This window comes from Xenopus laevis, chromosome 1S (genome assembly GCF_017654675.1).
Source record: "Xenopus laevis strain J_2021 chromosome 1S, Xenopus_laevis_v10.1, whole genome shotgun sequence".
Lineage (NCBI taxonomy): Eukaryota > Metazoa > Chordata > Amphibia > Anura > Pipidae > Xenopus > Xenopus laevis.
In genome coordinates, this window is record NC_054372.1 from 6,538,518 (window position 1) to 6,658,267 (window position 119,750).

A 119,750-nucleotide genomic window follows, 5' to 3' on the forward strand; every position below is an offset into this window, starting at 1 on the left:
TTTTTTTAGCAGTCTTAAGGTATGGATATCCAAATTAAAGCAAGACCCCTTATCCGGAAAACCTCAGGTCCCAAGCATTCTGGATAACAGGTCCCATCCGTGTACCCCAGAGGATAAAAGCACGTTTATGGCACATACAAACCACTGTATATCAATCATATGACTAAGTAGCCCTTGTTATTTGTATGTTTGCAGAGAGCTGTACAGTGGACCCGGCGTGTGAGCAGGACTCTGTATTCCCCTAGATGATGTGTCACGAAAGCAAACGCTTCCAAATCTACATGAAATGAAAGGACGAGAGCCCAGGTCTTAATACAGGTGCAACTGTCAGCATCTGACCAGATATCCATTTATAGATGTACTATATGCAGAATAAATAACCTTATAACACGGGAATATATAAATGATTGGTTTTTCTTCCTCCGCCCATGATAACACTTGACCTATAAATTGTGGATACGGCAGGTTGTGGGTATATATTCTAGACACAGATTCATCTCAGACACCCAGAAATATGCTGTTTCCCATAGACTCCATTTTATCCAAATAATCCAAATTTTTAAAAATTATTTTATTTGTGTAATAAGAAAAAACAGTCGCTTGTACTTGATCCCAACTAAGATATAATTAATCCTTATTGGAGGCTAAACCAGCCTATTGGCTTTATTTAATGTTTATATGATTTTCTAGTAGACCTAATGTATGAAGATCCAAATTACAGAAAGATCTGTTAACCGGAAACCTCAAGTCCCGAGAATTCTGGATAAGAGGTGATGGGCAGTTAGGGGGACATGCTTCAAATATGATAATCTGATAATAAATAATGAGCACAAGGGCCCTCTTAGTAGGAGGCAAATTCAGGGCTCCTGTTGTACCAAGTGCTCCTTTATCCACATATCAGTACTAGTGTGAATGTAAGGGAAGTGTATATAGACCACTACTGGGGGCCCAGGTTCTGTACCTTTTAAGGCCAGAGTCAGACTGGGCCAGTGGGACACCGGAAAAAATCCAGTGGGCCCTGGACCTTGTGGACCCTGCTTGCCCAGATCCGCTTCCACAAGCCCTGAAGTACCTACTGTATCAATAGACAATCTGTGGGTAACACAAAAGGAGGGTCCAATGTAATGTACTTGATCCCAACTAAGATATAATTAATCCCTACTGAAAACATACTCAGCTTATTGGGTTTATTTAATGTTTACATGATTTTCTAGTAAACTTAAGGTATGAAGACCCAAATGATGGAACTGTCCGTTATCCGGAAAACCCCAGGTCCTGAGCATTCTGGATAACAGGTCCCATACCTGTACTTAATCCAAATGAAGATATAATTAATCCTTATTGACCCCAGTCCATTGGGTTTATTTCATGTTTATATGATTTTCAAGTAGATGTAAGGTATGAAAATCCAAATTATGGAAAGATTCCTTATCCGAAAAACGTCTGGACAACTGGATTCTGTATAACAGGTTCCATACCCGTACATGTGTCAATGGGCACAGCTACATAAGGGACTACAATGGGTGCTGGTGTGATCATTAAATAGGCGCTGGCAGAGTGACACCCCATACACCACATAGGGGAGCCAAACACAGTAGAAATAATTCTTTTCAGACCATGGAGTTTTGTGCTGTACTGTGAGCAGTTATAGAACATTATCCTGGTGCAAATGGATAACAGAGAGAGATTTTACGGTTGCATTAGCCTAAAGGTAAGTCTAAGAGCACCATCTAGTGTTCCTATAGAAGCCAACGTTTTCTTTCCCAACTGTAAATACACAGAGTTGCTGAACACATTCCCATGCACAGCGGAGCTATTCCATACAATACTTACACCCTCTCCTATAGAATTGCTATAGAATTGCTCCTGCCTTCCTACTCTAGTAACATCCAATACATTGGCATATGGAGGTGTAACACCCTCTTGGCGACCCCCCTGGTGCCAAGGTTGTACCAGATTACCAACTCGGGTCCTGAGTTCCCTTTGCAAGTTGAAAGGTACTGGGAAAACTCTTCTCTGGCAGTGCCTCCACCTAATGGGGTCCTGGAATACTCCTGAAGATATTCCCATTAGGAAACAAATCACCCACACACTTTATTATATAACAATATAACTTTATATAAAACAAGTGTACTATTAAAGGGGAAGTAAAACACATTCACATCATATAACCCACTCCCATGGGAACCTGTGCAAGTCCAATCCTGACACCTCCTTGCCAGGCAAAGTCCCGCACTACTCCTTTTGGCAGCCCAAGAGTTCCATCCCTTGTCCCCAAAAGAGTACACTTGGTCCCAGGTAGTGCTACAGCCCAAAATACCTTTCCCTCCGGTTAGGTACTGGCTCCCTCGTGGCAGGCATCAACAACAGCCTGTGTCATAAACAGAAACCATCCTGGATCCTCTCTTTTTCTACCCTCCCCGTGGCACACCTTACCCTGGGGATTCACACAGATGGGTAGGCTCATCCAGAGCTGGAGCAGCATCCACAGCGATGAATCCATTCCATGAAACACATGCAGCTTGTTTGATCCTCCATTCATAGCTCCCAGCACTGTCTATAGCGCGAGCACAAATTGACATCATTGCTGAACTGCATCTCTCACCCATCTCCAAAAGGTGAATACAGAAATCCGGCATCCAAACTCCAAACCATCTCAGTTGAGTTATCCAGGCACTGGAGGATCCTGCCCAGCCTATCATACTCCATTAAAGGCCTACATTTTGCCGGTGTTGTCACTCTATCCCAAGTGAAACAAAGTTCTGCAGCAGTCACTGTAACCTGAACTGTAAAATGATGCCCCTGCTATGAGACTCACTGGGAGCAACATCACAGAAGGTGTTGAGAAACATGTTTCTTATCTTATCACTGGTTTTGGATAACTGGCCTTGAGTTTTATTAGGGCAGAGACACCGCTGCTATTTGGAGAGATTAGTCGCCCAGCTACAAATCGCTTCTTCTTCGAGCGACTAATCTCCCTGAACTGCCTTCCAGCCAGGAAGAATGTAAATCGCCGGGGGGATGGCTCTCGGATCGATTCGGCTTTCCGAAGTTGCCACGAAGTTTCCTCGTGAGGCAACTTTGGAAAACGAAGCGCACCGTTTGCACTCCCACCGGTGATTTATGTTCTAGCCGGCGGGAGATTAGTCATTCGAAGAAGAAGCGATTTGTCGATGGACGACTAATCTCCCTAAATAGCAGCGTGTGTCTCTGCCCTTAAAGTCACATAATTTTTGGATTTAATTTGGTTCGGTTGAAAGAGGGACAGATGTTGATTGACAGTCAGATCTAATATATCTTTTAAAGCTAACAAAACAACTGCCGGATGGATTTTATATGTCACTGTCAGCACTGGGAGAATTATAACCAATAGCGTAGAGACTGGTTTTATTGATGATCTTACCATAAGATCCTTTAGAATGTTCATTTCGTTTGTTGGGTAATCACATCTCTCTCCTTCGCGGGGCTTAAGATCCCCCGAAATCTATGAGGTAGAGCATTAAGTATCAGAATATTTACACATCTATTTTACTCAGAGACAGCTCATATAGTACTTTTACCCCCAATTGAGTCTAACTAAGCAGTAAGTATATGGCTCTCGTTGCTACTAGTGTCTTAAAGGGATACTGTCATGGGAAAAGATGTTTTATTCAAAACGCATCAGTTAATAGTGCTGCTCCAGCAACTTCTGCACTGAAATCCATTTTTCAAAATATTTTGAAATCTGACATGGGGCTAGGAATATTGTCAGTTTCCCAGCTGCCCCCAGTCATGTGACTTGTGCTCTGATAAACTTCAGTCACTCTTTACTGCTGTACTGCAAGTTGGAGTGATATCACCCCCCTCCCTTTCCCTCCAGCAGCCTAACAACAGAACAATGGGAAGGTAACCAGATAGCAGCTCCCTAACACAAGATCCAAATATATCAGGTTGTATCCAAGGACAAACTTTGGTTTCCCCACAGTTCAGCACTTGCAGGTCCTCCTCCACCTGTTTGAGACGATCTCCAAGTACAGAAAATAAAGTGCTAGAATCCTCAAAAATTCATTGAGGAGGGGGATTTAACAGAAAGAATAAAATATAGTATAGTATTTTTTTTAAAATTTTTTTTTGTTTTTTGTTTTTTTAAAAAATTGTTAAGACCCACCGTGATTATTAACAGTGATAATAGTGTTCTTTTATTTAACTTAGAAGAAGAGAGCCCAAAAAAGTGAAAGTTGTAAATTTTAGATGAAAGATAACAAAAAAAGAATAAAAAATAAAAATAAAATTAGAATATGAAAAATAAAATTAAAAAATTAAAAAGTGAACAAGTGAATAATTTAGTGAATTAATAAATACCAACGATTTCTCTCCAAGTGATAGTGAATTCAGTGTTATTTGTTACTTAAAACACATTCAATTGTGCAATAGGTGAATATTAATGTAATTAAGGAATATTTGGTGTGGGTTCAACTTCCCCTTAGATTTTTCCCGTTTAAGATCCACACTCTATGGCTTAGAGGAAAGGTAACATAGAATACTTTGCCACAATTCCGGTACAACCGGTTGTGCAGCTCACTCACCAAATGTGAGTTAAGGGAGAGCGTCTGATAGGTCCTGTTCGCGCTGTTTCCACTCTTTTTCTACTATCCAGGTTGTTGTAAGAGGGATAAAAATAGAGAGGGGCATGTGCAGGGATCACTTTAAAACAGTTTAATAGAATAAAAATACACTCACAAACACGATCGGTAAAACTGCAAAAGGATTGGTAAAAGTCCCGCGAAAGTCGCTGTGTCTCCTTGGCGTCCCTCGGAAGATACAGACGTCTCTCTGGATCGGGTACTCCTGCAAAAGGTTAGCGTGGTCCTTTTCGCTTACGCGTTTCGCCTGGCTGGCTTCTTCCTAAGCGATGACGTCCACATACTTTCTTGCCCCTTTATTCTCTGTGCGCTCTCAACCAAACTTACAACAACTTTATTTACAAGTGTTTCAGTGCATTTAGGCACTGTTCTTTATACAGCTAGTGCGTATCATAACTTCAAAAAAATCCTGCCCTATTGTTTCTACACCCAGAAGGGATTTAGTGCACTTATTTATACATATAAAACGATTAAACATATGTATTCAACAATTCTACAGCATTAAACATCCATAATTTTAAAAAACTTTTTTTTAAAAAACAATTTAGAAAACAATTTAAAAACAATTTAAACACTTGGACTCCAACATTAGTTTAAGCGATAATTGTCACATTCAGTGTTTGTCACACTCTTGAATATAACCTGTATGGCAGGTTACGAAAGTAACAGTTTCAATCCCCATATGCAAAGCATGCAGACATACTACAAAATATAAGACATTTATCAGTAAAGTAACAAATGAAACATTTGAAATAAAGGATTTGATTAAATGTGAAACAGCGAATATTATATATGGTTTAGAATGTCCCTGCGGACTCCAATATGTAGGGAAAACAAATAGAAAGATAAAGGAAAGGATTGGAGAACACATAAATAATATAAAAAAAGGAAATATGAAGCATTCCGTATCTAAACACTTTACAGAAAAACATAACAAAAATCCGTCAGGCTTGAAATGGTGGGGTATAGAACAAGTTAAAAAGAATTGGAGAGGAGGAAACCTGGTGACCAAAACCCTACAAAGAGAAAGCTGGTGGATACATAGGATAAAATCCCTTACTCCTTTGGGGTTAAATATAGATTTTAACCTTAAAGCGTTTTTAGACAAATAAACAAGTAATATAGTCACAAGAATCCTGAATGTAACTATATTCTACTGATAACACTATGGGGATTGAAACTGTTACTTTCGTAATGATAATTGACACTTCCCTTAGACAATTCTAGATAAGGAAATAGCTACTCTTTTCAGGTCTTATCAGAAGACAGAAATAGACACTTTGAATTGTAATTTTAAAAAAATACAGAGCGGTGCCATACAGGTTATATTCAAGAGTGTGACAAACACTGAATGTGACAATTATCGCTTAAACTAATGTTGGAGTCCAAGTGTTTAAATTGTTTTTAAATTGTTTTCTAAATTGTTTTTTAAAAAAAAGTTTTTTAAAATTATGGATGTTTAATGCTGTAGAATTGTTGAATACATATGTTTAATCGTTTTATATGTATAAATAAGTGCACTAAATCCCTTCTGGGTGTAGAAACAATAGGGCAGGATTTTTTTGAAGTTATGATACGCACTAGCTGTATAAAGAACAGTGCCTAAATGCACTGAAACACTTGTAAATAAAGTTGTTGTAAGTTTGGTTGAGAGCGCACAGAGAATAAAGGGGCAAGAAAGTATGTGGACGTCATCGCTCAGGAAGAAGCCAGCCAGGCGAAACGCGTAAGCGAAAAGGACCACGCTAACCTTTTGCAGGAGTACCCGATCCAGAGAGACGTCTGTATCTTCCGAGGGACGCCAAGGAGACACAGCGACTTTCGCGGGACTTTTACCAATCCTTTTGCAGTTTTACCGATCGTGTTTGTGAGTGTATTTTTATTCTATTAAACTGTTTTAAAGTGATCCCTGCACATGCCCCTCTCTATTTTTATCCCTCTTACAACAACCTGGATAGTAGAAAAAGAGTGGAAACAGCGCGAACAGGACCTATCAGACGCTCTCCCTTAACTCACATTTGGTGAGTGAGCTGCACAACCGGTTGTACCGGAATTGTGGCAAAGTATTCTATGTTACCTTTCCTCTAAGCCATAGAGTGTGGATCTTAAACGGGAAAAATCTAAGGGGAAGTTGAACCCACACCAAATATTCCTTAATTACATTAATATTCACCTATTGCACAATTGAATGTGTTTTAAGTAACAAATAACACTGAATTCACTATCACTTGGAGAGAAATCGTTGGTATTTATTAATTCACTAAATTATTCACTTGTTCACTTTTTAATTATTTAATTTTATTTTTCATATTCTAATTTTATTTTTATTTTTTATTCTTTTTTGTTATCTTTCATCTAAAATTTACAACTTTCACTTTTTTGGGCTCTCTTCTTCTAAGTTAAATAAAAGAACACTATTATCACTGTTAATAATCACGGTGGGTCTTAACAATTTTTTAAAAAAACAAAAAACAAAAAAATTTTTTAAAAAAAATACTATACTATATTTTATTCTTTCTGTTAAATCCCCCTCCTCAATGAATTTTTGAGGATTCTAGCACTTTATTTTCTGTACTTGGAGATCGTCCCTAACACAAGATAACAGCTGCCTGGTAGATCTAAGAACAACACTCAATAGTAAAATCCAGGTCCCACTGAGACACATTCAGTTACATTGAGTAGGAGAAACAACAGCCTGCCAGAAAGCAGTTCCATCCTAAAGTGCTGGCTCTTTCTGAAATCACATGACCAGGCAAAATGAGCTGAGATGCACCTACACACCAATATTACAACTAAATACACTTGCTGGTCCAGGAATGAAATTGTATAGTGTAGAGTGAAGTATTTGCAGTGTAAACAGTGTCATTTAGAAATAAAAACTACATCATAAAAATCATGACAGAATCACTTTAAAGTGTAAAGCCAGAGTAGTGATAGACACTTGAACCCCTCTTGGTACTGGAGTCAATACTTTCAGGAGGTCCAGGGTGTTACAAGCCTACACCCCTTAAATCTAGGTCTGATTTAACAATAGATAACAATAGATATATTGATGACAAACCTCTGGAAACAAACACATGTCCAACTGCCTCTTTCCGCCTGGATACCAACCATGTGACCAGTGCTGGGCACTTGAGAGCTGTGTGCCGACCACAAAGAGAACTGTCAGCAGGAGCACAAGGTGACTGACAGGCCATGAAGAGGCCGATATCTTTTGCAGTTTATAAGAACGGGCCTGAAAATTAAAAATACATTCATGGTAAGATACTGCAGAGAACTGCAGTATCTGTGAACTGTGGTTGTACATAGATGTGAAGGGTAGCGTTACAAAACTAGCAGTATATAAGCAGTACAGGTAGGGGACCTGTTATCCAGAACGCTTGGGACCTAGGATTTTCTGGATAATGGATCTTTATACCTTAAAGTGGACCTGTCACCTAAACATAAAAAGCTGTATAATAAAAGTGCTTTTCAAATTAAAAATGAAATCCAAATCCTTTTTTTATTAAACCATTCATAGCTGTTGTAAACGCTTTTAAAAATCTCAGCTGTCAATCAAATATTGTCTGCCCCTCCTCTATGCCTTAGGCAATTACTTTCACTTTCCATTCAGCACTTCCTACATGTCACTGCTCTCCCCACATTCCCCAGTTCTCTTCACCATGTAATTGTGTAGCCAGGACATGGGGATGGACATCAGGTCCCCTATTCTGGTGCACAAACAAGATTCTGAGATGATACAAGACTTGTCTTAAATGAAAACTATACCCCCAAAATGAATACTTAAGCAACAGATAGTTTATATCAAATTGAATGACATATTAAAGAATCTCACCAAACTGGAATATATATTTACATAAATATTGCCCTTTTACATCTCTTGCCTTGAACCACCATTTGGTGACTGTATCTGTGCTGCCTCAGAGATCACCTGACCAGAAATACTACAACACTAACTGTAACAGGAAGAAGTGAGGAAGCAAAAGGCAGAACTCTGTCTGTTAATTGGCTCATGTGACCTTACATGTGGTTTGTATGTGTGCACAGTGAATCCTACGATCTCAGGGGGCGGCCCTTATTTTTTAAAATGGCAATTTTCTATTTATGATTACCCAATGGCACATACTACTAAAAAGGTATATTATTATGATAATGATTCATTTACATGAAGCTGGGTTTTACACATGAGCTGTTTTACTGTATCTTTTAATAGAGACCTACATTGTTTGGGGTGTATAGTTTTCCTTTAATAACAGTGTCCACAAAATGGCTCCTTCCTGCTTGTTATAATTATGAATTCCCAGACTTATGTAAACAAGATTCAAATAATTGATATAGTGTAATTAAAGTTCATTTGGATTGAATAATGTGATAAAATAGGATTTCGAATAATTTTTTTGGGTGACAGGTCCCCTTTAAATCTATTAGAAAATCATATAAACAAGAAATTAACCCAATAGGCTGGTTTTGCTTCTAATAAGGATTAATTATCTAGTGATGGGCGGATAAATTCGGCTGGCACAAATTCACAGCGAATTTCCGCTTTTCACCAGCATCAATTTCCGATTTTCAAGATTTTTTGGTGAAAACGTTCGAATTTCACAATTTTTTTCACGAAAACTTTTGAATTTCGGAATTTTTCCGTGAACTCTCAGATTTCACGATTTTTTGTGAATTTTTCGCCGAAAATTTTTTGCTGGAAATTCACGAATTTTATGGCGAATCGGAAGGGGAGATATTTGCCCATCACTAGTTATATCTTAGTTGGAATCAAGTACAAGTTACTGTTTTATTAATACACAGAAAAAGGAAATTGTTTTCAAAATTTGGATTATTTAATTATAATGGAGTCTATGGGAGACGCCCTTTCTGTAATTCGGAGCCTTCTGGATAACGGGTTTTCGGGTAATATACTATACCTGTAGTATAAATCGGTATAAATGAGTTACCAAATCTGGACAAACTTTGTCCAGTTTAAAGTTTCATCACATTACCCAGTAAAAACATAAACGCATGATTTATTACGTTAACAGAATACAATGTAAAATGATTGACAATTAGAAAAAAAAAGCAAATGGAATTGAGCAAATAATTACTGGTTGGGGGGGGGGTGTGGGCAAAGTTTGGGGTATTGGATACGTCTCTTTATGTTCATTGTGTCATCTCCTTCCCCAGGGAATAGGGTTGTCACAGATGGAAACACTAGGGGAAGAAATAACAGAGGCACAAGCATCACTTTCATTGGGAACTGGAACTGGATTGGCTTCCACTGCTGGACAATTCACTCCTCGGACTGGAAAGGGTTAATGAAATAGAAGGGTTCAATGGGGGATCCCCAAAGTATCACTAATGCATCTACTCTGAGCCCTCGGCAAGAAATGGGTAAAAAAATGATATGTATAAATAATTATAATCATCCACCTCTAATCATCCACATATTTATATATATTGAACGGAGAATGTCGGCACAACACGTATAGAAGTATAAGGTGCCTGGGTGCAGAGCTGTATAAAGGTATGTGCAATAACTCAAAAAAAGCTAGCACTCACAGGTCTTAAAGTGGAAAAGAAGGGGTTTTATTCAAACAGAAAAAACGAACGTTTCGGCTAGGTCCCTAGCCTTTCTCAAAGTGAGTTAAACAAACAGCAGCAACCATTTTAAACACCAATGGCGGGAAAGGGGTAATAGTGACATCATACAGTGTAATGAAAGTGGGAGGGCAAACATCAATTTTATTGCTTTATTGATGTTTGTACTTAGCCCTGTGTTTGTACTTACACTGTATGATGTCACTATTACCCCTTTCCCGCCATTGGTGTTTTGAAATGGTTGCTGCTGTTTGTTTAACTCACTTTGAGAAAGGCTAGGGACCTAGCCGAAACGTTCGTTTTTTCTGTTTGAATAAAACCCCTTCCTTTCCACTTTAAGACCTGTGAGTGCTAGCTTTTTTTAAGTTATTTATATATATATTTATATATATACGTTGAAGGGATACTGTCATGGGAAAAAAATTTTTTTTACAAAATATATCAGTTAATAGTGCTACTCCAGCAGAATTCTGCACTGAAATCCATTTCTCAAAAGAGCAAACAGATTTTTTTATATTCAATTTTGAAATCTGACATGGGGCTACACATATTGTCAATTTCCCAGCTGCCCCTGGTTATGTGACTTGTGCCAGCACTTTAGGAGAGAAATGCTTTCTGGCAGGCTGCTGTTTTTCCTTCTCAATGTAACTGAATGTGTCTCAGTGGGACCTGGATTTTACTATTAAGTGCTGTTCTTAGATCTACCAGGCAGCTGTTATCTTGTGTTAGGGAGCTGCTATCTGGTTACCTTCCCATTGTTCTTTTGTTTGGCTGCTGGGGGGAAAGGGAGGGGGTGATATCACTCCAACTTGCAGTACAGCAGTAAAGAGTGATTGAAGTTTATCAGAGCACAAGTCACATGACCAGGGGCAGCTGGGAAATTGACAATATGTCTAGCCCCATGTCAGATTTCAAAATTGAATATAAAAAAATGTGTTTGCTCTTTTGAGAAATGGATTTCAGTGCAGAATTCTGCTGGAGCAGCACTATTAACTGATGTGTTTTGGAATTTTTTTTTTTTCCCATGACAGTATCCCATTGAGAAAGGTTGGAATGTGGACTGAAATATTGTACAGTGTATGATCACAAATATATAACTTTTTCATTGTCAAAAATCCCAGTGTTTCTAATCTTTCTGAACTATGTCTTACTATAGCTATATATATATAATCATACAGACTGTATTATACTTATGTCAACTTATTCTTATATATATTGTACCATATAACTATTTAGTGTGTTTATCTTTGCACAGGATCCAGTAAGGGTCACACTGGGCGTTTTGGGGAGATTTGGTCGCCTGGCGACTAATCGCCTTGTCTTTGCGGCGACCAATCTGCCCAAACGCCTTCCCTGAACTCTGCGCCGGCTAAAATGAAAAAACACAGGCGCTAATCACATGCGTCGATTCGTTTTCCGAAGTCGCCCAATCGCCGCATGTGATTAGCGCCGGCGCAGAGTTCAGGAAAGGCGTTTGGGGAGATTGGTCGCCGCAAAGACGAGGCGATTAGTCGCCAGGCGACCAAATCTCCCTAAAACGCCCAGTGTGGCCTAACCCTAAAGTTTAACCTTTTTTGTGCATTGATTATCATTTTTTTTTATTTATTTAATATATATATATATATATATATATATATATATATATATATATTGATTTCTAAACATATATACTGTATATAATAAATAAATATATTTTGAACTATAATTATATATTTCTATAAAATGTGCAATAATAGTATACAGACAGATTTGTAAATATATATATATAGTGAATAAAGTACCCCCCTCTTGTAAAACGATTCGATTCGAAGTTGAAGTCGTAGTCGAAGGTCGAAGTAGCCCATTCGATGGTCGAAGTAGCCAAAAAAATCATTCAAAGTTTTTTTTATTCTATTCCTTCACTCGAGCTAAGTAAATGGGCCCCTTAGTGTTGATCTAGGAAGGCAAAAAAAGACCCAGCAAATCACTATAGTTTGACATATATGCCATCTGTTATCTGGAAACCCGTTATCCAGAAAGCTCCAAATTACAGAAAAGCTGTCTCCCATAGACTTCATTTTATCCAAATAATCCAAATTTTTTAAAACAATTTCCTTTATCTGTGTAATAATAAAACAGTAGCTTGTACTTGATCCCAACTAAGATATAATTAATCCTTATTGGAGGCAAAACCAGCCTATTGGGTTTATTTAATGTTTATATGATTTTCTAGTAGACTTAAGGTATGAAGATCCAAATTATGGAAAGATCTATTATCTGGAAAAACCCAGGTCCCCAGCATTCTAGATAACAGGTTCCATACCTGTATAATTAAAACATCAGGGGGCAGATTCACTAAGGGTCGAATTTCGAAGTTAAAAATACTTCGAAATTCGACCCTCGAATTGAAATCCTTCGACTTCGAATATCGAAGTCGAAGGATTTAGCGCTAATCCAGCGATCGATCGATCGAAGGATTTTTCGTTCGATCGAACGATTAAATCCTTCGAATCGAACAATTCGAACGATTTTAATCCAACGATCGAAGGAAAATCCTTCGATCAAAAAAAGGTTAGCAAGCCTATGGGGACCTTCCCCATAGGCTAACATTGACTTCGGTAGGTTTTATCTGCCGAAGTAGGGGGTCGAAGTTTTTTTTAAAGGGAAAGTACTTCGACTATCGAATGGTCGAATAGTCGAACGATTTTTACTTCGAATCGTTCGATTTCGTTCGAATTCGAACGAATTTAACCAATTCGATGGTCGTAGTACCCAAAAAATACTTCGAAATTCGAATTTTTTTCATTCGAATCCTTCACTCGAAGTTAGTGAATCTGCCCCTAGGTGTATATACAGTATACATGATATAACAATATATAGGCAAATTTCTATAACACACAGTATATATATTTCTGTATAATGAAAATGGCAATTTTTGCTGATAAACAGGAAAGTTCTTCTTTGAGAGTGAGTGCAGTGAATATAATAAAGCAGTAGATTGCTATGTCTGTGCCAGTGTAGAAGAGTTGCACGTACCTGACAGTTGTTGCGCTGCTGCAGGTCTGACTGAGGCTGAGCATTTGCCCGGGGTATTTATACCCTTCATCGTGTGCCCGGCTCTGGCCTTCTGATTAGTGAGTCGCATGGCTCCCAAGTGAAGCCCTGGGCCGGCAGATGGGGGTTTGATGAGACATTTGGGCAGCGTCTCACACACATTAATGAGCCACAGTTTACAAACTGTCAGTTTTGTGTGCATAGAAACCCTGTGTGATTTCCCTTCATCTCTGCAATGCATTATACAAAGGGCAAAGGAGAGGGAATTGAGGGGCAAGTGTAACACTCAATGAATTTATTAATAAATCCCACAGGGCAGGATTTCTCCAATCAATAAGAGATGCCTTTGCTCTATGAATTAACTCTTGTACATTGCTGCCTTCACAATGCATCACAAACAGCATCTATATGTGTAGAACATGCTCACCTAAAGGTCTTCTTTGGAGATCAGGATCCACGCACTTACAATACCAAAAAACAGCAAATTGAAGCATTAAAGGGATTCCGTCATAGTTTACTTTTTATTTCTAAATGACATTGCAAACAATTCACTTTACCATTTAAAAAAGAATTTCTGGAAGCAACAATTTTATAGTAGAAGACATTGTGCTTGATTCTGAGCTTTGAGAAGGAGCTAGCGCTTCATGCATGGAACAGCTTTGAGACAGCCATTGTTTCTGGCGGTTCAGTGCAGGAGATCAAAGAGAAAGTCAGGGTAACAGTCACCCTCCTATAGTTCCAGGGGTACCCAAGGTACAAATCAACACTCACCCCAAATCTCCCCCTAACTGACCTTCAGACTGGGCCCCCTTAGCTCATAACAAGGTTACAGATATATAGAAACATTGGGGTGTCACCCTGCTATAGTTCCAGGGGTACCCAGGGTACAAATAAACACTCACCTCAAATCTCCCCCTAACTGACCTTCAGACTGGGCCCCCTTAGCTCATAACAAGGTTACAGATAAATAGAAACATTGGGGTGTCACCCTGCTATAGTTCCAGGGGTACCCAGGGTACAAATAAGCACTCACCTCAAATCTCCCCCTAACTGACCTTCAGACTGGGCCCCCTTAGCTCATAACAAGGTTACAGATATATAGAAACATTGGGGTAACAGTCACCCTGCTATAGTTCCAGGGGTACCCAGGGTACAAATAAGCACTCACCCCAAATCTCCCCCTAACTGACCTTCAGACTGGGCCCCTTAGCTCATATCAAGGTTACAGATATATAGAAACATTGGGGTGTCACCCTGCTATAGTTCCAGGGGTACCCAGGGTACAAATAAACACTCGCCCCAAATCTCCCCCTAACTGACCTTCAGACTGGGCCCCTTAGCTCATATCAAGGTTACAGATATATAGAAACATTGGGGTAACAGTCACCCTGCTATAGTTCCAGGGGTACCCAGGGTACAAATAAGCACTCACCCCAAATCTCCCCCTAACTGACCTTCAGACTGGGCCCCCTTAGCTCATAACAAGGTTACAGATATATAGAAACATTGGGGTGTCACCCTGCTATAGTTCCAGGGGTACCCAGGGTACAAATAAACACTCACCCCAAATCTCCCCCTAACTGACCTTCAGGCTGGGCCCCCTTAGCTCATAACAAGGTTACAGATATATAGAAACATTGGGGTGTCACCCTGCTATAGTTCCAGGGGTACCCAGGGTACAAATAAACACTCACCCCAAATCTCCCCCTAACTGACCTTCAGACTGGGCCCCTTAGCTCATAACAAGGTTACAGATATATAGAAACATTGGGGTGTCACCCTGCTATACTTCCAGGGGTACCCAGGTACAAATAAGCACTCACCCCAAATCTCTCCCTAACTGACCTTCAGACTGGGCCCCCTTAGCTCATAACAAGGTTACAGATATATAGAAACATTGGGGTAATAGTCACCCTGCTATAGTTCCAGGGGTACCCAGGGCACAAATAAACACTCACCCCAAATCTCCCCCTAACTGACCTTCAGACTGGGCCCCTTAGCTCATAACAAGGTTACAGATATATAGAAACATTGGGGTAACAGTCACCCTGCTATAGTTCCAGGGGTACCCAGGGTACAAATAATCACTCACCCCAAATCTCCCCCTAACTGACCTTCAGACTGGGCCCCCTTAGCTCATAACAAGGTTACAGATATATAGAAACATTGGGGTGTCAGCCTGCTATAGTTCCAGGGGTACCCAGGACACAAATAAACTCACCCCAAATCTCCCCCTAACTGACCTTCAGACTGGGCCCGCTTAGCTCATAACAAGGTTACAGATATATAGAAACATTGGGGTGTCACCCTGCTATAGGTCCAGGGGTACCCAGGGTACAAATAATCACTCACCCCAAATCTCCCCCTAACTGACCTTCAGACTGGGCCCCCTTAGCTCATAACAAGGTTACAGATATATAGAAACATTGGGGTATCACCCTGCTATAGTTCCAGGGGTACCCAGGGTTCAAGAGATCTGGTGCTTGAATGACATTTGTAGTTTAATAAATATTGAATATTTCATCAATACACCTTTGCGTTTGTTCATATATTTATAATGAAGCAGAATAATTATTTCTGCAGATAATAATATACAGTTGTGTTCAGAATAATGGCAGTTTTTAAAAAAAAAAAAAGTAAATGAAGCTCAAAATCTTAATAATAATAGAACAGAAAGTGAAGAAAAGGGAATATTAGGCTGTTCCAAAAAATAGCAGTCCCTGAATTCTTCTTTAACAACTGAAACATTCACTGTATCAAGTGACACATGTTTCAAGCTGTTGTTTTCCTTTGAATGAGGGAACTAATATTGAGTTGTATAACAGTATTTCTGTGCTTCACATCTGTGTTGTATGGACTCCACCAACTTCCAACAACCTCTTCCACAATTCCAAATGCATTTCTTGCTTTTGCCTCACAAACACCATTTTTGGTGTCACCCCACAAGTTTTCTATTGGATTAAGGTGCGGGGATTGGGCCCCTCCATATCAAAGTTACCTGTGATACTGTTACAATTAGAAGGTGCCTATGTGAAGCCAAACTATCGTCAAGAAGCCCCCGCAAAGTCCCATTGGTGAAAAAAAAAAAAAGACATGCTGAAGAGCTTACAATCTGCCAAAGAACACATTGACTGGTCTAAAGAGAAATAGCGCAACATTTTGTGAACTGATGAAAGCAAGATTGTTCTTTTTGGGTCTAGGTGTCGCTGACGCCCCCCAAACACTGAATTGAAGCCCCAGTACAGAGTGAAGCAAAAGCATCATGATATGGGGATGTTTCTCATACTGTGGTGTTGGGCCTATTTATCCCTTTATACCAGGGATCATGGATCAGTTTCAATCCAAATACTTGAAGAGCTCATGTTGCTTTATCCCCAAGAGCAAATGCCCATGAAATGGAGGTTTCAACAAGAAAACTCACCAGTAACTGAGCAACATCTTGGTTCCACACCAACAAGATTGATGTTATGGAGGGGCCCAATCACCGCACCTAAATCCAATAGAAAAATGGTGTTTGTGAGGCAAAAGCAAGAAATGCATTTGGAATTGTGGAAGAGGTTGTTGGAAGTTGGTGGAGTCCATACAACACAGATGTGCCGCACAAACACTGTTATACAACTCAATATTAGTTCCCTCATTCAAAGGAAAACAACATCTTACAGTGAATGGTTGAGTTTATAAAGAAGAATGCAGGGACTGCTATCTTTTGGATCAGCCTAATATTCCCTTTTCTATACTTTTAAACTTCATTCACTTTTTAAAACACACTGCCATTATTCTGAGCACAACTGTACATTATCAGTCACTTACTACAAAGCAAACCTCGAGGAACTTTAGCCTCCCCAAATCAGAAGAATCACCTCTGCCTATGGCTCATTGTCTAACCAGGGTGACCCTATGGACACGGGCTTAGAAAATATTCAAATATCCAGCATGTACGGGTCATTTCAGTTTATCGTTCGCTTTGTGTTCAGGCAGACAAAAGGAAAGATTAGAAAACATGAAAGATTAGAAAACAAAAAAAAAGCCATTGCTACTTTTTGAATGAGCACATTTATTTCAGAGTAAAACGTACAGCTTGGCCAATGTCCCCACAATCAGGAATGAGTCCAACCTATTTACAATGTTAATAGCATTTACTGATGTCAGGACTCACCAACAAAAGGATCCTGAACACTTGAAACAAGAAGAGCCACAGTGTAAAACCCAACTGCAACTCGAATAAAAAAAAAAAGGGGGTCGACACAATCCTTAATTCCAATAAAATCATGAAACTTCATTACAAAAGGAAGAAAAACCTTGTATCACCATTTGATATTTGAATAATGTTTCTGTGGATAATTTGGTGCATTTTCAGATGAAGAGTCGCACATTCCGACATCCAGAAGACTATTCCAAATAACTTTCCAAAAACCTTCCATGAAATTCATGCTTAATTATTTTTAATTAGGGGGAAAAAAAAGAGCATCGAAATTTACCTTACACATCAAACAGGATCTGATCTGTAGGACATGTATTGTGAATGTATTAACTCACTAGCTAAAGTGATGATGTTGGGGAGATGGTTGGAGAGCCATTAAGGACCTCCTTATTGACATGAATCAAAAACTTCACCCAGAAAAGGTTTGGTATGGGCAATGGCTGCCTAGATTATATCTTAACATTTGGAGACATCTTCTAGAGCAGAGGTTTCCAGACTATGAGAGAAGATTTGGAGAAAATGGTTATTGGTGGCCCACCATCCTCTTCACTCAACAACTCATCATGTTATGGTGTTAACATGGTATCTGTAGTTTTGTTATGAAATGGATCCTAAACATCTGAAAACCTTTGTTGTTGAGCAATATAAGAAAATACTTAAAAAACTACAGCTAATTTCTGGTCCACAAAAGGAACCATGCTTTAGGGCACAGACACGGGCTGCTATTTTGGGAGATTAGTCGCCCAGCGACAAAACGATTTTCTTCAGGCGACTAATCTCCCCAAACTGCCTTTCCGCCGGCTACAATGTAAATCTCCTGCGGGATGGCACTTGGATCACTTCAGCTTTCCGAAGTTTCCTTGTGAGGCAACTTTGGAAAACAAAGAGTTCCGAATGCCATGCCACCGGGGATTTACATTGTAGCCAGTGGGAAGGTAGTTTGGGGAGATTAGTCGCCCGAAGAAAAATCGATTTGTCGCTGGGCGACTAATCTCCCAAAATAGCAGCGTGTGTCTCTGCCCTTAGACATAATGGTAGTGTCTGATGGTTAAAAGGAATATAATAAATACATTATGCCTTTATCAACATAAGTATCCAACTTTGAGGTTTTTGCTGCAAACATCACAAATGTGAGTTTCCAGAACTGGAATTTCCAAAATGTATTACCGTAAATACTCGAGTATAAGCCGAGTTTTTCAGCCCCCAAAATATGCTGAAGAACTCTACCTCGGCTTATACTCGGGTCAAGGGCAAAAACGGTCGCCGGCATCTAAGAATAGTCGCCGGCGTCCAAGAATAGTCTCCAAGAATATTCACCGGCGTCCAAGAATGGTCGCCGGCATCCAAAAACGAGACGCCGGCACCTCCAATGGGAGCAGAAACCCTCAATTTTTTGATTGAAACTTACCAGAAGCTGCTGCATTTCTCACCCTAGGCTTATACTCGAGTCAATAAGCTTTCCCAGTTTTTGGAGGTAAAATTAGGTACGTCGGCTTATACTCGGGACGGCTTATACTTGCGTATATACGGTAAGCACAAAACCTCAAAAACTAGAATAAAAATAAATTGGCATCTAAAAGCTGCTGAGATCCCGTAGAAGTGGATTTTTCAATTTGGCAGCATGATTGAAGATAAAGGGTAGAATGTGGTTATTTTTCTTCATGATTTTAAGTGCTTTTCCAAGTTATTCTTTTTTGAATTAAAGAAAAACTTTAAAATTCAAATTTTTATAAATATGGTTATATTACTAAATGGAGATTAAAAATGCACCAAATCCACAATTTTAGGAGATTTTTTTAAAAAAGATTGATTAACTTGATATACTTTATTCATCAATTAATAAATTAAGTGGGTTTTAACAATTATGAGTTAATCCGATTTACGAGTAATTTTTAAAATTGACATACGAGTTAATTAATTGGTCTTTAATTGTTTGAGATAATATTACAAAGGCTTGGAAATTGTTATTTAGAAGTGGGGGCAGAATTTATTGGAAGGAGAATTATTACATTCACAAACAAGGCTTCTTTCTTTATCTTTCTGTGAATTTTAGGATTTAGCTGAAGACCTATCCCACCACAAAAGACTTGCTGAATCCCAAACTAAATCTAAAGTCTATTTTGCATATACTCTTATATAGGAGAATCACAAGGGGGAAAAAATCTGCAAAAAAATAAAAAATTGTCATCTATAAATCTTAGAAATTTAAAAATCACGTGATATTGGGATTCAGTTCAGAACAGATTCTGAAACAAATTCCGGGATTCAGTGCCTCCCTAATGTAAACCATAAAAATAAAAAAATAAAAAAAACATTGCTAACATTTACATATACTGTACAATATTTTTTAAGAATGACCAAAAAGCTTTTTTTTTCCTTTTTTGAGTTTTTTTTTTCTTCAATTTAAAAAGCGAAATAGCTAGTTATTTTGCATATCACAGAAATGTATTGGGCACACTGAAGATATTAAGGAATATTAAAGCTGTGACACAGTATAGAGAAAAAAATCTCCAGTCGATATCTTTACTGTTGGTTTACAGAAATAGGACCAAAACGCTACAGTTTTCAGCAGCAATGCGGAAAAAAAAGTGAATGGCTACATATTCAATTTTACTTAATATCTTAAGTTAGAAGTTTGTCACTGACTGGAAGATAGAAAAAGACTAGCACAATATAGAACCATATTTTACAACCAAAAAAAAAGTCTTGGAAAAAAAAATACAAAATTGAAAAAAAAGTACATAGAAATGAAAAAGAAAATGAAAGCATCTGCAAAATACAATTGCATTTTTTTTGTAATACTGTAATTTTGGTTGGTGTATTATAAAAAGACCATACAGGGATCATACATGACACAGAGACGATGGAGATGTTGATGTGTAGACCAAGGAGAACTTTGGCCTGTCAGCTGCTATGGACTACAGATCCCAGCATTCCTCTGCCAACAATAAGGCATTGGTAGGAGTTGCAACATATGGCGTACTAAAGGCTGTCCACCAGAGTCCTAGTCTACTTAATGGAATTGGTTGAAGGTTATGTAAGTCATGGTGATCACGGAAGAAGAACCTTGTAGGAGGACAGTGTCTTCTACATTAAGAGAGAAGGAAAGGACTTCTTTCTTTCGGGTCCAAAAACTAAGCACCCCCAAGTGATCGCATGTTCTAACCGGAAAACCTCAGGCTGGTGCACCGATTAGGAGAGAACTTCACCGGCCCGGGATTCTTTCAGCGAGCACCAAGAAAAGATCGTCTTCTAGCTTCTTTTTACTCATGGCAGCGCATGCACAGTAGAGGCGTTAAAGTTGCTATTTCATTCTACCGCACATGTGTCTGCCCCAGGAAACTAGAAGAAAGAAGAAGCCAGAAGACGATTGCTCCGTAGTGCTCTATGGAAGAATCTTGGGCTGGTTCAGTTTTCTCCTGATAGGACCAAAGGTAATAAATGCGATCACTTTGGGGTGTCTAACTTTTGGCACCTCAAAGTTAAAAGACCTTTCCATCTCCTTTAACTATGGAGAACTAAAGGATCATTATTACTTAATAGTCTATAAATTGAGGGGTATTGAAACCTCTGTGCAAACGCTATGGGATGTTCAGAGCAGGAAAAAGCCAAGAAAATATCCAAATAGACCTTCACATTTTACGCAACGCAAAGCCAGGCTTCAGCACAATCTAAATCTTCTTTATGAAAGAAATTTGCATAAAAATATTTTACTTTTAAAAGAATTACTAATATTAATAAAAGTACTAAAGGGTCTTTCTTTTGTTTGGTTTATTTTTTGCAACCATGGCACCACTCTCCGATGTCTTCCCCCGTAGGTCCCCGTGACAAAAGATCAGGATTTTGTCCCATACAGACAGAGAAATTGGTCAACCAAAATTAGGTAAAATTAAAACTGGTTAATAAATCCAGATTTTCACAGTGTTCAACTGCATCAGCCACTAGAGAAGATGCTCTTAGCCCTTTAGTGAATAACCATGATCAAAATGGGACAACAAAAATATATAGTAATGAGAAATATTTGTATTGATATTTTAATTTTATTATTTTTCTTGATAAAATAATCCCCTTGAAATCATCTGAAGAGCACAAACACGATTAGGCTGCCAATCTGTGGCAATTAAATGAGATTCCATGACTCATTAAGAACGGGAAAGGCTTGCCGTGTAGCTTTGCACAAGTCCACCCTCCCTCCAAGGCCAATTTGTCCACCTTTGTTTGCGGATGACGATCTGCTAAATTCATGGATTCCTTGACATGAGTTGTCAATACTAAACTCTTTGTGGTGCAACAGTTCTCTCGTCAAGAGATGTTTACATCAATTATGACCTGCAACAAATGTGAGGTTGGGCTGACTATTGGCTTGAACTTGGGATTTACGCATCAATACCAAATTGACAGTAACTCCCGAAAAATGGGAGGCAGAAGAAGCAAAGATGAAGTCTTATTTGTAGGTGGTGTAGAATATTTCTGCTAATAGTTGACTGCTTTAAATGTTTGGGGTGTGGAATTTCTATTTTAAACATATCATGAGTATTGAGCATTACCCACCAGGAGACAAGTAGGACTTTATCCATACCCACTACTGAAAATAACCGCAACTTGAGACTGAAAAGGAACAGTTAATAATAGCACTGTGTCCCATCAGGCAATTCAGTTCTTCTACCTCATTAAGACTTAGGGATAGAACGCAGGGAAGGGTACTATTTTTTCATCCAACAGGACACATGTCACCATACAAACAAGCACTAATGAGCAAAGGCCCTTTTTTGCATTTTTTCCAATCAATCTATAGTGCATTGAATGTGTCAAAATGAATTGTTTAGATCCCAAGATGTGTTCAGTCAATGGAACCAGGATAAACCTTTATCTGACTCTAAGCTTAACTGGACTGATTCATCTTTCCTCAATGGGCAATCCATTGCTTGGGAGTCATATAGTGGGACTTGGGTCATTACAGACAGGGCTCTTATTTAAACAGCAAATGTGAGAGCAACTTCTGGTTCCACCACAGAGGAAACCAAACCTAATGGTTGTCAATACGAAGGCCTCTTGTCATCTACAGACAAAACTATTTATATGTTTGCAGAAGATAAAAAAGCTTGATATTAAGATAATGGCAGGTGATGAACTCTCTGGGGATTCCAAACGCCCACATTGTTTTAGAAAAGAGATATAGATCTAGAAATCTGACCTTCCCAAGTTACTACAAGGCCAGTTATGGTCTAAACACCTTAAGGACCTAATCTTTTCATGAAGAGCATATGAAAGACATTTGAGGTTCTACAACATTGACCTTCCCAAGTTACTACAAGGCCATTTATGGTCTAAACATCTTGAGGACCTAATCTTCCCGTGAAGAGCATATGAAAGACATTTGAGGTTCTACAACATTGACCTTCCCAAATTACTACAAGGCCATTTATGGTCTAAACATCTTGAGGACCTAATCTTCCCGTGAAGAGCATATGAAAGACATTTGAGGTTCTACAACATTCTTCAGTCTTTGTTACAACACACAGGGCATTGCATTGGCAGTATTCTACATTAAATACTCTATAAATCAGTATGGCTATACAAGACAGGAGTTAGTAAAGGGTTGGTGGGTTACATTTATCCTGGTTGTCCAACTACTCAGCTGACTAAAGCAGGTTCTCCATGGATAGGTCCATTATAACAAATAAACACGTCACTGTTGCATAAGACTGAAGGTAAGGTCCAGCAGAAGACTCACAGCAGATGGGTAATGAAACAGTGGGGTAATTGGAATGTACAAATATTCTCATCACTATATAAAACATGTAGCAGCAATGATGGGCTCAAGCAGGGACGGAGCAATTCTGCCGGTGCAGCATCAAGACACTTTAGCCAACCTCTCCCCACTAGACACACTTTATCAGCTCCATGGGAAATCCAACTTAGTGGTTCATAACAATAACCGCAAGACTAATATATTTATATTTTTTTTTTAATACAAAAATTCTATGATATATTTTTCTATTTATAGATTTATTTACAAGGATAAAATCACTTGAAGCAACTCAACGGCGGCAAAAGTGACAGTTTTACCGCTGTCATGTGCTCTCACGGAAATATCTAGATGGGCCTCAGTCTTACAAATGAAAATGAGGACTTTTTGAGAAAAAAAAAAAAAAAAAACCCAATGAGAGGGAGATGATTGAAACAATTAATACAAACATCAAGCTAAAAAAAATATATTGAGCTACCGGCACTAATCACTTTGCTACATATATAAAATCTCCAGCTAATATAAAGCACATTGTACCAATCCGCTAAAACAGTTAAGATATATACAATGGTCTAGATATATTCACAAATAGAATATTACAAAATATTAAAGAAGGCCACGCTCTGGGTCCCCCTCCTCGGAATTCATTTGAAGTTGGCGTAATCCGAAAATGCGTCGATGTATTCCTGCACCACCCTGTAGCAGAACTCGTACTGCTCCTAAACGTGGGGAGAAAGGAATTCCATGACTTTATTCTCTGCCCATTGTTTTATCATTACAATTAAAGTTATTATAATAGTAAAATCTATAGGAACATTAACTAATTGATAACATTTGGGAACTGAAGACATTTGAGGAAGCCATATTTGTCTGAGCCCCAGAATTCCTATTTGCAAGCATATACGAGATGATGCACCCCAAGTGATCTCTGGGCTGGGGTGCTGCATTTTGATTTGACAGAATACTTGCCATATCTTTAAGATGATGCACTATTGGGACATATATTAAAGACTGATGGATGAAGACCATCCTTAGAGGGCTTCTTGCAGCCACTGGGTCTTTATATTTAATAGGGATGCACCAAATCCAGGATTCAGTTCGGGATACTGCCTTTTTCAGCAGGATTCGGATTCGTGCGAATCCTTGTGCCTGTCCAAACCGAATGCAAATTGTAATTTGCATATGCAAATTAGGGGTGGGAAGGGAAATCGCATAACTTTTTGTCACAAAACAAGAAAGTGAAAAATGTTTTTTCCTTTCCTGCCCCTAGTCTGCCAATGCAGATCGAATCTTTCATGAAGGATTGTGGGATTTAGCCGAATCCCCTAATAATGTCAAGTAAAAAAACCAAACAAAAAAAACAACTTATGAATGAAATACAACAATCATAATTCATCTTCTTTAGAATGATGGAGGAAACTGGAGGCTCGGGAACCTGAAATAAGATGTTGGGGAGACATCATACATACCAGTGTTTGGACCATATGTGGCCTCTGTAACCGCAAGCTTTTCACTGTTTGAAAGACGTCAAGGATGCCTTCTGCTTTTACTCTCTCCAGTACCGTGCTTAGAGCACAAAAAGTTCCCGTCCTCCCAGCTCCAGCACTAAGGGACAAACACAAGCATTAGGGGCAAGTCTTGGTCACAGAACTGTAGGCATTTCATAAGGACAAAGGCCAGTTGGCAAGTCTACAAAACATCATCCAATAAAACTGTCTAGAAATGTGTTGGGGTTGGGAGAAAACAAGTTTTTGTTGGCCAATTATTTCTATGAACTTAAAACCATCCAACCTATGGATCCAGCTATTGTTTAATTGCCAAATTACCATCATCCCCAACATCCAAGGTTGTCCATAAGAACTGTACTTCAACATTTCATCAATCAAAGAACGGGCAACAGAGATAAAAAGTGTCACTTTCACCAAACAGCAAAAAATAATTAGCAGACCAAATGCAAAAAAAAAAAAACCAACTGCACTTTAAACGGAAGATGTCATTTTTAGGATTCTTCCTCAAGTTTGCCCCTTTAAGCTCTACCAGAACCAGTCCCAGTGATCGATAAATTCGAGCATGAGCCAAGGCCAAGGCTTGGAACCAAAATTACACGGAGGGGTCTAGTTCTGCCACTGTGAGGTTGGAGCAGATGCCAATGATGGATTAAGCCAGGGTGGGTCAGGAAAAACCGAATCCTGACGCGTTTCACATCCTAAGATACGTAGTCATAGGCCTATACCTAAGTATCTTAAGGTAAAAAGCAACTTTATTTTAGCAGTTTAAAAACATTGAATCCTGACACGTTTCATATCCTAAGATACTTAGGCATAGGCCTATGACTACGTATCTTAGGATGCGAAACGCGTCAGGATTCGATGTTTTTAAACTGCTAAAATAAAGTTGCTTTTTACCTTATGAGTGGCATCCGGAGTGCTTGCCGATTCTTCTCTACAATTGCACAGACACCTCCTGCTACGAGTTTGTGGTGAGGCACCCGGGCTACTCGATACATTGGATGAGTTCATTTCCCTTCAAGTCTTAGCTTGTCCAAAAGGGTTTACACACCCTGGTCACAGTATAAACTAGGTGAGCACTTAAAAAGGTGGGGCTCAACAGCTACGTTGATTTGAAAGATTAAGTAGCAACCCGTTTGTAAAAGTGGTATATGGGACAGAGCTGCTTTCATTTTTGCTTATATAACAACTGCCTGAAAACCTCACTTGCATCTTTATCTGCCGGCTCAGCAATAACGTCTGTCCAGAGCCATTACCTGCAGTGCACAGTGATTGGGTGATTCCCAGACTGCTGCTGCTGCTTCTGTACGGCGGCGATGATATTGATCATTCCTTTCCCGTCTGTTGGGATCCCGACTTCCGGCCAACCATGAAAATGGAATTGCCTAATTTGACGGGACTTGTTTTCCTGCATGAGAGAGCAGCTCAGTTACCTCCACGTTCCTCAATAAGCCACAGTAGTCTTGTCAACATAAAAGCCATAAAAGAGAACCCACCCTAGTGTTGGTCACAAACATATCCCGCACTGTGTAGCTTTCACTTTCCTCCTCCTTCTTCAGTTCTATGGTGATATCCCCGAACGACATGGTACCTTCCGAAGGCCAGTACTGGGCACACTTTTCCTGAATAATGACAAAAATATTGCGACTAAGTAACAGTGAGAGCAGTTCGCTCTTTAGTCGCTCAGAATGTGTTTTGAGTTTCATCTCCGTGTGCATTCTGGGAAGTTCCAATAAGTGATCTAATAAACCTATAATTGGTCCAATTAACATCACTGCTGCAGTAGGCAAATGTGTAAATGAATAATTAGTGGCAATTACCCTGAGAAATAATATAAAGTCATCATACGAGGGTTCAATAGGCTTCTGAGATACAAGGGAAAGAATCATTGGCATGGGGGGTTGCACTCTTACCTGCCCTCTTTCCTCCAGCTCTGTCAGCATGACGATGGAGCACGACTTCCACTCCCAAATCATCCTCCAGAAATCCTCTAAGGAATGCCGTAAGGGCCCCTGGCCGGCGATGTACGAGTCCTTTTGCCGATAGCCCTAGAGGAACAAATATTATGGAGACATATAGGATAAATGAAAAAAACCCTAATTTTGTAGACAATTATAAGTAATATATGGTGTTGCTTTTACATGGTGCTAAAAATTAATATTCTCTTTAAAAAATAGCCCTTTATTAGATGTTCACTGGTCACTGTTTCAAATGAGGGGTGGGCGTGTCCCAACGGTCCCTGCCAGAAGCACAGTAGGAGGGGGACAGCCAATCACAGCCCTGCAGTCACACAAGTGACAGGCTTCAGTTCCCTATCAGGTCCTGCTATCTGCTGATTGGTTCCTGTCCTACAGTGCAGTGAGCTGAGAGCCGCCGGCTCCCCTGTACAGTCAGAGAATTCAGGGAGCAGGAAGTGGAAGTGAAGGGAGGGATTATTAGGGTTTCTGCAGAAATATTCAATAAATCAGCCTGAAACACTACTTTTTTACGTACCTTCTTATTTGTTACATAAAATAAGACGCTATTGAAAGCCTAAAGGTGGCCATACACAGGGAAACCACTCGTTTGGTGATGTCATCAAACGAGCGGTTCTCTCCCCGATCTGCCACATTGAGGTGGGCAATATCGGGCTGATCCGATCGAGAGCCCTAGGGCGGTCAGATCATGGAACAAACAGTTAGGGCCGTGATCAAACGGGATTTGTTTACCCTGCCCGATCAACATCTGGCCAACTTTCGGGCGGATATCGATCAGGGGCGCCCGTTGGATGGCCCCACACATGGGCCAATAACCTGCCGTCTTGGTCTGTCGGCAGCTTTTATCGGCCCGTGTATGGGGGCCTTTAGAGCCGAAAAAGAAGTAAATAAATAAGGCTGTTATCATTGAGGGGGAAGCTTTTATGGAGCAGTGGGTCCTGATAGAAGTTTGTATCACTGGGGAATCTCCAATTCCAGAAAGCTGGTCCCTTGAGTCCCAGGCTCATCAAGGCTGAATTAACTTAATAAACATCTCCAATGAGATCTTATTCGAGGGGCACGGTGGTTACTCAGTGAGCAAACGTATCAGAACCCGATTGTGTTTCCCTTCAGGTCTTCCTTCAATGCATTCATTCATGGGCAGGTACAGTCATGGCAGAAGGCCAGTATTCAGCACCACTAATGGGATGTCCCAACTTCTCTTACACCAGGGATGTCCCAGATTGAAGAGGTGGCCCCTCAATACAGATTTTATGGCCCACAGCCTGCACAAGAGGTCTTCATTGCATGACACCTTCATTTTAATTATACATATTACAATATGGACCTCACACTGCACTTAATGAATATCTTAAAGAATAAGTAAACCATTAAAATAAGTGAATGTAAAATGGACGGGGGGGGGGGACTATTCTAAGCACATTTGCATTGTACTTTCATTATTTATTTTGTTTTTATTCCAAGATATTAAGGGATACATGTAGTGTTAATATGAATGAATTTTGTTATAACAGCGCCACCTGCTGGTCAGTTTCCCACCAGTCTGACCACCAAGTAGTCAAGGAAGTTGTCAGGAGAAAGAAAGGGGCTGATGTTCTTCTGATTAGGAAAGATGTGAGAAAGGTCTCTAATTTTTGTTGCCTTAAGGCCCCCATTCAGGGGCCGATAAAAGCTGCCATACACGGGCCGAGAGTCGGCAGTTTATTGGCCTTTGTGTGGGGCCGTCCGACAGGCTTCCTCGATCAATATCTGGCCGAAAGTTGGCCAAATCTCAATCGTGCAGGTTAAAAAATCCCGTCAGATTGTGGCCGCATCTGTGCATTTATGCGGTCCCACGATCCAACTGTCCGTATTGGATGCGTTATTATCCGATTGTTGGGCCCTAGGGCCCACGATTGGATCAGCCGATATTGCCCACCTCAATGAGAGATCCGCTCATTTCGCGACATCGACAAATGAGCGGATCTCTAGGTCTATGACCACCTATAGACGCACAGATATCATACGAAACAAATTTGGTTGGGAAACAAGACAACCGATATTGGCAGAAGACTTGGATGACAGTCGGCTCGTCGATCGGGCTGGGCGGAAATTTTTGATCGGGTGCCTTTGAAGGCACCCAAACATCGGCCATTGTTAGTGCTGAATGGTCAGATACAGGTAGAATTTTATTGTTTCTATATGTATATCTGACCATTCAGCTCTACACGTGTTTATTGAAACAAACAATATTTCCTGGAAAGATCTTTTCTAAGGAAGATCTAATTGTTACGTCTATGGCCACCTTAATCAGAAGAACATCAGCCTCTTTCTTTCTCCTGACAACTTCCTTGACTACTTGCTGGTCAGACTGGTGGGAAAATGACCAGCAGGTGGCGCTGTTGTAACAAAATTCATTCATATTAACAGTACATGTATCCCTTAATATCTTGGAATAAAAACAAAATAAATAATGAATGTAAATTACAAAAGTGCTTAGAATAGCCCCCTCATCAATTTTACATTCAAGTATTGTAAAGGTTTACTTTTTCTTTTACTTTTTAGCCCTGGTATTGAATCAAACTTGGTGCCAACATTAGAGACATAGTGCCTGTTTGTGTCCTTGTGATGTCTTTTCTGCTTCCCTCAATAAACAGATGGTGTATAGCAGCCTCCCCTGCCCTTCCAGTTGGAGCTGCTGCACATACAGCTCACTAATTTAGCCTGGTTTTAAGCTAGAAAGCTAAAAGGTTGGTGCTACTAGGAGATAAAACAACCATAAACTGGCAGTTGTGGGGTAACGAGTCAGTAATGGCCACTAGAGGAAGAACTCGACATGGGATCCACCAGCTCAATTCGGCAATGAGCAAAATGAGAGGCTGAGATGCAACAACCCGGGAGATCGACACTAGTCACACACTCATGTTGTATTCTAGGAACTAGTTTATTGGCCATTTTACTGAAAACTGTGCGTCCTGATTGGCTCAGTAGGTGATATTCAGCCGTGAAACTGCAGCCATTCCTACAGACTGACCCTACTACTTCCACTGGCTGTTTCCAAGGCAACTGTGTTACCCCAAGGTCTGGGTTGCCGAAAATGTCCTACACATCAACATGAAGAACACATAGTAACATAGTGGGAGTCATTTATAAAGTTCTTGCAGCGCATATTTATTTGCAAATGGTTGTACTGCAAATGCTTTTTCCTGAATGCTAAAATATTGCACCGCTTTGCCCTTCTTTGCGGTTTTTGCGAATTCGCATTGTGAATACATTTTTGCAAATGAGACGGGTGTTTGCGCGAGTTCGCCCTCCGTGCGAGGTTGTTGTGGGCGAAAATAGCGTGGACAGTAACTTAAATTCGCAATTTGCAAAACTGTTTTGCAAATATTTTCTCCGCCACCAAACGCCATGTTCGATTTTTGACATATTTAAAAAGCTTATAGATATTTGAATTGCGGAAAAAAAAAAAATCGCAATTCTGTTTGCACGCTATTATTCAGCTTTATTAATGAATATATGCGCAGGGCAAATTTATTCACTGTCCGAACCAATCTGCCCTGCGTCAAGTTTATAAATGAGCCCTGTTAAGTTAGGTTGAAAAAAGACAAACGTCCATCAAGTTCAACCTTTTAAAGGGGAAGTTAAGTCTAAAATAGAATAAGGCTAGAAATGCTGTATTTTGTATACTAAACATAAACATGAACTTACTGCACCACAAGCCTAATCAAACAAATGATTTATGCTTTCAAAGTTGGCCACAACTTTGAACTTTGTTATACATCTTTGCAAGACTAAGACTGTGCACATGCTCAGTGTGGTCTGGGCTGCTTAGGGATCGTCATAAATGATCAAAACAGCACAAGTCAAATAATATCTGCCAGAAGCCGATACAGCAAGACTGATTAATAATCAGAATATACAGACTGCACTGGGTCCTGTGTTGTCATGTAATCTAATGTGGATTTTATAGTTTTTGTGTTGTTTAATACAAACTTTCTCCAACTCTGCAGAACCAGTGGCTGCAGCAAAATAATCCTCCAAAAAGAATCCCAGTTTATCTGTTTAAATCTGGCTCCATGATCTTTGTCCCTGCAGCTGGAGTTGGAAACAGTAAAGGGGATGTAAAGGCAAAAATAAAATCCAATACAAATCTCTACACAGTCGCCGACTGCTCTACAGGGAAACAAACAAAGCTGCTTGAGTTCTGCATGGCTGGGAAGTAAGGCGGGGGCTCCCCCTGCTGTTCATAAGTATGATTGTTTCCCTGCAGAGCAGTTAGGGACCGTCTGACAATTCCTATCCACAGCAGTAAATGAAGTGAGAATTTCACTGCATACAGTCAGGTTTCTTATAAAAACAGTACACATTTTTTAATTAAAGTATATTGGAGATAGGTTTCTTTTTCATTAAAGAAAGTAAATATGGGATTTTATTTTTTTACCTTTACATGACCTTTAACTCTATTTTAACCTGCCTAACTGCCAGTTGATCCAGAGGAAGGCAAAAAACCCAATTTGAAGCCTCTCCAATTTGCCTCAGAGGGGGAAAAATTCCTTCCTGACTCCAAGATGACAATCCCTGGATTAAAATGTGCTTTCCCCGACTCCCAAAATCACTTACATCAATGAAAGAGGCATTGACATAATCCGTATTTTCTTCGCCCCTCTTCACTGGAATGATTACCCTGTTGAACTCATCTGCATAGAAGGAAAGAACATAAAAATAGACAAACAAAAAGTGATCATGAGAATTTGCATCTGTTTTGTACCAAGTACTGATATTGCACCCGCCCTATATCCCTACATCCCATGGTTCCAGAGATCCACAATGTACTTCTATGTCAAACTACAACTCCCTGTACTCTTCAACAGGCTCGTGTCCTGTTCTCCATCACTGCAGAGTCGCCCGCTTCCTATAGTGCGTTTTGGGAAAGACTTACATGGAATTATCTGGAGAACTCGGTTTTTCTTCATGTTGGCCGGCAAGTTGCCCGTTCTCATCTTATCGTTCTGGATTTTAATGGAGGTCAGTTTCTGCCAAAACCCAACAAGAATAGAGGTCAGGACATTTATGAACAAGCAGGAAACGTGTGGGACCCCCAGCCGGGATCACGGGAATTTAAATGGATTTTGTGAAACAGATGGACAGTACCTTAAACTCCTCCTCCAGGCCGGTGCTGTTGGTCCCAGGAAATTTACTGTACAATTTCTGTAGGTGGGTCTCCAGCGAAGTCACCTCCAGCTCCGTGTCCCCGTACAGAAAATGTTCCAGCAGCGCTTGGTAAATGAACACGTACTGCATCTAAAGAACACAATGCGGGTTCTAGGGTTCTGTAGGACCACCATGGACTCTGTCGAGGGGGATAGAACTTTGCACTGGGTCTAGTAACCCATAGCAACTGCACGGCAATACTTACATCTGTCTGTACCATCTGACAGCGCTGCGCCCGGATCCGGGTAACGAAACCGTAAACGTCGACTTTCTTTTCTGTGTTCATCATATCCAACATGGCGTCTATGACCATAAACGTGCCCGTGCGTCCCACCCCCGCACTGTGGACAAGAGCACAACATTACGCACTGGACACTACACAGCAGGTTGGTGGTTTTCCAGTCAAACTGGGCTACTAATTGAAAGCACAGGTGGGTTTTGAACTAGCCAAGGTACAGATTTGGGCTACTTGTTGGGCCTTTGGCTGGTTTGTACTTTGGAAACCAAAGCCTGCGTCTCCCAATGCATGTTGGGTAATGTAGTTTTTGTTTAATAATTTGCCAGTTGTCAAGTTTAATGTAAGACTACAATACCCAGCATGCAATGGGACGGACGTGTGTAGAAGTCGGGAGTTACCAGATTTTGGGCTCTGTACCCCAGTCTCCCGTCACTCAAAGGGATTCTGTCATCATTTTTTTGGTGTTGTTTTTATTTCTAAATGACACTGTTTACACTGCAAATAATTCACTGTACAATATAAAATGTCATTCCTGAACCAACAAGTGTATTTAGTTGTAATATTGGTGTGTAGGTGCATCTCAGGTCATTTTGCCTGGTCATGTGATTTCAGAAAGAGCCAGCACTTTAGGATGGAACTGCTTTCTGGCAGGCTGTTGTTTCTCCTACTCAATGTAACTGAACGTGTCTCAGTGGGACCTGGATTTTACTATTAAAGGGATACTGTCATGGGAAAAAAAGTTTTTTTCAAAATGAATCAGTTAATAGTGCTACTCCAGCAGAATTCTGCACTGAAATCCATTTTTCAAAAGAGCAAACAGATTTTTTTTATATTCAATTTTGAAATCTGACATGGGGCTAGACATTTTGTCAATTTTTTTCCCATGACAGTATCCCTTTAAGTGCTGTTCTTAGATCTACCAGACAACTGTTATCTTGTGTTAGGGAGCTGCTATCTGGTTTCCTTCCCATTGTTCTGTTTGGCTGCTAGGAGGGGGGGGATGATATGACTGCAACTTGCAGTACAGTCAAGAGTGACTGAAGTTTATTAGAGCACAAGTCACATGACTGGGGGCACCTGGGGAAATTGACAATATGTCTAGCCCCATGTCAGATTTTAAAACTGAATATAAAAAAATCTGTTTGCTGTTTTGAGAAACTGATTTCATTGCAGAATTCTGCTGGAGCAGCACTATTAACTGATGTGTTTTGAAAAAAAAAAAAAAGTTTCCCCATGACAGTATCCCTTTAATCGTTCTCACATTTTCCGGTGACTTTCCTCAATTTCAGGCAATTTTGGGGCAAATATCTGCAGGCCACTGAAATGTCTAGAGGTTGACCTGCTTTACCGATATTTATTGAAACTGTATATGTATTAAGGCCTTATGGGGGCCCCTATATCTCCTGGGTCCCCTCTGTAGTTAAGCCCCTGGTGCCGTGCAAATCTGTCCCATTTTGCTTCTTGGAAAAAGTGAAAATTTAAGAAAGGCGTATTTTCACATATATTCATTTATTTTTTAGACTTTTTTTTTTCACTGCACATATTGTGCTATTTGTGGGCTACTTGTGAAGTGCCCCTTGGCTAGTTTTGGGCTGGTTTTGTAGCCGACATGGCAACCCTGCTACACAGTTCCCCGCAGGCTCCAGCTGCACCTCCACTCACTGACCTGCAGTGTACCACAATGGCGCCCGCATACTGCGGGTTGCAGTTCTTCACTTTCTTTAGGAACTTGAGCATCCCAATAGGAGTAAAAGGCACCCCGAAATCAGGCCAGCTGGTGAAGTGGAACTGAGTGATGAGCCGCTGGGGCTTCTTGTTGGTGACGTCCCCAACCTACATAAAAACAACAAGAATGTCTCTTTGTATTCTGTGTATAATGTGCAGCACTATATGTAGCCTGCAGCGCCCCCTAGTGTATGTAGCCTGCAGCGCCCCCTAGTGTATGTAGCCTGCAGCGCCCCCTAGTGTATGTAGCCTGCAGCGCCCCCCTAGTGTATGTAGCCTGCAGCGCCCCCTAGTGTATGTAGCCTGCAGCGCCCCCTAGTGTATGTAGCCTGCAGCGCCCCCTAGTGTATGTAGCCTGCAGCGCCCCCTAGTGTATGTAGCCTGCAGCGCCCCCTAGTGTATGTAGCCTGCAGAGCCCCCTAGTGTATGTAGCCTGCAGCGCCCCCTAGTGTATGTAGCCTGCAGCGCCCCCTAGTGTATGTAGCCTGCAGCGCCCCCTAGTGTATGTAGCCTGAAGCGCCCCCTAGTGTATGTAGCCCTAGTGTACACTCATGGGAGATGCGTTTGCATTTTGTTCTGCAGTTCAGTCACAGATAAGCACCCACCCAGGGTCCTAAAACCACCTCCACTGATACATTGAAACCTCAATTTTAAATCCCCTGATTTAAAGTTTCCCCTCACTTTACATTGTTGTTTTGTGGTCCCACCTACCGGTATATATTATGAATAACACTTTTCCCTAATTTTATATTTTCTTGGAATGGAAATGGTAACAATTGGAATGTTACGAGGCCACATTGGACCCCAAAGGAGTTCGTACAGAATATAAGAGAGAGAGACAGAGAGAGACAGAGAGAGAGAGAGAGAGAGAGAGAGAGAGAGAGAGAGAGAGAGAGAGAGAGAGAAAGAGAGAAAGAGAGAAAGAGAGAAAGAGAGAAAGAGAGAAAGAGAGAAAGAGAGAAAGAGAGAAAGAGAGAAAGAGAGAGAGAGAGAGAGAGAGAGAGAGAGAGAGAGAGAGAGAGAAAGAGAGAGAGAGAGAGAGAGAGAGAGAGAGAGAGAGAGAGAGAGAGAGAGAGAGAGAGAGGGTATCCTAATAAACTTTTACAAAAACAACAGGAGGAGATAGAGAAATCGGATAGAACTAATATGGTAAAGGGCCGACAAAAAAAGAGAAATATATCGTATTCCCTTTGTATCTAGATTTAATTTCTTGAGAGTGCTGAGGGATTGAGAGTTCTTTTTCATTAAAGAAAGTAAAGATGGGATTTTTTTTCTTTGCCTTTACATGCCCTTTAATTGTTTTTTAATCTTGGGTTTAGCAGATATTTTAGGATTATGGCTAACATTTGGTTGTGTAACCAGTTAAGAGTTAACAGGATTTAGTAACGATAATGTCATTAGATGGCGCAATATAAAAGTATTTGAACGTCTAGTGTTTGGTGAGATTGAGGAAAGGCAGTTTGTAGCCTGAAACGTCGCTTATCCAGGTCCTGCCAAGTGTTCCAAATAAAGGCATTTTTACTCTATGAGATTTGTGGTGCTGGACTTGAAGAGTAAAAGGAGTGGGACAGCGGCACCAGGATTTTCCGGGATAAAGAATAAGGATCTGATTCTGCAGATTGAGCAGAAAACCACCCACCCAGGGTCCTAAAAGCACTTCTACTGATGTATCAAAGCAAAGAACTTCTCCCGGTCCCTTGGAATGGAAACAATGGGAATGTCGGGGTTACCTGCTGGATGCAGAACTTGCGCACAGTGTAATCCACCAGGACGGTCATGTCTTCCACCGACACTCGGATATTCCCGTAGGTCCAGCACCCCTGGTCCGGCCAGTACTGAGCACATTTGCACTGCGGGCACAAAATATAATATTATATATGTGATAACAATCAGTCCCTAACCGAGTTGGTCATGTGATTCCATGCAGCCCCTGCTTCTGATATAAATGTAGGTATCAAACACCCCCCACTTACCTCTTTTCTTTCCTTCAGATTTGTTACCATGACGATGGTTGCCGTGTTTTGCTCCCAGATCATCCTCCAGAAATCATTCACCGTCTCCTCTTTTGGGCCTTTTGGTAGCGAGAGAAATGCAAAGCATTATGGGTCCAGACACGTCAAGCGTCGCCATTAAATACATTCCTTAACGGGGTGCGTCCCCTCTAATTAACTCGTAGTATGTTATAAAATGACTAATTCTAAGCATCTTTTCAATTGCCCTTCATTTTTTATAGTTTTTGAAAGATTTGCCTTCTTCTTCTGACTCTCTCCAGCTTTCAATTGGGGGTCACTGACCCCATCTAAAAAATAAAAGCTCTGTAAGGCTACAAATGTATTGTTATTGCTACTTTTTAGTCCTCATCTTTCTATTCAGGCCTCTCCTATTCATATTCCAGTCTCTTATTCATATCAATGTATGGTTACTAGGGGAATTCAGACCTAGCAACCAGATGGCTGAAATTACAAAGAGCTGCTGAATAAAAACTCAAAAACCCACAAATAATAAAAAATCAAAACCAATTGCAAATTGTCTCCCTCTCTACATCATAGTAACCTGTAATTAACTTGTAGTATGTTATAGAATGGCTATTTCTAAGTATTTTTCAATTGGCCTTCGTTTTTCATTTGTTATAGTTTTTAAATGATTTGCCTTCTTCTTCTTTTGACCCTTCCCAGCAAACAAATGCTCTGTAAGGCTACATATGTATTATTTAGGGATGCACCAAATCCACGATTTTGGATTTGGCCGAACCCCCAAATCCTTCCCGAAAGATTCGGCCGAATACCGAACCGAATATGCAAATTAGGGGTGGGAAGGGGAATTTTTTTTTACTTCCTACAAAATGTCACACGATTTCCCTCCTCGCGCCTAATTTGCATATGCAAATTAGGATTCAGATTTGGTTCAGCCTTGCAGAAGGATTCGGCCGAATCTAAATCCTGCTGAAAAAGGCCGAATCCCAAACCTAATCCTGGATTCGGTGCATCCTTAGTATTGTTATTGCTATTTTTTATTCCTCATCTTTCTACTCAGGCCTCTCCTATTCATATTCCAGTCTCTTATTCTAATCAACGTATGGTTGCTAGGGTAATTTAAATCTTAGCAACCAGACTGCTTAAATTGGAAAGTGGAGAGTCGCTGAATAAAAAGCGAAATAACTCAAAAAATTGTCTCACAATATCACTCTCTACATAAGGGGTCCCCAACCTTTTATTCCTGAGAGTAAAAAGATTCGGGGAGCAACACAAGCATGAAAAATGTTCCTAGGGTGCCAAATAAGGGCTGTGATTGGCTATTAGGTAGTTCTTATATGGACTGGCAGCCTATAGGAATCTTTGTTTTTTATACAACCAAAACTTGCCTCCAAGCCTGGAATTCAAAAATAATCACCTGCTTTGAGACCACTGGGAGCAGTTGGTTGGTTGGTGAGTAACATGTTGGAGCCACTGGTTGGGGATCACTGCTCTACTTAATACTAAAGGTTAATTTAAAGGTGAACATCCCCTTGAAAGTGATTTGTACATGTAACGGATATTGAAAGTCGTATCAGGCCAGCTGGCATTATGGTTCTGCACTGCTGGTTCTGACTCTCTGAAACAATGTAGCAGAACTAGAAAGAATATGTCAGTGGCCGCCATTATAATAAAGTTACCTTGAGCAGCAATGAACTTGTTCTTCTCTTGATATCCCTGCAAAGGAACAAGCGCTGGCTAAATCAGATGCACACAGACAGTTATAAGCCCCCCCATAACCAAATGCCAGTTCTTACAATAGCCGTGAACCCTCATACTTGGATCAATATGGCAGCTCCCACACACTAACTAGAAATAGACTGAAGAGAAACCCTGGGAACAGATGGGACATAAAGTGTAGAAGGCCGGCAGTGCTTACGTTGATAAAGGAGGAATTGATGTAGTCGGAATCGGGGACCCCTTCGATCGGCGACAAGTGAACTCTCGAATGATCATCTAAAAGGGGCAGAAGGACAGTGACAGATCCATACAGATCCCCCCAACTATAGGGGTACATTTATCAGATATCACTGGGCAGCAGGTAGAACTGGACCCCATCATTCCCAATCTCCCCCTCCCCCACCAGGGTAACAACATTTCTCTTTCTACTAAGGACTACGAAAATGGAAAGAAGGAAATTAAAGGATAAGTAAACCTTTAAAATAAGTGAATGTAAAATGGATGAGGGGGCTATTCTAAGCACTTTTGCAATGTACATTCATTATTTATTTTGTTTTTAATTCCAAGACATTAAGGGATACATGTAAAGTTTATATGAATGAATTTTGTTACAACAGCGCCACCTGCTGGTCAGTTTCCCACCAGTCTGACAGCAAGTAGTCAAGGAAGTTGTCAGGAGAAAGAAAGAGGCTGATGTTCTTCTGCTTAGGAATAAAATTAGACACCTCCTCGCATGATTGTCTAGTAGACAAAGGAAAACTATACCTCCAAAATGAATACTTAAGCAACAGATAGTTTATATCAAATTATGTGGCATATTAACGAATCTTACCAAACTGGAATATATATTTAAGTAAATATTGCCCTTTTGCATCTCTTGCCTTCAACCAGGTCTGTGTGCTGCCTCAGAGATCACCTGACCAGAAATACTGCAGCTCTAACTGTAACAGGAAGAGATCACCTGACCAGAAATACTACAGCTCTAACTGTAACAGGAAGAGATCACCTGACCAGAAATACTGCAGCTCTAACTGTAACAGGAAGAGATCACCTGACCAGAAAAACTTCAGCTCTAACTGTAACAGGAAGAGATCACCTGACCAGAAATACTGCAGCTCAAACTGTAACAGGAAGAGATCACCTGACCAGAAATACTGCAGCTCTAACTGTAACAGGAAGAGATCACCTGACCAGAAATACTGCAGCTCTAACTGTAACAGGAAGAGATCACCTGACCAGAAATACTGCAGCTTTAACTGTAACAGGAAGAGATAACCTGACCAGAAATACTACAGTTCTAACTGTAACAGGAAGAGATCACCTGACCAGAAATACTGCAGCTCTAACTGTAACAGGAAGAGATCACCTGACCAGAAATACTGCAGCTCTAACTGTAACAGGAAGAGATCACCTGACCAGAAATACTGCAGCTCTAACTGTAACAGGAAGAGATCACCTGACCAGAAATACTGCAGCTCTAACTGTAACAGGAAGAGATCACCTAACCAGAAATACTGCAGCTCTAACTGTAACAGGAAGAGATCACCTGACCAGAAATACTGCAGCTTTAACTGTAACAGGAAGAGATCACCTGACCAGAAATACTACAGTTCTAACTGTAACAGGAAGAGATCACCTGACCAGAAATACTGCAGCTCTAACTGTAATAGGAAGAGATCACCTGACCAGAAATACTGCAGCTCTAACTGTAACAGGAAGAGATCACCTGACCAGAAATACTGCAGCTCTAACTGTAACAGGAAGAGATCACCTGACCAGAAATACTGCAGCTCTAACTGTAACAGGAAGAGATCACCTGACCAGAAATACTGCAGCTCTAACTGTAACAGGAAGAAGTGTGGAAGCAAAAGACACAACTCTGTCTGTTAATTTGCTCATGTGACCTAACAATATGGTTTGTTTGGTATGTTTGTGTGCACTGTGAATTGTATGATCCCAAGGGGCGGCCCTTATTTTTTAAAATGGCAGTTTTCTAGTTATGATTACCCAATGGCAAATACTATTAAAAAAGTATATTATTACGAAAATGGTTTATTTACATGAAGCAGGGTTTTACATATGAGCTGTTTTATGCAATATCTTTTTATAGAGACCTACATTGTTTGAGGGTATAGTTTTCCTTTAAGGTATGAAGATCCCAAGTTACGGAAAGATCCAATATCTGGAAAACCCCAAGTCCCGAGCATTCTGGATAACAGGTCCCATACTTGTATTGAAATTGCACCACTGGGCCCTCTGCTGCTAAAGTTGCTAAGCCTCATCCCCCTTTTCTTATGCCCTTGTCTTAAATGTTTGGGGTTACCCCTCCACTCCCTTGGAATAATGGACACTGTACCAATACTTTATCCCTCTGCGGGTTTAATGCTCAGATGAGCACCTGGTATTCCCTACAGCCACACCCACCTCATAGAGAGGTCAGACTAACCAGACAGCAATTAGGTGCTCAGGCTTAAGGCAGATTATACACTCACAAAAAGGTCTACGGTCATTAATTACCCAGGGCAGACAAGGCAATAATGAAGAGCAGGGTAAATAAATACATACAGGGTAGAATATTGACGTATCTGTTCTTCTCCTTATTTTCTTCTTTGGATGCAGCTTCACACGTGGCTTGGATGGGACACGCCGGCAGGGCCTGGAAAAGAATAAAGATGCTGCAGGTTTCCATGAGGTCCCAAAAGGGAAACTGCAAGAAACTAACTGCGATTTTTCTCCATAGAGTAAAAAACACTCCAATGCCACCAGATGGCAGTATAACCCAAGGGAAAAATTAGCTGGAAGTTTCCGGAAGCCATCACGGCATTTGATAGGCCAGGAAATTATTTATCAGCGCACGGAGCCAATGACATCATCCGGCAGGGACTCGACAGTGAGAAATCCTTTTTTTAAAAATAGAGGTCGTCATGAATTGGCCCCAGCGTCGCTATGTGGCCCCTAAACAGAACTCCCGAATGAGTTAGACTATACATGAGCTCCAAGTGTACTTGTCTGATTGGCTCTAGTTGCAGGGAATAGAAAGCTGCACTGAAAATACTTGAAAGAGATATAATAGGACTGACCTTGCCCAAGAGCTGACCATCTAATGCTCCTATTAGGTTGCAAATATTCACCCTTCTGTTTATCTCAATATCACTACTGACCCCTCCTACCTGCTTTCACATTCCCCTGTGTACACCAGCGCCCTCTAGTGGACATGTAGTGGATATACTCACATTAAACTCTTCCCTAAAGAGCTTATTGTCATCCGCCATCCTCCTGTTTATCTCTTCCTCCAGCTTGTCCACCGGAAGGGGCGGGTACTTCCTGTTGGTGCTTGGCGACCGCGCCAATAGAGGCATGCTCTGCGGCTCTGCAACATTACCAGAAACTGCTCTTAGATTTCATTCTCTGCACATAACGTCTAGTAACCCACAGCAACCAAGAGGCGTTTCCATTTTAAACATGCAACTACAGGTTGCTATGGGTTACTAGACCCCGCCAGATTCCCATCACCAAAAGCCCTTTGGGGCACACTGATAGGCTAACGTTGACTCCAACCTTTGAAATATACACCCACCTGTATCATCTACTCGGCCATTGGAGAGTCGGAAGGAATTGGAGTGACTCCCGGCCTGTTTGTACTTCTTAAACCTATGGAGAAATACATGGAGCCCATGATCAGAGAAGTGCAATCATGTGCAACATCTGGCCCTATAGCTGTATCCAGAATCTCCAAGAATTCCCACCTTGAATTTGGGGATACCCAATGACTTGCTGTGGGACTTTTACTTTGGATAGCGGCCATCATACGTGCCACATGTCCTGCAGCTACTGTACATATTGTTTATTGTAGAACTACTGTACAGAGCACAATGCACGGCATCTCTAAGATTAGGGAAGAACCTGCTACACTACTACAAGTTTCTTTCAGCATCCTCTAGGGTTGGGTCTCGACCCTTCTTGGAGCAGGTGGCACATATTAGATAGGCATAGGGTCGGTTAGGTGGGCATAGGGTGGCCTACATTACATGGGCATAGGGTGGCCTACCTTAGGTGGCCATAGGGTGGCCTACATTAGGTGGGCATAGGGTCGCCTACATTGGACAGGCATAGGGTGGCCTACATTGTGCGGGCATAGGGTGGCATACATAAGGTGGCATAGGGTCGGCTACATTAGGCGGGCATAGGGTGGCCTACATTAGGAAGGCATAGGGTGGCCTACATAAGGTGGGCATAGGGTCGGCTACATTAGGTGGGCATAGGGTCGGCTACATTAGGTGGGCATAGGGTGGCCTACATTGTGCAAGCATAGGGTGGCCTACATAGGCTACCTACATTAGGTGGGCATAGGGTAGCCTACATTGGGCGGCATAGGGTAGCCTACATTGGATGGCCTACATTAGGTGGGCATAGGGTCGGCTACATTAGGTGGTCATAGGGTGGCCTACATTGGGCAGGCATAGGGTGGCCTACATTAGGTGGGCAAAGGGTGGCCTAAATTAGGTGTGCATAGGGCGGCCTACATTAGGCTACCTACATTAGATGGGCATAGGGTAGCTTACATTGGGCGGGCATAGGCTAGCCTAAATTGGATGGCCTACATTAGGTGGGCATAGGGTTCCTTTGTGCACCCTCCGAATCAGACAGTTGAGTTTCCCTTTAAATTAAAATACAAGGACAACAAAAAGCTTTTCTAAACAAATTATAATTTTCGCAGGAGGAAGAATCGCTACTTACCGTAACATGTACAGCACAATGATGATGAACACAATCACCAACAGAGAGGACAGGGCCACCATGACTGCAATTATGGGGGTCTCATCTGCAATAAAACAAAACAAGGGGCACCCAATAAGCAGCCAATGAGGGAGAGTCGCTCGATAGTTGGGCATTGTTATACACGCACAGGTTTCACATGCGATAAAAGGGATTATTATTTGCCGACACCTATGATCGTCCTCACACAATAGAATTCAAACTTCAAAGCAATAAAAACAAAAAACATTGGATTTTATACCAATTTCCACTACTGCTTAAAGGGCTAGTACCACTACTAAGGGTAGGGACGCTCAGATTCGGGGGGATTTAGTTGCCCAGCGACAAATCTTTTCTTCGGGCGACTAATCTCCCCAAACTGCCTTCCCGCCGGCTAGAATGTAAATATCCAGAGGGATGGCACTCAGATTGTTTTGTTTTCTGAAGTCGCCCAAAGTTGCCTCACAAGGAAACTTCGGGCGACTTTCTAGCCGGCGGGAAGGCAGTTCGGGGAGATTAGTCACCTGAAGAAGAGGCAATCGCCGGGCAACTAAATCCCCCCGAATCCGAGCGTGTCTCTGCCCTAAAAGTACAGAGGCAAAACAACTACCTTTATTAAGTGGTTTAGAGAGGGCAAAGACTGCAGTGGAAGTGTCCAAGATTACCCATCCCAGTAGAATAGAAAGCGATGGGAATGCACAGTTGAAAATGTCATTTCCCCAGCCTGGCATGTGAGAGAAACTCAAACATGAATGTTTGCTTGCCCTTTAATTCCTGCTAAAACCCACAGGTAACAGAATAAGGGAGCTAGTCTGCAGCAGTATGGCATCTCTTACCTCTTCGCTCTTCCGAACCATTGTTCCCTGCGGCACAAGACAAAAGGGTTAATGTTCAATATATGAGTAATAAGGAGTTTATTGTAGCACTGTCACATAAACCGGGATCACTTATTACTGCCATGTGGATTGACTGAAGATTCTTGGCAGTTTAAGGCTTGTTGCTAGGATACAGTGAGACAGTGATGTGCAGAGGATGATTAACATTCAGTGTGTGTTGTAGAGAAGGAGATGTGAGGCTTAACAGTACAGGGCTCATTTTCTGCAACGGGATAGGTCCAGGAATTGCCACGGTAACAAGCAGGGTATTACTGACCCGATTGGCATTTAGAGGTTATATATTCTGTTTTGTTTTTCTTTTCTGTGACCAGTTTTTTTCCCCAACCTCTGTCCCAACATCCAAGGAGTTCCAGTACACTAAATAACAACTTCTTAACATTTTCCCCACTGACTTCACTGGACTATCCTAGGTCTAGAGGGGTGCAAAATATTGGGGTGATTTGGGGTGTTAGTCAGGCGTTCTACAAAATAAATCTCTTTATAAAAACACCAATATGCACAGCAGGATTAAACATACAAAGACAGCATAGCATTTATTTACATAACCTCCTGCTCCACAAACTACTATTCTCTATGGATTATCAGAATACCCCTGCTCAACTCCTCTACCCTCCTGGCTCCACAAAAACCTCATCAACCCCCCTGGCTCCGCCCAACCTCCTCTACCCCCTGGCTCCGCCCAACCTCCTCTACCCCCTGGCTCCGCCCAACCTCCTCTATATCAACCCCCCTGGCTCCGCCCAACCTCCTCTACCCCCTGGCTCCGCCCAACCTCCTCTACCCCCTGGCTCCGCCCAACCTCCTCTACCCCCTGGCTCCGCCCAACCTCCTCTACCCCCTGGCTCCGCCCAACCTCCTCTACCCCCTGGCTCCGCCCAACCTCCTCTACCCCCTGGCTCCGCCCAACCTCCTCTACCCCTGGCTCCGCCCAACCTCCTCTACCCCTGGCTCCGCCCAACCTCCTCTACCCCTGGCTCCGCCCAACCTCCTCTACCCCTGGCTCCGCCAAACCTCCTCTACCTCCCTGGCTCCGCCCAACCTCCTCTACCCCCTGGCTCCGCCCAACCTCCTCTACCCCCTGGCTCCGCCCAACCTCCTCTACCCCCTGGCTCCGCCCAACCTCATCTAACCCCTGGCTCCGCCCAACCTCATCTACCCCTGGCTCGGCCCAACCTCATCAACCCCTGGCTCCGCCAAACCTCATCTACCCCCCGGCTCCGCCCAACCTCATCTAGCCACCTGGCTCCGCCCAACCTCATCTACTCCCTGGCTCAGCACAACCTCATCTTCCCCCTGGCTCATCTATCTCCCAACATCCTCTAACCTCCCAGCTCCATCCAACCTCCTCTACCCCTACCCACTCGGCCCAACCGATTAAATCTCCCTGGATCCACCCAAACGCTTCAAGCCCTTAACACCACCCAACCTCCTCTACCCCCCGGCTCTGTCCAACCTCCTCTATCTCTTTGCTCGGCCCAACCTCTTAAGCCCAATGCAACTTGTTGTATCTCTATACAAGAACAAGTGTTTATCTATGTAACAAAAAAAGGGCCGACATTATTTACCTGGATTTCCTGTTGTTGTATCTACAAAGAGAGAAAGATAAAAAATGAGAAATGGAACAAATTTCCGGAAGATCCGGTTATAACGTAAGCGTTTATCTTGTATCTGGCTCATTCTCTAATTCCATTCAATTTAACACCTGCAGAAACTGCAAAAAGGTTATAAAGTTCTGCCCTTACCCTCGTACAAAAATAAGTTTAATAAACAGTAACTGGAGGGCCTCCAATTCATACCTCAAAAGGCATAAATCCGAATACAGAATAGCTACACTACGGCGGGTGCCAATAATAGTTATCCTGGTATTTCGCTTTCTTAAAGGGCATCCGGCCCTTCCTTGGAAATAGCCAGTGTATCCGCCAGCACAACTGCTCCCAGGACACAAATGACTATTCAGCTTTTGTTACACAGTCAATACCTGCAGGGAAGAAAACATCAGTGGGAAAGTCGCCCGTCGTTGGGGAAATCACATTAATGATCCCACGCGTTGTCTCCACATTTATGTTGGGTGCAATAGGGGTGGACGTCCCACCGTTCACTTCAACAGTCGTGGGTGCTGTGGTGCTGTTAGTGGCCTCCGTCTGGTTATTGGCATCTGAATCATTGCCAGCGGGAGGGTACGGGGAGATGATGTCGGTCACATTGGGGGCGAGGATCACGGCAGGTTTGGTGGTGGTAAATGGAGCCGTTGCCTTCAATTCTGGCTCTCCAGAGCTCGCTGCCGTCTCATTGGTCAGCTCTGGGGGCGGGTCCTGTTGTGCTGGCCTGGTTGTATAGTTGAGCGCTGGCGTGGGGCCGACTGGGTGAAAAAAAAAAAATACACGATTGAACTATATGCAAAAGCAATGTATACAACCTCCAAGTCTAGTATCCCATAGCAACCAAACAGCAGACCTACATTCCACCTACTGACTGGTCGCTATGGGTTACAAGGCCTGGAGCAAGTATCGTCACTGTTTTTACATTACAAATGCTTTGCTTACCTGCGGTGGCATTTTCTGCTGCCGAGCATGGGAGGACGGTGGCCAGCAGGGCAATCACTAGCCAAGAATCCATGGCACTAAAAATATAAGCAAATAAGGAGGAGGTTTAATGCAATGGGTTTCCCTAAACAAACAATGTCATCAGCATTTCTATCTGCAGGAGAAAAGAGGGGCGGAGTTAAAATGATGTCATGGTATCTCTCAGGTATCAGCTCAGTCTTGCTTTATGGCAGGACAACAGCAAATGAGAACCGACTCAAGGGACACAAAGAAAGGATATATATTGTATTTTATATATTATAAATATATATATATGCAGCCTGTGGAGGTCTGTGACTAAGCTAGGAGAATTAAAAGGATAAGAAAACTTGGCAAAGGAAAAACAAACACCTCTTATATGTCATGAAAACAGCACGGCCCTGTTTCAGCTCATGTAGAAAAGTAAATGTGATTCTGCTTATGTGATAATGATTTCCAATGACCCCTAAGCTCAGCTTCTGAGCATGTGCAGTGCCACCGACACCCAACAGGACAACGGGGAGTTCTTGAGAAGCCTCAATACCCGGAATAGGAGTGCCAGTATATAAAGTGCAGCATTGCTAGCAATATTATTTTTCAGACTTAAAGGAGAACTAAAGCCTAACCAAAGAAGTAGGTAGAAATGTTGTACATGATGTTTTGTGCTTCTGTACCAGCCCAAGGCAACCACAGCCCTTTAGCAGTAAAGATCTGTGTCTCCAAAGATGCCCCAGTAGCTCCCCATCTTCTTTTCTGCTGATTCACTGATTCACATGCTCTGTGCTGCTGTCACTTACTGAGCTTAGGGACCCACTCACAATATACAGTACACATAGAATAGAAATGTCACAATATAAGGCTGATTAGTAATTAATACACATAATTACTACATGGCAGCACAGAAACCAGTGCAATTAGCATCAGAATTGAATAATCAGCAAACCTGTAGCATCAGCTTATATTACAGCCAGTGAAGCTCATTTTCTGCTGGATAATTAGTGACGAGCCCTAAGCTTAGCTTCTCAACAGCCAATCAGAGCCCACTGAGCATGTGAGTGTCACAGACACTTTCCAAGATGGTGACCCCCTGTGACAAGTTTGAAGTCCTGGATCATTGCTGCTATTGACAAGCTGAAACTTTAGCCTCGTGCAATAAGTTCACTATATAAAATAGGACATTTTTAGCCTCATTCATTTTTAGGGTTTATTTCTCCTTTAAGATATGAATACAATTTCTTGTTGGTGTTATTGGTCCTTTAAGAACACGCCCCCAGCAGCGGAAGATCTAGAGAACACCCCCCTCTGTACAACAACCGGGGCTGCAGCAATTTCCATCTACCCACAAGAACTGCCAAATAACCGCTGTTTATCCGAAAAGACAAATAACGGACAGTGTTGCTGAGAGAGGGATAAAGGGGAAGTTACCAACCACAAACCACATAATGTCAAGTGAAACAAAACACACATCCACACTACTTGTATCTATACGGTATTCCTACACTGCACTGCTCGCTGCACACAGACAAGTTTTAGCGCGGTCACCGTGGTTACAAAAAGTCAGTTACATGTGACATGTTTTTAAAGGGGAAATTAACTGTCGTTATACAAAGTGCCACTGTCTAGTTTATACTCTCCTTTAGGTAGGGTTGCCACCTGCCCCGTATTTTACTGGCCTGGCCAGTAAAAATGACGACTGATCCCAATTTTATTAATAGGGGGAAAAATATATATATATATCGGCCGGTATTTGTTACAAGAAAAGGTGGCAACCCTACCTTTAGGGCTAACAAAGGTCGACCTTAGCAATGTACATTGAAACTGTTCATTAATTAGGGCCTCGTGGGCCCCCTACAGCCACAGGGTCTGCTTCTTTAGTAGTTACCCCCCTGCTCACTTCCCTCCATGCAGATCCTTAATGCCGGGTGGAGTCATACGTTTATGAACTCGAGTCATTTTCCTCAAAGCACCTGCACTTCTAAGTAGTAGGGCAGCTCCCACTTAAAGGTGAGAGAGTGTGAGTGAGAGAGAGTGAGTGTGAGTAAGTGAGAGAGAGTGAGTGTGAGTGAGGGAGTGTGAGTGAGAGTGAGGGAGCAAGCAAGTGTGAGAGCAAGAGAGTGTAAAAGAATAGTGAGAGTGTGAGAGAGGAAGTGTGAGAGAGTGAGAGTGAGTGAGTGTGTGAGTGTGAATGTGAGTGAGTGTGTGAGTGATTGTGAGTCAGTGTGTAAGTGAGAGAGTGAGTGTGAGTGAGTGAGAGTGTGAGTCAGAGTGTAAGTGAGAGAGTGAGTGAGAGTGTGAGTGAGTGAGAGTGTGAGTGAGAGTGCATGAGTGATTGTGAGTCAGAGTGTAAGTGAGAGTGAGAGTGTGAGTGAGAGAAATAGAGTGAGTGTGAATGTGGGAGTATGAGTGAGTGAGTGTGAGTGAGGGAGCAAGCAAGTGTGAGAGCAAGAGAGAGTGTAAAAGAATAATGAGAGAGTGAGTGTGAATGTGGGAGTATGAGTGAGTGAGTGTGAGTGAGGGAGCAAGCAAGTGTGAGAGCAAGAGAGAGTGTAAAAGAATAATGAGAGAGTGAGCGAGAGAGAGAGAGAGAGAGAGAGAGAGAGGGAGGGAGAGAGAGAGAGAGAGAGGGAGGGAGAGTGTGAGAGAGATGAAAGGTTTGTGTCTACATTTAATCTCAGGTTTTGGGGAGTTACTGAGATTTAGGCCCCTGTACCCATTTAGAGCAAAGGGAATTCCTCCAATCACTGGTCTTTATTTCCTCCAATCACTGGTCTTTATTTCCTCCAATCACTGGTCTTTATTTCCTCCAATCTTTATTTCCTCCAATCTTTATTTCCTCCAATCTTTATTTCCTCCAATCACTGGTCTTTATTCTCATTATTGTCTCAGTAAGACAAAGAACCTCACTTGCCCCTCCCCCGATCGTTAGTTCTGCGTATGAATACTTTATATTTTGGGGATAAAAACAGGGGAAAAAAAGTTCAGCCTCAGCGGTGCAAGAAGTCAATAATTTTATTTGATTACATCTGTTTAATTCCATTCCAATCCCCCTAGTTCCGCGAGGCCTCACTCCAAATGGATTTCACAGCTCCGCCCCCCGCCCCCTGAATCTGCTGAGAGGTGCCGAGACCCATTTGTATTAAAGGGCACGAAAACCCAAACATCCAATGTTGCCCAGTGATAGGAATTGTCATTCCAACGTTTCACTGGTTTGAAAATGTAACGGCAAATGAAATCTGTATCTGTCTCTCTCGTTCTGCAATGCTGCTCGTGACTCATCTAGACTGTTTTGAAAGTCATAACCAGCAGTGCAGAGGACAGAAAACAGACAAATGTTGCTTTCAGTGCAATTTTATTTACAAATAACCACTGGAGTGTTTCAATAGCGTGTATTGGTGTCTTAGGATTGCTTTTTAATTAGGCAGAATTCTATTCTAAGGTTTACTTGCCCTTTAGATGTAAATGTGCAGGAATAATAAAGGAACGAGTGTCGCTAAACGGTGGATTTCTCTAAATAATAATAGACGGGGGGCTGTACAAACAAGTAAATTGTCAGGCAATTTCAGTAATGATCGTTAATGCAATTAGCTCTCGCAGGCGGCTTTTGTTGTAGGAGTCGTGGAAACGGCGTTCAAATCGCCGCACTCATTTGCATACGATTATCTCCTGCTGCTCATTTCTACCAATGAAGGGTTTTAACCATTCGTGGCACATTTCCAAAACCCACTCACATATTTACTGGCCTTTAAATTACTTGTGTGGGATCCGTTATCCAGAAAGCTCAGAATTATGGGAAGGCCGTCTCCCATAGACTCCGTTTTAATCAAATAATTCAAATTTTTCCAAATCATTTTCTTTTTTCTCTGTAATAATAAAACAAGTGCATTTTACTATTTGGAGGCAAAACAATCCTATTGGGTTTAATTAATGTATCAATTATTATTATCAATTATTTTTTTTTTTTTTTGCAGATTTATGGTATGAAGATCCAAATTATTACTTATCCAGAAACCTCCCAGGCCCCAAGCATTCTGGATATCAGATCCAATATAAGTCTTGAATTGTGTTGCAGCTGTTAATATACTAATAGAAGTTAGTTGCTTCTGGCCTGTGCCCCCCATTGTGACCAAATTTGGGCCAGTCCAAAATCAGGAACCCCCCGCAGATATCCAAAGGGCTGGATTGGCTGGAAAACCAAAGAGACTTGTCCCAAGCTCAAACCCAAAGTAATACAAACTATTATTACCTGGAAATGCCTGCGGCTGTGCTTTCTGGCAATGATGTACAGAGAATTCCCTTTAATTATTATTAAAAGGTCCCCCACTGGAACAAATACCCTTATTGCTACATTCATAAAATACTACTTCCCCTTTAAACACCTCGCTAGTTGATGTGTATGTTTGTGCAACAGGTAAAAAAAAACCACAATGTGTGCCGAGGGTTGGAGCTCAGCGCAGCTCTGCAAGTATTTCACCAACTCTGCCCCGACTTTCATCCCATGAACTAAAGGGCACAATAACCTTGTTATTTGTACTGACAGACCAGGCAACAAACATCCTTCTGTGAACTGGAGTAACACACAACTGAGAGACCAGCCCTGCCAACTACATCTTTCCACTTACTAAACTTACTAATGCCTACTGGAATAGATACAAATCCTATCTGATCCCCATTGTAAGCAGCAGTCCTGTCCTGCTTTATGGCAGCTGAGATTCTAGCTATCTGTATAACAGAGCATTCTGTCCCAGTGGCTGCACAGATCCTATCTGATCCCCATTGTAAGCAGCAGTCCTGTCCTGCTTTATGGCAGCTGAGATTCTAGCTATCTGTATAACAGAACATTCTGTCCCAGTGGCTGCACAGATCCTATCTGATCCCCATTGTAAGCAGCAGTCCTGTCCTGCTTTATGGCAGCTGAGATTCTAGCTATCTGTATAACAGAGCATTCTGTCCCAGTGGCTGCACAGATCCTATCTGATCCCCATTGTAAGCAGCAGTCCTGTCCTGCTTTTTGGCAGCTGAGATTCTAGCTATCTGTATAACAGAACATTCTGTCCCAGTGGCTGCACAGATCCTATCTGATCCCCATTGTAAGCAGCAGTCCTGTCCTGCTTTATGGCAGCTGAGATTCTAGCTATCTGTATAACAGAACATTCTGTCCCAGTGGCTGCACAGATCCTATCTGATCCCCATTGTAAGCAGCAGTCCTGCCCTGCTTTATGGCAGCTGAGATTCTAGCTATCTGTATAACAGAACATTCTGTCCCAGTGGCTGCACAGATCCTATCTGATCCCCATTGTAAGCAGCAGTCCTGTCCTGCTTTATGGCAGCTGAGATTCTAGCTATCTGTATAACAGAACATTCTGTCCCAGTGGCTGCACAGATCCTATCTGATCCCCATTGTAAGCAGCAGTCCTGCCCTGCTTTATGGCAGCTGAGATTCTAGCTATCTGTATAACAGAGCAGTTGGTCAGTATTAAAGGGCAGTGCTGAGCTCAGGGAATGTCAGTTCTGTAGGTTTTCACAAGAAATCAATAGGCCGGACCCAAGCGAATAGACATTTCCTTCCCTAATGAACGAGAGGAGCCACTCAGAAAGGAAGAGTCTGAAGGTCGACTGGGAATGGTGAGCGGGGTCCACATCTGGGAAAGATTATTATGGGATATCTGTTCTCTGAACGCTACGTTGTCTCTTGGATATATAGGACAGCAGAGCATGTAGGGGTTAATAGATGCAACATCTCGCTGCAAATGTTACAATGTAACTGCTACTGAAATCTGCATCCGTCTGTCTCCACCTATTCATTACATGTACTGCTGGTTCTGACAATTGAATCAAGGTAGCAACAACCAGCACTAATCCAGGAAAGTCTCCCATTCCCACAATGCATAGCATGCTTCTTCACGGGTCTGTTAATTCGCCGGCTACTGCTACATTGTTTCAGGAGTCAGAAACAGCAGTGCAGACAAGAGAAATGAGACAGGGGATGTTGCTTTCAATAGTAACTGGGCTGTTCTACATCTGCCCCTCAGATAATCCAGGGCCCGTGATGTATTACTGGATAAGGGGTTTGTAGATTAACCTTTAATTAGTTATCGACACTGATGTGGAAAATAAAAATACTTCCAGCCAATAAGCATCAGACACATGTAAGCAATTTACAGCAGTTGTTGTTATGAATCAGCTCCTTTTCAGCGACTTATTGACGAATAGAAGAGAAGGCTCGAGGCAGGTTCCTGCCAGGCACGGGAAGAGTAGGAATCATGGCCAAGGAATAATTCATGAATAAATACAGGGTTATGCCCTCGGCCTTATGAATGAGGTGATTTCACTTCACTGAGGGAAGAAGAACAAAAGCAGCCATTTATGGGCAGGGAAGGGATGCTCCGTAACTACGGCAACCGCATCCAAGTTGCTATGGCAACTCTGCCAAGGTACACAGGATGTTTTTCTTCATTAAAATTTCAGTTATTTTTTATCTGCTTTGTTTTTTTAATTTTACTTATTCTATGGACTATACAAGAGAGGGTGATCTATAGGGAGGTGCAGCCAAGGGTCTATAGTAACAGTGGATAATAGTCTCTGGGAAGGGAGTGTGACTGTGGGATAGCAGGTATAGTAGGGAGAGATGGTGTCTATAGTAACAGTGGATAATAGTCTCTGGGAAGGGAGTGTGACTGTGGGATAGCAGGTATAGTAGGGAGAGATGGTGTCTATAGTAACAGTGGATAATAGTCTCTGGGAAGGGAGTGTGACTGTGGGATAGCAGGTATAGTAGGGAGAGATGGTGTCTATAGTAACAGTGGATAATAGTCTCTGGGAAGGGAGTGTGACTGTGGGATAGCAGGTATAGTAGGGAGAGATGGTGTCTATAGTAACAGTGGATAATAGTCTCTGGGAAGGGAGTGTGACTGTGGGATAGCAGGTATAGTAGGGAGAGATGGTGCCTATAGTAACAGTGGATAATAGTCTCTGGGAAGAGAGTGTGACTGTGGGATAGCAGGTATAGTAGGGAGAGATGGTGCCTATAGTAACAGTGGATAATAGTCTCTGGGAAGAGAGTGTGATTGTGGGATAGCAGGTATAGTAGGGAGAGATGGTGTCTATAGTAACAGTGGATAATAGTCTCTGGGAAGGGAGTGTGACTGTGGGATAGCAGGTATAGTAGGGAGAGATGGTGTCTATAGTAACAGTGGGATAATAGTCTCTGGGAAGGGAGTGTGATTGTGGGATAGCAGGTATAGTAGGGAGAGATGGTGTCTATAGTAACAGTGGATAATAGTCTCTGGGAAGGGAGTGTGACTGTGGGATAGCAGGTATAGTAGGGAGAGATGTGTCTATAGTAACAGTGGATAATAGTCTCTGGGAAGGGAGTGTGACTGTGGGATAGCAGGTATAGTAGTGAGAGATGGTGTCTATAGTAACAGTGGATAATAGTCTCTGGGAAGGGATTGTGACTGTGGGATAGCAGGTATAGTAGGGAGAGATGGTGCCTATAGTAACAGTGGATAATAGTCTCTGGGAAGGGAGTGTGACTGTAGGATAGCAGGTATAGTAGGGAGAGATGGTGCCTATAGTAACAGTGGATAATAGTCTCTGGGAAGAGAGTGTGACTGTGGGATAGCAGGTATAGTAGGGAGAGATGGTGCCTATAGTAACAGTGGATAATAGTCTCTGGGAAGGGAGTGTGACTGTGGGATAGCAGGTATAGTAGGGAGAGATGGTGCCTATAGTAACAGTGGGATAATAGTCTCTGGGAAGGAGTGTGACTGTGGGATAGCAGGTATAGTAGGGAGAGATTGTGCCTATAGTAACAGTGGGATAATAGTCTCTGGCAGGTGAATAGCTATAGGATAGCAGGTGCAAGAGGGTGAGTTGGTAGCAGCAGGTAGAGACTGAAAGACAACAGATAGTACTCTCAATTACAAAAAGAAAAAAAATGCATGAAAAAAACAAATTTAGAGACTTGCCCTGATCATGTTGCTTAGTGGCCCCTTATGATCTGAAAACATTAGGTTTACTCACTTACAAAGAGATATATGGCTTTGCAAGGCAGAATGCACAGAATATAAAGAATACAGAATATTACATCTTTATGTAACAGACAGAGCTATGATCCGTGGGAAGATTCAGTGACACAGAGAGCTGGGCTGTAGTCATGTTCATAAGATGCAACGATATTGAGCCAGTATCAGTACACTGAATGGGATAATATGACAGACACAAGGACAATATGTTAAAGCACAAACGGCATATATTGTTATGTAAACACATTTTATATACATCTGAGATTTCCTTTTGTATAACTACAACTGCCATCTCTGCCTGACAGCTGGAGAGTCTGTGTATATATTAGAGCAAAAATGCAGGCAGGAAATGGTCAGTGAATGGTTAATTTCAACTGTCAGATCAACTAGCGCAGCAGCAAGGACTTCCCACACTCCATTGTGGCCTGTTACCCTTTAAAAGAGAACTAAAGCCTAACTAAAGGAGTAGGTAGAAATGTTGTACATGATGTTTTGTGCTTCTGTACCAGCCCAAGGCAACCACAGCCCTTTAGCAGTAAAGATCTGTGTCTCCAAAGATGCCCCAGTAGCTCCCCATCTTCTTTTCTGCTGATTCACTGCACATACTCTGTGCTGCTGTCACTTACTGAGCTTAGGGAGCCACTCACAATATACAGTACACATAGAATAGAAATGTCACAATATAAGGCTGATTAGTAATTAATACACATAATTACTACATGGCAGCACAGAAACCAGTGCAATTAGCATCAGAATTGAATAATCAGCAAACCTGTAGCATCAGCTTATATTACAGCCAGGGAAGCTCATTTTCTGCTGGATAATTAGTGACGAGCCCTAAGCTTAGCTTCTCAACAGCCAATCAGAGCCCACTGAGCATGTGAGTGTCACAGACACTTTCCAAGATGGTGACCCCCTGTGACAAGTTTGAAGTCCTGGATCATTGCTGCTATTGACAAGCTCAAACTTTAGCCTCGTGCAATAAGTTCACTATATAAAATATGCCATTTTTAGCCATATTCATTTTTAGTATTTAGTTGTCCTTTAAAAAATGGTCACTGCGGTGGCTCGGTGGGTAGCGCTTGCGGAGCTCAGCATTGCTGGGAGGCACAGCTCAGACACACAAGTCATTATAGGGAATTAGAAGCCAATTGAGGCTTAAATGTTTTCCATGTAAACAAACCAGAAAAGGGAAATTGTTGCTGCCAAGTTGTCCCACACAGTTCCCTGTAAGTTTAGTTTTCCCATGTCTCTGGTTCCAGCAGCTGCCCCTATTTCCCGAGCTTGTTACAAACCCCTGATCCCCCCCAATACCCAGAGAGCTTCCCGACCCATCTGAACCCAATCAGACAGCCCCCCTGTATGGAGAGATGAATGAGGGGCTTCAGATCGCTGCCATCGCTTCTGCTTATAAATGAGCCCATTATGTGCAGCCCTAATGTCTTTCATATGAGGAGGAAACGCTGGAAAGCAAAGAGAAAATGCAGCGCCCGGGTGATAAATTGCCTCATTAATCCTTACTGTTTGTATCTCATGGGGTGAAGGTATTTCTTTTTTCTGGAAGACACAGATATCAACCCCACGCTCCCCAGAACTCGACTATCCCAGACCTCCCAACATTTTGGAAATAAAAAGAGGGACAAAAAATTTGGCATGTGTAGCACGGCGGCAATTTTTTTTGACCACGCCCATTTTTGTGGTCACACCCACCAAATGACCATGTTCAGTTTACAACATTTGGCAGGTTATGAAAGTTTGAACATATTTCCCAGTTATTACAGTTTTGCTAATGAAGGTGAATTGCCCTTTAAGCTGTGAGTTTAACTTTTCCCAAGGGGCCTGTTATCTTATATTGTTACATTTACTTATTTGCTTATCTCTAAATTGTTACAGAAGTATCTTATCTTCTGCTGTTGCTGTTCTGGGCTCTCTGCCAAAAGCCAATTAAGTTAGAAACTTTGTTTCTTTTTCTGGCTGTTCAGTGCAGAGAAAAACTGGATTTTCCAGTACAAACGAAGGACTGCGGGTTGAGCTGTCAAAAGAGGGACTGTCTTTCTAAAAACGGGAGATATATCCCAGGTTTCCATTCCTAAAGCCCTTTGTCACGCTCGAATAGGCCTTATTCTTATATGCGGATTAATTAATCTAGTGTTGATGGTAATTGTGAGAGCTGAGTATTGAAAAAGCTCGTCAGGGAGGAGAGATTGCTTTACTGCCCCGCAGGATTATCTGCACACGCCACCAATTAATATTTCTATTTTGTTTCCCCTAAAACAACCAACATCCACATTATAATAAAGGGACACTAAGGATTATGGGAGGACTGATATTGTATTGAGTTTAACTGTCCAGCTGTGTAAAGAAAAAAATCAGACACCTATTGTGGAGCGTCTAAAAGAATATTCACTTCACTATATTTACACACAAGGCACAAAACTGCCATATTGTTTCCCTTAGACAGCACAGTGTAAAGGTTTCGTTTATTGTGTGCCCAGACCATGTGCATGTTTGTATTATACAGCAATTAAATAAACATCTTTAACGAAATGTTCAAATAGGATCTGTGCAGCCAGAATGTTATACAGATAGCTAGAATCTCAGCTGCCATAAAGCAGGACAGGACTGCTGCTTACAATGGGGATCAGATAGGATCTGTGCAGCCACTGGGACAGAATGTTCTGTTATACAGATAGCTAGAATCTCAGCTGCCATAAAGCAGGACAGGACTGCTGCTTACAATAGGGATCAGATAGGATCTGTGCAGCCACTGGGACAGAATGTTTTGTTATACAGATAGCTAGAATCTCAGCTGCCATAAAGCAGGACAGGACTGCTGCTTACAATAGGGATCAGATAGGATCTGTGCAGCCACTGGGACAGAATGTTCTGTTATACAGATAGCTAGAATCTCAGCTGCCATAAAGCAGGACAGGACTGCTGCTTACAATAGGGATCAGATAGGATCTGTGCAGCCACTGGGACAGAATGCTCTGTTATACAGATAGCTAGAATCTCAGCTGCCATAAAGCAGGGCAGGACTGCTGCTTACAATGGGGATCAGATAGGATCTGTGCAGCCACTGGGACAGAATGTTCTGTTATACAGATAGCTAGAATCTCAGCTGCCATAAAGCAGGGCAGGACTGCTGCGCACAAAGGGTCATGCCAAGGTCTCTCCATGGATTCAGCAGAATATAGTAGATGTTGCTCAGCATGATCCAGACAATAACATCCTACACACAGTTGGTTATACAAAGGGAATATAAGAGAGGCAATAACCCTATAGAAGCTGCTCTCTGATTGGACAACTGAATCATCATAATGACATCCTCACCGGCCCCTTTAGTCTCAGTGACATATCAGCAGAATAACAAATCTAATAGGGGATCGGCTTAATGTCACGCGCTGACTCATATTAAATTCCCACAATCAGAGAGGGGTCCATAGGGCGAGACCATTATCCAGTGGCAGCGGTTTGTTGGGATTCAGGTTTCCCGGCACCGTTGCTATGGGGAGAACATGATTCGCTTGGCAAGAGATTTTTCAGTTTAGTCTGAGCCAAATTGCTGTGTAGGACTGGTTGCTATGGAAACCCACAAAGCTGAACAAGGGAAAATAACAATAAAATGAAAGAAAAAAAAAAAGAAGGGGGGGGTTGGAGACTCTACGGAGAAGTGACAAAGACACAATAAACCTGTTAAATCCTTTTGTTCCGCACGGAAACACATCCCATAAATACAATTCTAATACTTCTGTTATAGGGGCAGGGTTACCAAAAATACAAAAAAAAATAACTTTTTGCTTTTTTAAAGGGGAACGATCACGAAAATGAAAATTTAATATAAGCTTCATCATATTGAAATAAGAAACTTACATAGTTACATAGTTACATAGTTAAATTGGGTTGAAAAAAGACAAAGTCCATCAAGTTCAACCCCTCCAAATGAAAACCCAGCCCCATACACACACCTCTCCCTACTTTTAATTAAATTCTATATACCCATATCTATACTAACTATAGAGTTTAGTATCACAATAGCCTTTGTATTATGTCTGTCCAAGAAATCATCCAAGTCCCTCTTATAGTCATTAACTGAATCATCACCCGGCAGTGCATTCCCCAACCTCACTGTCCTCACTGTGATGAACCCCCTACTCTGTTCCTTTAAATGAAACTTCTTTTCCTCTAGTCTGAAGGGGAGGCCTCTGGTACGTGATTCTCTTTATGGGTAAAAAGGTCCCCTGCTATTTGTCTATAATGTCCTCTAATGTACTTGTAAAGTCTAATCATGTCCCCTCACAAGCGCCTTTTTTCCAGAGAAAACAACCCCAACCTTGTCAGTCTCCCCTCATAATTTAACTCTTCCCTCCCTCTAACCAGTTTAGTTGCACTTAGTCTCTGCACTCTCTCCAGCTCATTTATATCCCTCTTAAGGACTGGAGTCCAAAACTGCCCCCATACTCCAGATGAGGCCTCACCAGGGACCTATAAAGAGACAGAATTATGTTTCATCTCTTGAGTTAATGCCCTTTTTTATACAAGAACTTTATTTGCTTTAGTAGCCACAGAATGACACTGCCCAGAATTAGACAACGTGTTATCTACAAAGACCCCAAGATCCTTCTCATTTAAGGAAACTCCCAACACACTGCCATTTAGTGTAGAACTTGCATTTATATTATTTTTGCCAAAGTGCATAACCTGCATTTATCAACATTGAACCTCATTTTCCAGTTTGCTGCCCAGTTTTCAAGTTTAGACAAATCACTTTGCAAAGTGGCAGCATCCTACACAATTAATTAAACAATTAATACAATCAATTAAATATTCTGTACTGTTTCTGAACTAATCAGGTTTATCTTCATTATTCCTCTCTCAGTCTCTGTTTCTCTTCATTCTCTCTTCATGCAGCAGTTGGGTGTCAGATATTCACTGACAGTTAGATCCAATATATCTTATAGGGGGGCTCCTTTTGCCTATAAGATGTATTAGAGCTCACTCTATTAAACTCACCAGACATCATGTCTCTCTACATGCAGGAGTTGGGTATCGGATATTCATTGACAGATCCAATATATCTTATAGGGGGGCTCCTTTCCTAGCAGATGTTTTAGAGCTCACTCAAATAACTGATTCCAGTACAAACAAAATCTAACAAAATAACTGCCTTTTGCACAAATTCTGCATGTAGAGAGACATGATGTCTGGTTAGTTTAATAGAGTGAGCTCTAATACATCTTCTAGGCAAAAGGAGCCCCCCTATAAGATATATTGGATCTAACTGTCAGTGAATATCTGACACCCAACTGCTGCATGAAGAGAGAATGAAGAGAAACAGATGCTGAGAGAGGAATAGTGAATATAAACTTGATTATTTCAGAAACAATGCAGAATATTTAATTGATTGTATTTAGTTTCTTATTTCAGTATAATGAAGCTTATATTAAAATTTCATTTTTGTGATAGTTCCCCTTTAAGGCAGAGCCCCCCACTGATAGGAGCACCGGCCCGGGGTGTCAGGTAAGAAAATATAATAACTTGGGAGTGCATAACTTTTGGCACCTCCAAGTGTAATTTGCCTTTCATTCTCCTTTAATTAGGACCTCACTGGGCCCTCTACACTCCCGAGGCCCCTACACTTCCGGGTTCCTAAGGGCCTAAAGTCTAGGGGAGCAGCTTCACAAGAGCAGCTAACGGGGGGTGCCTATTTATTAAAAAGAAAATACAGGTATGGGACCTGTTATCCAGAATGGTCGCTACCTGGGGTATTCCGGATAATGGATCTTTCCGTAATTTGGGTCTTCATGCCTTAAGTCTACTAGAAATTCATTTAAACATTAAATAAACCCGGTAGGCGGGTTTTGCTTCCAATAAGGATTAATTATATCTTAGTTGGGATCAAGTACAAGCTACTGTTTTATTATTACAGAGAAAAAGGAAATCATTTTTAAAAATGTGGATTATTTGGATAAAATGGAGTCTATGGGAGACAGCCATTCCGTAATTCGGAGCTTTCTGGGTATCGGGTTTCTGGATAAGGGATCCTATACCTGTAATTGTAATATTTTATAATCCCCCAGTCCACGGCCAGGCAACTGCTCAGTAATCCGGTCCGGAGTCCTTTAATCAATAAGTGACATAATCTAGTGGATAGAATGTGCCTGAATCATTATTCTGGGTGCCCCCCACCCCTGGGTGCAATTCCTGTGCTATAAGCAGCTCAGGGGCAGAGATATATTATAGTGACCCACTTGTTATAAAATAATAGATAGCGAGGCAAACAAATGATATTACAAATGACGACAAGACTAATTGCTTGAATCGCACAGAGCGGCCGATGAATACAGGGCAGTGGGATAAGGCCTAATCTGGTTCATTCTACACTAATGAAACACAGGAATTAAAAATACAACTTTGGGGTAATTAACTGAAAAGAAGATGAAGTTGTTTGTCCCCATGTGCAGAGTTGCTGTATAGTGTGTGAGTGTAGAGCAGATAGATCAAAAAAACTTACTACTCAACTGCTGCAGTCTATACAGGCCTGTCAAAAAGGGCCAAAAATGCTGGAATATAGCCCCCAACTCCAAAGGGCACTCAAATCAAAGATTCAGAAATATATTCCCAGTCAATTCTCAAAGTTAAAAAATCACTTTTTATTCATCATAAATATTAAAAAGTAGGCATACAGACCAATTGATGCTCCGCCTTACGCGTTTCGCACCCACAGGCACTTATTCATAGGTGAATAAGTGCCTGTGGGTGCGAAACGCGTAAGGCGGAGCATCAATTGGTCTGTATGCCTACTTTTTAATATTTATGATGAATAAAAAGTGATTTTTTAACTTTGAGAATTGACTGGGAATATATTTCTGAATTTTTGATTAGAGCAGATAGATCACAAACATTTATTCTCTATTAGACACACAGTACATGTTACTGGGCCCCACAGCAAGTACAATTTAGGGCCCCAAAATATTGATAAGCTGACCTATCCTACCAAGATATATTAAATTGCTCATTAAAGGAGAAACAAAGTCTTTTTACACTTGGGGGTGCCAAAAGTTATGCACCTCAAGTGATTGTATTGACTTACCTGAAACCCCGGGCCGATGCTCCTATCAGCAGAAAACTGCACCGGCCCGGGGTTATACCAGCGAGCACCATGGAGTAATCCTCTTCCGGCTTCTTCTTTCTTCAAATTTCCCGGGCAGACAAATGCGAACTACAATCAAACGGCGACTTTTTAGTTAAAGTTCGGGTTTTCACTCTAATGCGCATATGCAGCCGCGTGAAGAAAGAAGAAGCCGGAAGAGGATCGCTCCATGGATAGGATCTGTGCAGCCACTGGGACAGAATGTTCTGTTATACAGATAGCTAGAATCTCAGCTGCCATAAAGCAGGACAGGACTGCTGCTTACAATGGGGATCAGATAGGATCTGTGCAGCCACTGGGACAGAATGTTCTGTTATACAGATAGCTAGAATCTCAGCTGCCATAAAGCAGGACAGGACTGCTGCTTACAATGGGGATCAGATAGGATCTGTGCAGCCACTGGGACAGAATGCTCTGTTATACAGATAGCTAGTATCTCAGCTGCCATAAAGCAGGACAGGACTGCTGCTTACAATGGGGATCAGATAGGATCTGTGCAGCCACTGGGACAGAATGTTCTGTTATACAGATAGCTAGAACCTCAGCTGCCATAAAGCAGGACAGGACTGCTGCTTACAATGGGGATCAGATAGGATCTGTGCAGCCACTGGGACAGAATGTTCTGTTATACAGATAGCTAAAATCTCAGCTGCCATAAAGCAGGACAGGACTGCTGCTTACAATGGGGATCAGATAGGATCTGTGCAGCCACTGGGACAGAATGTTCTGTTATACAGATAGCTAGAATCTCAGCTGCCATAAAGCAGGACAGGACTGTTGCTTACAATGGGGATCAGATAGGATCTGTGCAGCCACTGGGACAGAATGCTCTGTTATACAGATAGCTAGAATCTCAGCTGCCATAAAGCAGGACAGGACTGCTGCTTACAATGGGGATCAGATAGGATCTGTGCAGCCACTGGGACAGAATGTTCTGTTATACAGATAGCTAGACTCTTATTGCCATTTTAGAGGTGAACTTCTCCTTGGTCCTCTTTAAAGCAGTGTTATATTCTCTCCCTAATGCAGACAGAAAGGTAGAGGTAAAATTACAGTGGAATGACGACATGCAGAATGTCAGCTCTTAGTCTGCGTTGCTCCAGGACCACCTTAAATAACAGTGACAGGGAGTGAGCTTAAAAGGTGAAGCAGAGCCCTGGGCGGCAGTGAGTGCACAATCTGACATTTACTTGCTGAAAGAGGGAGGGGGAAAATAGATATTTCCTAAGTGAAATCATTGTTTCAGCGACAGCTCAGAGACTGTTTCTTCTAAAGCAGAGGAACGTTTCAGCTGATTGTTTACTACAATACCCAGCATCCTCCAGGAACCACAGGTTCAAGTTTAATAGTACTATATTTCTGAATACAAGCAGGCGACAATATGGCAGCTTCCGCCAAACTGTAGCCAAACAGTGCATTAGTATATATATGGCTAGGCCAGTCTGTAGCCAATCAGTGCATTAGTATATATATGGCTAGGCCAGTCTGTAGCCAATCAGTGCATTAGTATATATATGGCTAGGCCAGTCTGTAGCCAATCAATGCATTAGTATATAAATGGCTTGGCCAGTCTGTAGCCAATCAGTGCATTAGTATATAAATGGCTAGGCCAGTCTGTAGCCAATCAGAACACAGACACTCTCATATTTCTAGCCCAGAGTAAGTAAATGAATGTGGCTGTATATGAAATAAAGTTCTTACAAGCAACGTGTTCTGACAAGCTGTGGGAAAATATTTGGCTCTGCACCTCTCCCTTCCCATGTGTCTGGACAAAATACAGCAGGTGATGATTAGGCCACATTCACATTCCTTCCACAGGTCGGCTGAGAAGAGCCAACATAGAGGGGAGAGAAGCGGCTGAGCAGCAATTACACTCAATAGGTTCATGGCAGGTTCCCCTCGGATCATATATATATATATATATATCCCTATACCTGTTACTATTACTCTCCCTGTATAAGCAAAGGCACAAGCCCAGAATACTGATGCACTGATAGACATTCAGCAGAATCAAAGCAAGAGGGAGGAAAATAACTCCATCAGGGGGAAAATGTATGTACTTGCCAAAAATACAAAAATTATATTGTCATTTCCAAACATAGAACCTGTGTGTATATAATGTGTTATCAATTAGCAGCCTGGCCCCTGGGAATCCCATAATCCCTTTATCTGCAGGAAACCAATCGTCCTGTTACACAGAGCAGAAATAGGGTTTATTAATCTTTTTATGCTCTTAAATGATAAGGATATTAGAAGTGACTGAGGGGTTGTTCTGTGACCATATAAAGACACAAGGCTGCAGGCTGAGTTATACAGGGAACTCTGAGTATCACTCATGTATTATAAGGGATAATGTACCCCCTACTGTAAATGATAAGGATATTAGAAGTCACTGAGGGGTTGTTCTGTGACCATATAAAGACACAAGGCTGCAGGCTGAGTTATACAGGGAACTCAGAGTATCACTCATGTATTATAAGGGATAATGTACCCCCTACTGTAAATGATAAGGATATTAGAAGTCACTGAGGGGTTGTTCTGTGACCATATAAAGGCACAAGGCTGCAGGCTGAGTTATACAGGGAACTCTGAGTATCACTCATGTATTATAAGCGATAATGTACCCCCTACTGTAAATGATAAGGATATTAGAAGTCACTGAGGGGTTGTTCTGTGACCATATAAAGACACAAGGCTGCAGGCTGAGTTATACAGGGAACTCTGAGTATCACTCATGTATTATAAGGGATAATGTACCCCCTGCTGTAAATGATAAGGATATTAGAAGTCACTGAGGGGTTGTTCTGTGACCATATAAAGGCACAAGGCTGCAGGCTGAGTTATACAGGGAACTCTGAGTATCACTCATGTATTATAAGCGATAATGTACCCCCTACTGTAAATGATAAGGATATTAGAAGTCACTAAGGGGTTGTTCTGTGACCATATAAAGGCACAAGGCTGCAGGCTGAGTTATACAGGGAACTCTGAGTATCACTCATGTATTATAAGGGATAATGTACCCCCTACTGTAAATGATAAGGATATTAGAAGTCACTAAGGGGTTGTTCTGTGACCATATAAAGGCACAAGGCTGCAGGCTGAGTTATACAGGGAACTCTGAGTATCACTCATGTATTATAAGGGATAATGTACCCCCTACTGTAAATGATAAGGATATTAGAAGTCACTGAGGGGTTGTTCTGTGACCATATAAAGACACAAGGCTGCAGGCTGAGTTATACAGGGAACTCTGAGTATCACCCGTGTATTATAACGGATAATGTACCCCCTACTGTAAATGATAAGGATATTACTAAAGCATTGAGATACCTTAGTTTATCACTGAGCTGTCAAGTCCTCAAGATCTTTGGATTCCATCCAGAACCATCTGTCGCCCACAGGTTCTTCCCACCTGTAGGAAACAAAAACCGTAGAAATATTAGAAGTGACCAGTATTATTATTATTATTATTATTATTATTATTATTAACATATATTTATATACCAATATCTCTTATTCTATAGTTTCCTTTATATGTGCAGCCTGTCTGTATGAGTAACCACCTCTTCTTTCCAGGGCCACTGTACCTCCATATATTAAATAAAAGAAGTCAGGGTATCTGGTTCACGCTGAACTTCATGCCTTCAATTTTATCTATGTGCAGCACCAAGGGGAGACTTTAAAGGAAAAGTAACATTAAATAAGTCAAAGTGTTTTAAAACAATGAAAACTTGTGTTTGATTCAGAAACGCCATTCAAGCACAGGATACACAGTAGATAAAAGATAAGTACTACTATAGTTTATATAAACAAGCTGCTGTGTAGCCATGGGGGCAGCCATTCAAGCACAGGATACACAGTAGATAACAGATAAGTACTACTATAATTTATATAAACAAGCTGCTGTGTAGCCATGGGGCAGCCATTCAAGCACAGGATACACAGTAGATAACAGATAAGTACTACTATAGTTTATATAAACAAGCTGCTGTGTAGCCATGGGGGCCGCCATTCAAGCACAGGATACACAGTAGATAACAGATAAGTACTACTATAGTTTATATAAACAAGCTGCTGTGTAGCCATGGGGGCCGCCATTCAAGCACAGGATACACAGTAGATAACAGATAAGTACTACTATAGTTTATATAAACAAGCTGCTGTGTAGCCATGGGGCAGCCATTCAAGCACAGGATACACAGTAGATAACAGATAAGTACTACTATAGTTTATATAAATAAGCTGCTGTGTAGCCATGGGGGCAGCCATTCAAGCACAGGATACACAGTAGATAACAGATAAGTACTACTATAGTTTATATAAACAAACTGCTGTGTAGCCATGGGGGCAGCCATTCAAGCACAGGATACACAGTAGATAACAGATAAGTACTACTATAGTTTATATAAACAAGCTGCTGTGTAGCCATGGGGGCCGCCATTCAAGCACAGGATACACAGTAGATAACAGATAAGTACTACTATAGTTTATATAAACAAGCTGCTGTGTAGCCATGGGGGCAGCCATTCAAGCACAGGATACACAGTAGATAACAGATAAGTACTGCAGCTGTAGTTAGGATGAGAGAGGGGTTAAAGAGAGGTGGGAAAGTTAGTGGCACTTTGTATGTGTCAGGAGATCGAGGGGCCACAGGTCATATTTTCTATAACATGGCCTTGCAAAGCGGGCTATGCCCAGGGCTGTATCACTAATAAAGACTATGGGCTCAGCAGCAGCTCTTATCCCAGCAGGGACAATTTACTGTACCATATGGTTCAATGGGACAAGATTGAGATCTCCATTATGGCACTGAGGATAATTGATTTACTGCAAGGCCAAGGCAGCCCGACTCACTCCCTACGGCTTAGTCATGCGAAAAACAAACAGGCACTCGGGGAACCTGGACTGGTCCGTCCAAACTCAATGTGCTGGCAAGTCCGAAGGCAGAACAGAGACATCCCAAGGTCTCCATGTAATGGCCTAAATGGCCATATCCCATATCCATCCTGCCCTCACAATGGGATTTGCCATCATCAATTTCTTTCAGGCCCATTCAGTGGGCGGAACTAGAAAACTCTGATGGCAGTTTACATGGGAGTGAGGCCAGGCAAGGGCATGCAGAAGGACTCTTAAAGAGACAGAGCAGGAATTATTTAATTCACCCACTTGGCCAGATTTCAGCCTTATAATGGCAGCTAATAAAAGGCATTTGAAAAGTTAATTTAAAGCTTTACGAGTCTTGATCAACTTTAAAAATGACTATTATCAAGGAGGGGAACGAGTTTAAAGCATCTTCCAGGAAGAAAACGGCAGTAAAAATACTAAAATCTCAGTTTCCTCGTCTGCATCTTTTAACCCCTCTACAGTCAGCCCAGGGCTGGGAAACCCTATCAGACTGGGATTTAAATAGGTCCTGGCATTTCAAGTACACAGAGGCCCAAACAGGCCACTAAATAGTGAGTGTTTATGGCAACGTACAACAGCCCCTCTTGCAGTTGCCAGAATTCACAGATTGCTAGCCTGGGTCTGGTCCTCAGACGGAGACGGGAGAAATAAGGGGGTAACACACGAACGGATGCCACGTAACGTTATCTCGTCCTGGCGGGGGAAGCAGAGTGTGTTGGCACAGGGTGGAGAGAGGGTGGAGAGTGGGCGGGGTCCAGGCAGGAAGTGGGCGGAGGCGGGAAGCGGGTGGAGGATGGGAATTGTAGTGCACTAGGCCCTTTGAAGATTTTTTGGCAGGGGCCAGGCACACTCTAATTACGTCACTGGTTCTTGACATTTTCTGAAATTTTTCTGATTAATTAAAAAATGTTTTTTTGAAATGACATAAAACTGTTGCCACGTGCAGCATTAGCCCAAACCTCCGCGTGTTCCAGTCCTAGCGAGCACCTGCGCCCCCAGAGAATATCAAGGATTCCCGGCACTAGGGGAAAGGAAAGCAGGCTGCTCCGGATGTGACTCCGGGTTATAAATAGACATTTGTTAGGAAAAGGGCCGGAATTCCTGTTGGGAAAACCATTCTTGCCATGACATGACACAGACATCACCATGCGCACACGTCAGCGGCTGGGGAACGGTGACCAATACATCTCCTTCCTCTTTACAATAAAATATCTATCATTTAAACCGGTAATTATTTGTGTATTATTCGCCAGGTTCAAAGCCTAATGTTTGCCTCGTTACCGGGCTCAGAGATCTTAGCAACCAGATTTAAAAGTGATACAAAGCTGCAGGAATAAATAAATAAATACATTCCACAAGGGGCTTATCCTCTGCCGGGGTATTTCTGCCGGTGCACAAGCGACTGAAATCCCTGCGGATTCCATAGATTGGCAAAAAGTCACCTAACTGGGTATAATGTAAGTTAAGAGGTCAAACCAGAGTTCACACCAGGTCAAGTTACTCATAGCAACCAATCACAAGTGACCAATAAATGTGACCAATAAATGCGACTCACTGATTAGTTGCTATGGGTTACTGGACCTGGTGCAAACTACCTATCAAATAATCCAAAATGTTAATGAGCAGCCGGCGACCGTGTAGAGATTCATATCCGCAGACCCAGTGCAGTCTGTATATTCTGATTATTAATCAGTCTTGTTGTATCGGCTTCTGGCAGATATTATTTGATTTGCTGTTTTGATAATTTATGACAATCCCTAAATCTAACCTCCCAACTGACGCCCAGACCACAGTGAGCATGTGCGCAGTCTTGGTCTTGCAAAATTACAAGATGGTGACCCCCTGTGGCCAACTTTGAAAGCATAAATAATTTGCTTGATTGATAAGTTCATGTTTATGTTTAGTATACAAAATACAGCATTTTTAGCCTTATTCTATTTTAGACTTTAGTTCCCCTTAAGCTGGCCATACACAGAGGTCCGCTCGTTTGGCGATGTTGCCAAACGTGCAGATCTCTCCCCGATATGCCCACCTTGAGGTGGGTGATATCGGACTGATCCGATCGTGGGCCCTTGAGCCCAACGATTGGATCATAATGCAAGGAATACGGGCATTTGGATTTCGGGATAGCATCAACGAACAGATGCAGTGTAAGGGATAACGTAGGGGGCGCTGTATAGGCACCAGGAGGAAAGCGAGTCTTTTAGGCAAGAGCTGGCTGAACCCACGGGACACAGGCAGGAACAGGGTGACGAGGGAGATGAGAACAGGACGGAGAGGATGAAGATCAGGACTGGACTAGACAGGATCAAGAGGGCGAAGGTCAGGACAGGAACAGACTGGATGGAACAGGTGCGGGCGTAGATCAGATCAAACTGGGGATAGAGTGCAGAAGGAGACTGGAGCAGAAGGGCAGGATAGCGAGAGGACTGGAGCAGATAGCCGGAAAGGACGGGATAGCCAGAGGACTGGAAAAGGCAGAGCAAGACGAGGGAAGATATAGACAGAGTCAAAACAGAACAGGAAGCAGGAACAAGAAAGGCAAAGTCAGGTCAGTTCAAGGTCAAGGCAGGGAAAGGTACTAGGTAAGGTCAGGTTTGGAGTGAGGAGCAGAGCAAGATTCAGAATAGCAAGGAAAGCCGGGTAGGGCAAGGCCAAGGGAAGGTTAAAGCAAAGAAAGATCAAGGTTTAAAGCAGGACCGGAGCAGAACTGGAAGGGAAAGGTAAGGCAGGTCAAGACAAGACAAGGTTCAGAGCCAGGCAGGACCAGACAGGGAAGAGTTCAGACAAGACAAGGCAGGGAAAGGAAAGGAGGCTAGAGCAGGAACCCGTAGCTAGGGACAATGCCACACTGCTAGGATGGGAACCAATGCTCATGCATTTTGAGGGCTGGCCTTAAATAGGGCAGAGTCAGCCCTGATTGACTGACTGCAAACCAATCAGACTGCTGCTAGGCTGGGGCTGCAAAGGCCAGGTAATATATAGTGAGCAACTCTACAGGCTGCTCACCTGGCCCAGTGGTTAAGACACTGAACCACAAACCCAAATGTCCCTGACTCGAATCCCAGAAGAACCCAACATGCGATCCGTGTTATAGACGGATACATCGACATCTGCCCAACTTTCGGCCAGATATCTATGTGGGAAGCCCGTCAGAGGGCCCCATACACACGGGCAATAAGCTGCTGACTCAGTCTGTCGGCAGCTTTTATTGGCCCATGTATGGCCACCTTAAGATATAATTAATCCTTATTGGAAGCAAAACCAGCCTATTGGGTTTATTTAATGTTTATATGATTTTCTAGTAGACTTAAAGTATGAAGATCCAAATTATGGAAAGATCTATTATGAAGAAAACCCCAGGTCCCGAGCATTCTGGATAACAGGTCCCATACCTGTATAGGGTCAATATTCTACAGGACCATCTGATAAAAACTCTACAGAATGCCAATGGTACGAGGAACGTCAATTCGTTTTTTATTCTTTTAAACAGCGTCTCCTAGTCACCTACCTGCAGGGTCTGACTCCCCAAAACAAGCGGGTGGGGAGAGTCGTCGGATCTAAACCTCGTGTCTCCCACTTGTGCTTCCCGACGGCCTTATCCCAGGTCTGTTTGTGAGAAGCAGACGGACATTCCTGATAGAATTCTGCTAATACCGTGAGTCACATTTCCATGACTAACAGCAGAGCTGCTGGACTTCTGGCTCCTTACGTCACCTCAACTCTACGCCTGTTGTTGCTGCTGCTTCGTTACTGCACAAGGCAACGAGGAGCATTAAAGTGGCACATACACAGCAATGCCCACAGGGGAACAAGCTGGCCCTTGGCACTGGCCACATCCTACAATCTAGAATCTGAGAGCAAATCTAAAACAAAAACAGATTCTTGTTACTGAAATGTCCCCACTTTCCCTTTCATCTCCTGCACTGAACAACCAGAAAAAGATAGAAAGTTTCAAACTTAAAGGAGAACTAAAGCCTAACTAAAGAAGTAGGTAGAAATGTTGTACATGATGTTTTGTGCTTCTGTACCAGCCCAAGGCAACCACAGCCCTTTAGCAGTAAAGATCTGTGTCTCCAAAGATGCCCCAGTAGCTCCCCATCTTCTTTTCTGCTGATTCACTGCACATGCTCTGTGCTGCTGTCACTTACTGAGCTTAGGGAGCCACTCACAATATACAGTACACATAGAATAGAAATGTCACAATATAAAGCTGATTAGTAATTAATACACATAATTACTACATGGCAGCACAGAAACCAGTGCAATTAGCATCAGAATTGAATAATCAGCAAACCTGTAGCATCAGCTTATATTACAGCCAGGGAAGCTCATTTTCTGCTGGATAATTAGTGACGAGCCCTAAGCTTAGCTTCTCAACAGCCAATCAGAGCCCACTGAGCATGTGAGTGTCACAGACACTTTCCAAGATGGTGACCCCCTGTGACAAGTTTGAAGTCCTGGATCATTGCTGCTATTGACAAGCTCAAACTTTAGCCTCGTGCAATAAGTTCACTATATCAAATAGGACATTTTTAGCCACATTCATTTTTGATGTTTACTTCTACTTTAATTGATGGCACTGAGGAAGGAAACAAATTCATTTTAAAAAAAACCTTATTTCAGAACAAAATGTAAAATTATAAGTAGGCTATAACTTATTTATTTGGATATACTGTTTGTAAACTTATTTATAAACATTAATTGCCCCTTTAGAATGGGTGCACGTAGATACATTTGTAACAATTTAAGATAAGCAAATATACAATTGTAACAATTTAAGATAAGCAGGTCTCTTGGGAAAAATGTGACTTGCAGCTAATAACAGAAAAAAAACCCAGAAACTTTCATAAACTGCCAAATTTTGTAAAACGAACATGGTAATTAGGGAGTGTGGTCACAAAAATGGGTGTGGCCCAAAAATTAGGCACACTCCGCAGAACAAAATTTTTTTTCTGTTTCCAAAATGTTGGTAGGTACGTTAAAGGACAAGTAAAGCGGAGGGTGCGTTATGCACGGAGCAATATGTGACACTCGGCATCAGCAACTTCAGGCAAAATAAGTCATTTGTAGAATCTTCAGAAGCCTCAGTCTGTCCCGTCCGGTTCTCTGGTTCTGACTCTTGAAACAATGTAGGAAAAATCATTTCACCTCTAGTAATCGGCTGCCACGTTGCTTCAGGGGCCGTATTTACCCTTTAGAGTTCTACAACCAAACTGGCAATTGGATTGGCAGAACATATCCAATAGTGTGTGTGTTGCTGTTCAGTTATCAGGCCAAGTAAGACCCATACAATTAGGCTTTTACCCCTGAGCCCGGTTATCTGTAGCAGCAATTAATCATCGTGCAATAAAGAAGCTGCCACACTCCGGAAGGTTTTGCTTTCAATCTGCTGCATAAGGTTCCAGCAAAGAGGACACATGGATAGAAAGACAGACATAGATGGATAGACACGAAACACACAAAGAAATCGCCAGTGCTCGGATAGACAGCCTGAAACCTTGTCGTACACAGTATTGTGTCCAAACAATAAGTCTGAAACAGATGGATCCAATGTGTAGAATGAAGTCACGTTATATAGAGCAGCAGAATATCAGAACGTAGGATGGGCAATCTGTCCTCACTTTGGGGCAGTGTCACGCACTTGCTGCTCTGTCTACTTGGCTTGTTAGAAGCCATTGGTTAAAGGAACAGTTCAGGGTAAAAATAAAAGCTCGTAAATGGATAGTATGTGGAAAATAAAAAATGTATCTAATATATTTAGTTAGGCAAAAATGTAATGTATAAAGGCTGGAGAGACTGGATGTGTAACATAATAGCCAGAACACTACTTCCTGCTTTTCAGCTCTCTAACTCTGAGTTAGTCAGTGACTATAAGGGGACATAACTGTTCAGTGAGTTTATAATTGATCCTCAGCATTCAGTTCAGATTCAAAGGCAACAGATATGTCTCATGTGACCCCTCCTCAAGTCCCTGATTGGTTACTGCCTGGTAACCAGTGTAAACCAAGAGAGCTGAAAAGCAGGAAGTGTTCTGGCTATTATGTTACACATCCACTCACTCCAGCCTTTATACATTACATTTATGGCTAACTAACTATATTAGATACATTATTTATTTTGCACAGCCTATTTATTTACCCAGTTTTTATTTTTATACTGAACAATTCCTTTAATAAGATGCCCTCCTTGCCAGGTTATATTAGAGACACAAAGGCCAATGAACGGCTGCAGGGGTCCGTTTGTGGCACAAGATGCAGCGCCAAGTAGAGTCCTGCGCGGAACCAATTTCTATGACCCGGACCGCAACCCGCATATTTACCCACTTTGATCCGCTACCCGACCCAGACCCGCAACTGCTTTATCCGCAACCACCATCAAACAGGAAGTGACGGTGCTGCAAACAGGAAGTGACATCAAAAGTGGGCGGGACAGAAAAGTTTTGTAAAACTTTAAAAGGAGTAAAATATAGACAATATTGCATAACATAAGAAATCTAGATGAGACCCGCAACCCGACCCGCACCTGATACACCAACAAAATCACATTGTTACAGCTTCCCCACAACCGATTCTAAAGGGGGCAATTAATGTTTACAAATAAGTTAAACAGTATATCCAAATAAATAAATTATAGCCTACTTATAGTTTTATATTTTGTTCTGAAATAAGGTTTTTTTTTGGGTTTTTTTTTAAATGAATTAGTTTCCTCCCTCAGTGCCATCAATTAAAGAAGAACTAAACACTAAACATAAATGTGTCTAAAAATGCCATATTTTATATAGTGAACTTATTGCACGAGGCTAAAGTTTGAGCTTGTCAATAGCAGCAATGATCCAGGACTTCAAACTTGTCACAGGGGGTCACCATCTTGGAAAGTGTCTGTGACACTCACATGCTCAGTGGGCTCTGATTGGCTGTTGAGAAGCTAAGCTTAGGGCTCGTCACTAATTATCCAGCAGAAAATGAGCTTCCCCTGTAATATAAGCTGATGCTACAGGTTTGCTGATTATTCAATTCTGATGCTAATTGCACTGGTTTCTGTGCTGCCATGTAGTAATTATGTGTATTAATTACTAATCAGCCTTATATTGTGACATTTCTATTCTATGTGTACTGTATATTGTGAGTGGCTCCCTAAGCTCAGTAAGTGACAGCAGCACAGAGCATGTGCAGTGAATCAGCAGAAAAGAAGATGGGGAGCTACTGGGGCATCTTTGGAGACACAGATCTTTACTGCTAAAGGGCTGTGGTTGCCTTGGGCTGGTACAGAAGCACAAAACATCATGTACAACATTTCTACTTCTTTAGTTAGGCTTTAGTTCTCCTTTAAATATGTATATATTTAAAACCTGTTATGTATTAAATTGTGAAAAAATGAAAAAAAAAAAAAAAAACGAATAAAGGGGAGGAAAAAACCTCGGCCACACAAATCTGCCCCATAGAGAATATAACAAATTCCAGTCTTTCAGCCTCATATCCAGCACTAATAGGATCGGGCATTGTGTAAGTAACCCTATTATAAGGGCACCCCTTGTAAAGGAAGGCACAAGTCAGGGTCACGAGATCAGCGGCTCAGTGGGATTAGCCCAAATGCATCTGTCACCTCTCCTCATGTCAGCGAGTCCTAAAGGGATTCCGTCATTTCCCCCCCTCTGTAGCCAGCAATGAGCAAGCCCAGGGTAGAGTCCTGCGCGGAACCAATTTCTGAGATCCGCTACCCGACCCAGGCCCTCAACTGCCTCATCCACAACCCGCCGACCCCCATTAAACAGGAAGTGATAACAACAAAAGTGGGCGGAGACAAAAAACATTTTGTACAATTTTAATAGGAATAGAGAGAATCTGACCTGTTTTGATTCGCCAAAAATTTGCAAAACAGCGAAAATTTGACAAAACACATTAAAGTCTATGGGCGTTATTTCTGAGGCAAAACATTTCACTCATCACTAAAAAGAAGTAAAATAAAGACAATATAACATAAGAAACACAGAAGAGACCCACAGACCCGCGTCTAAACTCACACCCGAAAATCCTACCCTCATCCTGCAAGGTACCCGCTATTTTATACCCACAGTTACCCGACCCGCTGCAGGACTCTAACACAGGGTGTAACCAAACAGGCAGTTGTTTTTAATACAAACCAGGGGTCGCCAACATGTGGCCCAGCAAATGTTATTGAATCACAACTGATCCCACTGGTTGTTGTGGAGTGCTGGGAGTTGTAGTTTTAGTAACATCTGAAGGGATTCAAGTGTCACCGTACTGACCACCTGACCAGGTTTAAATCCTTCCACTGAACTGGTCTAATCGGAAGATCAAGTGGATATAGAACAGTTTTTCTCTGTTATAAGCGTAGATATAGGTATTCCCTGTACTAAGCACAATTCAGCAGGAACAGCTGCACTCATAGGCTTTAACAGAGACATACAATAAAACAATGCCACGGATTATACAATACATTGTGATAGTCTCAGCAAATAGCACAGTCATCCATCATGCAGATTTGGAGCCCCCAAATGAACCAAAAGGGGTAAATAAAACAGTTAAATAGTAATTATAGCTACTGTTACTATAGGCACCATCTCTCCCTACTATACCTGCTATCCCACAGTCACACTCCCTTCCCAGAGACTATTATCCACTGTTACTATAGACACCATCTCTCCCTACTATACCTGCTATCTCACAGTCACACTCCCTTCCCAGAGACTATTATCCACTGTTACTATAGACACCATCTCTCCCTACTATACCTGCTATCCCACAGTCACACTCCCTTCCAAGAGACTATTATCCACTGTTACTATAGGCACCATCTCTCCCTACTATACCTGCTATCCCACAGTCACACTCCCTTCCCAGAGACTATTATCCACTGTTACTATAGACACCATCTCTCCCTACTATACCTGCTATCCCACAGTCACACTCCCTTCCAAGAGACTATTATCCACTGTTACTATAGGCACCATCTCTCCCTACTATACCTGCTATCCCACAGTCACACTCCCTTCCCAGAGACTATTATCCACTGTTACTATAGACACCATCTCTCCCTACTATACCTGCTATCCCACAGTCACACTCCCTTCCCAGAGACTATTATCCACTGTTACTATAGGCACCATCTCTCCCTACTATACCTGCTATCCCACAGTCACACTCCTTCCCAGAGACTATTATCCACTGTTACTATAGGCACCATCTCTCCCTACTATACCTGCTATCCGCACAGTCACACTCCCTTCCCAGAGACTATTATCCACTGTTACTATAGACACCATCTCTCCCTACTATACCTGCTATCCCACAGTCACACTCCCTTCCCAGAGACTATTATCCACTGTTACTATAGACACCATCTCTCCCTACTATACCTGCTATCCCACAGTCACACTCCCTTCCCAGAGACTATTATCCACTGTTACTATAGGCACCATCTCTCCCTACTATACCTGCTATCCCACAGTCACACTCCCTTCCCCAGAGACTATTATCCACTGTTACTATAGGCACCATCTCTCCCTACTATACCTGCTATCCCACAGTCACACTCCCTTCCCAGAGACTATTATCCACTGTTACTATAGACACCATCTCTCCCTACTATACCTGCTATCCCACAGTCACACTCCCTTCCAAGAGACTATTATCCACTGTTACTATAGGCACCATCTCTCCCTACTATACCTGCTATCCCACAGTCACACTCCCTTCCCAGAGACTATTATCCACTGTTACTATAGACACCATCTCTCCCTACTATACCTGCTATCCCACAGTCACACTCCCTTCCCAGAGACTATTATCCCACTGTTACTATAGACACCATCTCTCCCTACTATACCTGCTATCCCACAGTCACACTCCCTTCCCAGAGACTATTATCCACTGTTACTATAGGCACCATCTCTCCCTACTATACCTGCTATCCCACAGTCACACTCCCTTCCCAGAGACTATTATCCACTGTTACTATAGGCACCATCTCTCCCTACTATACCTGCTATCCCACAGTCACACTCCCTTCCCAGAGACTATTATCCACTGTTACTTATAGGCACCATCTCTCCCTACTATACCTGCTATCCCACAAGTCACACTCCCTTCCAAGAGACTATTATCCACTGTTACTAATAGGCACCATCTCTCCCTACTGATACCTGCTATCCACAGTCACACTCCCTTCCCAGAGACTATTATCGCACTAGTTAACTATAGGCAACCATCTCTCCCTACTATACCTGCTGATCCCACAGTCACACTCCCTTCCCAGAGACTATTATCCCCACTGTTTACTATAGGCACCATCTCTCCCTACTATACCCTGCTATCCCACAGTCCACACTCCCTTCCACAGAGACTATTATCCACTGTTACTATAGACACCAATCTCTCCCTACTATACCCTGCGTAGTCCCAGGCAGGTCACAGGCTCGCCTGCGCACAGAGACTATTATCCACTGTATACGTATAGGACACCATCTCTCCCTACTATAACCTGCGTATCCCACAGGTCACACTCCCTTTCCCAGAGCGTGAGTGGTATCCCACTGTTGACTATAGGCACCATCTGCTCGCTCTACTATACCTGCTATCCCACAGTCATACTCCTTCCCAGAGACTATTATCCCACTGTACTATAGGGCACCATCTGCTCCCTACTATTACCTTGCTATCCCACAGTCACACTCCCTTCCCAGAGACTATTATCCACTGTTACTATAGGCACCATCTCTCCCTACTATACCTGCTATCCCACAGTCACACTCCCTTCCCAGAGAGCTATTATCCCACTGTTACTATAGGCACCATCTCTCCCTACTATACCTGCTATCCCACAGTAACACTCCCTTCCCAGAGACTATTTATCCACTGTTACTATAGGCACCATCTCTCCCTACTATACCTGCTATCCCACAGTCACACTCCCTTCCCAGAGACTATTATCCACTGTTACTATAGGCACCATCTCTCTCCCTACTATACCTGCTATCCCACAGTCACACTCCCTTCCCAGAGACTATTATCCACTGTTACTATAGGCACCATCTCTCCCTACTATACGCTGCTATCCCACAGTCACACTCCCTTCCCAAGAGACTATTATCCCACTGTTACTATAGGCACCATCTCTCCCTACTATACCTGCTATCCCACAGTCACACTCCCTTCCCAGAGACTATTATCCACTGTTACTATAGGCACCATCTCTCCCTACTATACCTGCTATCCCACAGTCACACTCCCTTCCCAGAGACTATTATCCACTGTTACTATAGCACCATCTCTCCCTACTATACCTGCTATCCCACAGTCACACTCCCTTCCCAGAGACTATTATCCACTGTTACTATAGGCACCATCTCTCCCTACTATACCTGCTATCCCACAGTCACACTCCCTTCCCAGAGACTATTATCCCACTGTTACTATAGCACCATCTCTCCCTACTATACCTGCTATCCCACAGTCACACTCCCTTCCCAGAGACTATTATCCCACTGTTACTATAGGCACCATCTCTCCTACTATACCTGCTATCCCACAGTCACACTCCCTTCCCAGAGACTATTATCCACTGTTACTATAGCACCATCTCTCCCTACTATACCTGCTATCCCACAGTCACACTCCCTTCCCAGAGACTATTATCCACTGTTACTATAGGTACCATCTCTCCCTACTATACCTGCTATCCCACAGTCACACTCCCTTCCCAGAGACTATTATCCCACTGTTACTATAGACACCATCTCTCCCTACTATACCTGCTATCCCACAGTCACACTCCCTTCCCAGAGACTATTATCCACTGTTACTATAGACACCATCTCTCCCTACTATACCTGCTATCCCACAGTCACACTCCCTTCCCAGAGACTATTATCCACTGTTACTATAGGCACCCATCTTCTCCCTACTATACCTGCTATCCCACAGTCACACTCCCTTCCCAGAGACTATTATCCACTGTTACTATAGACACCATCTCTCCCTACTATACCTGCTATCCCACAGTCACACTCCCTTCCAGAGACTATTATCCCACTGTTACTATAGACACCATCTCTCCCTACTATACCTGCTATCCCACAGTCACACTCCCTTCCCAGAGACTATTATCCCACTGTTACTATAGACGCCATCTCTCCCTACTATACCTGCTATCCCACAGTCACACTCCCTTCCCAGAGACTATTATCCACTGTTACTATAGACACCATCTCTCCCTACTATACCTGCTATCCCACAGTCACACTCCCTTCCCAGAGACTATTATCCACTGTTACTATAGACACCATCTCTCCCTACTATACCTGCTATCCCACAGTCACACTCCCTTCCCAGAGACTATTATCCCACTGTTACTATAGGCACCATCTCTCCCTACTATACCTGCTATCCCACAGCCCCAGTCTCTTCCCAGAGATTATTATCCCCACTATTTCTATTTGCAGAGTCGAGGGGACACACCCCTACATGGACCTTTGTTCTGCTCCGATGCCAAAAGAAAGCTGACTTATTTGTTCTCTAACTCAGTAGTCCCATTCAACAGTTTACACAGAAATCCCCCTTCTGTTTATACTAAGTGCAGAAAGTCATTCTCCTAGTGTTCAAGTAAAAAACGACATGTGATATTACTTCCCCTTTAAAAGCCAGTGCAAATCCTTCCGCCCAGGGGATTAGGGAAATGTGTGAATTGTATTAGGTGACGTCTAGTGAACACAATGTAACCCTCTCGTATGATTTCATCATTAGTGGCTGGTGGTTTGTGAAGTCTCAGGATCTTAATGTTTCCGTTCCTCAAACCCCGTTAGGGGAACTTACTGGAAAGCACTCGGCCACAGATCACTCAGAAGTCTCCACATTCCCCAGCATAACGATTGCTTTAGAGAGATTCTTAACGTGGCCATACATGGGACCCATCCCCTTGTTTAGCCCAAGAACAGAGGCCAGTTTAGGCAATTATTTGGGCCCCTGGGCTGTCAACTTTAGGGGCCCTATACATGGGGGTTTAGGATAGGCTTGAGTCCATAGCCCTATCACTAATTTGGAAGCTTTCCAAGGGAGTCCTCTTGGGGTATAGTAAAAAACGTTTTCTCGGGGCAATAAATCTGAATGAATAATATGGATATTCTATAAAAAGAAATCTGGAGGCAGGAAGTGTTAAAGCTCAGGGCAGAAGGGCACTACTCCCTTTGGATCCAGTCCAAGAACATGGCAGCTCCACTCACAATCAGCTCATTGTCTCAGCACATCAGAGCCAGGGAGAAGGAAAGACATAGGGGTCGGAGGAATCCCCACATCACGGTGAAACACAAGGTCAGACGGTTTCTACTCCTGCTGTGAGTACACAAGGACAGACGCCTTGGTTGATGGCTATTGACTAGGAGCCGGAGATATTTTCACCAGGGTAACAGTATCAAGGGACCAGTGATCACAGGAGAACAGCTAAGGCTCAAGACATTACACGTGCCACATGAGATCTGACAGTAGCTTCCATGGGGATGAGACACAGGCAAGGCTAAGTAAAATAAATCACTTGGGAACTTGTGTGTTTAATATAAGGCATGCCCACCAATTATAGTCACACCCACTTTTAAAGCAAGGTGTACAACTTGTACAAAGGATATTGTGTCTCACAGAGCTCAGTGACTGTCCCAAAATAAAATAGCTGTGACCTTCTATGGCACAATCAACCCAGTATTTCAAGTGTCCCCAACATTCCATGGAACAGTGTCCCCAGAATTCACAGTGTCCCCAGCATTCCATGGCCCAGTGTCCCCAGCATTCCACGGCCACGTGTCCCCAGCATTCCACGGCCACGTGTCCCCAGCATTCCACGGCCACGTGTCCCCAGCATTCCACGGCCACGTGTCCCCAGCATTCCACGGCCCAGTGTCCCCAGCATTCCATGGCCCAGTGTCCCCAGCATTCCATGGCCCAGTGTCCCCAGCATTTCATGGCCCAGTGTCCCCAGCATTTCATGGCACAGTGTCCCAACATTCCATGGCACAGTGTCCCAACATTCCATGGCCCAGTGTCCCAACATTCCATGGCCCAGTGTCCCAACATTCCATGGCCCAGTGTCCCAACATTCCATGGCACATTGTCCCAGCATTCCATGGCCCAGTGTCCCAACATTCCATGGCCCAGTGTCCCAACATTCCATGGCCCAGTGTCCCAACATTCCATGGCACAGTGTCCCAACATTCCATGGCCCAGTGTCCCAACATTCCATGGCCCAGTGTCCCAACATTCCATGGCACAGTGTCCCAACATTCCATGGCCCAGTGTCCCAACATTCCATGGCACATTGTCCCAGCATTCCATGGCCCAGTGTCCCAGCATTCCATGGCCCATTGTCCCAGCATTCAATGGCCCAGTGTCCCAGCATTCCATGGCCCAGTGTCCCAGCATTCCATGGCCCAGTGTCCCAGCATTCCATGGCCCAGTGTCCCAGCATTCCATGGCCCAGTGTCCCCAGCATTCCACGGCCCAGTGTCCCCAGCATTCCAAGGCACATTGTCCCAGCATTCCACGGCACAGTGTCCCCAGCAATGATCAGAGCATTTCATAACCAAGTGAACCCATCATTTTGCACCACAGTGGCCCCAGTATTTTATGACACTGCATCAGTGAGTAGAGTGTGTCTCTCCTCCCTCTCTATGCACAATAAAAGGATCTGCTCTAACTAATAAGGGGGCACAGAATGGTGTGAGAAAACAAAGAGAAAGAAAAATGTACAACTGATATCAGCAGTATGCCTCCAGCTTGACAATACTTTTTGGGGTGGTGGGGGAGGGGGGAGAAAATGTCGAAATGAAGCTATTCAAGAGCATTAATATTTCAACTAATGAGTTAAATGCAAGTAGAGATAATTGGGTGGGAATACAGTGAGTCCCACAGAAAGGAATTCATCCAGGAACACAATCTGTGCAGCAAAATCATCATCCCTCGCAGCTGCCTTCCTCCCACAGACCACCTGTATGTGAGCAGACCACCAGCAACGTCACAGTTAGAGAAGCGCATGGCGTGATGAAGAAGCGGCGGAATCAAACGGTGTGAATTCTACCCACCGGCAATACAATCTCATTCAGTGAATTGGCCGGTATTGTGGCTGCTGCTGCTCTATTGCCGCAATAGTGGCGTTTAAAGGGGTGGTTCACCTTTCAGTTAACTTTTAGTATGTAATAGAATGGGCAGCTGTAAGCAACTTTTCAATTGGTCTTCATTATTTAATTTTTATAGTTTGTCTTCTTCTTCTGATTCTTTCCAGCTTTCAAATGGGGGTCACTGACCCCATCTATAAAACAAATGCTCTGTAAGGCTACAGATATTATTGCTACTTTTTATTACTCATCTTTCTATTCAGGTCTCTACTATTCATATTCCAGTCTCTTATTCAAATCAATGCATGGTTGCTAGGGGAATTTGGAGCCTAGCAACCAGATAGCTGAAATTACAAACTGGAAAGCTGCTGAATAAAAAACCACAAATAATAAAAAATGATAACCAATTGCAAATTGTCTCAGAATATCCCTCTCTACATCAAAGTTGACTTAAAGGAAACTCCACATTGTACATTATTTGCCTGTACCGGAGTGATTAAAGGGATACTGTCATGGAAAAACATGTTTTTTTTCAAAACACATCAGTTAATCGTGCTGCTCCAGTAGAATTCTGAACGGAAATCCATTTTTCAAAAGAACAAATAGATTTTTTTATATTTAATTTTGAAATCTGACATTAGGCTACACATGATTCCCAGCTGCCCCCAGTCACGTGACTTGTGCTCTGCTAAACTTCAGTCACTCTTTACTGCTGTACTGCAAGTTGGAGTGATATCACCCACCTCCCATTCCACCCAGCAGCCTAACAACAGAACAATGGGAAGGTAACCAGATAGCAGCTCCCTAACACAAGATAACAGCTGCCTGGTAGATCTAAGAACAGCACTCAATAGTAAAATCCAGGTCCCACTGAGACACATTCAGTTACATTAAGTAGGAGAAATAACAGCCTGCCAGAAAGTAGTTCCATCCTAAAGTGCAGACACAAGTCACATGACTGGGAGCAGCTGGGAAACTGACAATATGTTTTGCCCCATGTCAGATTTCAAAATTAAATATAAAAAAATCTGTTTGCTCTTTTGAGAAATGGATTTCAGTGCAGAATTCTGCTGGAGCGGCACTATTAACTGATGCGTTTTGAAAAAATCATGTTTTCCCATTAAAGTATCCCTTTAATCATTCATTAGTGAGTAACATATTTCCTGATAACAATGCAAGAAGAGGGCAAATTGCAAGGGCTTCAGTAGAGAAGAGCAGAGAGTAACGATGAATAAATCATGTCATTGATTCACGTCTTTCAGGCGCAGGAACTGCATTTAACGACCCTATTCGGAGCAGCATTAAATAGCCGCAGTCTGAAGTTCCGGCCCTCCGGCCCCTTTTCACGTACAAAAGATGCTGATGTGAGACCAACGGCTACTCCTGGGCTAATTACTATAGCAACTATATCATTGAAACCATTTACTCCCCACTCAGAATCATCACCCCACCCAGCACCCATTAGTGATTAATCCACCCGTGCTCCTCGCTTACCCACCTATGGGACTGTGAGAGGCAGCAGAACCAGTACTGAGCTCTTCCAAGTTGAAGGTGTTGTTTGAGAAAACTTTTAGTATGTTATAGAATGTCCAATTCTAAGCAAATTGGTCTTCATTATTGTTTTATATGCATATAGTTTTGTTTTTTTTTAAATTATTTGCCTTCTTCTTCAGATTCTTTCCAGCTTTGAAATGGGGTCACTGACCCCATCTAAAAAAATGCTCTGTAAGGCAACACATTTATTATCGCTACTTTTTTTTAATCATATTTCTATTCAGGTCTCTCCTATTCATATTCCAGTCTCAACTCAAACACTCAAATCAATGCATGGTTGCTAAGGTAATTGGTGCCCTAGCAACCAGATGGCTAAAACTGTAAACCGGAGAGCTGCTGAATAAGAAGCTAAATAACTCAAAAACCACAAATAATAAAAAATGAAAACCAATTGCAAATTGTCTCTGAATATTATAATCTACATCAGGGGTCCCCAATAACCGGGCCGCGGCCCAGGGGACAGTCCTGAACTGGGCCATGAACCTAGCACGCAATTAACGCCGGTGCGCTGAATTGGAAGAGCCGTTGCTGCTGCCCCCTTGGTCCTTGCAAAAATATTTTCCTTTACACTGGTCCCTGGGCCAAAAAAGGTTGGGGACCGCTGATCTACATAATACTAAGGGCAGAGACACACGGTCAGATTCGGGGAGATAAGTCGCCCGGTGACAAATCTCGTCTTCTTCGGGGCGACTAATCTTCTCGAACTGAGTCCCACCGGCTAGAATGTAAATTGCTGGCGGGATGGCACTAAGAACGGTTTGTTTTCCGAAGTCGCCGGTGATTTACATTCTAGCTGGCGGGAGGCAGTTTGGGAAGATTATTCGAAACCACATCTTTAAGGGACCCATGAAATCTTTAACACTTTAGACTGTGTACGGACTGTATCGGCTCAATGATGTGGTCCTAGTCTAAACCAGTGGCTTAAAGGAGAAGGAAAGGTTAAAATGAAGTAAGACATCAGAAATGTCCACCTAAATATACCAGTAACCCCTCAAAGTAATGCTTCTCTGACAAAAGAAACAGCACATTTCTTTCCTTCTATTGTGTACTCATGGGCTTCTGTATCAGACTTACTGTTTTCATCTTAAACCTCCAGGGCTAGGGCTTGAGCATGCTCAGTTTGCTCCTCTCTCCCTCCCTGCTGTAATCTGAGCCCAGAGCTGGAAGTGAGCAGGGAGTGACTCAGGCAGGAAGTGATGTCACACCAAGCTAATATGGTAGCTGCTATCCTAAACAAACAGAGAGAGCTTCTAGAGTGGTTTACTCAGGTATGGTAAAACATTTTTAGCATTTTAGTTTGCACTATTGCAGCTAATCTATTGGCAATAAAATGCCTCTGTAGCTTTCTTTCTCCTTTAACTATAGGGGAGGTCTGCTTCCTCTATAGCAGCGGTCCCCAACCTTTTTTGGCCCGGTGACCGTTGTAGAGCCAATTTTTTTTTTTTTTTTTTTTGCAAGGACTGGGGGGTTGGGGGTAGGAGTCCAATTCTGCACTACGCGTTAAATGGTCTCTAGGTTTGGTGTCCCAGTTCAAGACTGTCCGCGGCCCGGTTCCGGGGACCCCTGCTCTAAAGCGAATAAAAAAACCCTAATGCTCAGCAGCTCTCTCTTACCTGCAGTGAGGAAGGGGAACACAAGTCGGGGCAGGATGTGGGCGGAGTCAGGGCAGGATGTGGGCGGGAGGATGGAGATCAAAGTTCGCCGGGCCTCTCTGAAGATTTTTTTTGCAGGGGGGCCTGAAGTCCTGAAGTAGTTGCACCACCATAGTAACATGGGGCCAAGCGATTGGATCAACACAATATCAGGGGAAATATATATAATACACAAAAGCTATGATTATCTTGTAAATTATATCCTTATAAACGCTGATGTCATCAGTTATAAACAGTGAGTTGTGATGTAATTTCTGTCACATGACTCACTGAAACTTGTGTATTATAATAAATAAAGTACCCCCAGTTGCAAAATATGAGGATATTAGAAGTAACTTCAGAGTTTCATGAGTCATGAGACTCCTCGGTAACTTATAATATCCTTATAATTTACATGAGGGGGTACTTTATTCACGATATAATACATGTTTGGTGACCTTACCCCAATCTAGCATCGCTGTCTTGTCTATGTGCCTTCCTCCTGGTACTTTGGCTCCCCCTCCCAACACGTCCAAAACAAACAGGAGGTATATTAGTGTGTGTAAATGTGAGTTTAGATTGTAAGCTCCAGTGGGGCAGGGAATATGTTGGCACTATTTATACAATTATAATAAATAACTTCCTATCAAATAAACAATAGGAACTTTAAGGAAAGCAATTTATCAACTGAGCCCATTAAGCACAATGGCCCCTGGGCAACAGATGGCAAATGTAGCCCCGCCCTAATGGCTGTTCCTGCTTGAAACAGTTAAAGCAAAGGGTATTTCAGTGCAATCGCTCAGCATTGAGCCCCGGGAGACTTAAATACCTAAACTGTTAAGAAATGTGGGGAGCGCAGGCTGCTCCTCCCCTCCCAAGATCAGCAGATGTGACAGTTGCTAGGGGTCAGGCGTAGACTCAGCTGTGCGTTGCAATGACACGTCTCTGGGGCAACTGGGAATGTCCCGGCCATTATAGGGCGGCTCTAATAAGAATTCCTTAAAGGGGAACTATCACGAAAATGTAATCTCTGCTTCATCATACTGCACGAAGAAACTTTCTAAACACAATCAATTAAATATTCTGCATTGTTTCTCTTCACTATCAGTCTCTCACATTATCTGTTTCTCTTAATTCTCTCTTCATGCGGCAGTTGGGTGTCAGATATTCACTGACAGTTAGATCCATTATATATTATAGGGGGGTTCATTTTGCCTAGAAGATGTATTAGAGCTGACTTTATTAAACTCACCAGACATCATGTCTCTCTACATGCAGAATTTGTGCAAAAGGCAGTTATTTTGTTTTTACCGGAATTTGAGTGAGCTAATACATCTGCTAGGAAAGGAGCCCCCCTATAAGATATATTGGATGTAACTGTCAGTGAATATCTGACACCCAACTGCTGCATGAAGACAGAATGAAGAGAAACAGATGCTGAGAGCGGAATAGGTAAGAGAAAAAATGCAGAATATTTAATTGATTATATTTAGAAAGTTTCTTATTTCACTATGCTGAAGCTTATATTAAATTTTCATTTTTGCGATAGTTCCCCTTTAAAGGCTGATTACAGTTCTGTTTCCAGTTAACCCTTTATATGGATTCTCCTTGCTGCACCTCTATCATTATTTAATCTTTTCTGGGGAAAAGCTGATTTAATCATTTTTGGCTTGTTCTCCAGATTATAAATGCAGGTTAGAGCCAAGAAGATGACCGTGGGGACTCCGACTGTGACCTCCCTATAACACCAGCAGAGCATGTGTGAGTACATATGGACAATGCGAGAAGCGTGAGCTCCAGAGACCTCCACGCTGTCATACGAAAATGCATCCCCACCCACTCTCTGTGGTACATTCCATGGGTATATTGTCATGTCAGACTCCAGGCCTGCCCGGTGTACGCAGAATAAATCTACATTATATCAGCGGCCGCTCCTGCTTAACGCGTGGCTATAAAAACCGTACAAACACTAACAAATAGGGTTGAATATAAAAGGAAGAACTTCCCTTCAAAAGGAACTAATTTCAATGGAACCTTAAAGGAGAACTAAACCCTAAAAATGAATACGGTTAAAAATGTCCTATTTTATATAGTGAACTTATTGCACGAGGCTAAAGTTTGAGCTTGTCAATAGCAGCAATGATCCAGGACTTCAAACTTGTCACAGGGGGTCACCATCTTGGAAAGTGTCTGTGACACTCACATGCTCAGTGGGCTCTGATTGGCTGTTGAGAAGCTAAGCTTAGGGCTCGTCACTAATTATCCAGCAGAAAATGAGCTTCCCTGGCTGTAATATAAGCTGATGCTACAGGTTTGCTGATTATTCAATTCTGATGCTAATTGCACTGGTTTCTGTGCTGCCATGTAGTAATTATGTGTATTAATTACTAATCAGCCTTATATTGTGACATTTCTATTCTATGTGTACTGTATATTGTGAGTGGCTCCCTAAGCTCAGTAAGTGACAGCAGCACAGAGCATGTGCAGTGAATCAGCAGAAAAGAAGATGGGGAGCTACTGGGGCATCTTTGGAGACACAGATCTTTACTGCTAAAGGGCTGTGGTTGCCTTGGGCTGGTAAAGAAGCACAAAACATCATGTAAAGCATTTGTAGCCTAATTCTTTAGTTAGGCTTTAGTTCTCCATTAAAGAGTATGTTATACTGAGTGCAAAGCAAACAAGCCCAGAGTAGCCTCAATATATGGAGTGCATTATGTGACGTGCGCCCAGTTTCCTCTCTGTATTATCACTGGGCCACGGCCCAACATCTCTCTCACTTTTTATACTTAAAAGGATTAATGTATTTCTTCCTGGTAACACATGTGCCCTTTTAGCAGTAAGGCGGATACAAGACATTGTGCAACATAAAAGACACTTCTTGGAGACTGGGTAGTGGTGGGTGAGGCTCAGTTTGGGTGAACCACAGGATACGGCACTAGGTGTATCTTCTGATTATACTTATATATATATGGCATTGCACACGGCATAAACATATGTGGTTACATCTGGATCAGCCTGGAACTGAACTTTACTCAAGAGCTAACACTCTGTTGTTATTAGTCATATATGTACAGCGCAAACGCAAGACACATGTTACTGCTGGTCAGCGACCCAACTATAATGGAAACATTTCTTCTTAAAGGATTCTCATTGGAACACATACTATCTGATCCCCATTGTAAGCAACAGTCCTGTCCTGCTTTATGGCAGCTGAGATTCTAGCTATCTGTATAACAGAACATTCTGTCCCAGTGGCTGCACAGATCCTATCTGATCCCCATTGTAAGCAGCAGTCCTGTCCTGCTTTATGGCAGCTGAGATTCTAGCTATCTGTATAACAGAACATTCTGTCCCAGTGGCTGCACAGATCTTATCTGATCCCCATTGTAAGCAGCAGTCCTGTCCTGCTTTATGGCAGCTGAGATTCTAGCTATCTGTATAACAGAACATTCTGTCCCAGTGGCTGCACAGATCCTATCTGATCCCCATTGTAAGCAGCAGTCCTGTCCTGCTTTATGGCAGCTGAGATTCTAGCTATCTGTATAACAGAACATTCTGTCCCAGTGGCTGCACAGATCCTATCTGATCCCCATTGTAAACAGCAGTCCTGTCCTGCTTTATGGCAGCTGAGATTCTAGCTATCTGTATAACAGAACATTCTGTCCCAGTGGCTGCACAGATCCTAATATAAATATAATTAGATGAAAAAAAAAAAAAAAAGATAATTAGAATCAAAGCCTTTAATCAAGACTATTACGTATAATGGGTTTCAGATTCATTCTAAATTTATCTTGTTAATATTACATTTATTATCTCTTTTCTTCAGACCCATTTATCCGTCATGAAAATAATTGCCTGGTTGCTACAGTAAAGTAGAATCTTAGCAACCGACTGCAGAGCTGCAGAAAAGAAATGTGATGTGGTCTATTCCATCTCACAACTGCCAACTAACTGCAGGGGTTATTGGCAGTGGTGTTAAAAGCAACATAGTGAACTATTAACAAAAAAAATAAAAAATAAAAATAGGTAAGCTTCCCCTTTAGTAAGCATTCCACAGGTAAGCTGAATTCTTTAGTGATGAGGCAGTGACAGCTGACAGATAACGAATGCACATTCCAAGGATGCGCCGCTCTCAGCTTTAGGCCTCACTGAGTGACATTATATTCTGTAAAGTCGCACTTTCCCTTTCAGACACTTTTATGCCTCTGCATTTGTACACTTGATATTCCTGTTGCTGCTCTTTTTCCTTAAAGGAGAACTAAAGCCTAACTAAAGAAGTAGGTAGAAATGTTGTACATGATGTTTTGTGCTTCTGTACCAGCCCAAGGCAACCACAGCCCTTTAGCAGTAAAGATCTGTGTCTCCAAAGATGCCCCAGTAGCTCCCCATCTTCTTTTCTGCTGATTCACTGCACATGCTCTGTGCTGCTGTCACTTACTGAGCTTAGGGAGCCACTCACAATATACAGTACACATAGAATAGAAATGTCACAATATAAGGCTGATTAGTAATTAATACACATAATTACTACATGGCAGCACAGAAACCAGTGCAATTAGCATCAGAATTGAATAATCAGCAAACCTGTAGCATCAGCTTATATTACAGCCAGGGAAGCTCATTTTCTGCTGGATAATTAGTGACGAGCCCTAAGCTTAGCTTCTCAACAGCCAATCAGAGCCCACTGAGCATGTGAGTGTCACAGACACTTTCCAAGATGGTGACCCCCTGTGACAAGTTTGAAGTCCTGGATCATTGCTGCTATTGACAAGCTCAAACTTTAGCCTCGTGCAATAAGTTCACTATATAAAATAGGACATTTTTACCATCTTCATATTTAGGGTTTTATTTCTCCTTTAAAAAACTCCTGCATTTCACATACTGTTAATGTCAGGAATAATGGGGCTGCTGTACAAGGTGTGACATACAACAGTCCCAGCATGCTCTGCCTGAAGAAGCCCCCCACGCCTTAAAATTCAGCAGTAACTGTCATTCCGCCAAATATATATTTATATTAACTGCCAGTACCCTGTGCCACCTGATTCCCATTAAGGATTGCCATAAACTATTGCAGCCCCCCAATTGGGCACAACACTCATGGGGTGGATCAATTTTAAGTTAACTCTTTGTATGTAAAGGCTAATTCCATGCAACTTTTCAACTGGTCTCAATTTATTTTTATAGCTTTTTTTATTGACTCTTTCCAGCTTTAAAATGGGGGTCACCGACCCCATATAAAAAACAATTACTCAGTAAAGCTACCTATGTATTTTTATTGCTACTTTTTATTACTCCTCTTTCTATTCAGGCCTCTCCTATTCGTATTCCAGTCTCTTATTCAAATCAATGCACGGTTGCTAGGGGAATGTGGATCCTAGCAACAGACTGCCAACATTGCAAACTGAAGAGCTGCTGAATAAAAAGATAAATAACTCAAAAACCACAAATAATAAAAATTTAAACCCATTGCAAATTGTCTCTCTCTAAAAAAAAAAAGTTATTTAAAGGAGAACAACCCCTTTAACGGATCAGGTTAAAGTGCTCAGCAGGGATCTGCATGGCACGACAGAACCCAAACACGGCTACCAGGGGCAAAATGACTCGGCAGAACCCGAGCCTTTCCCTCTGCACTGGATACAAGAACGCTGATTAAGAAGAATCAATTAAAGGCAAATAATCCATCTGATATCTGCACAACTGAACTGCCCAGAACGGAGATAAAGAAAACGCAGGCACAAATATAATATTCTGCCGAGTGAAAGACAATGTAAATATAAGCACCTCTCCAATAGACATGCACAGGGAATGTTCACTGGTGTAGATCAGAACCAGTATCCGTCGTTCCTTTTCTGCACTGCTGGTTCAGACTCTTGCAACAATGTATGAGAAGTCAGCATAGCATGCTTCTCAGTGGGGGGTCTGCTGATCAGTGATGGGTGAAATTGTCATGTTCCGCTTCACCACGAAATTTGCTAATTTCCCGTGAAATTTGTGAAACAGGCGAAAAATTTGCGAATTTTTTTTTTGACAAAGGTGAATTTTCGCTGCAATTTCGTGAATTTATTCGCCGGCAGCGAAAAAAACACAAATTCGCCGCTTATTCACGTCTGTCAGCATAGCATGCTTCTCAGTGGGGGGTCTGCAGATCAGTGATGGGCGAATGTCCTGTTTAGATTCACCAAGAAATTTGCGAATTTACCTGGAAATTCACGAAACGGGCGAAAAATTTGCGAAGCGTGAATTTTGACTCTGGCGACAATTCGCGGGCATCCAGATTGATGCCGGTGAATTTTTCAGGCAATTTCTCGAAATTATTCTCGGCAGCGAAAGGCGCAAATTCGCCACAAATTTGCGCCTGTCAGCATAGCCTGCTTCTCAGTGGGGGGTCTGCTGTTCAGTGATGGGCGAATTTGTCCAGTATCGCTTTGCCACAGAACTTGCAAATTTCCCCAGAAATTCGCTAAACGGGTGAAAAATTTATGAAACGTGAATTTTGACGCAGGCGACAATTAGCGGGCATCCAAACTGACGCTGGGAAATTTTCGTGGCAATTTCGCAAATTTCTTCGCTGCTGCTGCTGTGGGTGATTTAGTTGTGAAGATCAGTCCAGCCTTAAAAGAATTGTTTAGTATAAAAATAAAACTGGGTAAATAGACAGGCTGTGCAAAATAAAAAATATTTTCAATATATTTAGTTAACCAAAAATGTAATGTATAAAGGCTGGAGTGACTGGATGTGTAACATAATAGCCAGAACACTACTTCCTGCTTTTCAGCTCTCTTGGCTTCCTCTGATTGGTTACCAGGCAATAACCAATCAGTGACTTGAGGGGAGTCACATGGGTCATATCTGTTGCTTTTGAATCTGAGCTGAACGCTGAGGATCAATTACAAACTCACTGAACAGTTATGTCCCATGTGGCCCCCCTTATAGTCACTGACTAACTCAGAGTTAGAGAGCTGAAAAGCAGGAAGTAGTGTTCTGGCTATTATGTTACACATCCACTAACTCCAGCCTTTATACATTACATTTTTGGCTAACTAACTATATTAGATACATTTTTTATTTTGCACAGCCTATTTATTTACCAGTTTTTATTTTTACACTAAGTTGTTCCTTTAAATACTAGAGGCTGGTGGTGCCAAGCATTGAGAAACCGCTAATGTATCAGAGCCAGACTCACAACATCGGAGCTTCAGATCCTCAGCCCACAGAGTGGGACTGGTTTTTATGGTCAGTTCTGGCGCTCGGCCCGACAACCTAATTGGAAAATGTTTGAGGAAGTGGGTGACGGGCGATTCTCAGCGCAGGCGATTTTATGTCATTACTGACCAACGGCCTCACCACATATTTATCCCCTTCATGTACAGCCATATTTATAATAATCTCCCCACCAGTATGGCAGCTCACACCCAAATACATATAACTACTATTAACCCCCTGTTACCAGAGCAGAGCAACAGCAGCCTGTCCAGAGTAGGAGCAGCCAAATCTCTCAGCAATTCAATTAATACACCCACCTAACAGGGAGGAAAACCTATTTAAAGGAAAAGTAACACCAAAAAAATACAGAGTAGATAACAGATAAGTACTACTATAGTTTATATAAACAAGCTGCTGTGTAGCCATGGGGGCAGCCATTCAAGCACAGGATACACAGTAGATAACAGATAAGTACTACTATAGTTTATATAAACAAGCTGCTGTGTAGCCATGGGGGCAGCCATTCAAGCACAGGATACACAGTAGATAACAGATAAGTACTACTATAGTTTATATAAACAAGCTGCTGTGTAGCCATGGGGGCAGCCATTCAAGCACAGGATACACAGTAGATAACAGATAAGTACTACTATAGTTTATATAAACAAGCTGCTGTGTCGCCATGGGGGCAGCCATTCAAGCACAGGATACACAGTAGATAACAGATAAGTACTACTATAGTTTATATAAACAAGCTGCTGTGTAGCCATGGGGGCAGCCATTCAAGCACAGGATACACAGTAGATAACATAGAAGTACTACTATAGTTTATATAAATAAGCTGCTGTTTAGCCATTCATTTAATACACTTTAATTTTTTGGTGTTACTGTTCCTTTAAGGGACAACCGAAACCACAACTGAATCCCAATCTGCTCTCTGAACCCTGCAAGGTCAGTCACGGATCCTTTAATTCCTTTAATAAAGCGGACAGCGGGGGTCAGTGATTCTCCAACACTTTCTCTTCCCATGTTGAGATTTTCATTAATGCAGAGTAAATTCATTCTCCCACTTTAAAAGGGGAAAGCCACACAAACAATAAATATACATTTTTTTCCCCTTAGTAATAAAAAAAAATCCAATTCCCCCGAAATAAACCTCATTACAGATTCTCAATCATTATTTGTAAGTGGCAGCGGGATGATTTGCTTATATGCACTCTGGTTCCGACTCTTGAAACAATGTAGCAGGTCTGTAGATCGGCTTCTGCTCTAGTGTTTCAAGAGTCGGAACGGGTAGTGCAGAAAGGGAAGATTTTACAAATACATTTTAAACCCACTGACTGTCCTTAGGGACCTACACGGAAACGTATTTGAAGAATAAACGTAGGGGGGGGGACAAGCTGTTTGGGTCACATATAGATTTATCTAGAAGTGGGGCCTACAGAACCATTGGAGACTTGATGCCCTATCCAACCCACTTCTCCAAAAGCCTACAGAGAGGAAAGGGTTAGTATCAGACGCCTGGGCAGGCAGTGGTTAATAATGTTGCTGAGTCAATAGGCCAGTTGTGTGATTCAGGATCTCATTATCATCTGCTCATCAGTCATGTAGCGTCTCATGATAAGCCCGGCTTGTGACTCTCACAATGTAACCCCACAGCGGGGGAAATGTCAGCTGACTCCACACTAACTACAAGCCTTGATGTTGCTGAACTACAACTAGCGACATGCAGCGGAGAGGTTGGGTGCTGGGAGTTGTCATCCCATCATCTCTGTACTGATATCTATATTCTCATTATAACACAGCACACGGCACTCTGTGTCAGCCTCTCCCAAAAGAACGCAGCTTCCAAACACGACACTGCCACTGAACTACAACTCTCAGCAGGGCAATGCATAATGCTGCTCAGCACTAAGTCTCTTGTATTATTCGGGATTCGGGCTTTTTCAGCAGGATTCAGATTCAGCCGAACGGAATCCAAATCATAATTTGCATATGCAAATTAAGGGCGGGGAGGGAAATCACGTGATTTGTTGTCACAAAACAAGAAAGTAAAAAATGTTTTCCACTTCCCCCCCCAATTTGCATATGCATATTAGGATTCGGTTTCGGTATTCGGCTGAATCTTTCGTGAAGGATTCGGGGGTTTGGCCAAATCCAAAATAGTGGATTCAGTGCATCCCTAATAACCCCACACTCTTGTTTAATTATGCAGGGACAAGAACATCCTGACGCGTTTCATGGCGAAGGGTGGGACTACACGGACGTTTTCGGCACAATCGAAAAATCAACAGTTGTGTTGCGTCGGATCAACTCTGTGACTTCATCAGACATTTCTATCTCTTACCTTATTTCCGTAGGAACGCACCAAAAACGTCTGTGTAGTCCTACCCTATATGGGAACTTATTCAAAGGCCAGCCTATGTCCTAATAAAGCTTATTAATTTTTTAATTTGACAATTACTTGAGCTACTGCTTTACTTGTAGTGGGTCTCCTCCGATTTGAATTTTTCTTACACTTCTTAAAGTGGACCTGTCACCCAGACACAAAAATCTGTATAATAAAAGTCCTTTTCAAATTAAACATGAAATCCAAATTCTTTTTTTTATGAATTTATTAATAGCTGTTCTAAGCTCATTTATACATCTCAGCTGTCAATCAAATATTGTCTGCCCCTCCTCTATGCCTTAGACAATTACTTTCACTTTCCATTCAGCACTTCCTACATGTCACTGCTCTCCCCACATTCCCCCCAATCTCTTCACCATTTAATTGTGTAGCCAGGACATGGGGATGGACATCAGGTCCCACATTCTGGTGCACAAACAAGATTCTGAGATGATACAAGTCTTGTCTTAATAACAGTGTCCACAAAATGGCTCCTGCCTGCTTGTTATAATTATGAATTCCCAGACTGAAGGAAACAAGATTCAATTAATTTATACAGTGTAATTAAAGTTAATTTTGCTTGATTAATGTGATTAAATAGGATTTGGAATCATTTTTTTCAGTGACGGGTCCCCTTTAAGATTGGTAACCCTTGGACTGGGGGTTCCGGAGGAGGAGACCACTATAAAACTTTTCTCAGTTTATTTGATTTATGATTTTTGCTAAAAGAACAGAGCAGCACACCATTGTTTATTTATGGACAAGAACATCCTGCCCCAAAGAGCTTACACTCTAAGTTTGCTGAAAGATGCACAGTGAGCTCAAGCAAGTTCCTGCAAACATCTCGATTGAATCAAGGCAGGTTATTACTGGCCCGTTTACTAGAAGACATTAATAAAAGAGCTGCTGAACATGGTGTTGAATTCTATTTGTAGTTAAAGTAATGCATGTGGCTAGTGTTTCATCTGTACGGCACCTCTATAAGTGGCACAACTCATCCCCTCACCCCATACAGATTGACCCCTGGGATTTGGGAATATCACAAACTTGGGGAGGCAGTAGGCAGAGTGTTGGGGGGGGGTCAGGACGGCGTCTGTCACTTTAAGTAAATCAAATTCCACCTCCTGTTGCCGCTACAGGCACAAAGAGCGCTGACCTTTTATAGTGACACTTGCGATTCACCCGTCGCTCTAGAATAGTCACGCTCCGCTGCTCCGCCATCTGCTTCTGTGCTGAGCCACAGCGCGTCCTGCCAATTGCTTACGCTCCGCTGCGCACGGGACGTCGACTCACATCAACTGCCCAATTCATTCGAGCTTTGTACCAGTCCCGGATATCATTATAAATGAACAATATATTCCACTAAATGACAGTTTTGCCTTAAAGGAACAGTAACGCCAACAAAAAGTATCCCAAAGTAATGACAATATAATGTAGTGTTGCCCTGCACTGATAAAACTGGTGTGTTTCCTTCAGAAACTCTACTATAGTTTATATAAACAAGCTGCTGTGTAGCCATGGAGGCAGCCATTCAAGCACAGGATACACAGTAGATAACAGATAAGTACTACTATAGTTTATATAAACAAGCTGCTGTGTAGCCATGGGGGCAGCCATTCAAGCACAGGATACACAGTAGATAACAGATAAGTACTACTATAGTTTATATAAACAAGCTGCTGTGTAGCCATGGAGGCAGCCATTCAAGCACAGGATACATAGTAGATAACAGATAAGTACTACTATAGTTTATATAAACAAGCTGCTGTGTAGCCATGGGGGCAGCCATTCAAGCACAGGATACACAGTAGATAACAGATAAGTACTACTATAGTTTATATAAACAAGCTGCTGTGTAGCCATGGAGGCAGCCATTCAAGCACAGGATACATAGTAGATAACAGATAAGTACTACTATAGTTTATATAAACAAGCTGCTGTGTAGCCATGGGGCAGCCATTCAAGCACAGGATACACAGTAGATAACAGATAAGTACTACTATAGTTTATATAAACAAGCTGCTGTGTAGCCATGGGGGCAGCCATTCAAGCACAGGATACACAGTAGATAACAGATAAGTACTACTATAGTTTATATAAACAAGCTGCTGTGTAGCCATGGAGGCAGCCATTCAAGCACAGGATACACAGTAGATAACAGATAAGTACTACTATAGTTTATATAAACAAGCTGCTGTGTAGCCATGGGGGCAGCCATTCAAGCACAGGATACACAGTAGATAACAGATAAGTACTACTATAGTTTATATAAACAAGCTGCTGTGTAGCCATGGGGGCAGCCATTCAAGCACAGGATACACAGTAGATAACAGATAAGTACTACTATAGTTTATATAAACAAGCTGCTGTGTAGCCATGGGGGCAGCCATTCAAGCACAGGATACACAGTAGATTACAGATATGTACTACTATAGTTTATATAAACAAGCTGCTGTGTAGCCATGGGGGCAGCCATTCAAGCACAGGATACACAGTAGATAACAGATAAGTACTACTATAGTTTATATAAACAAGCTGCTGTGTAGCCATGGGGGCAGCCATTCAAGCACAGGATACACAGTAGATAACAGATAAGTACTACTATAGTTTATATAAACAAGCTGCTGTGTAGCCATTGGCCATTCTAAAACATATTAAAAGGTGAAACACCGCTTTAAGAATTTTAAAGGAAACATGCTGCTAATTTATTAAATATAAAAAAAACCAGACCCAACCTGGTTGGGAGATATTTGCACAGATTTAAAGACTCCCATGAAGGGCGGGGGATGCATTAAATCTCCAGGCGACGGAGAGCAGCCATGAATGTGCCCGGAATGTAAACAGACATAGAAGCGATGACATCATGCAGAGGCCCCGCCCAGCTGCCGACCCCATTCATAGGAAGGACATGCTGGGATCCCAGAGAATGTATCACAAAGTCTTAGTCATTGTAGCAAAGCATGCTGGGGAACAAGGCTGGCTTTAACCCTTTCATGTCCAATGAGTAGCCACTGGCAACCAATATCAGCCGGGTCACAATACAGTTATGGGACCTGTTATCCATAATGCCCAAGACCTTGGGTTTTCTGGTTAACTGATCTCCCTGTAATTTGGATCTTCATACCTTAATTCTACTAGAAAGTCATATAAACATGAAATAAACCCAATAGTCTGGTTTTGCCTCCAATAAGGATTAATTATATCTTAGTTGGGATCAAGTACAAGTTACTGTTTTATTATTACACAGAAAAAGGAAATAGTTTTTAAAATTTGGATTATTTGATTATAATGGAGTTTAGTCTATGGGAGGCGGCCTTTCCGTAATTTGGAGCTTTCTGGATAATGAGTTTCCAGATAAAGGATCCCATACTGGTACTCCTTCTGCCATTTTCATGCACATTTATAAATTCAGCGGCTCTACAGTTCCACCTCCGAATCACGTGAAATTGCCGCTAACAGCCAAACCCACCCACATACACAATTATGAACTTCCCCTTTAAACAACACAACTGAATAGGCACATTTCTACAATAGAACTACCACTGAAATGCGACTGTGCAGTTGGTCAGCTTTAGCAACCTGGGACACAACTTTTTCTAGTTCAATCGTTTCCAGATTTTCACCGTAAACAAAGACTTTTTTCAATCACTTCCCATTTATTTATAATTTTCCCAAAATTTAAGTTGAATGTTGGTGTCTCTGGGGTTTGTCTGGCAGCTCAGTGATCCAGGAGCATCTGAACTGTTACAATTTCCTACAATTAGTTGCCACGTTTAGTTGCTACATAAGTTACTACATTTAGTTGCTACATAAGTTACTACATTTAGTTGCTACATAAGTTACTACATTTAGTTGCTACATAAGTTACTACATTTAGTTGCTACATAAGTTACTACATTTAGTTGCTACATAAGTTACTACATTTAGTTGCTACATAAGTTACTACATTTAGTTGCTACATAAGTTACTACATTTAGTTGCTACATAAGTTACTACATTTAGTTGCTACATAAGTTACTACATTTAGTTGCTACATAAGTTACTACATTTAGTTGCTACATAAGTTACTACATTTAGTTGCTACATAAGTTACTACATTTAGTTGCTACATAAGTTACTACATTTAGTTGCTACATAAGTTACTACATTTAGTTGCTACATAAGTTACTACATTTAGTTGCTACATATGTTACTACATTTAGTTGCTACATATAGTTGCTACATAAGTTACTACATTTAGTTGCTACACAAGTTACTACATTTAGTTGCTACATAAGTTACTACATTTAGTTGCTACATAAGTTACTACATTTAGTTGCTACATAAGTTACTACATTTAGTTGCTACATAAGTTACTACATTTAGTTGCTACATAAGTTACTACATTTAGTTGCTACATAAGTTACTACATTTAGTTGCTACATAAGTTACTACATTTAGTTGCTACATAAGTTACTACATTTAGTTGCTACATAAGTTACTACATTTAGTTGCTATATTTAGGGCAAGGCCAGACGTGGCGTTTTTGCGGCGTTTTTACGTTGCTTTTTTTTAAAAAAGAACAGCCAGTTGTAAATTCGCCACTGAAACCACATGCGACCGTGAATATGCGTTTTTCAGCACGTAGGATTCTTTTCCCAACATGCACTTCTTTGTTCTCATTGAATTTTTTGGATGCCATATTTAAAATACGCTGGGTATTTATGAAAAGTGTGGTTTCAATCGTGCAGATCCCATAGAGTCTTTTGATTTGGTCGTTTCTTGACGCATTGGCGTTTCTGCTTAAAAACGCCAATACTGGCGTCCTTTGGCGGATTTCAGCTTGCAAGCGCCCTGTGCGAATTGCCATAGTGCGTTTTCCATTAGTTTCAGTAGTAGTGCAGTTTATGCGTATTTACGCCTGGCTGTTCTTTTTTTAAAAACCGCAACGTAAAACCGCCAGGTCTGGCCTTGCCCTAAGTTACTACATTTAGCTGCTACATTTAGTTGCTACAATTAGTTGCTACATTTACTTGATACATTTACTTGCTACATTTAGTTGCTACATTAAGTTACTACAATTAGTTACATTTAGTTGCTACATTTAGTAGTTGCTACATTTACTTGATACCATTATTTCCTACATTTTAGTTGCTACATTTAGTTGCCACATTAAGTTACATTTAGTTGCTACAATTAGTTGCTACAATTAGTTGCTAGTTAGTTGCTACAATTAGTTGATCCATTTCTCAGCAGCATCTCTGGAGTATTAGTAACTATTGTATCAAGTCTAACAGCTGCCTGTAATGAAACTCAGGGATTCTGCTCAGCAGGGACAAAGATAAGAAATGTATCAACTAAATGTATCATTTTAGAACAGTTTTAGGGGTTAATTATTAATAATTCAAGTTTTTTTTTGATTATACAATCCAAATATTTAGTGGACAAAAAAAAATTACTTTTTCTGGATTTATTATACCCCAAGGATGGAAAAAGCCAGAATCTGAAAAATCCAGCATCTCAGACCTGCGGAAGGTTGTATACGAGTAAATGGGAGAGGTCCTGAAGAAATCCTGTCTGCGCTGGGTTTCGTGCAATAATCCCAAGATTTCCTCGTTTTCTGGGGGAAAATCTACAAAATTAGTCCGATTCGAATTTTTCACTATTTTTCGAGTTTTTTCAGGCAGAGGAAATTTTCAGGAAAATAAATTGATAATTAAGGACAAATAACCCGTGCGGATTTCGATTTCAGAAAAGATTGAGATATTTTTAGATTTTGATAAATAACCCCCTAAGAGTAGGAGGCGCCCCCCCTCCCAGAAACTTTACGCTTCAATATTAGAAAAACAAACAGAAAGTAATTGGAAAAAGTCTTAATTTCTGGTGAACAATCTGAAACCAACAAAAAAGTGTTGAACACTCAGCTTTAGGTTCATTATTAGTATGTTACCTTCCAGTCTCTCATTCACACTACTGCCTGGTTGCTAGGGTAAGCTGGACCCTAGCAACCAGATAGCTGCTGATGTTATAAATGAAGCAGAAAAGATAAATAATGCATTACACTAAGGGGCACATTTACTTAGCTCGAGTGAAGGAATAGAAGAAAAAATACTTTGAATTTCGAACGTTTTTTTTTGGCTACTTCGACTACGACTTAGAATCGAACTAAAAATCGTTCGACTATTCGATAGTCGAAGTACTGTCTCTTTAAAAAAAAACTTCGACCCCCTACTTCGCCAAGTAAAACCTACTGAACCTCAATGTTGGAGGAAGGTCCCCATAGGCTTTATAAGCTTTTTTTTCATCGAAGGAATTTTGTTCAATCGATGGATTAAAATCCTTTGAATCGTTTGATCGAACGAATAGCGGTAAATCCTTCGACTTCGATATTCGAAGGATTTAACTTCGACAGTCGAATATCGAGGGTTAATTAACCCTCGATATTCAACACTAAGTAAATGTGCCCCTAAAAGTTAATTTAGGGGGGACTAAATAAGAGGCGCAACGGGAATTGGGGGCAGCAGCAGGAGTGATCCCATTGGCCCGGATGGCCAATCGTTGAATTCAAGTTCTTAAAGGGCCTCGAAAATCGAATTAGAATTTTTAAAAAAAACTAGAATCAAATTTTAACAATTCCGTAGTCAAATTTAACAGTTTTGGCCATAAAAAAACTAAAAATATTTGAATTTTTATTTTAACCCTTGATAAATGGGCCCGAGGCATGAATCAATGGCAAGCTGCTGGGAGTTACAGCCAGCACATGTCGGGGGAGTAGGAAGGGACCCCAGGAGTTGCAATTGTCAGGCACACGAGGGGCTCAGTCAGACATGAAATGTAAATCCAGGCCCAGGGGCTGCGCGTGCTTCGTGCTTTTGTCTTTATACCACTAAAGGGATTAGCCTGGGTCATATAGAAAGCAGCCAAACAACCAGGGCTGGTCTCAGTGGGGGTCATGACCTTGCCTTGCTACACACGATCCCTATCCCCCAACACACATTTGCCTTACTATACACTCTATGCCACAATTACAAGTGCATTCTCCAATACCTTTATTATTATTATATTATTCTACTTTATCTATAGAACTCTTATATCTCAGAGCATTTAAAGGGGAGGTTCACCTTTAAGTCAACTTTTATTATGTTATAGAATGGCCAATTCTAAGCAACCTTTCAATTGGTCTTCATTGTTTATCTTTTATAGTTTTATAATTATTTGCCTTTTTCTTCCGACTCTTTCCAGCTTTCAAATGGGGGTCACTGACCCCTTAAAAAAAAACAAAAAAAAAACGCTCTGTAAGACTACACATTCATTGTTATTGCTACTTTTTATTCCTCGTCTTTCTACTCAGGCCTCTCCTATTCATAGTCCAGTTCTTTATTCAAATCAGTGGATGGTTGCTAGGGGAATTTGGACCCTAGCGACCAGATTGCTTAAAATTTAAATTGAAAAGCTGCTGATTAAAAAGCTAAATAATTAAAAAACCCTAAATAATAAAAAATGAAAACCAACTGCAAATTGTTTTTAGAATATCCCTCTCTACATCATACTTATAGTTAATTCAAAGGTGAACAACCCCTATAATCTAACCACAGTTACAGCCAGGCTCTTACATACAATATAGGCACCCAGGAGCCCAAACCTACAACAGCAGTTTTAGGGTGTGGCCCTCGGGGGCCTATATGGTAAAAAAATAAATAAATAAAAAAGGCAACGCCAATAGCCTCATCACCGGACACTTGCTGATGAATCCTTGGGCAACACCGGATCTAAATACAGTCCTGGGCCTTGGACACTTCCAAGAGTCTCAATGGAATTTGTATATAAAAGTCTCTATATAGAAGTCTCTCCCCTCTATAGCGAGTTCCCCATCTTAAATAATATTTCTACTGTGCCCTGAAATACATATACTCACGTCTGCTTTATGTTTCCTAGACAAGCACTATTATTCCCTCTGCCATGTCTAATAAGATAAAAAAAAGTCCATTAACACCATTCTGACATTATTCTATGCCGTTGCTAGGTCCAGCAATCCCTAGCAACTAAAGAGCAATTTAAATTCCAGGTCTGAAAAGCTTCAGAACGAAAAAAAAAATTTTAAAAAAAGATTTAAAAAAAAAAAAAAAAAAACAGAAAGAAGTTATTTTTGTCCGGGAGTTTAGCTGCAACAACGTAACACGGACACTAGTGTGACCGCAGGTGATTTCACACCTAGAGAAGTGTCAGCTTATCGGTTTACAGCTGTGGTCGTATGTTCTGCTCTTAAAGGGGAACTATCGCGAAAATGAAAATTTGATATAAGCTTCATCATACTGAAATAAGAAACTAAATACAATCAATTACATTTTCTTGTTTTTTTTTCAGAAATAATCAAGTTTATCTTCACAATTCCTCTCTCAGCATCGGTTTCTCTTCATGCAGCAGTTGGGTGTCAGATATTCACTGACAGTTAGATCCAATATATCTTATAGGGGGGCTCCTTTTGCCTAGAAGATGTATTAGAGGTCACTCTATTAAACTCACCAGACATCATGTCTCTCTACATGCAGAATTTGTGCAAAAGGCAGTTATTTTGTTACATTTTGTTTGTACTGGAATCAGTTATTTGAGTGAGTTCTAATACATCTGCTAGGAAAAGAGCCCCCCTATAAGATATATTGGATGTAACTGTCAGTGAATATCTGACACCCAACTGCTGCATGAAGAGAGAATGAAGAGAAACAGATGCTGAGAGAGGAATAGTGAAGATAAACTTGATTATTTCAGAAACAATGTAGAATATTTAATTGATTGTATTTAGAAAGCTTCTTATTTCAGTATGATGAAGCAATAGTTCCCCTTTAAAGCAATTATGTTAAGTTCATTCTGGAACAGACATAAGGACAGGTATGGGGGGGGGGAGTAACTTGATGATGGTAATTAGCACAGCTTAAAAAATAAAAAAAGAGAACAAGTTCTCCTTATGCAGCCTCAGGCCACGACGCATGAAGATAATGGGGGGTTGACAGAAATGACTTGAATATGTCAACATTGAACAAGCACTCTTGCCCCAACAGAACCGGAGCGATCAGAAGGGGCGGAATGGGAGCTTCCTTTAAATGAGTGCAGAGGGGTCCCCAAATACTTATTAAGCCCCTCCCACACCATAGAAAGCACCCTCAGAAATACACAGGCGCTCCTCCTCAGCTTGACATCAGCCCATGACAGTAGGTCATCACAGAGTTCCTCTTGTGAAGGTTTTTGAAGGTTCTAACAAGCATCATGTGCACACCAAAACCCCAATTCCTTGTCTGCTGCCCACATATGAACAGGGTAGTCAAGCCACGATGGAAAGTTTGAGATTATTGTAAGTAGACGAACCCAACAACAGGACCATTTTTAGTTCTCTGGGGTGGGCGTTAGGATTAGGGTGGGTGCTGTAAGTAGCATCTGGACAAGCATCTCAGGCTTCTTAGGCTGGACATAGGGTTCAAGCTTTCATATGATTTTGACAGAGGTCCAAGGAATAAGCAGAATGGACATCCTCATTCTATAGTCTCCAGTAAGTTGCTCTTCACCTTAATATTGGTCTCTTCACCCAATGATCAGTCAATAGCTTCAATGAGATTATGTCTGAGGAGCCGGCAAGATCAGCCCTAGCAGGACCACATTTGGTCTTTCATAGGAAATACAACTATAGATGCCTGGGGTCACTCCTGCTATTCACTCCTACTGCATTGTGGTGCAGGTCCTCTGTTGACCCGACAAGGTCCTTTAGCAACAGCAATTTCGATACATGAATCCGCACACACTCACAATTCTCTGCAGTCGGGGGAATTGGCACCTCTATTTATTGTTATATTCAACGTTGATACTGTTGGTGATATAACAATAAAAAGATGGGCCATGTCCCCGACTGCAGAGAATTATGTGCAGTTCAGTGAATCGAAATTTCTGTGCCTTGGGTCAAACTATTTGCTCAGTCGAATTTAGCCAACCACATGGGTAGTCAAATTGCCATTCACTAATGACCTCCATCAGAGGTCCCCAACCTTTTTTACCCATGAGCCACATTCAAATGTAAAAAGTATTGGGGAGCCACACAAGCATGAAAAAGTCCCTTGGGGTGCCAAATACGGTCTATGATTGGCTATTTGGTAACCCCTTTGTGGACTGGCAGCCTACAAGAGCAGTACACTTTGTTTTTATGCAATTAAAACTTACCTTCAAGCTTGGAATTCAAAAATAAGCTCCTGCTTTGAGGACCCTGAGAGCAACATCCAAGGGGTTGGAGAGCAACATGTTGCTCATGAGCTACTGGTTGGGGATCACTGACCTCAATTGTGAACTCCCTTTAAAGGAGAAGGAAACCTAGTCGGCGCAAACCCCCCCCCCCTCCTTGTGTTTGCCCACCCTCCTCCTCCCCCCTGGCCTACCCGTGCCCGCTGGGCAAATGCCCCTAACTTGTTACTTACCCTTCTGCGCAGGTCCAGTCCCATGGAGTTCACAGGAACCATCTTCTTCCCACGCGATCTTCTTCCTGCTTTGAATGGGTGTTTGGCGCAATGCGCAGTAGGAGCATTTCGCCGGTACGGATCTACTGCGCAATGCGCCGGTCAAAGCAGGAAGAAGATCGCTTGGAAGAAGATGCGTCGGCGAACTCTGTAGACTGGACCTGCGCAGAAGGGTAAGTGACAAGTTAGGGGGCATTTGCCCCAGCGGGACGGGTAGGCCAGGGGGGAGGAGGGAGGGTGGGCAACACACGGGGGGGGGAGGGTTTTTGCGCCGCTAGTTTCCTTCTCCTTTAAATCAGATTAAGTCAACAGGTTATTGGTCAGTGTACAGGGCCCTCCCATGGGCTTCCCTGCTTGATATCTGGCCCAAAGTTGCGCAAATATTGATCGGGCAGTTTTAAAAATCCAGTTGAATCAAGGACCACATTGGTTATTTGATGAGGTCCTCCATCTGACCACCCGTTTTATCTCGATTGTGGGCATAAGGGGGAGTGATGGTGATTTTAGGAATAGTGTGTTTCCAAGCCAAGTGTTGGGAATTTATACGTGAACAGGGAATACGTGGACAGGAAATACATACATTAATAGGGAATACATTAATAGGGAATGTTACTAGGGAATACATCAGTGATCCCCAACCAGTAGCTCGCGAGCAACATGTTGCTCTCCAACCCCTTGGATGTTGCTCCCAGTGGCCTTAAAGCAGGTGCTAATTTTTGAATTCCAGGCTTGGAGGCAAGTTTTGGTTGTTTAAAAACCAGATGTACTGCCAAACAGAGTCTCAATGTAGGTTGACAATCCGCATAGGGACTACTAAATGGCCAATCACAGCCCTTATTTTGGCACCCAGGAACATTTTTCATGCTAGTGTTGCTCCCCAACTACTTTTACTTCTGAATGTTGCTCACGGCTTCTAAAGGTTGGGGATCCCTGGAATACATTAATACTTGTATAGGGAATACTTTAACAGGGAATATATTACTAGGGAATACATTAATAGGGATAGCTACATCCCTATGCTACAGCTACAGTAGCGGTACCTTGAAACACAGGGTAATTCCCGGGCATTATAAATACAAGAATGTATTACAGACCCAGCTTGTCAAATACCAAGATCAAGCCTTGTCTTTTCATATTTTCAATCTGTTGTTGTGGGAGGGAAACAAATGTATAAAGTCTGCCAATGGCTGAAGAATAAACAGCACGGGTTTGGGCTGGAGACTCACAGTTCACTTTGTGTCAGGTCCCTTTGGAAAGGAAGTGTTAACCCCCCCCCCCTGTTCATTCCTGGATATTTTGGGGGGGGAACAAAACATGAAGTTTGGTTACAGCCACTGGACATTGGGAGGTACAGGCCCCAAATGAGACATTTGAGATCACAAAGCTGAAGCCTCTCAGTATATTCTGCTCAGTTGCCAGTTATACATGAGGGACACTAATGAGCGGGGCATGTTGAGCCCATAACGAGCTTCAAATAAAGTCCAAGTCTCCTCACCTTGTGTGTTTTTATAGTATTAGTCCAAGGGAATTCCAGCGTTCAGCCCAGTCCATGGGTGTATGTGACAAATCGGAAAACAAAGGTATTTGGTGGATTATTCCCAAGAAAGTGACAGACAAAAATGTAAAGCCATTTTATTAGGCCTAATGCGTTTCGTGCCTGTTGGGGCTGCGTGTTATACCTGCACTACATACAGGAGTTCAATAGACTGAACTACAGCTCCCCAAACCTCTCAGTATTGGCCTGACATCTGCTGCTGAGGAACAGCCCAGTAATACCAGTGGACAGGGGTGGTTTAAACTTCAGCTAAAGCTACAGAGGATATACAGTATGTAGTTTGATTGTAAGCCTTGAGGGGCACTTTTCTGCAATATATACTGGAGATGTGCCGTTCAACCTGTACAACTCGTACATTTATATTAGGGAAAGCCTGGGGTGGATTATTATTATTATTATTAATATGTACTTTTAGATATATGCAGCGCTGTTATGAATCTATAGGAGCGTGGGGTTTATACGACATCAATAGAGTCATGCAGAACATATTATATTTACAGTAAATGTAAATAATGCAGCCACTCTCCTACTCAGGTGATGGATGGAGGCGGGGGCAGGGCATCAAGTGATTAGGGGCCCCTGGGAAGTGGGCAGAGTGCTCTGGGGAGGGGCAGGAGGGGTAACCAAGGAAACAGGGGGCAAATGAAATCTTACCATGAGCCTGTGGGTGGGGAATCCAATGATCTGCGGCTTCCAGAGAAAAGGGGGGTCCAGTGGCCCCAAGATCCACAGCTGCCGAGGTGGGAAGAGCCAGAGACGGATAAATCCAAGGAAAAGACCAGGGGGAGGGGTCAGACAATCAACAGCTTCCGGGAAAAGGATCCAGTTATCCGGGGGATCCAAAGAGCGTGATCCAGAGACGTGTGGCCCCGAGACAAGGCCCCTTAAGATTTGCAGGGATTGGGGGTTGTTTCCTGCGCAGGGGGATCCAGTGGGAATAATAATAATAATGAGACTCAGGCTCGGGCAGTTAGTGAGGGAGAGCCGCCATGTTGCTCAGGTCTGTCCCCGCAGCTCAGTCAGACAGACGCGCAGCTCCAGCTCGTGTTCAACAAAATCCCATTCCTGCCTTGTACCATCCCCAGGGAGGGGCGGGGCACGTGTCAATCATCGCTCTACTTCCGCCCACTCCTCGCTAATCCCGTTATAGGCTCCGCCCCACTGGAACGCACGAGTAAAAAAGAGTCACGCCCGTCCCCGCCCACCACTGTCTCTTCCCAAACTGGAGATCTAGAACTAAGCCCCGCCCCACGCTCCTTCCCGGCGATGGAATGTAACAGCGCTAGGCCCCGCCCCGTGTTCCGGCCTGGAGATAAAGTTGTTTCCTGTTAGAGGGACGCGGTGTAGTCAAAGCGCGGGCACTTCCTCCTGCCCAGAGTCCTGGCACCCGAATAAACTCACCCTTCCGCCTCGGGAGGGAATTGTTGCTCCACCAGTACAACTCTGCCTTTAAATGTACAACTGTAGGACTCCCAGCGCTATAACAACAGTCTACTCCATTATATTCCACAGTTAATGAACTATTCCTCTATATTTGTATCTAGTAAAGAAACACTGAGGATAAACTTATTCTCCAAGAACCTCACAAACCACTTCTATGTGGGAAACACTGTGTGACGTCATAATTATAGGGAATTTGCCTTTTTTTCCCAAACAAAATCAATAAAGATCTTCACACAGTAAAGTACAACGAGGGCTCTGATATGTCACAAAAATACTTCATCAATAGTCACCAGTCCTGTAATTCCCTGTTACCTCTTTACACCCTCTGACCTCCCTCCAGGATATTATTTATTTCTATTTGCAAATCATTTATCTCCCAGAGTAACATCACTGTTTCCATATCTGTATAACTCAGCCTGCAGCCTTGTGCCTTTATATGGTCACAGAACAACCCCTCAGTGACTTCTAATATCCTTATCATTTACAGTAGGGGGTACATATAACCTTATAATACATGTAGTGAATACTCAGAGTTCCCTGTATAACTCAGGCCTGCAGCCTTGTGTCTTTATATGGTCACAGAACAACCCCTCAGTGACTTCTAATATCCTTATCATTTACAGTAGGGGGTACATTATTCCCTTATAATACATGAGTGATACTCAGAGTTCCCTGTATAACTCAGACCTGCAGCCTGGTGCCTTTATATGGTCACAGAACAACCCCTCAGTGACTTCTAATATCCTTATCATTTACAGTAGGGGGTACATTATGCCTTATAATAACACAAGTGATACTCAGAGTTCCCTGTATAACTCAGCCTGCAGCCTTGTGCCTTTATATGGTCACCAGAACAACCCCTCAGTGACTTCTAATATCCTTATCATTTACAGTAGGGGGTACATTATTCCTTATAATACATGAGTGATACTCAGAGTTCCCTGTATAACTCAGCCTGCAGCCTTGTGCCTTTATATGGTCACAGAACAACCCCTCAGTGACTTCTAATATCCTTATCATTTACAGTAGGGGGTACATTATCCCTTATAATACATGAGTGATACTCAGAGTTCCCCTGTATAACTCAGCGCCTGGCAGCCTTGTGGCCTTTATATGGTCACAGAACAACCCCTCAGTGACTTCTAATATCCTTATCATTTACAGTAGGGGGTACATTATCCCTTATAATACATGAGTGATACACAGAGTTCTTGATTTGTATACTGTATCCAGTCCTGCTGTAGAAATACATTTCTTTGCTCTTCCTTGTAGCCCAGGATGAAGAGATTGTTCTTTTGATATCATGGCTGAAAAAGAGTGACACAAACAACAAATAAAATCCATTCTCTGTTAGAAAACACAGAACAGTGAGGGTATAACACAATGTAACAAAATGTAACTGATTTGTTGAAATGCAGTTTGCCAGTGTGTTTATAGGTCAGGGACAGTAATATAGTCGTATATAGTCATATATAGTCAAATATAGTCAAAAATAGTCATATATAGTCAAATATAGTCGTATATAGTCAAATATAGTCAAATACAGGTATGGGACCTGTTATCCAGAATGCTCAGGACCTGGGCTTTTCCGGATAACAGATCTTTCCGTAATTTGGGTCTTCGTGCCTTAAGTCTACTAGAAATTCATTTAAAAATTAAATAAACCCAATAGGCTGGTTTTGCTTCCAATAAGGATTAATTATATCTTAGTTGGGATCAAGTACAAGTTACTGTTTTATTTTTACACAGAAAAAGGAAATCATTTTGAAAAATTTGGCTTATTTGGATAGAATGGAATCTATGGGAGACAGCCATTCCGTAATTCGGAGCTTTCCTGATATCGGGTTTTCGGATAAGGGATCCTATACCTGTATAGTCAAATATAGTCATATATAGTCAAATATAGTCATATATAGTCAAATATAGTCATATATAGTCAAATATAGTCAAATGTAATATATAGTCATATATAGTCAAATATAGTCAAATATAGTCATATATAGTCATATATAGTCAAATATAGTCAAATATAGTCATATATAGTCAAATATAGTCATATATAGTCAAATATAGTTATATATAGTCAAATATAGTTATATATAGTCAAATATAGTCAAATATAGTCAAATATAGTCAAATATAGTCATATATAGTCAAATATTGTCAAATGTAGTCATATATAGTCAAATATAGTCAGATATAGTTAAATATAGTCAAATATAGTCAAATATAGTCATATATAGTCATATATAGTCAAATATAGTCATATATAGTCATATATAGTCAAATATAGTCAAATATAGTCATATATAGTCAAATATAGTTATATATAGTCAAATATAGTTATATATAGTCAAATATAGTTATATATAGTCAAATATAGTCAAATATAGTCATATATAGTCATATATAGTCATATATAGTCAAATATAGTCATATATAGTCAAATATAGTCATATATAGTCAAATATAGTCAAATGTAATATATAGTCGTATATAGTCATATATAGTCAAATATAGTCAAAAATAGTCATATATAGTCAAATATAGTCAAAAATAGTCATATATAGTCAAATATAGTCGTATATAGTCAAATATAGTCAAATACAGGTATGGGACCTGTTATCCAGAATGCTCAGGACCTGGGCTTTTCGGATAACAGATCTTTCGTAATTTGGGTCTTCGTGCTTAAATCTACTAGAAATTCATTTAAAAATTAAATAAACCCAATAGGCTGGTTTTGCTTCCAATAAGGATTAATTATATCTTAGTTGGGATCAAGTACAAGTTACTGTTTTATTTTTACACAGAAAAAGGAAATCATTTTGAAAAATTTGGCTTATTTGGATAGAATGGAATCTATGGGAGACAGCCATTCCGTAATTCGGAGCTTTCCTGATATCGGGTTTTCGGATAAGGGATCCTATACCTGTATAGTCAAATATAGTCATATATAGTCAAATATAGTCATATATAGTCAAATATAGTCATATATAGTCAAATATAGTCAAATGTAATATATAGTCATATATAGTCAAATATAGTCAAATATAGTCATATATAGTCATATATAGTCAAATATAGTCAAATATAGTCATATATAGTCAAATATAGTTATATATAGTCAAATATAGTTATATATAGTCAAATATAGTTATATATAGTCAAATATAGTCAAATATAGTCATATATAGTCATATATAGTCAAATATAGTCAAATATAGTCATATATAGTCAAATATAGTCATATATAGTCAAATATAGTTATATATAGTCAAATATAGTCATATATAGTCAAATATAGTTATATAGTCAAATATAGTCATATATAGTCATATATAGTCAAATATAGTCAAATATAGTCATATATAGTCATATATAGTCAAATATTGTCAAATGTAGTCATATATAGTCAAATATAGTCAGATATAGTTAAATATAGTCAAATATAGTCAAATATAGTCAAATATAGTCATATATAGTGATATATAGTCAAATATAGTCAAATATAGTCATATATAGTCAAATATAGTCAAATATTGTCAAATGTAGTCATATATAGTCAAATATAGTCAGATATAGTTAAATATAGTCAAATATAGTCAAATATAGTCAAATATAGTCATATATAGTCAAATATAGTAATATATAGTCAAATATAGTCATATATAGTCAAATATAGTCAAATGTAATATATAGTCATATATAGTCAAATATAGTCAAATGTAATATATAGTCATATATAGTCAAATATAGTCAAATATAGTCATATATAGTCAAATATAGTAATATATAGTCATATATAGTCAAATATAGTCATATATAGTCATATTTAGTCAAATATAGTCATATATAGTCAAATATAGTCAAATATAGTCATATATAGTCAAATATAGTTATATATAGTCAAATATAGTTATATATAGTCAAATATAGTTATATATAGTCAAATATAGTCAAATATAGTCATATATAGTCATATATAGTCAAATATAGTCAAATATAGTCATATATAGTCAAATATAGTCATATATAGTCAAATATAGTTATATATAGTCAAATATAGTCATATATAGTCAAATATAGTTATATAGTCAAATATAGTCAAATATAGTCATATATAGTCATATATAGTCAAATATAGTCAAATATAGTCATATATAGTCATATATAGTCAAATATTGTCAAATGTAGTCATATATAGTCAAATATAGTCAGATATAGTTAAATATAGTCAAATATAGTCAAATATAGTCAAATATAGTCATATATAGTCAAATATAGTAATATATAGTCAAATATAGTCATATATAGTCAAATATAGTCAAATGTAATATATAGTCATATATAGTCAAATATAGTCAAATGTAATATATAGTCATATATAGTCAAATATAGTCAAATATAGTCAAATATAGTCATATATAGTCAAATATAGTCAAATATTGTCAAATGTAGTCATATATTGTCAAATATAGTCAGATATAGTTAAATATAGTCAAATATAGTCAAATATAGTCAAATATAGTCATATATAGTCAAATATAGTAATATATAGTCAAATATAGTCATATATAGTCAAATATAGTCAAATGTAATATATAGTCATATATAGTCAAATATAGTCAAATGTAATATATAGTCATATATAGTCAAATATAGTCAAATATAGTCATATATAGTCAAATATAGTAATATATAGTCATATATAGTGAAATATAGTCATATATAGTCATATTTAGTCAAATATAGTCATATATAGTCAAATATAGTCAAATATAGTCAGGCTATCGCAGTATAAAGGATGGTAGGGTTAGTGCCAGTCAGGCTGCAGCAGTGCAATGAATGACATGATCACAGAATACATTTCATGCTGACAAAATTCATTTTGTGATACAGAATCATTTTGCCTGCACCACATTTACAATGCATAAATGTGGGGTCTACAAAACACTGTACATTCTGTGCCACAATACGTCCTGACACTGTGCCCTGAATAACGATGTCTGGATCCACTCGGCTGCTGATATTTTGGTTGTTGGCGCCATCTAGCAGCTTATTACACAAGTGCAGCGGCGATGTCCACTCAAGAATGAAAAAAAAAAAAGGAAAAAGAATTGGAAGAGAACATAGTGAAATAACACGAAAATTCTAAAAGCATGAAATCAGTGTGTCCTTTGAAATGGTTTTGTTTCCAAGCTAGACTCCAGTTGCCTTCTTCATTACTACAGAGTATCACTTGTAATTCTGACTCCTCTATAATATAAGCCTAGAAAATGAAGCCATTCAATACATTTGCTTTTCAGAGTCTGCTAAAGCCAATATTTGGGGGGGGGGATTAAAAGTTTCGAGATCATGTAGAAGTTATGTACAATTTAAACTATGTATTCAATAAAAATTAGTTTTTTTGAGTCTTTTGATTTTTTGTTTGAGCTTCAAAGCTCACTACAATGATGAGTAAAACACCAATAAGGTGACATTTGATTCATTTTAAATTGTGAGTTTATTTGAAGTAGAAAAATCCTCTAAAAATGACACAAATCTGAAATTTGAGGAATAACTTGTTTGTACTTGCTTTTCATTCTATACTCACAAACCTAAATATTGTGGTGTTGTTTTCTTATTGGGCCAGTCCTGTAGTGATCCAGGCTGGGGGTCTAGGTCTTAAAGGGATTCTGTCATGGGAAAAAAATATTTTTTTCAAAATTAATCAGTTAATAGTGCTGCTCCAGCAGAATTCTGCACTGAAATCCATTTCTCAAAAGAGCAAACAGATTTTGTTCTATTCAATTTTGAAATCTAACATGGGGCTAGACATATTGTCAATTTCCCAGCTGCCCCCAGTCATGTGACTTGTGCTCTGATAAACTTCAATCACTCTTTACTGCTGTACTGCAAGTTGTAGTGATATCACCCCCTCCCTTTTCCCCCCCAGCAGCCTAATAACAGAACAATGGGAAGGTAACCAGATAACAGCTCCCTAACACAAGATAACAGCTGCCTGGTAGATCAACACTCAATTGTAAAAACCCAGGTCCCACTGAGACACATTCAGTTACATTGAGAAAGAAAAACAGCAGCCTGCCAGAAAGCATTTCTCTCCTAAAGTGCAGGCACAAGTCACATGACCAGGGGCAGCTGGGAAATTGACAATATGTCTAACCCCATGTCAGATTTCAAAATTTAAAATAAAAAAATCTGTTTGCTCTTTTGAGAAATGGATTTCAGTGCAGAATTCTGCTGGAGCAGCACTATTAACTGATTCATTTTGGAAATTTTTTTTCCCATGACAGTATCCCTTTAACAGGAGGCTTCTCCAATTGGGAATGTTCCTACATAGAATACTCAGGATTAGCCAGTCTGTGGTATAGGAGAGGGTCAGCAGCTATTTAGTGGCAGTCAGAATAACCAATCAGTCCAAAGTACTGACAGAAGGTTATTGTCAGGGCTGTCAGACAGGAGAATGGACAGAGTCTAGGGGGGAAAGATGTAGGGCCACATGTAGATCCACTCGTCCAGTCTTGAGCGTCGGAGATCGGCACCAGCAGCAGTGGGAATACTGTAAGTGACGGCGCACAGAACGGACAACACTTGCACTTTGGAACCACAGTTAGAGCAGGGGGAGGCCACGTGTCTCAGCGGGGGATGCAGGGTCCACGACACCCACCAGGATTCTTTCTGGTGTCCCGCTGGCCCAGTCCAACCCTGTATGTAGCATGGCACAAAGCTTGAGTGTGGGGAGGGCTCACAAGACAAACAGCCTCATTTTACAACTGCAGGGTTGGGTGCAAAGTGCAAAAATGAAGAGCAAACGTAGGAGCCTGCTCTGTGATTAGTGGCCAAAGTAGCAGCTGTTTGTCCTGCCAGAACGAGCTCAAAGCTGTGTCTTACACAATGGTGTTTCCTCTTTAAAGCAACCCCGACCTGTTAGTTAAAGACACCCCAAAAGGGATAGGTTTTGTTTCTGTTTACATGTGCCTGATCTCTGTAATAAAGCTCTTCCTTTAGAACAGTGCCGTGCAACTGGCAGCCCACAGTCACATCCAGATTGCAATCCCCTTGTGTGGCCCTCCATCAGAACAGCAAATGGCCATCACAGCACAATTTGTGCCACCAGGAACATTTTTTTAATGTTTGCTGCTCCCCACCTCTTTTTACATCTGAAGGTATCTCACAGGTAAAGAAAAGTTTGCCTGTGTGTGTCATACTCTGCCTGCCTATGCTCCCTGTGTGTGCCATACTCTGTCTGCCCTATGCTCCCTGTGTGTGCCATACTCTGCCTGCCCTATGCTTCTTGTGTGCATCATACTCTGCCTGCCCTATGCTCCCTGTGTGTGCCATATTCTGCCTGCCCTATGCTCCCTGTGTGTGCCATACTCTGCCTCCCCTATGCTTCCTGTGTGTGCCATACTCTGCCTGCCCTATGCTTCTTGTGTGTATCATACTCTGCCTGCCCTATGCTCCCTGTGTGTGCCATACTCTGCCTGCCCTATGCTCCCTGTGTGTGCCATACTCTGCCTCCCCTATGCTTCTATGCTTACTGTGTGTGCCATACTCTGCCTGCCCTATGCTTCTTGTGTGTATCATACTCTGCCTGCCCTATGCTCCCTGTGTGTGCCATACTCTGCCTCCCCTATGCTTCCTGTGTGTGCCATACTCTGCCTGCCCTATGCTTCTTGTGTGTATCATACTCTGCCTCCCCTATGCTCCCTGTGTGTGCCATACTCTGCCTGTCGTATGCTTCCTGTGTGTGCCATACTCTGCCTCCCCTATGCTCCCTGTGTGTGCCATACTCTGCCTCCCCTATGCTTCCTGTGTGTGCCATACTCTGCCTGCCCTATGCTTCTTGTGTGTATCATACTCTGCCTGCCCTATGCTCCCTGTGTGTGCCATACTCTGCCTGCCCTATGCTCCCTGTGTGTGCCATACTCTGCCTCCCCTATGCTTCTATGCTTACTGTGTGTGCCATACTCTGCCTGCCCTATGCTTCTTGTGTGTATCATACTCTGCCTGCCCTATGCTCCCTGTGTGTGCCATACTCTGCCTCCCCTATGCTTCCTGTGTGTGCCATACTCTGCCTGCCCTATGCTTCTTGTGTGTATCATACTCTGCCTCCCCTATGCTCCCTGTGTGTGCCATACTCTGCCTGTCGTATGCTTCCTGTGTGTGCCATACTCTGCCTCCCCTATGCTCCCTGTGTGTGCCATACTCTGCCTCCCCTATGCTTCCTGTGTGTGCCATACTCTGCCTGCCCTATGCTTCTTGTGTGTATCATACTCTGCCTGCCCTATGCTCCCTGTGTGTGCCATACTCTGCCTGCCCTATGCTCCCTGTGTGTGCCATACTCTGCCTCCCCTATGCTTCTATGCTTACTGTGTGTGCCATACTCTGCCTGCCCTATGCTTCTTGTGTGTATCATACTCTGCCTGCCCTATGCTCCCTGTGTGTGCCATACTCTGCCTCCCCTATGCTTCCTGTGTGTGCCATACTCTGCCTGCCCTATGCTTCTTGTGTGTATCATACTCTGCCTCCCCTATGCTCCCTGTGTGTGCCATACTCTGCCTGTCGTATGCTTCCTGTGTGTGCCATACTCTGCCTCCCCTATGCTCCCTGTGTGTGCCATACTCTGCCTCCCCTATGCTTCCTGTGTGTGCCATACTCTGCCTGCCCTATGCTTCTTGTGTGTATCATACTCTGCCTGCCCTATGCTCCCTGTGTGTGCCATACTCTGCCTGCCCTATGGTCCCTGTGTGTGCCATACTCTGCCTCCCCTATGCTCCCTGTGTGTGCCATACTCTGCCTGTCGTATGCCCTGTGTTCCATACTCTGCCTGTCCTATGCCCTGTGTGTGCCATACTCTGCCTCCCCTATGCTCCCTGTGTGTGTCATACTCAGCCTGTCCTACTCTCCCCTGAATTCTTCCACATGTCACTGCTGTACAGTGGAAATGTACAGATTGCAACTTTTACTTCTAATGCTAGGTGTTTTTTCTACCCAGAATCCTCCCGTTCTTATTTAAAGGCATCTGTATGTTAAATATAATCCCTGACCAAAGGCTGCCGTACGCTGGCATGGCAAAAATGAGATCCTTGTAACTTTAAGAGCTGAATTTATGTTAATTACAACAGAAATACGGCTTTTCTAGCTCAGAGAGCACAATTGCAATGCACCCCCCCCCATGTTGGCGAAGGGGGGAGGGGCATATTGCGAACGCAGCCTTCCTTCTGGCACGGGCAGCCATGTCGTACATAGCACAAAGCGCCTTTCTCTGTCAAGTTGCAGCATTCGCTCATTATCAAATGTAAAAAGAATTGGGGAGCAACACAAGCATGAAAATGTTCCTGGAGGTGCCAAATACGGGCTGTTTTGTAGCCTCTATATGGACTGGTAGCCTACACGAGACTCTGTTTGGCAGTACAACTGGTTTTTATACAACCAAAACTTGCCTGGAATTCAAAATTAAGCACCTGCTTTGAGGCCACTGGGAGAAACATCCAAGGGGTTGGGGAGTAACATGTTGTTATGGGCGAATCTGACTTGTTTCAAAAAATTTGCATTAAAGACTATGGGCTACAATTTTTTTTGACATGTGACAAATTGCGCAATAATTTTTTTCACCCATTAGAGTCTATGGGAGTCTTTTTTTGTGTCAAAAACAATGTGCTCATCACTATTGGGGACCACTAGAATAATGACAAAGTCAAGCTTAGAGCAGACTTACCCCTCTCACCTTATATATACCCAGAGGTTATTGGGGCAGAAGGAATAGTGAGCCTAGTAATATCTGCTTTAGAGCAGGAAAGCCTCATATCCCCAATGCTGCTGATATCCTGAACCGTGGACCCCAAAAAGTGTCAGTTTCTTTTTGTCTTTCTTGGACTGCACTTTAGTTATTATTCAGTGGGAAAGGAGTTGACAATAGGAAGTGAATGGAACTTATCCTGCAGTTTTTGACATGTGTCAAGAGGAAATGAAGTCCTGATGAAGAGCAAAAGGGAGAAGCAAATCTAAATACACGCGGAGGGGGAGATATCAGATATAATGCTGATGTGAGCAGAATGGGCCTGCAGTAAAGAAAGAAACGTTCTGGGAAAATGTTTTTAAACGAGGCGAGAAAGAACTCCTGTTACACAATACCGAGATGCCAAATCGGTTTCTTTTAAAACGTGGCCAATATTTTGGAATCCCCCTACACTGGAAAGGAGGAAAAGGGACATTACTCGAAATTCCCTGACCATGATAATTATTTAGGACCCGTCCCTAATCCCAGAGGGAGTTGGAGATTTTGAAAGCTCTGCCCACTTTCTCTTAACCACAACGTTATGACCAGACTGCACAACCAGATTGGCTGACCAGTCTATAAATGTTGCTATAGGGCAGGGATCCCCAACATTTTTTTACTTTGAGGCATATTCAAATGTAAAAAGATTTTGGGGAGCAGCAAAAGTTCCTGGGGTGCCACTTATGGACTGTGATTGGCTTTTTGGTGGCCCTTATGTGGACTGGCGGCCTACAGGAGACTCTGTTTGACAGTAAACCTGGTTTTTATGCAACCAAAACTTGCCTCCAAGCCTGGAATTCAAAAATAAGCTCCTGCTTTGAGGCCACTGGGAGCAACATCCAAGGGGTTGGGGAGCAACATGTTACTCACGAGCTACTGGTTGGGGATCACTGTTATACACACTGGGGCAAATTCACTAACCTCCAGAGATTCGCCATTGACGGCTTCACTCACATCGCCACAATTCGCCAGGACAACGCTAATTCACTGAAGTTGCGTTCAGGGCGCCGAACAATGGCGAAGTTTTGCTAGTGTTAATTCAGCAAGCAAAGCAAAGTTGCGCTAGCGTTGGCTAATTTGCATACGGCGGGAAGTTAAATATCGATGGACGTATTTGTTGCAGCAAATACATTACACTACACAAGGCCAGGGAACTTTAATAAAATAAAGTTGTTATATTGCCCTACACATGAGCCCAGTGTATAGTTTATGTGCCATATGTTAGGAAATGTAGGGGGTGGAAGCCGGGCACCCTAGAAAAAATTTACGATCTTTTGCAGCATGAAAAACTGAAAAGTCGCCAGTGTTTTTTTGGGACTTCGAAAAATGTTAAACTTTTTTTTGAGGAACTCCTATCAACTCTATTGCACTTCGCCTGGTCTGAGGAGGCGAAGGCAAGTCTGGTGCAAGAGGTAACGTTCATTAAAATCCACATCTTAGTAAATTTGCGTAGTTACGTCCATTCGCCAGAGCGAAAATTTGCCTGGTGTTAAAGTGTGAAGTAGCGCTAGAGTCTATTTCCTTCGCCAGCAAATTTTCTAATCACTTCGCCCTTTAGTAAATTTTCACCATAGAGAGGTAAAGACTGGGTCCCAATATCATCTCAATTTCAAATAAAGTACCTTCAGCTGCTGGGGGTTCTCCTCACAATAACTCAACACTCCCACAATAATCTTTCTATTTTTTTCACTATTATAAAGCACTAACGGAAATGTATTTAAAATTTTCTCTCCCCTTGTAAAATTGTAATTTGTTTAAATGAATAAAAGATGCTCTGTATAAACAAACCAATCCCTTCCCTCAGCTGCAGGCTCTGAGATAAGGGATCTCATTAATACAGAGGGTTCATATATTGGCCAATCATTTATTTTACTGCTGTAAGAATATTACGTTGTCCCCGTTGCACCCCCACTGGACCACCAGGTAATATTCTTACAACTACCTGTTTCTCCAGAAGAAGGATATTGAAAAGTGAAAGTGGTTTCAATTGGTTGTGAAAGAAAAAAAATAACAAAAAAATATTTATCATCCCTCCCAACTGTCCCGTTGTTTCTCTTTAATCTCTTGTACTGATGCCAGGAAAAGATACAACATTTCTGCAATTTAAGTAAAATAAGAGGCTTTTTGGCAGAGAGCCCAGAATACTGAGCACCTGCACTGATACTAGGGTTGCGGTTTTGACCCGGACAGTCCGGTATTTCGAAGGGCTGCCGGGGTCAAACCTTCATGCTTGGTTTTCCAAATAAGTTAAACCGAGCAGGATTCCCTTGATTGAAACGGTGATCGGCCAATGGCTGATTGCTGCATCATAGCCCCACCTCTTGATGTCACTGACATGCCCATCTACATCATGGCCCGCCTTTGATGTCAAAGCCCCACCTCTGATGTCACAGCCCCACCCCTGCCCGGTCTCCACCGTTTCGGAAGGTGGCAACCCTAACTGATACATTTGTAACACTTTAAGATAAGCAAAGATACAATTATAACTAATAAAGATAAGCAAGTCTCTTGGGAGAACTGAGACTCACAGCTTAAAGGGCAACTTCTCCTTCACTGGCAAAACTGTTATAACACAAAAAACATTGCCCTAAAACTCCCAGAAATGTGTTCAAACTTTTCATAACCTGGAGCATTTTGTAAAATGGACATGGTAATTAGGGGGTGTGGCCATAACACGGACGCGGTCCCACATTTTCATGGCAGATATTTTTGTCTCTGTTTCCATTTTTCAAATGCTGGGAGATATGATATATATTTCTACCTTAAAAAACAGACAAGTGC

At 41.8% G+C, this 119,750-nt stretch overlaps 2 protein-coding genes across 6 annotated transcripts in view; one reads left to right on the top strand and one right to left on the bottom strand.

Moving 5' to 3' along the window:
• Positions 1-396, top strand: part of oxt.S (oxytocin/neurophysin I prepropeptide S homeolog) — a 3,198-nt gene extending 2,802 nt beyond the window's left edge. Inside the window, exon 3 of the mRNA XM_018242602.2 lies at positions 196-396. Coding sequence (XP_018098091.1) covers positions 196-245 — 50 coding nt within the window. The 3' untranslated portion in view covers positions 246-396. The remainder of the gene's footprint in view (positions 1-195) is intronic.
• Positions 397-23,397: 23,001 nt separating this feature from the next.
• Positions 23,398-106,884, bottom strand: ptpra.S (protein tyrosine phosphatase, receptor type A S homeolog). 5 transcript variants are annotated; one of them, XM_041573403.1, is made up of 24 exons: positions 106,400-106,884; positions 64,249-64,330; positions 45,721-45,797; positions 45,156-45,536; positions 44,743-44,763; positions 43,118-43,144; positions 42,264-42,348; positions 41,104-41,177; positions 40,760-40,914; positions 40,092-40,182; positions 37,726-37,802; positions 37,487-37,523; positions 35,808-35,905; positions 35,565-35,684; positions 33,776-33,942; positions 32,077-32,212; positions 31,812-31,961; positions 31,600-31,693; positions 31,281-31,357; positions 26,616-26,750; positions 26,199-26,324; positions 25,959-26,110; positions 24,664-24,799; positions 23,398-23,913 (listed from the first exon to the last, which is right to left on the bottom strand). In XM_041573403.1, exons 3-24 carry the CDS (start codon positions 45,791-45,793, stop codon positions 23,839-23,841), a joined length of 2,487 nt encoding a protein of 828 aa, XP_041429337.1. In that variant the 5' UTR covers positions 45,794-45,797; positions 64,249-64,330; positions 106,400-106,884; the 3' UTR covers positions 23,398-23,838.
• Between the last annotated feature and the right edge of the window lie 12,866 nt (positions 106,885-119,750).

What these genes read in the sequence shown, in the direction of transcription:
- ptpra.S (XM_041573396.1), bottom strand. An exon ending in ATCTGAAGGAAAGAAAAGAG is followed by an intron (nt 35,685 to 35,807) that starts GTAAGTGGGGGG and finishes TTGTGCCCGCAG; the next exon opens with TGCAAATGTGCTCAGTACTG. An exon ending in GTCAGATGGTACAGACAGAT is followed by an intron (nt 31,962 to 32,076) that starts GTAAGTATTGCC and finishes TGTGTTCTTTAG; the next exon opens with ATGCAGTACGTGTTCATTTA.